The 111,836-nt window shown below is 40.9% G+C and overlaps 4 protein-coding genes across 9 annotated transcripts; 2 read left to right on the top strand and 2 right to left on the bottom strand.

Annotated features, from left to right (window-relative positions):
* The first annotated feature begins 25,150 nt into the window (after positions 1-25,150).
* On the top strand, positions 25,151-46,663 carry DHX32 (DEAH-box helicase 32 (putative)). The gene is made up of 11 exons (XM_041415774.1): positions 25,151-25,420; positions 27,472-27,662; positions 29,516-29,888; positions 32,516-32,761; positions 35,005-35,104; positions 35,221-35,379; positions 42,373-42,564; positions 43,582-43,731; positions 44,548-44,738; positions 45,552-45,733; positions 46,471-46,663. Exons 1-11 carry the CDS (start codon positions 25,151-25,153, stop codon positions 46,661-46,663), a joined length of 2,247 nt encoding a protein of 748 aa, XP_041271708.1.
* A 223-nt stretch (positions 46,664-46,886) lies between these two features.
* LOC121341826 (BRCA2 and CDKN1A interacting protein) lies at positions 46,887-54,689 on the bottom strand. The gene is made up of 7 exons (XM_041415686.1): positions 54,392-54,689; positions 52,834-52,908; positions 52,261-52,341; positions 51,435-51,527; positions 50,722-50,909; positions 49,376-49,553; positions 46,887-47,253 (listed from the first exon to the last, which is right to left on the bottom strand). Exons 1-7 carry the CDS (start codon positions 54,527-54,529, stop codon positions 47,083-47,085), a joined length of 924 nt encoding a protein of 307 aa, XP_041271620.1. The 5' UTR covers positions 54,530-54,689; the 3' UTR covers positions 46,887-47,082.
* Positions 54,690-54,742: 53 nt separating this feature from the next.
* Positions 54,743-65,257, top strand: UROS (uroporphyrinogen III synthase). 3 transcript variants are annotated; one of them, XM_041415689.1, is made up of 10 exons: positions 54,743-54,940; positions 56,265-56,354; positions 57,086-57,169; positions 57,616-57,712; positions 58,868-58,942; positions 59,410-59,484; positions 61,923-62,006; positions 62,305-62,390; positions 62,954-63,052; positions 64,668-65,257. In XM_041415689.1, exons 2-10 carry the CDS (start codon positions 56,292-56,294, stop codon positions 64,674-64,676), a joined length of 672 nt encoding a protein of 223 aa, XP_041271623.1. In that variant the 5' UTR covers positions 54,743-54,940; positions 56,265-56,291; the 3' UTR covers positions 64,677-65,257. The 3 variants fall into 3 exon arrangements, with proteins under 3 accessions (XP_041271623.1, XP_041271621.1, XP_041271622.1); XM_041415687.1 differs by lacking the exon at positions 64,668-65,257 and adding an exon at positions 63,664-64,437; XM_041415688.1 differs by lacking the exons at positions 58,868-58,942; positions 64,668-65,257 and adding an exon at positions 63,664-64,437.
* Positions 65,258-65,320: 63 nt separating this feature from the next.
* On the bottom strand, positions 65,321-86,367 carry EDRF1 (erythroid differentiation regulatory factor 1). 4 transcript variants are annotated; one of them, XM_041415761.1, is made up of 25 exons: positions 86,206-86,367; positions 84,798-85,006; positions 83,334-83,400; positions 81,983-82,108; positions 81,369-81,493; positions 80,867-81,026; positions 79,524-79,625; positions 79,133-79,254; positions 78,198-78,309; positions 77,370-77,517; positions 77,187-77,295; positions 76,768-76,930; positions 75,553-75,813; positions 75,183-75,254; positions 74,919-75,069; positions 72,830-73,018; positions 71,580-71,780; positions 71,013-71,231; positions 70,476-70,699; positions 69,960-70,118; positions 69,383-69,532; positions 69,005-69,158; positions 68,627-68,742; positions 67,878-68,041; positions 65,321-66,148 (listed from the first exon to the last, which is right to left on the bottom strand). In XM_041415761.1, exons 1-25 carry the CDS (start codon positions 86,269-86,271, stop codon positions 65,980-65,982), a joined length of 3,738 nt encoding a protein of 1,245 aa, XP_041271695.1. In that variant the 5' UTR covers positions 86,272-86,367; the 3' UTR covers positions 65,321-65,979. The 4 variants fall into 4 exon arrangements, with proteins under 4 accessions (XP_041271695.1, XP_041271696.1, XP_041271697.1 ...); XM_041415762.1 differs by having other exon boundaries at positions 76,768-76,879; positions 86,206-86,366; XM_041415763.1 differs by lacking the exon at positions 79,524-79,625 and having other exon boundaries at positions 86,206-86,366.
* Between the last annotated feature and the right edge of the window lie 25,469 nt (positions 86,368-111,836).

Here is a 111,836-nt window from a genome sequence, read left to right as displayed (position 1 = left end):
ATCATCATGACAAAAGATATTTTTCATTTCCATGACCCTCTTTTGTTTTTTAAGCAGTGTGCAAGACCACGTGTATGTGTAGAGGTGAGAAATAAATTTTTCTGCTTTACCTCAGGTCTTCATTCTTACATATTTAAATGTATTGCTTTTAATGTACTTAGGAGAAATTGGGGAAGGGTGTGGTGCCCCAGGAGGGGCTGAGGGAGCTGGGAAGGGCTCAGCCTGGAGAAAAGGAGGCTCAGGGGGGACCTTTGTGGCTCTGCACAGCTCCTGCCAGGAGGGGACAAGGAACAAGGGACAGGAAATGACCTCAAATTGCAGCAGAGGATGTTTAGATTGGATATTGGGGAAAAAAATCTTCTCTTAAAGAAGGAATGTAGGAGAGAATGGCAGATTTCTGCCTGTGTGTTCTCACTGCTCCAAGAACCCACAGCAAAAATTAAAAGTTCTGTCCTACAGATTGCCTTTTGTATGTGCCATATCTTAGATTATGCTGGATTTGCAGGAAAGAACTGAATTTTTTCTAATTTTTTTAAGCAACTTGAATTTTGCATTTCTCGATTATGCTGGATTTGCAGGAAAGAACTGAATTTTTTTCAAATTTTTTAAAGCAACCTGAATTTTGCGTTTCTTAGTGTTTTACTTTGCAATCTTGATGTTACTTGATATAAAGATCTCTAAAACTACTTTTTAAACCCCCAAACCATAACTTTCAGGAGCAGATCTGAAAAAAACCTCAGATCCTTTATATATTTATCATATATCACTTGCTTTTATTTATCAAATATACCAGATTATTTTACTGTTACTGTAAATTACTACTTAATTCTAAAAACCAAAAGCTAAAATATATCAGTATATATTTTCTACAAAGATTCATTAATTTGCCTAATTTTTTGGTAAGAATTTTAGATGCCTTAGATGATGATGTTAATATCTGAACATATTTTTCACTTCTAGAGCTGAAGCTAAATTTGTTGCACAAGCAGGTCGTGATTTGAAGTAAAGAAGCATCTCCTTGGAAAATTTAAAGATGAGTATTAAAAAGGTTGGGTAAGAAATGCTAATTTTTGTTTACTAAAGGGACAGTCATGAAGGCAAAAGAGGTCTTGAAGAAGAAAAGGAAGCAGTAGAGAAGAAAAAAATTCAGTATTTAATTTCCAGCAGTTTTGTAATACCCTCAGGGGAATGCCAAGAAGTATTTTTGTTTATTTGAATTTCTTGCTTTACATCTAACTCTGTACAAGAGGGCTCTGTAAGGTTTCAGTGTCTGTAAATCCCATGGATGCACTTAAATACAGGAGGAGATGCTGAAGAGAGGCTGAGCTCCAAAATTTAGAGTGCCAAGGACCCAGAAATCTGAATAATAGAGGTGAAACAGGCAAGTTACAGCATTTGGGGCCAAATACTCATCTTTTCACTTTCTTGATGGGAAAATCAAAGGCATCATCTCCAAACTGGGGAACAGCAGTTCGTCTCTACATTTTTCCTTCTTGACTTGAAACAAATTGGTCAAGGTCCAAACAAGCAAAATTCACAACAAATGCAGAAGGAAATATGTTTTTAAAATAAACTCAGAGGCAGAAAACCTCTATACATGGATTATTTATACCTACCTGTGAAAACTTCCAGTCTTTTGTAGTACTGAAAGGTAAAGAGGAAAGAATATCCCTTTTCACAAGGAAAAAACCAAAACCTGAACAAAGTCTCCCACTGCAGGTCTGGATAGCTCCTCCTGCAGCACAGAGTGGAAAAATCACCCTAAATCCTGTTTGAAAGGTGGGATCTCCATCCTACACCCGTCTAATCCAGGGTGTTGCTGCCTGGAATTAAACTATCAAGTCAGGTTTTAACAAAGCATCAAGGACCAAAGTGTTTGAATGCCCCTGCTGCTCCTTGCAGCCCACACAAGGATGCAAAGCAGAGCCATTACACTGCCACAGAACCCAGCAATTTGATTTTAGCACTAAGTAAAGCACTAAGTAAAGCCCAGTAACTTGGAAACTGCAACAAGTAGATGGTTTGGGAGAATTTTTAGGCAGTCTGCACGAGATACATATATTTAAATTAAAATATAGGTCAGGGACAGCTGAGAAAATTCATCAAACTCCTTGTTTATCACGAGCACAATTTTGGAGTGCATTAGGGATGTATGAAAAATATTTTAATTCAATGAATACATTCAGTTTGTAGAATTTTTTTCCCTGAAAATGTTGTCTGGGCACATTTTGGATTATCCCTTCCTCTCCAGTTACCTTCAAGCTATTACCTGTAATTACTAACCAAAATAACAGCTCTGAAGACAGAAAATAGTGTGGATTTAAGACAGCAGGGAGACTATAGAATTCCAACATTCAGTAAGGATGCACTAAGGCATAACAAACTACAGGGCAATGGCTTTAACGTCATTTTTATGTTTTAAACTTTCTGGAGCTGAAATTTCCAATGTCAAGCAGGGCTGTCCTTCCCCACAGCCAGAGGGGAAAGTGGCTGGGCTTGAGGGGTCTCTGGTTTAGCACTACCCCCAGAGCACTGTGTGCCCCTAAAAAAGCACATTTCCTATTCAGTTCCCTTCAAGAAACTCCCTAAAACCTTGGCCCTTCCACATCCAGCAAACCCTCTCTTCACATTTTCCCTCTTTATCACTTTCGGGTTGTTTTCCTGCCTTTCTTTCCTTCCTTTTGTCACATCCCCTTTGTGCTCTTGTGTCTTTGTGGCTCTCCCAGCCAGCTTCATCTAAATCCTAAACCTAAAGGTGTTTACAGAGGAAAATTTTATAAAACCCTCTCCAGGGAATCTCTTTTTTTTTTCTCCCCCTTTTTTTGTGTCTGGCTTCTGTGATGAAGCTCTGCGTTCTCAGACGAACAGTATAAATCTCCAGGAGCACCACCATAAATAACAGGGAAGACAGTTAAATGGATTGATTGGGATAGATGAATTACACTGCCAGGATGTTCCCAGTTTGGATTTCTCTTCTCCTGCAGCTTTGCCTTTTCTCCACTATTGAAATAACCTGAGATTTTCTCCATTCTGTGAGGTGGCACCACCTCAGCACTCACTGCTCACATCCTCCCCACTACTGAAGTTTCCCAGGGCAGTGACAATGTCTTTTTTTTGTTGTTGTTGTTGGTTTTTCCAACAGGAGGTCTGGAATTACTTCTGGAATTTCAACGTTATTCACTTCATCTTCCACCACTTCAGCCAATGATGACAATTCCCCAAAAACCACAATTGCAAAGCCAGTTCACAGCTGCTGCCTCTGGACTTTGCTGTCCATAAATCCAGGCAGGAGCACAGGAACAGCAGCCAGGACAGCTGGACATGAGTGCACACATCCCACTTGGTCAAGGTCTCTAAAGCCCCAGAGGTTTGGAATTCTCAGCTGGAAGAAAAGGCTGGGAGACCTTGGCCATCAGTAGCCCTGGACAAGGAGCTCTGGTGATTAATGGGCTAATGTCCAATTGCTTTATTCTCAATATTTACCTGCCATGCCTGGTGCAGGGACCAGATTTGGAAAAGTCAGGAAAGTGTGTTTCAAATGTTCCAGGTTGTTCAAAAGGCTTGAGTTAATAATAACTAGGGTTTGTGAAGACAAATTGAGACACAAGAAGAGGAGCCCTTAATTTCATCTCTGTCCCTTTATTCAAATAAAGTCACAGGACTCTTCTGTCTTCTTCTAGCACTTGTGGATTTTCCTGACACACTTTGCAAAGAAGATGTAAAAATTCAAGAGAAAAGGCTCTCACCACTGACTGCTGAACAGGAATTTTTCCAAATTTCACCTCTCAGGATGTATTTCCCCCTAGCAAAGCCTCCCAGAGAACTGCAGGTGCCAGTAAATAACTTCTCTCTTTTTTCTCCTCTAAAGTCATCAATCCATAAGCATGGATCTCAGGATGTATTTCCCCCTAGCAAAGCCTCCCAGAGAACTGCAGGTCCCAGTAAATAATGGACGGCAGGCTGTATTGTACAGCAATGCACACACACAAATAATAAAAATTACCTCATTTCAAACACTTTAGCTGTGGAATTTCTGGAGTAACAAACCTCCAGCAGAATTGATTTATGAAGACAGAAAGTCTGGAACCTCCTGATGGCTGGGACAGCAATACCCAGTAAATGAGAATAACTGTGCTCCATCCTGCTCCCCAGAGCTCATTCTTTGCTACCCCATCTCCATTCCATGGTTTTCATCCTCCTTCCCTCTTCCAAAGCAGCATTTCTTCCTCCCCTAAGGGAAACCAGTTCACCATAAGCCCAGGTTGATGTTGGGAGCAGAGAGATACAGAATTCCATCACTACTCACAAAACCCAAAGGAGGCGGCACTGGGAACAGGGCATCTGTGAGGAGAGAGGAAAAAACCACCCTCAGTTCCATGAAATAAATGCAAAACTAAATTCTATCCCACAAGTTTTAAGTGATACTTTTAGTTTTAAGTCCCATGCTATTGTTGCACTTGCACCTTATCATGATCATCTTTAAGAAAAACATTAGAAAATCTTCAGTTTATCCAACACATCCCCAGCCCTCTCTGGCCCCTTGCACTCCTGCAGGAGCCTCCATCAAGCTGATTTTTTTTTTTTTTTAAATCTCAGCTTGTTTTACAGGCCATCAGTTTCATTTCTCTGTCCTTTAGGTGCTCCCCTCTTCTCAATTAGGATAACATTACATCCATCAATTCTTATCTCTGAATCTTCAGCTTCTCATTCAGCCAATCAGCAGTCTTGATCAGAGCTTATCAGCTGCAACCCTGTTGGTTTAATTGTACCATCCATTTGCTAATATTTACTCAGCCATTACTAAATATATCCAATCTTGTTTGCTAACACATCCCTGCCTGTTGTGAAACCAAATCCAGGCAATCATGCCTGTCTCCTGTTTCATGGTAACCTGCAAATAAAACTGAATGTTGTAGTGTGATTAAAAATGTGGATTATAAGGAAGGCTCCCTATTATATCCTGTATCAACTCCTAATTTTCTGACACCCTGCTCCCTCTGAAGAAATGGTAAAGAGAAAAGGTCTAATTACAAAACCACTACCACGGAAGCTTCACTGCCCTAAAGACTTAGAGGTTATTCCATTTATTGCTATAATATCAGCAGGGTTTTATCCACTACTCTGTTTTTCAGCCAGAATGACACAATTCTCCTCTTTTCTGAACCCATTGCCATCATTCTTTTGGGAAAATAAGTTTCCATTAAGCAAGAGACCAAAGGATTCAGGAATATATCAGGGCAGAATTAACATGAGGATAAAAAATAACTTGCTCACTTTTAGGACAATGCTGCCTTCTCTGCAAAGTGTAGGGATGACACTCTTCCATTTCAGCACCATCAATCACCAGGCAAGAGCAGGACCTTGTCCTCCACCTGCAGCCCTGAAAATTTGTGTGACCTCCCAGATCTTTGCCTTCCCAGGAAGCACCTGGTGAACTCAAGTACTTAATCACATCCAGGTGACCAGCAAATGTAGCCAACATCATCATTAACAGTGCAGAAGAAAAGGAAATTAATGTGCTCCATAAACAGGACATCACTGCCAATATTAAAAAAAAAATCAATTAAATATATTCAATGCCACATCAAATTCTGAGCCAGAATGTGCCTGTGGTAACCCAGCTCTAACATGGGAGATATCTGAAAATATTTGACCTCTTGGAGACAAGGAATAACACCATAAATATATTTTAAACTCTTGATGCACTCCTAAGAGCTCTCTGAAACACCTCAGAGGAGGGTAAGAGGCAGACAGGCACAGGAATAAACACTGAGAAATCCATATCCAGATTCCAATCCTCCTACTGCCTTCACTGTCCATTAAAGTCCATAGAAAGGATGTCATTACACCAATCTTTTACACCAATATTATTCTTCCTCTTAATTAGTTCCCAATTCCTGAATTGCTGAATTCCCAATTCCCCCTCTGGCACAAGGGTGTCACCTTTATATTCCCAGACATTGGCTGAAAATTATTGAAACCTAAAGGACCTGGACTTACATCTCTGTTCCAAAACAATGTGTGGCTTTGAAAATATGTTTCTTTCCCTTTGGGTAAATCCTTAAAGCACCCCTTTCTTACTTAAAATCCAAAGGTATTTCAGATTATTTTATTCTCCAGAGATTTGTCACCTGTTGCTGAAGGCCAGTGTCTTCCTGAGAGTTCTTCCCATGCTGTAACACTGAGTTGTGCCCTGGGAGAGCTTCCAGCAGCAGTTCCATGCCTCCAGCAGCTCCCTAATTACCCATTATCCCCAGCACAAAGGGTGAGATCTTCTCTCTGCACCTTTTCTTTGGTGAATTCTGCACCTGCCTCAACCACAGCATCACAAAAGCAGCAGGGAGGGCTCCAGTCCTGCTCCTGTCCCAAGCGGCAGCTCTGAAGCCCCATCAGGGATTTCTCCAGGTGGATGCTGAGGGATGGAGAGGAGGCAGAACTCTCTGTGCTCCCTGTGCTGCTGCTTGGCAGAGGAGCCCTCCTGGGGAAGGGCTTTTTCTCACACCCAGCCACAAACTTCTTCACCTCCCCTGCCTGAGTTCATGTGTGCTGTCTGCTTCTCAGGACACTTCCAGCACCTGTAGGACCAGACAGAAAAAGGTTTACAACTCTAAAAATTGTGTGTTGTGCATTCTCATCCTTCCTCCCTTTTTGTTGAATCCTGTGCCTCAGATCCTCAATGCCCACCAGTGGCTCCTGACTGATCCAATTCCTCATTTCATTTAAAATCCCTCTGGTTCTCCAACCCTACACTGGAAATGGAAAATAAAAAAGATACAAGGATTTGGTAATGAATAAATAAAACAAAATAAAAATATTGGGAAAGAACCCTATCATATTTTAGCCCTCCACCTAAAGAAATGTCTCATCAGGATTATTCTTTTACTTTTTTCTCAAATGAAAAGAATTAAAAGACAGAATAAGGTTTACAACTCTAAAAATTGTGTGTTGTGCATTCTCATCCTTCCTCCCTTTTTGTTGAATCCTGTGCCTCAGATCCTCAATGCCCACCAGTGGCTCCTGACTGATCCAATTCCTCATTTCATTTAAAATCCCTCTGGTTCTCCAACCCTACACTGGAAATGGAAAATAAAAAAGATACAAGGATTTGGTAATGAATAAATAAAACAAAATAAAAATATTGGGAAAGAACCCTATCATATTTTAGCCCTCCACCTAAAGAAATGTCTCATCAGGATTATTCTTTTACTTTTTTCTTAAATGAAAATAAAAATTAAAATATCAGCTCACTGTGCTGATTTTCAGCTGCCATCCTCTGTCAGTATGATTCTCCTGTCCCTCAGGGTGGTACCACAGCATCTGCCACATCATATTTCATTTTACATCTTTTATATATAGTTATATACATATATATCACAGAATCCCAGGATGGCTGGGGTTTGAAGGGACATTAAAGATCATCTAGTTCCAACCCTCTGCCACAGCCAGGGACACCTTCCACCAGCATCTTAAAATTTATGAATGCAGGACTTAAAAAATCTTCCAAATTATCAAGTCCAGCCTCCTGCTGTTGCAACCAACCATATGATTTTATGCCTTGCAAAAAGTTAGCACAGAGAGTCCTCAGTGCAATGTGAATTTTGCCCCTGCTAGCTGGATAGCTACTCCAAAAATCTCTTTTTTTTGGTTCTTTGCTTTACAGTCGGGCCCAAATCTGAGAGGTGATTAATTATCTGTACTTATCTCTCAGAGGTTACAATTAACAAAACTGTAGGAGTGTCTCAATTAATGAGTCTTCAATGCAATGCTTGGCCAAATAACACTCAATCACATCAAAACCAAGTTACAGCTCTGTTTGTTTTTTCACTTCTAAATGAGAAATAATTTCTATTTATCACAGTGCTTTTCCAAATACTGAGATGTATTTGATCCCACCAGCAAGCACAACAACCCCCATGGAAATGTGGCAGTGACACTCTGGTTAAACTCACGTTTAAAACCTTGCTGTCCTGGAAATAGCAAAGTATAATGTCATTCAAAACACAACATTTTACTGCCTCACCCCATCACTGAGATAATAATTCAATACCACATCAATACATTTGTAGTAAAAATGTAAATGAAGAAAATTCAGCCCAAAGCAGGGTTTCAAACCCTGGCTCCTTGGTTGCAAATTATTCTGACAGAGATGAAAACACAACACAAAACTTGGCTTTTTTCCAAGCAAAGACAGACCATCATAAACACCCACTACTTCAAGAAATACAGAAGAAATCTCACCAATTTTGAGACAATACAGACATTGTCTCAAATGTCTATATTTGACATTTCAGTGTTCACCAGTGACCCCACAGGTTCTTGGAATACATTCAGCAGTCCCAGAATGATGGGCAGGCCATGAAGAAAGCAGGACACACCATTCCCTTCTGCACAAATCCCCAGATTTCCAGGCAGGACAGCAGAGCTCCAAACTGCCCAGGAAAACCAGCTCTGGTTACCAAAATGCTGGGAAAATCAGCAGAAGGCATTTGGTAAACACTTGGATGCTCCAAGGGGAAGAATTATTAAAATTGTGTGGCTGTCCCAGCACCCAGGACAAAATTCCAGCAGCTACAGCTGAAATTCCAAGCTACAGCTCAGAGAAATAACTTCTGAGGATGACCAGAGCCTGAAAAAGAAAAAGCCAAGAGAGTTAAGGAAAATGTTCAGCGGGAATTCACGTGTTCAGCAGGGATTGCTGGAGGCCAACAACAATTTTCTCCACTTCCCCTCCATCCTGAGCTGGTGATTGCAGGCCTGGATGGATGGGTGTCAGACAATGCAGCAATCAGCACACAGGGGTTTGCATGGATTTACAGCTCCGGGAAAAGCAGCTGCTGAATCCCAAAAGAAGCCCTTGTGCTGAGGTTCTGTGCCTCCTGGGCTGCCCTGGCTGAGCCCCTTTAACACCCAGGTTTGGTGACAGCCTAGAAAATAAAGATATAATTACCCACTACAGAATAAAGCAACACTTTTGGATGGTCTGCAGAAAATTCCTTAAATTCTGAAAAGGAAAAGCAGTGCCTGATGCAGGTTGATTTAATTCAGAGTCACTCTTCCTTCAGCATTCTGCTTTAAGCAGAGCTGCTGCACACTGAACTCACCTGCCAGAGCTACTTCACTGCAGCTCTTTAATCCTTCAGGAAAAGGGACTTTAAACCTGACCTCCACCAAACAGAGGCTGGCATTTGACTGCAGTTTGGATTTTCAGTGAAAATGGCACAATTCCACTTCCAGCTCCAAGGGGAGATGATCAGTAGGATGCAGAGCAGAGTGTACAGTGAGGTACAGTGAATCTTTGCTTTTGAATACAGAGAAATGGGTTTTCTTCACAAAATTCACATGAAGGGGAGAGGTCTGACACTGGAAAGTGCCTGCTGATTACCTGGCAGTTAAGGGGAAGTCTGAAAGAGTTTAGCTCGGGACAGATGGGTTTAAATAAAGATAATAATTCTGTTTGATTTCTTTCTTTGCAAATCTAAGAATACATGCGTGGATTAGTGAAGGGAAAAAATACCATTATTGGGTAGAGCCAAGTCCCTGCAGACCTTCAGAAGGACATAAAGAACACCCAAAGTCTCCTCTCTTTAGATAAATCTGTATGGCCTTTCTATATCACATAAAAATAAATTCTCAGTATACCTGTCTTTTCCACTTCCTGTGTTCTCTCCCTTTTAGCTCTCTATGGATGCCTGCAGAGTGAGTTTTATCTAGAATTTGCAAACACAACAGCTAAGCCTGATATAGAAGAAGATACACTGATAATTGAATTTTGGAAGCACAATAGCATCTCATTGATGGTATTTTAACATTGTAATAGCAATTATAATGTAAATTAAATTTACAGAACATCGTGTAACACCATTATTAAAACATTTAAACAACATAATAAAGCTATTTAGCGCTTCTAAATCTGTTCTTGCAGACCAGAACATTTTCTTACCCTCCTTGAATTATCTAAAAAAAAAAAAAAGCCTCTGCATTGTAACAGCCAATGGAATTTTTCTCCATTCATTGCTTCTCCTACAGAAAGCAAAGCACAAAGAATTTTTTCCAAAAAATAGTTGGAACATTCATTTTAGTTACACGGCATTAAGCCACTGCTGTAGAAGATTAATCTTCATGTTTAATAATATAATGCTCTGATATTTAGTTTTACTTTATTGCTTCAACAACAGAACATGAGTTCTCAGTTTGCTGTTTAATGTGACAGACTATTCAAAGTTCTACAAGATCTGATATCATTATCAGGATCAAATATTTCAGATATGACCTTCTTCAGAGACTTAGAAATGGCTGCAGAGCCTGTTTTAAAAATACCTTTTAAAGGAAACAGAACAGGATCAAATTAAGTGTTTGTATCCTTTGAGTTGACAAATTTTAGCTTATTTAACTTATTTTAATTTGAATTTTTACTTGAATTTTAACTTATTTTTACTTTAAAAAACCCAAAAAACCCTAGAGCTGTTGTTTGGATTTTACATTTTGTAAATGTAAACTATTACATTTTTATGGCTTTATGGTTCTGTGTATCAGCCAGATAAAGGAAATATTAAGCCAATATCAACCCAAAGGAAATATTTTCAGGTAAAACCCAGCACTGGAACAGTCCCAGGGTCTTGTGGAGAAGCCCAAACAGCCACACCACGGATGGAGAGGGGAAACGAGGACAAGGAAGGCTCAAAGAAGCAAACTGCAAAAACAAAATACAAAGAACAAACCTAGAGGCAAGGGCAAAACAAAAGATTAGAACAGAACAACTGAGCACAGCTGCTGCAAAAATTACTTACAAGGAGGATGAAAGAAAAGGGGATACAGGAGAGAACGAGACTGGAGAGAAAAGGGAGGAAAGGAGAATGAATCACACCAATCTTTGTCAAGATAAGTTTTGTATTTCACTCCTGTATTTCCCTGGAAGAGTTTGCAACTCCACTGCAAATGATCAGTCAGAAAAGAGGGAGAAGGGCAAAAATCCCAACCCAAAAGCAGAGCTGTGAATGAAAGTAACAGAGAGGCTGTGGAAAATAAAGAGAAATAATGAGGAGCTCTGGAGGAAAGGAAGGAAAGAGATGATGGAGAGATTCTTCCCCCAGGTGCACAGTGAAGGACAGATGGAAATCACCCTTGATGGGGGGAAATTCTGACTTGGTGTAAGAAAACAATTTATTTTACCATGGAGGGAAAAAAATTAGAACACAGAGAAGCTCCAAAACCCAACTGAACAGGACCTGGAGCTGGGTCCAACCTGAGCCAAAGGCTGGACCCAGGGACTTCTGAGGGTCCCTTGCAGCCCACAGGAACCTGTGGTTCTACCCCAGACCCCTCTGTCAGAGAGGGGAGATCTCCAGAGCTTGGCATCATTCCTAACAAGAAATGAATCTTTCAGCTAGAGGGATTAAATTTGTTTTTCCCTTGGTTTCACAAAGAGATGTGACTTTTCACAGGAAATGTGATTATTAGATGAAAACAATGAAGCTGGGAGGGTGAATGTCACATCTTTGTCTCTTGGAATAAATTTTTCATGTACAGTCTGAGCTGCTCAGTCCCAAATGTGCAGGCAGTCCTACTGCAGGGTGCTAACACCTTTATTTCAGCATTGAAGGCAGTGAATAAATGATGAGTCCATTGGTGGAGATATTCACCAATTAACCAGCAGCAGCTGTTTGTCTTCTTTTCTTAGGGTACAATTGATTAAAATTGCATGCTTCATTGAAACAGAATTCTCTTGTACTTCACCAAAGGGGGAGAGCAAACTTCTCTTCTGATTTATAGAACATTTTTTCCAGCTGAATACAAATTAGAAACCTATTCTTCCTTGTTGTTTATAATGTGCAGACATGATTTGAAAAACCAGAGGTAAAATATTTTGAGTGTTAATCAGACATTGACTGTAACAAAGCCCAGTTGGTGCAAGAAGTTATTTCAGGCTTGAACCATCCTTCTTTTCCTACTTATTCCATGTGTGGATTTACACAGGCCCACACACCATTCATAGGGGATATGTGGATATATGAGATATCCACAGCCAAACTATTAAAGGCATTCATATGGGATGTATGAGATATCTACAGCCAAATTATTTAAAGTATTTAAGGTGTGTGCTGGTGTGAGATATAAAAGCTCAAATGCAGTGGAAAAGTGTCCAAAGAGGGGGCAAAAACTGGTGCAGACCCCTGAGCCCCTCAGTGTAAAGCAGAGCAGAGATGCATGGACTGAACAAATGGAGCCCAGCAGAAGCAAGGAACAGGGAACAGGGGGGATTCATCTGCAATCATTTCCCTTCCACTGCAGAGAGCAAGAACTCTTCCATGAGCGAGAACTTGTACAGAAAATCCAATTTTAGGTTGTGGCAGAGGTGAGGTGCTGCCTGGGATGGTCTGAGCAACATATCCAATACTTCTCAACTAAAAAAGTCATTTTAACCAAGCTCTGATTACTTGTGAAGCTGAAGGTTTGTAGCAAATGCATGAAGAAATAAATCCCAGCTTTGCAAGCTGTGCTTCAAAACAAATGAATATAATTAAGCTTTCTTTATTTCACCTAAGTCTCAAATATTCCACACAACACCATCAGTTTAAGGCATCTGTACAGACAGATATTCACATTTCAGGAGAAATCTCCTTCAGTGTGGGAAAAACTGCAATTCCAGCTTGGAGATTCAGTGAAAAAGGCTCCTGGTAAAAAAACTGATTCCTGAAGCCATTGCAAGTGTTACCTAAAAATATGTAAAACTCCTGTAAACTTGAGAGTGAGTTGGCTGTTTTCAAGCAGATGTTATTCAAACCTAAGAATGTCTTTTTTGGGGAAAAAAAGGCATTTATAATTTTCATTGTCAATAATATTCACATTGTTCTGGTTGCTGAGCATCCCCCACTGCCAGAAGTTACTCTGGGTGCCAAATTCCTCCTGTAATTGATCTCATCCCACTGGGCAGTAGCCGTTTTTCACAACTTCCAAAGTTCTTAAAGACATATTCAAGGCAAAATATTCACTGACCCCTGACTCAGACACCTGAAAAGAAATGCAGATATAGTCTGACAAAAATATTTTAGGAACATGCATGTCTAGATTTCCACTGATATAAACTGGAATCATAACCGTGTTCTTCCTCAATCCACAAAAAATCCAGACGTGCTTCTGCTTACCTTGGACAACCAGCAGTTGGCTGAGGAAAAAATGAATTTAAAAATCATTTAGGAAAAAAAAAAAAAAGGAAATCAAGGAACATTTTATTCCTTATTTTTAGAATTGTGTCAGGGAGCACGCTAGAGAATTTTATAACTATAATTTAATCTACAGAATAATTTTAGTTATTCTGTAGAATTTTAGTTATTTAGCATATCAGTTAACCTGAGTGTTAAAGTAAAATTATGTTATTTTCCTCATGCCTGTTCAGACTCCTCATGCCTGTTCTTAAGCACTTTTTTAAAAAATTTAAACCTATATAAGGAAGCCTTGAATTAGTAATTTCATTATAATTTAAAATCTGGGCTATTTTCTGGTAGGGAACTCAGGGATAACTGGACCATAGTGAGGGAACCTTTAGGGCTGATGACCTTTAATCCATGTCTGTGGGACACTCTTGGCTCACAACCTGTAGCACATCCCTGAAAATGAAATTTAAATTGCTCCTTCAAATATCCCAGAGATTTCAGCACACAGCAAGTGATCAGAGATGTCCCTCTAATTTTTCCCAAACATTTGCTTTATCCCTCAAAAGAAAATCTCCTCAGGTTCTGCCTGGCTGCTCCATCTGTCAAATCCAGGCACCAAAATATTCCAGGATTAGAACTCCAGGATTGTTTTTGATGGAATAAATGGAGAGCAGAATGAAAATGCCAATTGCAGCAGAGCTTTTCCAGTTTTACCACGTCCCCAACCAGGGAGATTTCAAACTGGCCCACACAGGAAAAATTTAATTTTTAACATCTTTAACTGGGGCTGGGAATTGGGGGTTCTCAAAGGAAAATTGCATTTAGAGCCCAAAAAAAAAAAATCATTTTCACAATAAATACCTTATTTGCATATGTGGGTAAGGCAGTATTTGAATATTAGACACCTTTAGAAAGCAAACATGTTTTTATTTACACATCATTACAAATTTGAGTAGCAAAATACTTCTAATACTCTATCAGAAATGAACAGGTTTTATCCCAAAGGGAATATTGATGAAATATTTCAGTGATTTTGGAGTCCAGCATGGTGTACCTGCTATTAAAATAAATACCTCATTAAAAAGCGTTGCATTTATTAGAATTTATTGTAATTTATTAAAGTTTATTGTAATTTATTAGAGTTATTGCAACATTTTGATGCTTTTGAATGCTGGGTACAATCAAAGGGGTATTTAGGGAATAGAGATAAGTGGATAAATCCTCAGCACTGCTGGCACTAATACAGTCTGTTCCTGCCACCTAGTGACAAATTTGCTTTGGAAAATCACTACATTTCCCCAGAAAAATGCATTTTCTGCAGGAAAACAACCAAAATGTGGAGCCTTTGTAACTAAACTCAGCACTTCGTGTTTAATTCAAAGGAAAGGCAAACAGACTCAGGAATTATTTGGGCCAGTAGCCAAAAAGTGAATTATTTAAGCATTTAAGTGAATTATTGAAATTATCTATTTATTTCTAGAAAATACTGGTTTGGTACAAGTGGTTCTGGAGCTGTCAAGAGCTTGTTGTGAGAATAGATTTTATCTAACTTTACATTTTACCTCTGAAACACACATTTACAGCAAATATTCAGCATTTCAGTCCCTCCCAGCTTTAAAGTGCTTTACCAATCTGAAGAGAGTTCCACATTAATTTTGCACTTCCATAATATTGGGCTCCATTAGGGTGCAACATTGGATCTCCTGGAATATCAGAATTATTGTCCTTATCAGTCTCATTTTCTGCTTAGGAGCTCAAAGGAGCTGAATATGGGGCTGCAACAATTCTGTAACAACAGGATGTGGTTTGTTGATGGGTCTTTTCCCTAAAAATTAATAATTTTAAAACTAATTTCCTAATATTTTTTATTTATAAATATTTTATATTTATAGAAAATATTTTAATATAAATTTATAATATATTTTATATATTATTTCATTATATATTTAATATATATTATATATTATCCATTTTATTCATACAGAATATATATGAGAAGATGGATTTTGAACATTGAATACATTATGTTATTGTTTGATATAGCCCTTGGAGAACAAACTACACAGAAATACACACAGAAATTATTTTGCATCAATATCTGAGTAACAGAATCAACTTTGCAATTCAATGTTTTGTGGAGGAATTGTATTTAAAGTTATTTTATTGAAGGGCTTTATGGTTTCCATACTGAGCAGTCAGCTTTAGTGCAGCCTCTATTTTTCACTGTAAATCTTTCTGTGCACAGTATAAAAAGATTGATGGGGAAAAGAAATTCAGTAAACTCTGAAATTTCTTTTCATCAAACCTTAGATGCTACAGGCAGGCTTTGGGCTGCTGTATGGATAGAAATATAAAGACACAAATAAATACAAATATAAAATATACAGCATAAACTAAATATAAAATATATCTATAAAACAAATAAAATATAAAATACAATATATAAAATATATGTATATATATATGTAGCTTGATTCACAAAGCAAGCAATTCTAGGAAACAACAAAAAACAATAACAAAAAAAAATTTGAAATAACACTTCAAAAGCTCCCTTATAGTCTTCTATTTTCTTTAAAAAATATATTTATCTATAAAATAAATATATTAACATAATGAATTAATACATATATTTAAAATATGGGCAAAATAAACATATTTGTATTATATTATATATTCTTAATCGCTGCTTAATTAACCAATAACTGCTCAACATCAAATACTGAATTTCCAGCCTGTACAAAAGGAAAATTCCTGTAATAAATAAAATAAACCTCACAGTTTTACAAACAAACCCCAAAAGTGAGGAGTGCAAAAATCCATATGGAGGCATTTAATTAGGCAAGATAAATTAGTTAAGTTAGTTATTATTAGTTATTATAAATTAAGTGATTTTAGAACCCAGGCAGCATTTTTGTTTCTGTTTGATCTACTTCCAATAAATCTGGATATAACAAAGATATAAAAGAAAGATCCTGAAAACAAAATGGGGGTCTTGATAAGTATTAATATAATGAGAAAATACATAAGTGAGGAAAAAAAATCTGTGTGAAAAGAGATAAAATTTGGCTTTGGAGATCATGAGGGAAAAAAGATTTTATAAAACTGAGAGGACAGTGGAAGAGGCAATTCCAGTGATCAGGTGAGGAAAATAATTGATTTTGTGCATTTTGGGATGTCTGAGAGTCGGGCTGGCAAGGAAATATTCTCAATTCCAGTGGGTGAAAGAGCCAAGCTGGGAAAACACCCCATCCCTCAGGAGCTGGGATGTCAACACTTGCTGCTGACTCTTTAAAATATCTTCTTAAAATAAATTTCCTCTCATAAAGAATTAAAACCTCAAACTCTACAGGTGTCAGTACGACAGATATCACCTGAATTCCATGAAAACATTTCTAGGTTTCCTTATGAAGTTTCTATTTACAAAGGCTGTGAATGGGATAAAAATTTTAAAAATTTGGTTTTTATCAGTTATGTTTTAGACCACTGCAAGTTGTACTTACTTTGAAACCATTGCAAGAAATCCAGGAGTGTTTGCTGGGAGCTGAACTGCACTGAAACAAAACAGAGCAACCCCGAATTTTTTCAGCCAATGAGCAACAGAAATCCTCCTGCATTCAATAAAATCCACTTATTATTTACTCTCCCTGACTCATTCTATTGTGCATTCACTCCCTTTATGCTAAAATGCAATTTAGCCACTTCATCCAGGACAAAAGTACCTTTCAAATGTATTCTTAACGTGTTATTAGTTAAATAACTACTAATATAATTATAAACAATTAAATAAAATAATAAGTAATTATAAAAATATTTAAAACAAATGAATCAATAATTATAATATTTAATAATAATTTACACTATTTAAAATTGTAATCATTAATTAAAATATAATAAAAATAATCAAGCAGGAATTTTTCTTAATCAATACATCAAATTATTTTTGCTTTCTTTTAGAGGTGAACAGAAATTTAAGGGCGAGAGTTGCCTTGGCTGTAGAATTCACTAATGGCTTGGCTGTAGAATTTCCATCCCTTCTGTGCAGGGTGACAGCCAAAGGTGGGGGGTCACAGGGGGTAACAAGGCTCAGCAGCCCCCAGAGTGAATTAATTAACCAATTTGATGTTCTCTACCCAGGTGGCACCAATGCTTCCAGCAGATTTTCATCCCCTCTGGGTCAAAGTTCCCTTTTCCAGGGCACGTTTGAGAGAACACTTTGGTTTCCCTGGTGAGAATTTCATTGCAAAGCCACGAGCAGCAGTGTTCAGAGCAGGGAAAGGTTGGGGTGGGAAGGGACCTGAAATTTCATCTTCTTCCAGCCATCAGCCTGGCCTTGGGCACTTCCATCAGTGCCACCCTCTCTGGGAAACCAGATCCTACCCACAGACACTGAAAAATTCAAATATTTCCTGAAAGAAATCCGTATTTCTATGACTCAATCCAGGTTCCCCATGCAAAAACCCAAAGCTTATCTGCATGCAGGATCCTAGGAGTGAGATTTTATTGCTTTAACTATTATTTCTTAAAAGCTTTTCCCCATCACCCCATGACTTGCATCCCATTTGTCTCCTTTCACTGGTGTTTCATCAAACATTGTTGCTCTTCATTAATCAGAAAAGCACAACAGAATGCTTATTAATTGATATATTTTACCTACAGAGAAAGAAACAAACAAAACCCCCTCCTTTATAACTTGCTAGAACCAAACTGTGATTAATGGTCCCACTTGTACAAGGTTGTTCTTAATTATTTATTCAATAAAGGACATGACTGGAAGTATCTGAAAATAAGAGTAATTGAATTTGAATATTCAACATGTCATCCAAAGCTCATGAAAGCCTGTGTAGTCCTTAAAAATAAACAATCTCATTTATTCCATCCAATTGTAATCCAAATTGTAAAACAAAATACACCTAAAGATAAAGATAAATAGGTAAGATAGGTAAAGATATTATTTTCCCTCCATCCCCCATTTCAGTGGCTCTACAAAGTTCTGAACCACTGTATTTATTATTAAAAGGTTTCAGGTTTCATTCATAACCAGGTTTTGTTCCCACCACCATAAAGCCCTTCCTAACACATTACAAAGGGTTCTAGTGCTGCAGTTTGCTTTAGCACTAAAAAAGCAAATTCAAAGTTATCTTTCAGGAGACTTTCAAAGGGAAGGTGAATCAAAGGAGAAGTGGATTCAGAAGAAACAACAGAGTCACTGAGAAGGAAGAAAAAAATAATAAAGCAGGAATTTTTCTTAATGAACGTGCAAAATTATTTTTGCTTTCTTTTAGAGGTGAGAAGAAATTTAAGGTCAAGAGATGACTTCTTATCTACCATTTACTTTTTTGCTTGCAGCTGAAAACTCTAACAAAGCTTGACCCCACACTAAGGGTTACACTGCCTTGATAAAATAAACTGCATTTCCATAATTTTTAATATGTCACAGACATATTAACAACACTTTCTGAAAGAAAATGTGGTTTGATTTAAACCAGATTTTAAAATCTTGTTTGATTTCTATGGTAGCAAAAATTTCTGTTAATTTTTTTTAAAAAAATTAAAATTAGAACGAATTAAAAATTAGTTCTGCATCTGTATTGGAGCTGATTTTCATCCTCTTGTCTGCACATACCCCAACAGGGAGGCTGGAACTAGCACAGCACAGCCCTGCCAGCTCACACTGACTCCCCTGCTTTTCTGCCTTGAGGGTACAAGCCAAAAAATGGAGACTGACTTCACTTCTGTCACTTTGGTCTGCACCAAAACTCCCACTGACCTGGCCAGGGTTGGGATATTGTAATTTAAAAAGGTGTCCAAAGGCTCAGTGTGGGATTTGCTGGGTGTTGAGTTGATGGTAAAACCCAATGGTGACAGTGCCCAAATGCACAGAGGGACACTGGGCCAGGGCAGTGTCACATGAAACATCTCCAATGGCCAAACAAACCAAAATGTCATTTCAGAGCACATTGATCTGTGCCAGCTCCCTGTGACAGAGAACAGCCCTGCCATCAGCAGCTCAGTTCAAACAGAAAAGGCAAAAAATGTCCGACCCTAGCAGGCAAAGTTCTCATCCTCCTAAAGGCAAAGTTCTCATCCTCCTAAAGTCAAAATTCTCAATCTCCCAAGGCAAAGTCCTCATCCTCCTAAAGGAAAAATTCTCACCCTTCCTGAAGGCAAAGTCCTCATCCTCCTAAAGGCAAAGTTCTCATCCTTGCTACAGGCAAAATTCTCATCTTGCTAAAGACAAAATTCTCACCCTTCCTAAATGGAAAGTTCTCATCCTCCTAAAGGCAAAGTCCTCATTATCCTAAAGACAAAATTCTCATCCTTCCTAAAGGGAAAATTCTCATCCTTCCTTAAGGCAAAGTTCTCACCCTTTCCCCTCCTGTTTTTATTTGCAGCACTGTGTTGTGCAGATTTGTTTATCAGAAACATCTGTAATGTGCAACATTTTCACATCTCATGCTCCATTAGATAAGTTATTCAGTTACAAGTTCCTTAAAAACTAGCATGGATAAAAAACAACTGCTCATTGAACCTCGTGGGTTTCTTCCAGCTTAGTATATTTTGTGATTCTTTAAGAAATAAAAGTCTTTGTAACGTGAGAGAAATCAATAGCATTTGTACTTACAATGAAGTACCCACACAATTTTTTTAATATATAATAATAAATAAAATAAATTACCATTCTGCATGTTTTTCCATTCTGCAGGATCTAAAGCATCAGGAATCCATACCCACAGAGAAAGGAATAAACCTCAGTGCAGAGAAAGGCAGACACCTGTGCCATAAAAACACCTGAGGGGGCGTGTGTAATGTATTTTATTGGGCAAATATAAAAAGCAGTCACATCAATCAAAGCCTAAAGAGGCATTTGGAACACCTTTGAATACAGAAAAAGAATTCTGGAGTACAGAGACATCTCACTCCAGCCTCCATTGGAGCAGCAATGAACACTCCCAAAGTTTCACAGCTCTGCCAGCAGCTGCAAAGAAAACTGAATCCGTGAATTCCCCAAACAAGAGCTGAGCCCTGCTGCTGGCACAGCAGCTCTGCCAGCCCCTGCAGCCACCTCTGCTGCTGGGAACAGCTCCTCATTTGGGGTGGCTCATCTGGATACCCAGAAACTGCTTCTCAAAACCTCTGTGCTAAATCAAGGCTCCTTTTCACCTCCTGCCACAGCCTTTGGGGGACCAAAGCTTTGCCTTCCACTTGTCAGCTGCCCCTCAGCTTTGTCACCACCTATGTTTGTCTGTGATAATTCCACCTGGTTCATTTCCCTTTGTGTTGAACACCTCCCTCTTTCCCTGCTCAACACCCCTTTATTTCCTCAAAATCCACAAATTCGTATTCCAGGCCGTGAAAATATTTCTGCCTTCACAGAAAAAACATCACCACATCATCAATACTTTCACAAATACAGTTCCCAACTTGTACCAGGAACCTTCCAGAGAATATTTCTCATCAGGTTTTAAAGCAGCTTTCTCAGAGAGACCAATGTCTCTCTATTCCCTGCACTGCTACAACTCCTGTTTTTGTTGCTGCCCCATCAGACATTTTGGCCCCCACCCAAACTCCATCTCTTGTTGCTGTCATGTGGAAGAAAACTGTACTAATACCATCCTAGCTCACTCTTCATCTCATTTTAATCCAAATTTTAAATATTTTTTTATTCTTTTCACAATGATTACCTTTATTTCTCCCTCCTCCTGCAGTTATCTTTATTTCTCCCTCCTCCTGCAGCTCTGGAAAGTGTTAACTCTCTAGCACACATGAGTATTGTACTTATGAACTGAAAACACAAAGCTGGTCTTGCTTTTCTAAACAACAGAAAGAGAATAGAAAACACATTAAGATATCCCATTACATTAAGAAAAAAAAACAACCCAAAACAATAAATTAGAATAAAATCTCATTTAGGCTTCCTATCATTTCTCTTAAGCTGCCTTGGCGTTTAAATTGTCCTTAAAACCATTCTCTGAAACAGCTCAGGAAAAAATGCACTTGCAAAAGGCACACAGAGCTAGGAGTTTGCTTTTGATGCCATCATTCAAATGGAGAATAAAAGCCCAGACCTGCTGTGGGGCTGACAGTTTGTGGGTGCTGTCCTAACCCAGCTTTACAGCAGATAATGAGATAACCAATGGTTTTATTAAGCAAATGCTGGTGAGGAACACGGTAATGCACAAAGAAAACTTGGCTTGAGTTGTCTTTTGTTTCTGATTATGAACACTCAGGGCATTCAGACAGTGCTCCACACCAAACCAGTCCATCCCAGTCCTTTCCTGGGGCTGACTGGGATTGAAGGTCCTGGAACAACATCCCAGCCAAGTATATTGGATAAACATGCACAATTTCAGCTCAATTCTCATAGCATTTACATCCAGTACCGGGCAACCAGTGAAGTAAAATTAGATTTTTTTTTAATATCCTGACTTGAAACACTTTGTTCTACACCAATCCATCACTGGCTGTCAGTACTTATAAGAGAAGTAATGCAAAATATTCTACCAGACAACAGGATCTAAAGTGGGAATTAAAACACAAGAGAAGTGTGTCACATCCGTGCTGCTGGTGTCTCTCTCACTGGTGAAAATTCTGTGCTTCAGTTTTACACTTTGCTCAATAAACTGTAATTTAGTTACAGTATAAGCAAGGTTAAATGCTGCTGTCTGTAGGCCAAGAGAGAAGTAACAGAGTCTTCAAATGAGAGGGGTTTTTTTTCACATTTATTTGCTGTCTCTTGGCCAGGCACCAAGATTTCATATTCATAGCAGCATAAAAAGCAACGAAAACAACAACAAGGACTCCTGCTGAGACTATTAAAGTGTCATTTTCAGCAGCAGGACTCCATAAATCACAGAGACAGCCTCACCTCAGGTTCTGCCCCTGCAGTCACTGCAGCTGCTTTGCTCACACAGGTGACTGGATCAGCATTTTATGTACAAGGAGACCCCTGTCCCATTCCCTGCCCTGCTTTTAGCTCAGGAAGCATCTTCCATGAGGATTTCCTGTGCCAAAATGCAGCTCTCACCCAGCTTTCCTCCTTGCATGCCCTGCCTTGGGCTGTGGATGGTGAGCTGCAGGGCCAGCTCCAGCCTGGGCTCACACCTCTGCAATCCAACAGGCTCAGATCATGGAAAAACAGAGGATCAGCAAGGTAATCCAATCCCAAGGAATAAACTCAGGTGCCTGGGTAGGTAAAACACATCCCTTGTTTGGCCTCATCAAGAAAAACAAAGTTAAAACTGATTCCCAGCTCCGGATTTGAAGTGCAGGGAAGATATTGGGTCACGGATCAGCCACACAAAGAGAAAGAGGAAATATCAAAATACACCAGTACACATCTTTTGAGGGGGGTTTTGTTAAAAGGGAAAATTATCAAAGCCTTCAGGACTAAAATAATCCAAGGCTAGGAGCAGCCCCTCCACTTCCAGCTGCAAAGATGCTGTTCCACATCCCACTGGAGGGATTTGGCATCCAAGAGTCTGTGCTGGAAAATAGGATGGAAGGAGGAACTGCTCTTGACAGCATCTGCTGGTTCTCATTTAGCAACAATAAACTGTAATTCTGATGTTAAAAGGCAGGATGTTTCACCTTCACGTTTCACAGGCTTTATTCACTACATTATAAAGTAAATTTGATCTAAACCCCTCAATTTAAACAACATTCTTGGGGTAAAAAAAAAAAAAAAAGTAGTGACACCCTTAAATTCCCATTGCTATTGCAAAATATTTCTGCTGAAATGGGGGAGGAAAAATGGGGAAGAAAGATCTCTGTAATGCCACTGATAGCACAGATCAAATTCTTTTCAATTACACACAGAAAATCCTCCTCCCCTGAAAAGGTTTAATAGCAAAGTTGCAAAGAGTAGCTGTGTATTAAGGAGTCTTTATTAAATATCCAGAATATGTTATGTGGTATTTACTCCTTTGCTAGAGTGCATTATCATCAGCACTTGCACCACAATATATAATTTATATCAATAGCAAAGTTGTCATTGATATCTTTGGAAGCAGCTTATACCCTAATTTACTAAAAGCACTCATCTGCAGAGAGTGTTTCTGTTATTTATTAGAATTAATTAAATCCTTCTGTGTTATGTTAAAGCACACATCTTGTAAGTCCTTGAAGGCCTGGCTGAAAAGAGAAATAAAGTTTTACAGGTCCTATTTTAGCAGAGATAAATAATGTCAATCAGTCAACCACCTGGTCTGTTAAAACATGATCAAGAAAGGAATATCAGTTTCAAAATATTTCATTTTCAAATAGTAAAATGTTCCTCTTGATTTGGTAACATTTTAATCTGCTTTCTTGTATTGCACACACCAAAAAGGGAGAACAAAAAAAAATTGCTGTGGTATGACAATTCAGATTTGTTCAGTGAACCAGGAATATTGCTGTCCAGTTCTCAGTGTTTAGGAGATGAGCCTGCAAATGAGGAAATCAGAGTGCTATTGCTGCTAAATATGTGAAAAACAAGGAAAATACAGAATAACAGCAATTCACATGTTTGCTTCATGACGTTTTAAGATAATTTTACCCCCAAAAAAGTCCTTAATGTTATTTTAAGATGAATTTTGCCAAAAAAAAACCCTTTGTGGGATTGAACTTCCCATCCCCTCCTGACATTTCTGCCTTATTGAGTAATTTGGGGCCCATTTGGGAGAGGCAGAGATCTCAAAGGTAGGGAGTTTGCAACAACAAGCAGAGAGGGATGGAACAGAAAATGAGACAAACAGGGTGGATTAGAGGGATCCATGAAGGTCAGAGGAAAAGTGGAATCCAAACGCAGCAGAACTATCTAACTGAGCATGAAAACTGGACATTATCAGCATCCTGGTGGTAACTGCCCTCTGGAGCTAAAATAAAAAGTGTTATTTCATATTTGTCTTACAGTACAGCTCAGCCAAGATTAGGAAGCTATTTTGCTACTTTTGAGTCCCCAGAGTTAGAGTTACTTTACATCAATAATGTTTTTATTTCCACCACCTTCCAAGGCCACCTCTGGTGCCCTTGAAGGATTAGAACTGGCATCACTCTGGGATTTTTTTCATGTATTCAGTGTATTTTAACTGCAGCAAAAAAAGCCTCCCAAGACCTCGGGGCTCATCCACAGAGTGCAATAAAAAGAGTTTTTGCTGCTGTGACTCACTGGAGCCCTGCACAGAGCACAGAGGCAGAGCCCTGCCCGTTGCTGCAGCGCCCAGGGGTGCAGCCTTTGTGCTGGGATTAGCTCCCACATGCCAGCCCTGCAATCACAGCCAGAGCTCCAGAGCCTCCCCCAGCATCCACAAAGGTCAGGCTCAGCTGCTCTGCCCAATTATTCCTCAGCCTGGACAAGAGAAAACACTGGGACTCACGGGCTGGGCTCAACACTTGACTGCAAAATCTGCTCAGCTTCTCTTTCTGGTTTCGTTGCTGCCATTTGGAAGATTTTGGGTGATTATTTTTTTAAATTTACTTTCTCCAGGCTCACTGGGGTTGGAGCACAGAGGCAGAGCCCTGCCCGTTGCTGCAGCGCCCAGGGGTGCAGCCTTTGTGCTGGGATTAGCTCCCACATGCCAGCCCTGCAATCACAGCCAGAGCTCCAGAGCCTCCCCCAGCAGCCACAAAGGTCAGGCTCAGCTGCTCTGCCCAATTATTCCTCAGCCTGGACAAGAGAAAACACTGGGACTCACGGGCTGGGCTCAACACTTGACTGCAAAATCTGCTCAGCTTCTCTTTCTGGTTTCGTTGCTGCCATTTGGAAGATTTTGGGTAATTATTTTTTTTAAATATATTTTCTCCAGTTGGGGTTATTAAACCACCCAGAGCGGGACAAGCAGACCACAAAGGCAACTGGACACCGAGCCTGGACTTTTAAACCCAAGAGCTGTGAAATACTAATCCTGGAGCGAGGAAAAATGGATTTGCTGAGGTTTAGGGGGCCAAAATGATCAATCAGCACACAAAGGACTCCTTCCATCACTAATGTGCTTTTGCTGGGAATAATATATGTAAGAAAAATGGAGTTTTTAACCTTTTCTCCAGAGAACCACTGCTTTTCAGAACTACTTGACGGCAGCGACGGGGATGAAGAGGAAATTCTTGTCTGTGGAGAAGATTTAGAGCTTAATCCTTTTGATGGCTTGCCTTACTCCTCCCGTTATTATAGACTGATGAAAGAGAGAGAAGAGCTTCCAATATGGCAAGAAAAATGTGCTTTCATGGAAAGTTTGCTTCATAATCAAATTGTGATTGTGTCAGGAGATGCTAAGACTGGCAAGAGCTCCCAGGTCAGTACAGCAGACTTGGTTGTGGTTTTTTTAATGTATTTTTAGAACATGTAATAAGGTATGAATTTCAGAGTCACTGTAACTACTGTAATCCAAGTATTAAGGCCAGAAATGGAAAGTGAAATACAGAAGGTGAATAAAGATTAATGCAGTCAAGTACAGATTTAAAATATATTAAACATTTTAATAACTTTCTTCAAGCACTCAAAAAAGTTTGAAGTTACTTTGTGCTTTGGTTCTGGCTAATGCTGTAACAGGAAAGAAATACAGGGGATTTGTCATAAGATAAAGTGACAAAACATTCCCAGGGAATGAAGGATTGAAATCAGCAGCGCTGATTTTCAGGGAGAATTAATGGGCTTTCCCCAAAACATTTGTTGAGCAAATGTTTTCTCCAACAGCACAAAATTACTTTACAAAACTCATGTTAAAAGAAACCACTGAAGCCAAGATCTCAGCTGAGTCTAAGCACACAAGTATCAGTCAGGACTGTGAAATTCTGCTTTACCAATATATAACAACCCAGCTCTGCTGTCACAGTGAGCAGAAAAGTATTTTCAAGTAAGTTCTATCAGCCAAAATACTGTTGTTTATGGCTGGGATCAGGAGAAAAAATTCTTGCAGGTAGAGCTGCAGGATAATTACTGTTACAGGGCATCCCATATATCCTACAGACTTCAATGCTGGACGCTTCTAGAGATCACATTTTAAACGAGAGACATCACACTTCACCCTGAAAATTCCGATGTTCCCATAAAAATGATTCACTCCCGAAGAATTTTTGAAGTGCCAAGTTTTTACCCCTTGTTATTGCCTGCAATTTACACACAAAAAACTTGTGTAATAGTAAACAACTTGCTAAGAAATGTTAGCCTTTAACTTGTCCTTTAACAAGGCAAATTTTATTGAACCTTCACTAAGATGTAGCACCAATTGCTGGTTGGTTTTTAAACATTTCTAGAAATGCATATAACTATACAGAAATAAATTATATGTGGCTGATGCACCTAGGTTTAGATGTTGATTAAATGAAGGATTTGAAACCTAGTACATCCATTAAAATAATATTTATAATGCAATTTTAATTTCTCATAACATCATGGATATTCTCCAGTGTTGATGTTATATAAATATACAAATTAAGGAGTTGCTGTGTGAGTTCACAGAATCACAGAATCACCAGGTTGGAAGAGACCTTCAAGATCATCGAGTCCAGCCCAGCCCCAACACCTCAACTGAACCCTGGCACCCAGTGCCACATCCAGGCTTTGTTAAACACACCCAGGGATCGTGACTGCACCACCTCCCCGGGAAGCCATTCCAGAACTTTATCGCCCTTTCTGTAAAAATTTCTTCCTAATATCCAACTTATATTTCCCTTGGTGCAGGTTGAGACTGTGTCCTCTGGTTCTGTCAGTGCTGCTGGAGAAAGAGCCCAGCCCCAGCTGAGCACAGGCACCTTTCAGGGAGCTGTAGAGGGAGATAAGGTCACCCCTGAGTCTCCTTTCCTCCAGGCCCAGCACCCGAAACTCCCTCAGCCGTTCCTCTTTACAAAAACAGATGGGGAAAAAATTAAATTCATTAAGTGTCGGTGATATTTTGCCCGACGTCTGGGAATAATGGTGCATCTGACTCCATTGATTCAGAAGGCTAATTAATTACTTTATTATACTATATTATACTATATTATTCTATACTATATTACACTACATTTAAACTGAAACTGCACAAGCACTCAGCTGAACAAAATCTTGTGGCTGTCTGCTGACCGACACGCGCTTGGCCCTGACAGGCCAAGGAAACAAAACACCATCACTCTGGGTAAAAAATCTCCACATTGCATTCTGCTTTGGCACAGCAAATGAGACAAGAATCGTTTTGATCATTCTTTCCTCTCCTTCTCTCAGGTTCAGAGGACGCGAATCCCACAGTTAAGCGCTTTTGACAACACGGCCTTGCTCAGCTCATAGCTTTGACCGGCTCGCGGCTCCCAAAGGCGCTGAGCCTGCCGATCCCGTCCAGGCCTCACCAATGTCGTGCTGTCCCCGCAGGTCCCTCAGTGGTGTGCGGAGCACTGCCTGGCCCTGCAGGCCCGCGGGGCCGTGGTGTGCACGCAGGCGCTGCGCCAGGCCGCCGTGGCGCTGGCCCTGCGCGCCGCCGACCAGATGGACGTCGGCGTGGGCCACGAGGTGGGCTACTGCGTCCCCTTCGAGAGCTGCTGCGCGCCGGAGACCATCCTCAGGTCGGTGCCCTGGGAGGCCTTCGGGACGAGGTGTGGCTGGTGGAGTCGGCAGCTGGCAGCGCTGCAGATCTTGCTTTGGAAAGTTGTAGAATGTTTTTAAATCGCCGTGCGCTGAGGGAGAAGGGACCCCACAGGGATCATCAGTTCAGCTCCTGGCCCTGCACAGACACCCAGAAATCCCACCCTGGGCATCCCTGGAGTGTTGTCCAAACTTCTGGAGCTCTGGCAGCCTCAGGGCTGTGCCCGTTCCCAGTACCCTCGGGGGAAGAACGTTTCCCTAAATCCGTCCTAAACCCACTGGCCCAGCTCCAACCATTCCCTCAGTCCTGGCCACCACAGAGCACAGATCAGAGCCTGCCCCGCTCCTCTCCTCACATGGAAGTTTCAGACTGCAATGAGCTCTCTCCTCTCTTCTGCAGAGATTTTGTGATTAATCAATAAGCACTGAAAGCTTTGAAGGAGGCATTCTGGGGTAAATTATAGCAGAGATTTAAGTGGGCAAGGTTACTGTCCATGCAAAACTCTATTAAGCGCCTCAGTAACCTCTTTTTCTTTTCTTCTACTTTTTTTTTTTCTATTTTCCAGTACAGGAGTGTTCATTACCAGTAGAGAACAGAGGATAATTTTTCTAAAGTAAAGTTAAAATTCAAAAGCAATCAAAAAACATGGCTAGAAGAAGGTATATCCAGCAACAAGAGGAAAATAGCATTCAGGGGGATTTTTGGGAGATAAGAAATGCTCTTAATGTAGCAAGTACAGTCAGGTGACAGCAGGAACACAGGGATTCAGATTTTGAGCCTCCCAGAAAGTTCTCAGAGTTATTTTCTCTGGTTCCTTAATATGGGATGCACAAAGTATCGTATCTAGACCACAAGCATTTTTCTCAGCCACTGGTTGCCAGTGGAGAAGAGGATGCTCACCACTTCTGAAAATCAATTTCCATTGCTCTTCCTCTTGCCTGTCCTTTCTCTGTCTGTGGAGAACTCCTTAAACCTCATCCTGCAGCAGAACTTCCTGCAGCTGCTCCTGTTGAGAGAGAGATGAATCCCTTCCTCTCACGCATCAAAACCTGCTTCAAGAATATTCCAAGTCCTGATGAGCAGCACAACAAAAATAATGTCCTTTTAAAAAACTGTCATCAGAAGGGATAGAAGTGAGGAGGGTCTTATGGTATAAATTAATTGCTCATCTTGGTTCTGACTCTGCCTCAAGTGCACCTTATTTTTCTCATCCAAAAGGATTTGTTCCTAGCTCAGGAATTGTTTATGGCATGTGATGGGAGATGAACAGACAATTTCAGGGCAGGAGGATTTCTGCTTTTGCCTGGAGTATCCTTTCCACCACTGTGTCTCTGAGTGTCATTGAATCGCTTCAGGTTTGTAGCTGCTAGAGGAAGGATTTAAACATGTAACTGAGACCAAAAATACTCCCCGTTCTGTCACCCCATTCTTCTAAAGTTCTTCTAAACCTTCTGATGTTTAAATTTTTGTAATGGAGTTTCTCATGCACTTTTCATGTAAATAATGATTGTTTTGCATTCCTTTCTAGAAGAAGAGAGAATTGATGGACTGTTAGTTTGACCAGTGTGGTTAGAGAGGCAGCAATTTCATCCTCCAATCCATGGTCACTTTTAAATTTCTATAAATATCAAGATCCAGAAATGAATGTGCCTTCTTTTGCCTTAGACATCTCAGCATGTGAGTGTCGTTCATTTCGTGCTGTATTGCGACACTGTTCTTATGAAATCTTTCACGTTGGAATGGAAAGAACCAAGCTGCCCCCAAGACACTGAATTAATTTCTTACAATAATAGTCCAAGAAACCTGGTAGAGTTTTGTGTGTCTGTGTTGCAGGTACTGCACAGATGAGATGCTCCAGAGGGAAATGATGTCCACGCCCCTCCTGAACTCCTACAGCGTCATCGTCTTGGACGACGTGCACGAAAGGACTGTGGCCACAGATGCCCTGCTTGGCCTTCTGAAGGAGGTCTTGGCAGCCAGAGCAGAGCTGAGGCTGGTGCTCCTGACTGCCCCCCAGATGTGCAGCACCCTGCAGGGCTTCTGTGGCGATGTGCCCGTGCTGCGCGTGCGGGGCAGGCACCGCGCCCAGGCCGTGTTCTCCTGCAGCGCCCACAGGGACCCCTTCCTGCCCGCCCTCAGGCTGCTCCTGGAGATCCACCACACCAGGGAGAAGGGTGACATTGTCGTCTTCCTGGCATCTGAGCAAGTGAGTTGTTGAACTGATGCCTTCAGTTTTAGTTTTCGTGTTTTCCAGATTCTGTACTGCATTAGGAAATAACTCTGAATTTCATATAAAGTGTTAGCAGTTCTCCTCACAGTTCAGTCACACAAAACAATCCTTTTCTAGGCCCAAAATGTGCAAACAACATCGAACTGGGGAGAGCAATCTGAGAGGATGAGACTTCATAGCCTGGAGCTGGAATTGGACAGTTAACCCCAATATGGAAATGGACCAAAACTTATAAAAGTGTGAGAACTTGTGACACGCCATCCGTCTTGGGTCCATCTACATTAAAAATAGAATCAATATAGTCTCCTATATTTTAGCAAAAATACTGCACAAAGAAACTTGGATTAAACTCCTGGCTGTCCATTCCAGTCAGATATTCTGAAAGCAACAACATTTCAACATTAACCCCAGTATGGAAATGGACCAAATTTTATAAAAATGTGAAAACTCGTGACTCGGGGTCCATCTTGGGTGTAGCCTTGGCCAGGCTCTTGCACTGCCCAAGGTGTATCCTGTGGAGGCCTTTTAATAAATCCCTGCTTTGTTCCTTTAACTCCGTGTAGCCCCTCTAGGAATCAAACCCACTAGGAATCAAACCCGTTCTCTTTCTGAATTTAATCAGTAAAAGTGTGTTTTTATCTGACCTATAAATACCTTGCTGTCAATAGCTAAGACAGCAGCTGTGCCACCAGGTTTTATAACTTCAGGGTTTTCCTTCAAAGAAATCATGGCATGCATCACACTATGTTTTGTACACATAAAATATCTATATAACACATAAATACTGTGCAGACAATATATATATTTTCTGTAAGTTTAAAGAAAGGCCACCATGCTTTTGTGTGATGCAAAAAGCTGTAAAAGCAGCACACAGGGGCACAGGCCACAAGGGCAGGGATTTAATAACCTGTCCTGGCATTGGGCATCCCATAATTTGTGTTATCCCTGTTGGGTGGGAATGGACACATGGACACAGGTCCAGCCTCCATCAATGCCCTACAGCACAGGGGTGTTTTTACCTTCAACCTCTCAAGGAGGATTTTCCATTTGGATTTTTCTTCCCAACCATTTGTGTGCACAGCAGGAGGAAAATATCACTCCAGAGGTGTGACAGAAAATCCAGGAATCTGCACAGGCTTGGCCATTCTAAATAGTGACACCTTTGAATCTCTGTAGACAGCAGTGGTTCCCTAAATTCACTGCACCAGCAGGTCCTTTATAGCTGTCAAAGTGATCTGACAATCAAAGAAATATTTCAGTATTTGTGATTATTATTATTATTATTTTCCTGATAATGATCCCCAATCATCCACTGTGTGTCATTAAATCTGCTTTAGAACAATAAACACCCCAGGAAATAATGACTTTTAACAAGTGAAGATAATTTACCACAAACTACCTAGGTAGTGTTTGTTGCTTTTCCTTTTTTTTTAAAAGGAGAATGGATACGAAACACTTTTAATAATGTCAATAATCAGTTTTAAACCTTATAGACACGAATTTTACAAATGATAAAGTAATGAATTCTCTGTGTTAGTCCCCATGTTTACAATAGATAATGTCAGAGAAAAAACACACACCCTTTCCATTTCAAAAGGTTGGGAAGAAAGTTTTATTTCTGCTTAAAAGGGTTTTTTTGACAGGCAAATTCCCCACAAAACTAGAATAGGAATTTCTTTCTTGCCAAGAAAGATCACCCATTTTTCTCTCTCACAATGAACAGAATTAATGTCAGAGAAAAAACACACACCCTTTCCATTTCAAAAGGTTGGGAAGAAAGTTTTATTTCTGCTTAAAAGGGTTTTTTTGACAGGCAAATAGAATAGGAATTTCTTTCATGCCAAGAAAGATCACTCATTTTTCTCTCTCACAATGAACAGAACACTCATTGCAAACCAGAACATCCCATGAATTCTTGTTTAACTGTGATTTAAAGTTTCATATTGGTAATGGTTCACTGTTCCCAAGCACTCAACTGTCTTTTAAACTAAACAAAAATATGAATTAACCAAGAACACCAGGATTTATGAGCTGCCCTGCTGCCAGCCTTGCTATTAGATGTCACTCTTGTGTCTTTATAACAATTTTTATGGAGCACTTTCAACCTATAACTGCTGGGAATGTGGTGTCACTCTCAAAGAGAAACTCAGTCTGGCTTTTCAATTTTGCAAAACTTTGCTAATAAAAATGCTTTTTAAAAAATTCCCTTTCAGACTGAGGAAGGCCATGAATTATTTTTGTATGCCTTTCAAAAAATCTTGCAGAACAGAAATGGTTTCTTATTAACCTCCCCAACAACAAAACACTAAAACAACAACAAAAGCCTTTACAATTCATATCCAACCTCGGATCTGTGAACTATTTCAAAGGTGATATTCCATCAGTGCAAGTTAGGGACATTTTATTGACTTTATTAAATCTTTACAGGTTTTATTAATCAATGGGGGAAAAAATTCAAACCCTTACAATAATTGCATCTTCTCAAATATAATAATTAAGGGAACGTAGGGAGGTTTCTGCATATTTTGATCATTTCATGTGTTGCAATTGGACTAAGACTATAACAATTTTGTAAGGAAAAAATGTATTTCTCTTGATTGCAGGAAATTGAAAAAGCTTATCAGATGATCAGGCAGGAACAACCCAATTTAAACCCTGACCTTGGAGAACTCATCCCCATCCCTTTGTACCCCACAAAACAAGACCTGACTCCCAAACTAATTCAAAACAAGCAGAAATGCTACAAAAAATACAGGAGGAAAGTGCTACTCACCACCAGCTCTGGAGAACCTCTGATCTGGACTAAAAACGTGACTTTTGTCATCGATGTTGGTGTGGAGAGAAGAAAGGTCAGTGAAGGGAGGAGAAGCACTTTGTCCAAAATAAACTCTGCAAAAGGGATTTTTCAGGGCAGGGGAGAGGGAATTCTGCAGTTGAGATGAATGCAAATAGTCTCTAGAGGATCATGTGGTTTTCTCTTCTTTCACAGCACAGATTGTATGATATTTTTAACATGCAAATTAATAGAATTTAAATCATTTTCATGGACATCTCATGTGAAAACCAAGAAAGAAATCACAGTTACTTCCCAAATTCAATCAGAAATTGGATTTTTGAAGTTTCTAAAGCCAGATGAACACTTCCAGTTGTAAGTTCCACTCATTTGGGCACCAAACCCATGACAGATTGTTTGCAAAATAAATCTCACCTGAGTTCTGGTCTATCAGTCATTAATCTCTCTTCAGTATTTTATACATAAGGCAGAATAAAATCACTTCTTAGGCACCTTTTGGCAGATCTCCTGGTTTAGGAGATTATTCTCATCCCTTAATTAATTACTTAGTAATTGCCACACAGGGAATCTCTATTTTTTCAAGCTGCTTGTGCTCCTCATGGACATGTGCTCCCATCCAAATGCTGCAATTTATCTAATTGCATTAGAAATCATTAGATAAATTAATTAAATTCATTAATTTATTTAATTAATACTTAACCTTTTCTGTTCATTCTAAGTTTGGCCTCATTTCTTGTTTTCCACCATGGGAAGGATTAGTGCAGCTGCAAAAAAAAAAAAAAAAATTAAAAAATCTCGTTTGTATTATTTCTACTAAACTGATTTCCTAAGGGATCGGATTAGTGCAGCTCCAAAAAAAAAAAAAAAATTAAAAATCTTGCTTGTATTATTTCTACGAAACTGATTTCCTAAGGGATAAGTAACTTTGTAGGAACATGAACTGGAGAGCTACACTGCTACAGGTTTTGTAACTGTCCTGGTGAAAATAAAAATTCCAGTAACAGATAAAAGAAAAAAGTAGTACATTTCCATTCTATAATACAAGGTGGAATAACCAAAATTGGAGTTAAGTGTTCCTAACATTTTGGAGCAGGGATCATTAATCCTGATTGGCCTTGCAAGTATTTCAGGGAAAAGCTTGTGAACTACAGTACCTTTCATCTGCATTGCAAAAATCTGTCATTTTAAAAAGTTTTTAACTGGGAATTATGAACTCAGTCTCAAGGAAAATTTTAAAAAGTTACAGTTTTTTGTGCAAGGAAGAAGAGCCCAAAAGCAGTTTCCAATTAGACCGTGCTTATTTCCTAAACTTATTACTACAACGGCAGTTTTCTTGGATGGCAGAAATGAATTTCACTGCCATGGTAACCTGAAGCCCAAAGTACAATTCAACAAATTACAAATTTGGGGAATTTAAAATACAAATCAATGGGAACAAATCAGATCCAACAGTCCTGATGTCTATCAAATCACCTCTATCATTGATGCAATTTTTACCTTTAATTCAATAATTTTGTTTAGTCCTGTGATATTCCACCCCTCACAGTTCAAATTCCCATTCAGCCAAAGTCAGCTGAGCACTGAGGGAACAGGAAAAGTTCAGTGCAGAGCAAAATCCCACCTGAGCCTTGCAGCTGGGATAAATCAGCAATTCACCTGCAGGAAAAGAAATTTGTGCCCTGCACTGGAGGATATTTTTTTTAATCTTTTTTTTAAAATCTGCTTAAAGCAGATAGAGTTGACTCAGAAGGCAGGAGTAGAGAGCTGCCTTATCCTGGCAGTTTTATGTCTTGTTGGACACCACAGGCTTGTGGGCAGAGCAGGGAGTGGATCAGCTCCTCAGATTAATCCAAATAAAGCATAATGAAGATAACTATAAAATATGGCATCATATGCCTCTAATGCAGCCCTCATCTCCTGTAATTTCAGTATTAAGACAAAAATCTGGAGTTAGGCAGCAAAATGCTATTAGAAAAGGTTGGGATTCTGTCACTGCAAGAAATAAATAATATTTTCTGATGTTTTTCCTGATGATACCATTTTCTGCTTCAGTAAGGTACATTTCTTCAGGGGAAAAAAAAGACATTTATCTCAGAGCACATTTAGAGCAACTGCAAAACATCTATCAGTTTGTCAGGGTGCTGAGTGCTCTCCTTCCCAAGCTGCTGAAACAAAAAGAAATGAAAACTGTTACTACCCTTCCTGTAAAATGACCTAGAGAGAAATTCAGTACAGACCATTCATATTTTTGCAGCCCTTGTGTACTTGTCTGATGCTTGGTGTCTCTTTCATTTAAAGGTGTACAATCCTAGAATCAGAGCAGACTCTGTTCTAACCCAGCCTATCAGCCAAAGTCAAGCAGAGGTGCATAAACAAATTCTGGGCATGTCTCCATCAGGTAGAAATATTAGCTCAAAATTTAAATCCATTAGCTCAAATTAATTAATACAATCAACATGGCAATGTGAGGAGGAAGCATTTTAAAAAAGGTAATTTTCCTGAATTTTCTTCCAGGGAAAATCTTCTGCTTTTATCCTGAAGAATTTACATACAAGGAAATGAAGCCAGAAATTCCAGCTAAAGTTCAGGAATCCAAACTCACCAGCTTGGTCCTGTTCCTGAAGAGGATGGACATAGCAGGCTTTGCACACTGTGACTTCATCAGCAGCCCAGGTAAGGGCATGCACCAATTTCTCATATTTTTATCATTATTTTAGAAGCTCTTTCCAGGTTATTTTTACCCTGTCACTCACAGGGTTGTTTTTTATTTAAGGACTTGTAATAATATCACCCTGCTTTTCCCACTTACATGCTACAGCCATTCTCAGCTCAATAACACTTAGAAAAAAGATCATAAAGTATCTGGATTGAATTGGAATGCTAAAAAGAAAAATCAATATTCCAAGTATCTTCTCATCTAGGTTACATATTGTTTTCCTGTAACCCACAAAGAAAATTTGTGCCCTGTTGTACAATGTATTGTACAGATATCCAACAAAATATATTCCTTTAATCAAAAGTTTACAAGCCAAAAAAACCACTGTTGTTACCTGGGGGATATGTGTGGAGGAAATGAGCTTCCTCCCTATCCTCCAGCATCTCCCACCTCAAATTTACAATGGGCTGATCCTTAAGGACAATATTCCCTATAAAATAAACCCAAATACACTTTCAATACTATGCAGGGAAGACACTGAATTTTCAGGTAAGAGAGTGAAGGAAGTTGCCTTTTTTTTCCCCCAACTTCATAATTTAGGGTTTTTTCTACAGAAGGATATTTTCCTCTGTTCTGGCTTATCACAAAACCCAAGTGCCACTGCAGGTTCTGCTGTTGCTTTGAAACCCATTAAAGAGAGGGAAATAGCCCTGATTTCATTGGTTTGGGGACTGCTGGCTTCATTCTTGAAAACTTTCCAGTGCAAACAGTAAAATTTCTTCTATTACCCTGCCTTTCCTTGTGCACATACACAAAACTGGAATGATCTCTTCTATGTGTTGTTCACTGTAATTAATCAGTAATAAAGTTTAATTTGTGTGGGATGTTGCAATAGACAGTTAAATGGAATTTTAAGAAAAAATTTTTTTCTACTTTTCCCTTGTGTGTCTGTTTAGCAGAAACATGCCTAAAAGAAATAGGAAAAAACATGACCAGTCTGATGGTAATTAATTCAAAAGCAATGAGAGTTGGAGTATTTTGGCCTTGTGTCACCTCCTGTGCTGAACCCACGAAATCTGCATGGAAAATGCTTCTGGAATATTTTGCTCCCATTCAAATTTAAAATATATTTTGCTACTAAAAAAATATGCTAAAACATATTAGTGTTCTTCCTAGATATGAAGAAAGTTAGTCTTGAACTGTAGAAGGAATTAGTAAAATTATATGAGGGAAAGCATGTGGCATTTTTTGATTTAAAGGGACAGCATTCAGAGAGAATGAAATGCTAAAGGCACATAAGGGTTTCACAGAGCAGGAATTCTAAGTTTTTGCTGTATTTTTGGATAATGCAGCTGAAGAAAGCATTGTCCTGATGTGTAAAAAATTGTGAAGGTATTTGCTGAGTGAAAGAATTGGCTTTACTTGGATGGACATCACATACGACAAAGCCTTTGCTGACTAGATCAAGAGTGTCAGCTGCAGGTACTGAAAAGTTTTAGGAATTACTAAATTATTGTCCACTAAGTACAGTGGACAAACTGCCTGAACAAAGAAAAAAATCCCACAAACTGCTTGAACAAAGGAAAAATCCCACAAACACTGCAGGGGTGCTCTGAAAGGAGAGGAGAAAGTCTGCACAACTTCCTTGGCTGCTTCCTGCCTTACACAGTTAAACATTTGAGACACAGCTTTGATGATCCAGCACAGCTCTTCCTGTAACCAGGACACATCACACACTGTCTTTCTTTCCAATTTGGAGCAGGCAGTGAACTTTTTTCCTACCAGCACTTGGATTGATCCCTACAGAATCCCCCAGAGATGAGAGCAAAGCTCCCCCAGTCAGAACACAGAGTTTGAAGTGCCTGCTGTGAAATTCTCTGACAGAAACTGGAGCACTCAAGGGAGAAATTTGTAAGAGGAGTCAGTTCTTGTGTTGGACCAGCTCACAGAACTCAAAACACATCAGGATTTCAGGCACACAAACCCAAGGATAGCTGGAAGGGACCTTAAAGATCACCCAGTTCCATCCCTGCCATGGGTTTGGCTGTTCCATGGCTCTTCACCTCCTTGGAGCTGAGTTCCCTTGGAGTAAAAGTAAAAGCATTGCAGCATCCCCTGTGTGCCACAGGCTTCCTCTGCTGTTTCTGTCCAACAAACATTCTCACCTTATCTTTGCAGCTGAAACACAGGGAGGCTTTAGGGGTTCTGACAGGTGGTGGGGTCATCATCCCTGGGTGTGTTTAACAAAGCCTGGATGTGGCACTGGGTGCCAGGGTTCAGTTGAGGTGCTGGGGCTGGGTTGGACTCGATGATCTTGAAGGTCTCTTCCAGGCCAGTGATTCTGTGAATTCTAGGTGAATTTATCCTAAGAAAAAAATCAAATTTTCACTGAGATGGCAGAGCAAGACATGGGCATGAACTGGTGAACAAACAAATCAGAAGGACACTGGAATTCATAGCAAGAAGTACTTCTCAATCTGTTTCCTGCACATGGAGAACGTGCAGCAGATAAGAGATAAAAAATACATCAGTAAAACATTTTATTTCTGCTCAGCAACAATGTGCACAAGGGAATTTTTTTTTTTCTGCTGCTCTTTGAGGAGAAATAAAAGCCTGGATTAGGTCTGACTCATTACTGCATTATGAAAGCAACAAACATGTCAGGCTTACAGCTGCTGCATTTAATTCATGCCATAATCGAGAGCAGCAAATGCAGCAGAGCTCGTTCCCCTTTCTGGAATTCATGAGCCAGACGAAAATGAACCTGGCACTGCAGCTCCAAGGTGCATTAGAGGGATTCCTGTGCCCCTAGAACAGGGGTGTGTTTACATCCTGAGCAGTTAATATGATAGATCTTTGCTGGGGTTTATAATGGGACAAAAGAATTCCAGTCCCAAAGATGGCAGCAACGTTGAGTACTTTTGTAAATCACTGGAAAATCCTTATTTAAGCTAAGTGAATCATTAGAAAGATGAAACCATGTAAAATTTCTCTGTGGGATCAAGAGGAAAGCATTTGCAGATTCTGCATTCATTCAGAATTTCCCTAAACAATTTTCAGATTAAAGGATGTATTGATGGTCATGACCATGACATTTGAGAGCTATGATTTCACAACCCCCTGGAGAATATATTTCTAGAAAATCCAGAACAACAAGAGTTGTATAAATTTATACAATTTCAAACTGTTTCAGAAAAATAAATTGTTGGCATATTTTCACTGGAGACTGCCAAAGACAGAAACTCAATGCACCATGCTCAACAGAGATCACTTCAGGGCAGATTTATTATCTTAAATTTACTTGTTAATTCTTTGATGTTTTAGATTCTGGATTTCATCAATTAAATGATGTGTGCAGACATTATTCAGTATATTCTGTCAGGACAGGGCAGGTCAGGCTCTCTCCTGGTTGCTCCTGCTGGCAGAAAACACAGCAGGGACCATCACCAGCCAGACTGGAGGAGTGATGAAGCAGCGTGAGGGGGAATGGAAATACTGTAAAGTATGAGTTTAGGGAAGCAATTTTTACTGATCAACTATCATTTCAAAATAATAGTTGTAACAGGTAGCTTCAGAGCAAAACAGACACATAAAAAATCCTGACTCAGAAGGTACAGGGGGAAAAGAGAATCAGGACAGAGAAACTTGTGCTTGCAGAAGAAAAATCTTTGCATAATTTGAGGAAAGCTTGGCATAGACTCCTCCATCTTTTCAGTTTGCTGTCCAGGGAGCAGGGTTAGAAAGCAGGAACAGCAAACACCACTCCACAGGACTGCTCTCCCTGCAGTAACTACTTTGGCAGCTCTTTCTGCTGTTCAGCCCAACAGAACCTGCAAAACCTGTGGTGTGCCAGGCAGGGCATCAGCCCCTTAAACACAACATCCCTTCACCTGACATCCGTAGCAGCTCTAACTTTTTAAGTTATTCCTCTGGAAGGAAAAAATCTATCAGAAAAAGGTATTTTACATCCTCAGCATTTGCAGAGTAGAAGATCAGAACAGGAGGTGTAGATAGCTCCAGAGAAGCACAAGAGAGCAATTAAATGAACTATTAAAAATCACAAAATTTAAATTTCATTCCTATCTCTAATATCCACTTATTACAGACCAAATCCCTAAATCACTTGCTTCCTAATGCAACAAGAATAATACTTTGGAATTTATTTGCTCACACCTTGAGCACTTGCATTTCAGCCATCTGGGAAGTGGTGCTGAAAACTACAGGTGTAGCTGCCTTTAGAGACAGAATTTACCCTGTTCACATCAAAGTTACAGAAATGTGAAACCAAGAATATATTTTTAAGTAGCTTGAAACTCTCAGATAAACTATTCCAGTGCTAGCAATAACATTAAGTTATATATTTGCTTTCCTAAGCCTAAGAAGGATCAAAAGCAGGATCTGCATTTACATAGAACTGGTCAGATTTCCTGAAATGGGTCCAGAGCAACCAGTCTTGAGCAGCCAAAGAACACAGAGCAGGGGAAGAAAATATCAGATTAGGAAATACCTTTTAAAATTCCAGGGATGTGACAGCTTCTTGTTGAAAGCACAGGACACATCTTGAGAGGTTTTTAGAGCTTTGCTGCTGTGAAAGCAGCAGTGGAATCACAAATCCTCGTGGTTCACACCTCAAGGCAGCAGTGGCTGCTGCTGGCATGAAGCCCTAAAAAGCCCTGCTCTGGTGTTTTATTTTTGCTTTTTTGCTGTTCCTTCACCTGCTCTAATCCACCTTTACTGTCTTGTCCTTTCTAGAGCAATAAAACTCCAAGAATCTTTTTTTTGGTTTTTTTTTCCAGAACATTCATAGCAAGACAAGGGAAGTAATTTGTGCTTATAAATCTCAAGGCAACTAACTCTAGGGCATAAAAATGCAAATTACTGATGCCATCAGGGGGTTGAAATTGGCTGCCATATAACCATGTATTTTGTGAGCTCTAGCAACAAACTACTTTGTTGAATTCTGGAAAATAGCTTTCCATGATCTCCTAGCAATTACTGCACATCTGAGTGACCCTTTTACTATCCCTGTATTTTCAATCTTTCAATCACTGATTTTTATTTCCTGTCACTGAGTCATATTCATCATCAGCTGCTACTTCTCATTTCTTTAAAACTCCTCATTATTTTCTTCTCAGATGTTTCAATTCTTGCAAGGGCTCATCGTTTATCCCACTAAATCCCATAGTTTGTAATAAATATCCTCTCTGGATAGAATTGTGCAGGCAGAGGGAAGAACTCTGAGACTGAAATGAAGCAGGTCCACAGTTTCAAAAGGAATTTACAGGTTCCTGAGAGAATTTGTCTGAAATCTGGGTGTTCTAAACTTAACCAAGGTCACATTAGCAGATTGAGAAGTTCTGGAAAAGCTCATGTAAGGGGAATTAATAAACCATTTTCCCCCTTCAGACATAAAAGAATGAGGTTAAAAGCAACAGGTGCTTATTTGCTTCCCATTTTACTTTTTCCTTGACTATAAGTGGTTAATTCCAGAGAGATGGCAATAAACAATTCACTGCTAATGAAGTCAAAACCTGATCTCAAGATTTTCTTGCAGAATGTGTGGGGAAAGTGTGGCTAAATGTGACCTAGCAGCTAATTACAGCCTTTTAGTCTTGGTGATGCCATACACATTCCCACACTTAATGAATGCAAGAAATTGTTTCTAGTCATCTACTAATGAAGATCCAAGTGCAAATCCACCCCCTGCCTGTGTGGGCAGCTGTGCTTGAGGTCTGGATATTTTATTTAGGGATTTTTTTCCCCATTAATGTATAGACTGACAGCAGCTGACAAATGGCCAGCGCAGTTTCCCAGGGCTGGGGATGAGGCCAAGTCCTGCTGCAGTGGAATTTCTGCCACCAGCTTCAAATTTAACTTGTTATCCATAAAACTGAGAAAATATCAACCAGATCCTTAGGCTGGAGTAAGGAGAAAGCTGCTGCACTGGTTGGAGAGCAGTTGTGAATGTAAATGAACTGCTACCCATGGAAGATATTGACCATTCCAAATAACCTGGAACAGAAATCTACCTTGGAAAAGAGCTGGGAGGAAAGAACCTTAAAGAACCTTCACACTTCAGGAGTTCCCAAATTTCCACCCATGTTTTTCATGTTCTGGAAACATTTTTTTGGAATGTAGACCTGACAACTTCAACTTGAGGTTCAGTCTCTCGACCATATAAAGCTCTTCTATGATTGTTTGACCTCCTTTTATCACCATCAGATTTCCTACAGACTTGCTCAATTCCTAATTTTAAGTGTTGATTTGCTTAATCCCATCCTCTCTGGACATTTTCTTATATTCCTCATTATTTTTGCTGCCTCACTGTTCTCACTTCTACCTATGGAGGTTGTAAGGAAGTTATAACCCACACTAAGGGAAAAGTGAACATTGAGTTTTGTGGGGTGAGAAAGTACAACCAATTGCTAGGGAGACATTTTCTTTTACTACATTCCCATTTTTCTTCTGGTATTATGAGAATCTATGTTAAAAAAGTATAATAATTTAAAAGGCAACCAAGAAAACTCCAAATACTTGCAAGAATAACAGTTATAACTTCTGTAAATATCTGAATTCTGGTTAAAAAAGATCTTGCCTAGACCTGCATCTCAGCACCCCTCAAATGTGACCACCCCTCTTAAAAAAGAATGAACATAAAAAACCCCCCCAAAAAACCTGCCAATAATGAGAACCAAACTGAAAACTGCCAATAAAAGAAGCAGTTTTGACAGAGTCTAGGGTTATTGAGGATTGTGTCTGGGCTTTTGACAAAAAGTGTTCTGACATTAAAAGTATCAACAAAGTGATTTGCAGCTCTATAATTTTCACCTCTTATATTCTTTCTCCAGAATTTTCTCAGCCTTCCGTTCATCCATTACTTTTTGTTCTTAATCACTGTCAAATAAAAGAAGTATCATTTTCCCACAGCTGAAATATTACAATGAGTGTTCAGACATTCATTCCTGTGTGTTCCACTCTCAAGAACTGGAATTCTCTTCCCTTTTCCTTAGCTCCTGAAAGCCTGATGCAGGCTTTGGAAGACCTGGATTATCTGGCAGCACTGGACAACGATGGAAACCTCTCTGAATTTGGGATTATTATGTCAGAATTCCCCCTGGACCCTCAGCTGTCCAAGTCACTGCTGGCTTCGTGTGAATTTGAGTGTGTGGATGAGATGCTCACCATTGCAGCCATGCTCACAGGTACTCCTGGATCAGCTCTCACTGCAGGCCTCGTGCCACCTGCCCAATCCAGACTCCTTCCAAAACTATCCACAAAAGCAAATTTTTGTTATTCTCATCCTGCTTATTTCAGGTAAATGAATATATTTGGCTGTTCAAATCTTAACTGTAAGGATACAAGGAAAGCTAAGTAAAGAATTTCCACAGAGAATTCCATTTCCAGGATTCAGCTGCCCATTGGCTTCCTCCCTTTTGTAAGAAACATCCCTTCAAAATGAAACTTTCTTATTTTAATCTGCATTTGTGACAGATCAGTGCAGCAAAATAAATGAAGTTCTAATTATAAAACATTGAACTGTGTACCTACAAAGAATTACTTTGTGATCTTGTCTCTCTACTTCAAATATTGTATAAAATTGACATAACCTTGGAGTCTTGGGCAGCAAACACATGAACCACAGGATATCAAGCTGCATGAGTTGTTCTTGTAGGACAACTTTTCTTGCCCAAACTGGGTTGATTTTTAACTTGTGATAGTTTTTCTAAAGTACATATAACAAATGTAAATGATTGAGCATAGGCACAATTCAATTTTAGAAAAGCTCAACCATCTCAAAAGATACGAAAGTAAAATGCACTGGAAAGCACAAATTTCAACACAGAGGGGGAAATTAAGCCATTAAATCAAAAGATGTCTTTTTATAATAAAGAAACCATTTGTTGGATTCTGGCTAAATTAGGTTGTGACATTAGGAAGCTTTTTTGGCATCAGTCTGGGAGAAAGCTGCTCTTTTGTGTTTGCAACACATATTAATTATACACAGTGTCTGTGGATGTTTCTGTTTTTCTGATTCCCACAGAACAAGACTGGAAGGACACCCACAAAAGAAACCCTTAGTGAATGCAGCAGGTTCAGTTCTTCAGCACCGATCCAATACTGGGGGTTAAAGACAATGGAGGAAGGAAAAACCCAAAAAATACCAGCGGGGTTTTGTGCTTGCACCTTGTGTTTTCACCACTGGCTTGGTTTTTCCTCAGCTCCCAGCTGCTTCCTGCACGCCCCTCCTGGCACAGAGGAGATCGCTCGGAGCCGCTGGCGCCGCTTCTCCCACCCTGCAGGAGATCACTTCACCCTCATCAACATCTTCAACGCCTTCAAGGCAGCCACTGCCAGCCCCACACACCCAGGCAAGTGTGTCCGAGCCAAAATAAGCACACTGGGACCAGTGTGGGAAAAAAACAAACCCAAAACTTGGGTGATCCTTTCTAAAATTGCTGATATGTGGGGAGAAACCTATGGGAGTAGCTATTGCTCAGTTTCCCCAACAGCCCGCCACACAGCTAAAAATCTTGTGAATTGAATAGGACAGCTGTGAACTGAAAGGAAAATGTAAGGGACAAGTAGAAATAGTAAAGTCCACATTTGCAGGAACACAAATAAAAGCCAGGAGACTGCAGAGCAGCAGAAGCTCTTCACTGCATTTTTCCCCTGCTCAAGCATCCTGCTCCAGTTCATTTAGCCAGAGTCCAGTGCTCAGACAGCAGAGGGATAAATTTGCACACACTGAGTAAAAACTTGAGACAGGGAATCAGGATTGTCTCCTGTTCAGTCATGTGGAATGCTGAAGGGAGCTCCAGGAGAACCAGTCCTTCACCAGAGTGCAGCATCAGCACCAGCACTACAGGAGTGATTTCAACTCCATATCCTGGCCTAAATCCACAAGGCCTGAAAAATAGAATTGCTACTCATTCTCTGGGAACATTTACTTATAACAGAGCAAAGAAGGGATTAGATTCAGGAAGAAATAGCTGAAATTCTATGAAACTAACTGAGGATATAAAATATTGCCCACTTTGTGAGCAGAGCCTAAGCTGTCTGTAAGGCTCATTACCAGAGTTTTGCACATCATCTGCAGCAGTGCAAGAGCATTTATTCCACAGAGCAGCACCTGTGCATCAGTGAGATTCTGCTTTAAGCCAGAACATTGTTTTTTCCCCCCACAGACCTCAGCAGTGAGCAATGGAGCCGTGATTATTTCCTGAGCTGCTCTGCTCTGAGCATGGCAGAGACGATCAGAGCCGAGCTGGTGGAGATCATGAAGCGCATTGAACTTCCCATCTCAGAGCCAGACTTTGGATCAGAAGCAAATCTACTAAGCATTAAGAAAGCTCTTTTATCTGGTTACTTCATGCATGTAAGGAAAAACACTGTGGTTTCATCTTCCCGCACTGTTAAATTATGTAGAATGCTTTCAGAAAACTTAAGTTCATTAGTGAAGTCTCTTGATTAACATAAAAGCCTTTTTTTTTCCCAGTGTATCAAACACTTCTTCCCATTTCAGCCTTTTCTCTGGGGTTCATCTCTCGCTGCATGGAGTTCACACTCTCCACAGCAAGAAAAAAACTGCCAATATGCCTTTCACTCAAGGAACTCTTACACCTCAAAAAACCTCTTGAAATTGCAATATTCTCTCAGGAATTATCTCTTTTTTGAAGGTGAAAATTGCCTGGAAATAGAGAAATGACTTGGATATATTTAGGTGTGCATAACAGACAGCTTGCCTCATCTCAGGAAGGCACTCTAAGTGTAATTGTAAATGTAAACTAGATTGATTTATTCCCACTTGAGTCTCACTTCACATCCCTGTGCACCGTCTCCACACAAAAATTACCTCTCCCAAATGCACATTTCATGGCCTGACACATTGTATTTAAAAGTCTCTGAAAAGTACATATGCTGAAGAATACTTGTTTTATGTTTTCACACAGGACTGCAAAGCCAAACTCGGATACTTTTGTACTTAATTTGTTGCAGCTTCCTTTCAAATGCACAGATCAACATTTTCTTCAAGTCTCATTTCATGGTATCCACTCCCAAGCTTTCCCACACAAACTTGGGAAGAGGTTCCAGTTGAAAGTATCTGAAGGGAAGTTTAATTTCTGGTTTAAATCTAAAAGGCACTGGTCAATTAAATAATGGCTAACTCTCCACATTGTTTGTTTTTTAGATTGCTCGTGACGTGGATGGCTCAGGGAACTATTTAATGTTAACACACAAACAAGTGGCCCAGCTCCACCCCTTCTCATCCTATCACAACAGCAGGAGGATTCCAGAGTGGGTTTTATTCCATGAGTTCAGCATCTCAGAGGGAAATTCCATCAGAGTCGTCTCTGAGATCTCCCCCCATCTGTAAGTGAACCGTGATGCAACTGCTCCTTCACTCCTAAAGCCACAAAATCATCACTTTGGGAGGATAAAAAAAATTAAAAGGGAATATCTGTGATCTCAGGCCCCCACTATTCTCAGTAGTTGCCACTGTAACTGTAATCAATTGAAAAAGCCCTCATTATGAGCTGCAAAAGTTTCTTCCAAGGTACAATATATAGAAAAAAATTCAGAGTTAACAGAGCAGTGTACTCACACACGAATCCAGCTGGAAAGGTCTTTGTTCCCTGAAAACCTATTTTCCAGCAAATCCTTTTCTCACCATATTTTCTGTACCCAGCCAGCTGAATCACGGACTGTTTATGGATTCAGGGAGAGACCAGAGTCCTCCTCCTGCAAAAACCTCTTTACACAAAGAATATACATTTCACTCTCCCATCTTTTCTATTTCCCATGTTTACAGGAGAGCTTTTTTCATAACGTTATTGAACCACTCTGCTCTAAAGCAGGGAAATTCCTATTTAATGCAACCTGCAGCACTGGGAACTGCATTGCAGCTCAAGTGCAGGCTGAGGATTTTCAGTGCCAGGCTACTGAAAGCACAAACTCCTACTAGATCTTGCAGAGAATCTTGGATTCTTGCAGAGTTTTGGGTTGAAGTACCAACTTTGTAGCTTCTTTTAGATATGCCTGGAAATAATTGTTCAAATATTTGAAAATTCAATAAAAATTAATAACGTTTTGTGTGATTTCCTCCCCAGATTTGCAGAGCTGGTACCTCAGTATTATTTCAGCAATCTTCCTCCAAGTGAAAGCAAGGATATTCTTCAGGAAGCAATCAATCACTTGGCACCTGTTTCAGCCACAAAGGAGGAACAGCAAACTGCCAGTGACAGCGAAGAAAATGAGGAATTTCCCCAAACTCCCCCTGAGCAGAGCTGTGTTATTCAGTGAATGTAAACTGAACCATTACATATTGGACAATAAATAAAAGCAATACATCCAAAACACATCCCCACCTTAACCTACGTAATTATTTCAAACTTTTGACATAAATATATTTAAAAGAAGAAACAAAGAAAAAGCAGTTTTCTCAACAAAAGGAGTTGCATGCATTGTTTTGGAACAAAACCACATGGTTTAGCTTTGGTTAAAAAAAAAAAACATTGGACAGATATTCAGGTTTTGACACTGGGTTTTTATTGACTGCTTCATGATGATATCAAAGTAAAATAAGATGCAATATTTAAAAATATTCACTTGTTGATATTTTTGGTTGTACAAAACCGTTGACTCAACAGCAGTCCTGCAGCTAGTGTGAGGTCACAGTCCTGCATGGCTGCTCTGTAAAAACCTGCTGTTTGCAGGGGAGCTCAGAGTGAGAGATAATCTTTGAGTTTATCCATAATTCCATGGATTCCATCAGCTGGAACTACAATAACTGTCCTCAGAGGCTTCATGGGTACATCATCAAAGGACCATCTGCCACCCAGACAGGTGTCACTTTCCTCTTGCACAGAGTAGTTGAATTTCAGAAGGGCTTTCTGAACAACAGAAATAAAAGCTTTCAGATTAAAATGTTTAATTAGCATGAAGATAATACATCATCCAAACAAAGGGAAAATAATGAACCTATTATGCCCATGCTTATCAAGAAGTTTTTTCCCCTCTTGAAGTGTCCACCAAGAAGAACAACCAAAAAATCCACTATTTGAAGTATTTTAAACAAACATTTTATTTTCACAGAATTGATATCTTTCATATTAAATTCTATAATGTTTGCTACCATTATAGTTTGGGATGAGAGAGATAACCTAGGAGGGAGGGCAAAAAAAAATCAATGTTCTCAGGCTCTGCTGCTTTCAGGGCCTACTCTTAAAACTGCCCACACTCCTAAAAATTAACAAATGTTTATTTTTATGAGTAAAAATCTAACATTAAAGGGATGTGCACCAAATGAATCCTGAGGAGAATTTCAGAAAGCTCTTGGAAAGGTTCCAGATAGCTGAAGTAACTGGAACATCCATTTATGCTTCTCCAGACAGGCAGGTGTCTAGAATGTGCATTATTTGTTTTCAGGGATGTAAACCCCATACAGAAAATCCCTTTTCATCAGCTTTCCTGGACAAAATTCCTGATGGATCAGAAGAACAACCTAATGAATATTTCTAGTTCTCACACAAGTCAGATGAAGAGCTGAACCATCACGTAGAAAAACTCACCTGATTCCTTCCCTTTGGGGGAAAATTAAGATCCACTCTCCTTTTAGGCTTGTTTTCCACTAACGTTGTATCAAGGCTTTAAATCTCATTTTGGATGAATTAGCACACTAACTGAGTGGCTTTGCTCAGGAACAATTTGAGCACCTTTAATCAATTCCAGGTCTGGCTATAATAGATTTGCTGGTTATAACTTTAAGGAGCAGAAGGAAGCCCAGGGCAGAGCCAAGTGCAGGAAAAGGCTTCTCTCAGTTTGATATGGCTCCAAGTGCCTCACCACATTTAATGCTATTTGATATCTAATTAACATTATGTGTGATCAGGGAGGACAGACACTCAGCACTAATTTAACACTCACACATTATTAAGTACAGAGAGACATTGAATTTAATACCCTACATAATGTTTAAAATTATCTTTTTAAAACACTGGAAAGACTGTTAAAAAGAAAAATGTGCTCAGTTTGAGTCTATCCTTTTGAGCTGAGAATTACTGGAGTTTTGATGAAAGCACCCAATTAGCCTTTAATAAATAACAAAGCTGAGATAAATAAATTTAAAGCAGGCCTTCTACAACAGAACACCCGTGGACACATGAGCTTCACAGGCTTCTCCCTAGCAGGTTTCAGTAACATTTTACACAGAGTTCAGCTTCAGCAGGAACACAAAAACAAAATCCACAACTTGCTAATGCACAGAGCCTACAACACAATTCCCTACAGCCACCAGTGAATTCCCCCACTTATATTTCTCTCACTCCCAAAAAATAAAATTACAGCCCTATCACAGCCTCTGTCAGAACGATCACACACAGAAACCTTTGCCATTAACCACCCCATGCATGTGCAATTCCTTTGCCCTGCAGGCACTGCCAGAAATGAAAAACAACAGCCTCTTGACAAAGTAATGATATTGTATAATAGTGGTTTTAAAGCTTTGGGAACCAAAAAAAAAAATGAAAAAAAAAAAAAAAAGAAAAAAAGAAACCATGAAAAATTCTTTGCATTTCAAAGCACATTTTAAATTTAATTTCCTGCATTTTCCCCTCACCTGATCTGGCTTGGGACCAGCAGAATTATGTAGCCAGGTTGCCTTAGGAAATGGGAAGTAATATTTTCATCTCAGTGTTTCACCACTTTTTATTAATATACCTGCCCTGAGTAGAATAGAGACAGAAAAGGGAAGCAAGAGCCATCTCTTAGGATCTCCTTACATTTTTATTCTAAGCATTTTTGGCAAGTAACAGGTACCCAGGAGGAAACAGATAAATCAATGCACAAAATGAGGTTGATTGCTCCTCTCTCAACACTACTCCAAAACACCCTGGATTTAATTTTAAAGTATTTGTGATCATCTTGATAAAAGCTCCCCTTGAATTTGAGGTGAAACATCTCTTGTTGATGACATGTAAAGAAAAAGAAGCATTTAAAATTAAATAATCATGTTACCTCATGAAAAAATTCTTCCTCTGCATTTGCAAACATTAATTCCTCCTTTGGCTGATTCCTCCCTTCCTTCCTCTTAGAATTGCTCTTTGTGGCCTCTGTAAAGGTCTTGCTGATAAGGAGGTAATAGTGACACTTCCCACAGGGTTTGTTTGTTCTCTGTGCCTCAGTCAGCTCCTTCCTGAAGAGGAATGAGTGTTTACACAATTTAAATCCTAAACAAGCACATAACCAAACCTTGTAATGTAGTGGTATAGAAAGGACAGTCAAATGGCAGCCTGTTCTTTTATGACTACCTCAGAAATCAATTTTGCAGATGCCATTCCTGGAACTTCAAAATACTATTTGTACTTCAAACTATCAAAATATGGATGTTTTTTCTCAGCTCATAGGAGGAACCCTTTTTTCCCCAGAATTCTGTTCATGGTAGTGTCTGTGCATGATTCTATGTGCAACTCCTTAAAAATACATCACATTATCACTCCCTTGAGGAACTGTAACTGAAAAGACAGAAAATACCCTTGCTCAGCCTTGTGTTCAACATGTTGTCACTCCAAAACCTTTAAGACAAAGAGGCTGAGATCTGAATTTGAGCTGTGACAAGTGCTGAATTGGGGAGACCTCAGTCTGACTTCTAATCTCATCTCACGTGAGAGGAAAGAAGGCAAAAATGAAAGAAGAAAAAGAGATGATCTCCATTCAATTACTGGTTCCTTATCCAACAAAACTTCCTGTTCCCAGCTCTCAGCATGGCACTGAAATAATGTAATGCTGTGTTTCAGTGGATTAATTTATTTACATTCACCCAGCTTTTGATATAATCCATGAATTAGCAGAGATCAACCAGCACTTCACCTGCTCTTTCATTCCTTGAAACTAATCAAAACATTGCATATTTACATGGGTCAAAACTAATTCACCTTTTAATCCTTTCCCTCAGTCCAAATCTCCCATTCCTGAGCCAGACATTAACACAGAAACAGAAACACCCAAGCTGCTAACAAAGTTCTCATTTTTAAATTTTCCTAGACCAGTGTGAAAGTCATCTGCAACACAAAGATAAACTGCAACACACACACAGCTATTTCTGCAGAACAGCACATGTGCTCAAATTATATCCTCTACAGAATTTGAGAAAGTTTTGTACCTTTATAAAGACATAAAAATATTTTTAAAATTAACTAAAGACCATATATGAGATCATTTTTGTTCACACTTCACTCATATCTACAGCATCAGCTGTCTTAACACAGTTCTATATACATAAGAATTCTGAAAAATATGATGAAAAATATGATGAAAAATACCACTCAGCATCATGGAATTAAAAAATAAATCAGCAAACCTACTGGAGCTGCTGGTGCATGGGCAGAGCAATCTGTGGAGGGACATTGATGAACCTCTCACTCAGGATGAGCCCCACAGGCTTGGTGCTGTCGTTGAGGAGTTTACTCAGCTGCTCCACCACGCGCTGCTCGCAGCTCTGCTCGCAGCGACTCAGAAGCAGCTCTTTGATTTGCTCAGCACACTGGGTGCCCTGCAAGAAAAAGGTGCATTTTCTTTACCTGATACAACAAATGTTTACACAAGAAAATCTTGAAGGTCACCTCTGAAGGAACTTTCTACAGGCCTGGTGGCAATTTCCCTCAGCAGCCCCTAAAGCACAGCACAATTGCTTTGAAATCATTCTCCAGCCCTGAAGCTGAGGGCAAACAAAGCTTGTGAAGGGATGGGAACAAGGAACTGCAACACCACGGTGTTGCAAAACAAAACTCCAAACTGCAGAAGATCAAAGGGAGGAAATACAAGAGATTGACAGCTCATTTATGATGGAATTTCTAGGCCCAGTTTTAACTCTCTGTTTCATTCTCTGCTTCATGTTTGACCCTCAGCAAGTTACTGCACTCAAAAAAAGCTAAGGCACTTCAAGTTTTATCAGCCCAGTCCTCCAGAGTGGAATTCCAAATCCTGGTCCAGCTGTCCAGGCTTGTTACACAGGATTGCAGTCTCATTTATTACCTATGCTAATATTTATAACCAGATGTTACTGAGGAATACCAACCTTCCTTTCTGTTAAGTTCAAGCAGCTTATAAAACCAAATACTTCATCATCATCCTCTTCATCATCAGAACTGTCTTCCTGCACTTCTGCTTGCTGTTGAATGAAAGGAAAAGCAACAACTCATAATGACACTCTATTTCCACTCTGTAGCAAAAGATGTTTTTCTTTCCAGGTGCTTTCAGCAGATGAAAACCATTGAGGCAATCTGTACAAACACACACTGCAAATTCTGAACTGCAAATTCTGCATCACTGAACACCTCAGTGTGCCCAGAGCCAGCTTCAGGAGGGCCAGGCCATGCATCTTCTACAGCAGAGCCCTCTGAAAGGCACTAAAGGATGATAGCTCACATTCAATAAGCAGCATCTCAGCCCAGGGGATGGAAATATCTTAAACAAAACCAATTTCCTTCAGTTCCTAATGCAGGGAAGTAAACCTGGAATGTCTTGACAGCCACAGAGCAACAAAGCTTTGACAGGGAGGAAGACAAAGAGCTGTGTCTGTGTAGGGAAGTCACAAGCTCCTATTTCTCATGGAGATGGTAACAAACCTCTGCATTGCATTTCCAGCATTACTACACTGAAATTCAGGGAGGGAAAAGCCTTCCATATGAAAAAAGAAACCAGCAATAACAACACATCAAATTCATTCTTTGCTTGAAAGCAGGCATGGAAAATTTCAGTTCCCATAGAAAAATTATTCTTAAAGCAGAAAAAGCAAGAAAGCACACAAATAACAGAGAGGATCCCCTTCTGAAATACAGAAATAATGTCATTTTAACAAAGAAAGCATTGCACTTCAATGACAAATATAATATCTGTCTTACCTTGATAATACTCCCAATATGGTTCTGTTGTATTAATATATCAGTTAATTCAGCAGTGTTAACAGGAGCTTTTAGAAACAACTGGAAGACAGGAAACAAGTATTAATTTTCAGGCACTGAGGGTATCTCATGGACCACTTAATAGAAAATAAAGTGAGATTTTTATTTATCTTCCTTCATTATAATACTGCAAAAACTAACAACCAGCTGCTGGAGGTGCTTGCTCCTGCACCTTCCACATGCTGATATTTCCACACTGGTACCCTCTGGAGTTTGGTATGATCTGAAAACTGTGGCTATTCCATCCCTGGAAGTGTCCAAGGGCAGGCTGGATGGAGCTTGGGGCAATCTGGGACAGTGGAAGGTGTCCCTGGCCATGGCAGGGGGTGGCACTGGGTGGGCTTTAAGGTCCCTTCCAACCCAAACTACTCTGGGATTATCCAATAAAAGGAAGCAAAGTAATATATAAAAGCTATAAATCAATACAAAGAATGAGAGCTGATGCCTTTGCATAACTCCTTAGATATTATTTATCAATGCAATACCAGCAAAGCTGACAAGTAGCCACAGTACCTGCTGCAGTAACTTCTTTATCCCATTATAGTCATTGTCTGATATGGAATGTGCCTCAAATTCAACATTCACTTCCTGTGGGGTATAACAGAGAATATCACACACACTTGGCAAGAGGTTATATCAGACAAGTAATGGCAAACAGCAGACACAGAACTTATTTCCACCTAGCAGTAATCTCAGCCATTGTTATCATTTCTCCTGTGACATTTAGAGAACATCTGTGAAAGCAACTTTTTAAAACTGACCCACCAATTGTGTCACAAACAAACCTTAAATGCTTTGCCCCTGCCATCTGGTTCACACAACTACAACTTTTATAGCCACAGACTCCTCCTGGAGAGAGGCTTGACCCAGGAAGTCAAACCTGGAAACTTCAGGACTGTGGTCTAACACCTCAGCAGCTGCAGATGCTGCAGACATTTAAATAGTTACACCCAAACCCACAGTTCTGCTATTTCCCCAAAGCCTCCTGGCATCACTAACCCCACTGTGGAACTCTGCAAATGATGAGACCCAGGCTGCTTCTCCTTCCAGAACAAATGCTGTGTGTCTACCAACATTTTTATTGCTATTCAATATCAAAAGTCATATCTGCTGAGGTTACTCTGCCCACCTATTCCACTGTTCAAGATCATTCAAGGTTATTTTGCCTTTTAATTGCCAGTTTCAATTACACCTCCTGAGCAAGCTCAACAACTCAGCCTCACTTTTGCCACCATTCAGCCTCAGAATTCTCTCCAACCCCACATCGAGGTCAAGGCCTTAGCTGTCCACTGGAAGAACAGTGTTAAAGACCTGTTTGCAATGTAGAAAACAGGCACACAGTCCCTCGGGAAGCAGGAAAATTCAGGAGACACTGGCACAGGCTGCCCCTGGATCTCTGAAGTGTCCAAGGCCAGGCTGGACAGGGCTGAGAAAGCCCTGGGACGGGGGAAGGTTTCCCTGCCATAGCAGGGGGTGAAAATGGATGGGTTCTAAGGTCCTTTCCAAACCAAACTATTCTGGGATTCTACAATAAAAGGAAGCAAATTTATTTTTATAATAATAAAACACAGCAGAAAATAATAAAAGAGCTAATCCTCTGTGCTGACAGCACCATTTCCAAGCAGCCCCACACCTCAGCGGACACACCAAGGGCTGGGGGGCTGTACAGCTGAGACCCCGGAGACCCCCAACACTTGAAAAACAGTTAAAAAAATTAAAAAACTTTCAACAACAACAACGCAGCGAACACACTTTGGATCTCCGGCCCACAGGGACCAGCAGGGAGAGCTCCGGCCCACAGGGACCAGCAGGGAGAGCTCCCTGCTCTCCCACAGGACACGCACCCAGCGCCGGCTGGGCCTGCTGGGGCACAAGCCCTTCCCGAACTTCCCCTGACAGTCCCTTCCCGAACACCCCCTGACAACAATCCCTCCCCAAGCCCTTCCGGAACATCCCCTGACAACAATCCCTCCCCAAGCCCTTCCCGAACACCCCCTGACAACAATCCCAACGCGAACACCCCCTGCCAGTCCCACACGTGCAGGAGCGGTGCGGGGCCCGTCCCGCTCACCTCAGCGATGGGCTCGTCCGAGTCGGAGCACTCCGAGCCCTCGGAGCCGCTGTCGGAGCCCTCGGAGCTGCCGGAGCCGCTGTGGGAGCCCTGCTCCCCGGCGGGGCTCCGCGCCCGGCGCTTGGCCGGCGTGGCCATGGCACGGCTCGGCGGAAGGGCGGTGTGGCCGCGGGATGTCGCTGAATGTCGCCGAATGTCGCGACAGCGAGCGGGAGGCAGCGCCCGCGGAGCGCGGAGGGGCCCGGGCGGCCGCGGAGCCTGAAGGGGCAGGCGCGTCCCGCACCGCCCCGCTCCCCGCTCAGCCGGATTTCCTCTTCGTGCTGTGGTGTCACTTCCTTCCAAAGGGAATTCATTCTCGGGAATGGTTGTCAGGGGTTAAGTCAGGGCGGTTTGTGTCCCCCATCCCTGCAGGAAGGGCTGGAGGTGGCTCTGGGGCTGGGGACGCCGCAGCTCGGGCTCGGTGACCCTGGAGGCTTCTCCAGCCTCAGGGGTTCTGTGCTTTAAAAGGAACAGAGTGTCCGAGCATCTCCGACATTAGCGAAAATTACTGTAAGTAAAAACCAGCGTTAGCAAAAATTGCCAGTTAAATCAGGAATCAGCCTGCTCGCTGTATAAAAATCGTGTCCCGGCTTCCCCCGAACCAAATTCCCTGGATAATTCCAGACAAACCGCAGAGAAGGGTGACAGGGAGAGCGCCGTAAGCACAACGCGATTCTGGTCTTTATAAAAAATGCCAGTCGGGAAAACGCCTTGAAATGTCCTCAGCACTGAAAAATGCTCATTAACGATCGAGCCTCGGCTGTATGGAACGTGTTCCACTTAACGCTTTGTGTCTAATTAATGAAGAAATTAATTAATGAGGCCGTGGAAAGAAGAGCATTGGGCGCTCGCTGTTGCCAGCCAGAAGAAATGCAAGGCACAGAGCCTTGGGATGTAATTCCAGCTTTATAAATAATTATAAATAACTGCTTCAAGTAGGCTGAAATTTTCATGTTCCCCTTAAAGCCTCAAACGCATCTGTGGGGTTTTTTATTTTGTTTTGGTTTGGGGGGGTTTTGTTTGGTTGGTTTTTTTTTTTGTTTTAGTTTTTAAAGCTATGTTTGCTCTGGGAGCAATTAGGTCATTGCCAAAATTTGAATACTGATATTCAGGGAAAAAATTTAGAGGAAGGTGAATTTTCCTATGTGTGTGATCTGTCAGGAAAATACCACACTGGTAACTGGGGTAAATGTGCACTTAGAGAGTGGATTTCTCTTTGTATTATTTGTGTATTTGCTTGCTTTTTGTAACTTTGAGTTTAGCACCAAAGCTTGTAAGGAACTGAGAAGTATCATCTTCCATTTTTATGGCAGAATAGATGTTTTCAGTCCTGCCTTGTTTCCTAGAGTATCAGAGAAGGCATATGAATATTATCTATATTATTATAGATGCATAAATATGTGCATATAGACACCCATATATTAAATAAAATCAATATCTTTGCTCATCTCATTTTGATGAGCAGAGGGTGAAAACTAGCATGGAAATTAACAGAAAAATTATATTTTTGTAGCTGGGATCTGATTCAATTGCAGAACATGGTGGCATTCTAGGCTTTGTTACTGCCTTTACAAAAATATTCTTTAAAATGTGTTCTCCTTGATGAGTTTCACTAGAGCCTCTTCCTTAGGCAGTGTTATCTAAAGGCAGCACATTATTTTCTGCCCTTATCAGGGTGGGTGCTCCTGCCTGGAGAATGCACAATAACTGCTTACTCACTGTGTAAGCAGCAGTACAGCTGGGAGCAGCCCAGTTCTTGGAGCTGTTAAAGTCACTGTTGGAGTCAAAAACTCCTCTAGATCTAATTAAGATAAATTCTATTATTTTATTTCAGGGTTCTGCTGGGCTTCCTTGGTGAACAATGAAGGTTCTGCTGCTGAAGGATCCCAAAGACAAAGATTCAGGACCAGATCCTTATGTTAAAGTGAGTAAACGTTGATAAAACTAGAAAAAAAGAAAGTGTCACTTCTTTATTAAAAACTAATGCAACTGTTTCAAGTGGGAAAAGGGGCTTGCTCAAAATTAGAAGTGCATGTCTGAAATTATGCAGAGAGAAAAAGTATCTTGGAAAATAGCCCTTCCTGCAAAAACTTGTATTAATTATGGGACATTTTTACTGAATTCATTGTAAAGCTCTCAGCAAAGTACTGATATTAAACCAGCTTCATTTGAATTAATTACTATTGTTTATGTTCATATGGACAGAATAAAGATTACAGAAATTCTCTGTGTTTTTACTGGGAATGTGATGTGAAATAGAGGTTACCTGTTGCTGGGGTTCCTTGGTCATGTGAGTAAATCTCACTGATAAGAGGAAGAATTCCTGATAAAGGAGGATTATTTCTTTAGAAGAAACCTACTGACAGAATTACAGAGATGCACAGGGACATTTGCAGGACTGGGTGGGCACTTGGGGACTTCAGAGTTTTGTGCTGGTGTCTCCTGTACTTCAGAAGGTCCCACAGCTATTTGTTTAATAAAATGTTATAATATTAAATAATTAACAAATCCAAACTAGATTTACCAGGGAAAGGAAATAAAGTGCCTTTTTATTTTGCTTTAGCAAAGAGAAATGCTTGTGCTGACTCAGCTCTTTGAAAAAGTAAAAATGCTGTTTGGAATTTATTTCAAGAGCTGCAAACATTTTCTTGACAGGAATTAGGATCATACAGCTTGGAAGCAACATTGATCCCAGTTTTGTCATTTGAATTCACCTCTCTTGAGAGCTTATTTGAGAAGGTAAGTTTGAAATTCTTTCAGTTGTCTTATTTCCAGCAGAATTTTGATCCCATTTCATCATTCTCTGCGTGGTGCCTCTTTTTGTGTTGCCACAAACCAGCTTTGTACAGTAAAATTTCATGTACAGCAAAATTTCATGTGCAGCATCAAGGACCTTGCCCTTGCTTGTTAAAGAATTAAATTGGCCAGACAGAATTAATATTTAAGTGAATTTTCACAAGTGTTGGGGCATTTCAGGCAGTTATTGAAGCTGTTCTGTTTGTCACAAGCTTGTAAATAACTGATCAACTGATTTTTATTTTTTTTTTTACTTGAATTTGCTGTTTCTAAATAGCTTTCCCACCTGTTTGTCACAAGCTTGTAAATAACTGATCAACTGATTTTTAAAATTAATTATTTTTAATTTTTTTTTTTTTTTACTTCTTGAATTGACTGTTTCTGAATAGCTTTCCCATCCAGAGTGCTATGGAGGCCTGGTTTTTACCAGCCCAAGAGCATTAGAAGCCATCAAGATCTGTTTAAAAGAGAAGAGTAAGAAAGAGGGTAAGTACATCTTGATATTCCTTGGTCTTTTTCTTCCAGCATCTTGTGAAATGTGGATTTTAATGAACTTTGTTTCACCCACCAGTAGATATTTGGAGCATCATTTTTAAAAAAAAACGAATTTCACAGTTCTTTTAACATCACTAAGGGCTCATGCTACACTGAGCTTTTAAGGGTTATATTTTCCACACTTAAAAATTAAGGAAAAGAGCTTTTGGTGCAAATTACTGATTAGTGAGAGCTTTGCCAGCTCTGGTTTAGGAATATTTTGCTGCAGTGCCTGGTTTGCTTGCTGACTGCTTTCCTCCCTTGAAGAGAAGATCATGTCATAAAAACTGGCCATCACTTCTGTGCCTGTGTAATTCATATAAAATGCTGCAGAAAAAAAGGCAGTTCTCTGTCTTGAATAAGAAATTTCTCAAGTGAATTAATTATTAGCTAAAAAATGGTGAAGAAGTGCTGATGCAGCAAAGCCAAGAGATGAGGAGTGAGGAAGAACCCTGCTAAACAGAAATACCCAACACAATGAAATGACAAATCCTTGCAAACTCTTCCAAATTCTTGTTTTGGTGATTCTGGCATGGAGTTTCTACTTTACCTGCTCCATTTTTGGGCTGTGGACAAATCAAACCTTACTCCTGTGAGTAAGGTTACACCTTTGAGTAAGCAGTAAATGCACTGAGACCATCAGCTTTTGTAGCATTTCAGCAGCAGAAGAAGATTTTAGGTCAAAAGTAATCTCTAAATTTCATCCCCAAGCTTGATTAGGACTTCTGGAAAAGAAATATTTTAATAATAAAAATGAGTGTGTAGTTTCTGTTTGGGTTCCTCTCAAAGGCAGCAAATCCTTGTGGTTTTACTTCTGATTTTTATTTTTACTGTTGTATTTTGTATTTCTTTTTTCACCCCTGGTAATCCCAGAAAAGACTCAGTATCCTGTGCTGCTCTGGTTAAAACAAGACAGTAAAAACCTTGGTGTATCTATTTTTGATCCTTTAGGATTTGTACATCCAGATTTGTAGTGGAGTTTTAGTTATTTTTATCATTTTGCTGCATTTGTGGATTAAACAGAAGTCCAAATAGTCATTTATCATTCACATTATGTTGCCATGTGCTTAAATTTAATTTAATTTAGTATAATTTGATGTTTTTCAGCCTGGTCAAAATCTCTTAAACAAATGTGGAATATCAAACCAACATATGTGGTAGGAAAAGCTACAGCTTCTTTAGGTAAGCTGGGGTTTAAAACAAGAAAAAATGGCTAAATCTGGCTTGTAAGTACAATGTTTGGAGGAGCAGCTGCTGTTCAAGGGTGCTGAGGAAGAAATTTCAGTTTTAAACTGGTTAATTTGGAAGAGAGGTAATTATGTAAACATTAGAATTATCCATGCTCCAGCCAAGGATATCCATGGATCTAATCCAGCCTCTGGATTTCTGCTGCTTTTGTTGTAATGTGATGGTCACTGCTTGAAAAATTGGGTCAAAACAGGAAAAAAAAACCCTTTATTCTTAATTTGAGTGTGGTTTTGTCACTGCTTTTGGAAGTGGAATTGGATGAAAGGGATTCTAACCTTGCACAGGTGATTTGTGCACAAATTATTTGTGTGCCTCCCTTTCCATCCCAGGGTTCTGTGACAGGAAATCTGAATTGTTCTCATTGTTTCCCATGGTTTTTTCTTTGCTGCTTTTGGTTCTAGTGGAAGAAATTGGTCTTGTTCCACAAGGAGAAAAGGCTGGAAATGCTGAGAAATTAGCTGAATATATTTGTTCAAGTAAGTGGCTCAAATGTTGGAGTTAAATTAAGGTAATCCTAAATAAATTAAGGTCCCTTCCATCATTTTAGAATTTCCTTGAGGTAAAATCAAGTGCATAGTGAGGCAAAAATACTTCAAAATACATATACAAGATACTAATTTACATGTAATCTTAGACTCTCTGGTTAATTAATAAATACTATATGAGCCAGCAGGAAAATGTTTATTTTTACTGGAAGATCAGAGCTGTAATGATTGGAAATTGCTGCTAAATCAGAAGATTTAAGTGCTGGTGACTTTCCCCAGAATTACCCTGTGGTTTCAGAGGGATCTGGTTTTCATCACCAAAGCTGAGTGGTTTTGAAGAAATTAAATGATGCTTTAAGTTTTGTTTAACCATTCTGTTAATGGTTAAATCTGTAACTTTTCTCAACCTATTATCAGATTATTGGGGAATTTTAAAAGTCTATTTACTGACTTCTTCTGTTTTTACTCTGATTTGTTAACATTTCCAGTAGCAATAAGGAAGATTTTTAGACTTTGGGGCTGTTTATTTTTTGAGTGGATGGCTCAGTAGAAGCAGTGAAAAAAGAGTTTTTGTACAGATGTGAGAGGTGCTGACAAAGGCTGCTCAGTAGCAGAGATTTACAGGAAAAAGAAAAATGGGAAAGGATTGTTTTTGCTGGGCACAGTGCTCTCTAATTCACTGGCAAATAAAATACTTCATCCCTAGAGAATATTTAATGCTAAAAATGAGAGTTGCCAACACAAGATCAAAAAATAAATTCTGAAAATTAAAAATACAGCACGAATATGTCATGAGTGAAGAATAACCCATCTCCTCTCTTCTAATAGCAAATGTATTAAAGCAAGGAAAGCTTTCAGCTGATTTTTAGTGCTGGAAAATCTACTTCTGGCAATGAATTAATATTTGCCAGTGATTCTTTTGAGCAGAAAGACAAGAGAAATACCTGTTTGTTGTGTTGTATGAAGGTGAAAAAAAATTAACCAAGCAGTGAATTTCAGTCACTGGAGCCTGTTTGTTGTTGAGACATAGAAATATCCTCCAGGATTTATTGGGCTGTGCATATTTAAATCTCTGAGCTGATCAAGTGCTTTATAACAACCTTGGAAGTGCAGATGAAATTACCTCATGTTCCCTATTATGTATAAATTCCTTTTTGTTTGTGCATAAAGAAGTAAATGAAAGGAATAGCTCTGAATTTCTTGTATCATGAGGGGTTATTGCCAGAATAAAATTAAAAGCTGAAATAATGTGATTTTTATTTGTTACCTTTTGTGCTTTGGTACCCAATTCAGTTTAAGGGATTGGGAAATAAAGGAATTTACTCCAAGACAGTCTGGCTTTACTCTTCTCAAGGCAAATATTTGGCTACAGAAGCAAGAGATCCCAGTCCTTGTTGTGTCATTCAGGCCTACCAAGGAATTTTTCAGTGCCAAAAAAAATTGGTCTTTGTTTACAGGTATCAAAATAACTGCATGATAAAAGTCTCCTTAAATTTTATTTAATTTTAAAATCTTTTTTGCATTCTGAGCCAAGTTCATTTTTCCTCTAATTTTTAATTTTGATTTTTAGAATATCTGGTTTCTGTTAATACCTCAGTGTGCAGTCAGGACACTCAGGTGTGTCTGGGTTGACTGCTACAAGGGTCTTCCCACTTGATTTTCACTCTGCTGCCCCTTTTTTTTTTAATCCCTGAAGAATATCTGCTTGCATAAATGAACAATCTCCTTCCAGCACTCAAAAGCATTTCTTCTCTAGTAATTGTCTCTTAAAAATGTATTAACAAATCTGAATTAGTAATAAAATAATGTCATTTCTTTGGAAAGCTGAATGCAAAGCTGTATCAATCTGTAGAATTTAATCTTGAAATTTTCTCTGTGTTTCTTATTTATAGAAAAGGCAAAAGCTGTGCAAAGCAAGTCTTCTGTTAAATTCCTAATTTGACAAAAGCAAGTGAGGATATCCACTCCCACGCCAGCAGTGCAACCAGAATCCTTTTTCCTTGGGGAATTAAGAAAATGGAATTGCAGATAGAAAACTTTCCAGCACAGTATTGTCCTTTTCTTTGTCTGCCTGAATATTCTTTTATAGAGAGCTCTGTCATTTATTGAGCAGGACAGATTTTAAATACCAAATTGAGGCAGGTTGTGCTGAGGAGGAGATAAAGTGCATTTCTATTCCCCTTGCCCTTCTACAAAGGGAGTTATCTTTTTAGCCAATATTCATATTCTAGTTTTGGAACATTTCTAATGTTCCTGCTGAGTAGCCTGTCCTGTGAATTGGGGCTGCAGATGTTTTCAGTTACCTCAGAGCTCTGTCTGTGGTGAGGCATTTGATAAATCAGCATTTGATACCTTTAAAACGTATTAAATCACATTTACTCTTTATTAAAGGCCTGAGTTAATTAAAGTTCTTGTTTGTGTGTTTACAGGAGAGAAACCCAATTCCTCAGCTCTCCTATTTCCTTGTGGAGCCCTGAAAAGAGAAGTGCTTCCTACAGTGCTTAGAGAAAAAGGTTGAACTTCCCCTGGAGACCCATTTTAATTAGTCAGTGATGAGAAAAGTTGTATCTAAAGCTTGGGAACCAAATTGGAAGAAGTAAAAGTGGAACTTGCTGAGGAGAGGACGGGAGTAAACACTGGGAACTTGGATGGCTGCCCACAGCTCTGGGACCTGCAAATCCTTCACAGAACTTTTGTGTCTTTTTAGCCTAAAATAGTTACACTTCAGTGCAGTTAGGACGTTGTGAGTGTTGAACTGAAATAATAGAAATGAATGAATTAATTAATTATGACTGCATGTCCTGATTGCAGGCATACCCCTGGAGAGCCTCACTGTTTACCAAACAGCCCAGCACCCTGATCTGCAGGAATCTTTGAGCAGTTACTTCTCCCAAGAGGTACTGGACACTGATGTAGTTTGGGATTTTCTGAGGCAGGTGACAATGCCTCCCAGAATATTCCCTTTTTGGAAGTAGTGTAACTGAAATATCACTGGGCATCTTTGCTGTGCATCACAAATCAGAATCCAGGAGTAACCTGCCCTACACAGTTTGTGTAAAAGTAATCATTGCTTTTCATTTCTCAAGATTACTCTTCTGGTTTTTCTATGTTAGGAGCCTCCATCATAGAATTACAGAATCATGGAATGGTTTGGGTGGGAAGGGAACTTAAAGTTCATCCAGTGCCACCCCTGCCGTGGCAGGAACACCTCCCACTGTCCCAGGCTGCTCCAAACCCTGTCCAGCCTGGCCTTGGGCACTGCCAGGGATCCAGGGGCTGCTCTGGGCACCTGTGCCAGGGCCTTACACCCTCACAGGGAGGAATTCCTTCCCAAAATCCCATCTAACCCTGCCCTCTGGCACTGGGAGCCATTCCCTGTGTGCGGTTCCCCTGTGCCAAGGCACTGGCACACTGCTGCAGGAGGGAGGGAGCTGTGCCAACCTCTGCTTCTTTCACCCAGGGGATCCCTGCCAGCGTTGTGTTCTTCAGCCCATCCGGTGTCAAATTCTGCCTCCAGCACATCCAGAAGCTCTCAGGGGATTTGATCAACCAAGTCAAGGTATCTTCTCTTTAAAATGGTGGAATAGAAGAGGCAATAAATTTGGGGTGGGCAAATGAGATAGAAGGGCTGTTACAACCTTGATTTTATCTTTGGTTGGTGTTTATTTCTCTGAAGAAAACCCCAGTTTATAGCAAATACAAGTGTTATTATATAGAATTATAAAATAACTTATAAAAGACCCAGAGTGGTGTGGGTTGGAAGGGACCTTAAAACCATCTTGTTCCACCCCCTTGCCATGGGCAGGGACACCTTCCTTTACACCAGGTTGCTCCAGCCCCATCCGACCTGGCCTTTGGGTGGATTTTAAAAAAGAAATTGTTTTCCCCATCTCCATTGGGATAGACTTCATTTTCCCTTAGCCATGCCGTGGTGTGAGGAGTTGTTGCATGCACCGGGCTGCAGCTGATTAAAATTCCTCTCGCTTTTCCCTGTTCCTTGGGACTCGGAGCTTTCAGTGTTTGTAATGGCGAGATAAACACTCATCTTCCCCGAGTCGCTGCCAAGCGGCTCCACTGATGGGTGGCTTTTAATGCTGCAAATCCCCAGCCTGAGCTGGGAGAGCTGAGGGCTGGCAGGAGCAGGGCTGAGTGCTGGCGCTGTCCCCGCAGTTCGCTGCCATCGGCCCCAGCACGGCAGAGGCGCTGCGAGGCGCCGGCACCGCCGTGAGCTGCACCGCAGGGAGCCCCACGGCCCAGGAGCTGGCTGCTGCCATCCACGCTGCCCTGCAGCCACGCAGCTGCTCCGGGCCCCGCTGAGAGCACAGCCTGCCCAGCCAGCTCCGCGTGCTGCTCCAGGAGGGATTGTGCAATTTGCAGACCTGTCGTCCTGCGAGAACGCGGGGTTTGGGATGATGAAGCGCTGGCCTGGTCGGGGATGGGTGTGGGAAGGTTGCACTTAAATATGTTAAGAAATCTGGGATGTGTCCAGCATCCTTAAGGCATCCAGCTCCTCCCCTTGCTCCTGTGTGCACTGTGAATATTTTATCCTTGAAAAGCAGCTGTGAACACTGGGACACCGAAATCAGCCCCACACCTCACCTCAGGTATCCCCCAGCACACAGCTCAGGTTGGATTTCTCTGTATGATCAGTTTTTACTTGCACAACTTCTTTTGTAGGAAAAACCCCCTTATTCCAATGAAGCATTTTCTTTTGTGAACTTGTTTGCTTGTTGTTCTGCTTTTCAGATATTTGTATAAAAATGTTAATTGTAGATTCTGAGTGGAACAGGAGAATTCTTGCAGTGAAGTTGCTCTGTGTGGGGCTCGTTCAGGTCAGCTGCTGCCCCTTGTTACCCTAACAGGGTCTTAAAAATTAGCTTTTGGTTTCTGTTCCTGTAATGAAGGATTTATTAACAGGGAAATAAACTGGCTTATCAGAGTTAATAATGGTGTTAGAGTTGTCTGTTCTGGATGTGGTTTACGCTTTAATTGTTTATCTCTGGAAGGGGAAAAATAATCCTATTTAGCACTAACACTCCCTCCAGCTAATGCCAGTGGCTTCACAGGAGATTTGAATCATAATGTACTCATTTATAATCCTCCTGAAAGTCATTTGTGTTGTTAGCACAGTGCTGAGGTTCCTGGAATTACAGAGAAACTCCTTTGCTGCACAGTTCAGGTGAAGTCTGAGGATGGGACCTGAATTTCCATCCACGTGAGAAGCTCCACACCTGGAACAAGAGGGAAGCCAAGTTCTGTTCTGTTCCTGTAAACTGAATAATTCCAGAGTGTGGGGTCATCAGTCACACTGGGCACAGCAGGACGTGTGTTTGGCTTATGAAACACTTCCCTTTCTCAGGATGAAATGGAATCTCAGGAGGGTACAAACTGCTGGGAAGAGCACAGAATCCCAGGCTGGTTTGGGTTGGAAGGGACCTTAAACTCATCTAGTTCCCTAAGAATGCATGTAAACCCCATTTCTACCTTTCTGTAAAGTGGTTTATACTGTTATTATGCAATAAAGAAGCACATTTATTTGCAGAAGAACATCAGGACATCAGATGTTATATTCTGGAAAATTTCATCATCTTCAAATAATACATATTAGCAAAAAAACCCAGAGTCCTCACATGCTGAGGTAAGACCCCACTCAGTGTTCAATTGAAGTTCATAGATATTTTTGAAAAAAGGTTAAATTTGTCTTTCAGATAGTTTTAATTCTGTTTAATTCAAGTTTGCTGCTCTGAGGAGGGTCATAACCAAGAAAAACAAGGCAGACTGATGTTTATATTTAATAAATAATTTTTTATTTAAAAATATCCTCTCGTTTATTCACAGTTTCAAGTCTGAAAAAGATAATACTATTCTTGATCAATTCCAACATAGCTGAAACCATTCACTTTCCAAAACAAAATCCCAGAGATGGCTGATAAATTGCAAGAGTCACATCAAAGCTAGAAAGGCACAGGTTTTTGTGCAGGATCCTCCCTGGGGTGAAGAAGTGCATCCACATATTCCACAGAAATCTCCTGGTGCAGCCCGGGCTGCCTTTAGCAGCGGAAGCGCTCCAGTGCAGCCCTGCTTACAAAACACACTTCAATAAATACCAAACCAGAGCAGCTGTGAGGTCACATCTTTATGCAAAACACGGATTTCACTGCAAGAGAAAAACCAGGAATTTCCCCACGGCGCGAAAAGTTACATTTTTACCTCCAGAACTCCAAGCCGGCATTTCAAACAAAGAAACGCCGCGAGCCGAACGAGGAGAGCTTTGTGGGGGTAAACAGGAATGCCTGTGCTTTCCCAGGTTCCAACGGAACAACAGCGGTGAGAGCTCACCCTGAAGGGACACAAAGAGCCCACGGGAACACCCCAGTGCTCCCAGCAAGGCACTGGTGCTGCAGCCGTGCAGGGCTGCGCTCACTGCGTGCCGGGGCTGCCCTCACTGCGTGCCGGGGCTGCCCTCACTGCGTGCCGGGGCTGCCCTCACTGCGTGCCGGGGCTGCCCTCGCCGCTCGGGGCCAGCTGCTCCAGCAGGCTCAGCAGCAGCTCGGTGCGCTCCAGCGGCGACAGCCCCTTGTTGGCAGTGGCACGGAGCAGCAGGGAATAAACCTGCTTGTTTGTTCTCAGAGCCGCTTCTTCCTCGCTGCTGCCCCTGCAAAGAGAGCAGAGAAGCCCAGCTCGTTAGCTGACCACGGCTCTGCGGTCTGCACGTTAGCAAGAGCATTATTAAACAATGGTGGTGAGTGTCCCTGGGGATATCCTCAGCCCCCACCGTTCCCTGCACTGCAGCCAGAGCATTCTGTTCCTACTGCAGGCAGGAACGTAAAATATAAATATAATAGAATAGAAAATGTACAAGCAGCAGGCAGGTTAATTGCAAGCGCTTCAGGAATGACTGAGAAATGTTGAAGCAAATTAAATTCATCACACACTTGGCAGGAATCAGGCTCATTTATTAAACAGAACAGGTAGTCAATAAATAGCCACTGAAATGCAAAGCATTTCTGGGATAAGTTACAAGTATTCCCAGAGCAAAGTATTACTTTCAATTACTTTTCCCCTGCAATTTGCACAGCCAAGTTCTGTTCATGATTCCACTTTGGGAGGGTAAAACTGATTTCATCCATTTTGACTGTCAGGCTGCAAGTTTGGCTATCAAACACTAATTTCACTGCATGTTCTACTTTTTTTTGCCCAAGTGCAACTGAGACCCTGAAGCAGCATTTGAGCTCCAGTTTCCCCCCTTTTCACCCCATTATTAAAGCAGAAGGCAGAACTTCCCCTCTGCAGAGCAGAAGGGAGGAAATGCACACAGGATATACAGAAGGCACAAGAAAGGTTAAATCAAAGGTAGTTTCAAGCTTGGCCTCGAAGTTTCAAGGAGCTGAGGAGATTTTAAGAGTCCCCTTGCACAGCATTCAAACTGTAACAGGTTCCCCTGTGTGGAATCTTCAGTGCAAAACCTCAGGATGATGCCAAGGTAAACGTGGGGGTTACAACCCTCCAAAACAAAAAATGAGGAGTTGCTCATGTTATGAGACAACAGAACTAAACCCATTTACTCAGTTAGCTGTGACATCTGCTTGGTGACATAAATTATCCTGTAAAAATCCTCTGTGTTTCACATATTCAGATTGCCACCTTGTGGAAGCTCTTTTTTTAGGAGGTAAAAGCTCCTAACATTGCCTGAAAAACAGCTAAAAACGCACCCAGGCTGTGTTCTCTTCTCATGTTTTTTATTTCCCAGTCTCCCACTATCAGCAGACAACTTGCTGGGCACAATGAACTCATTTCACAGGTTACTTTTGGCAAAACAGCTCTTCCATCAGCAGTGCTTCAATCCCCAAAACTATTAACCCAACTTCCAAGCCTAAAAGAATCCTCTAAAACTAATGCCACATTTTCAGAACTTCTCTTTATGTAACATTAGGAGCAGCTCCTGCAGTCACACACTTGCTGCAGGGGGAGTAAAAGGTATTTTCTGGGTCCCAGAAGAACACCACACACATTCAGATCAAATCAACAGAAGGAGTGGGGGAAGGAATTTGCTGCCACACCAAAACTCAACTTCTCTTCCAAGTCAGCTCAAAAAGAAGTCAGGTTTGTCCTGAATCCCAGCAGCAGGACAGAAGACTCCATTAGGAGTTAGTAAATTCTCTGACACCAGTGCACATCTCCCCATATCCATTCCTCTCTTTGCTGCATTACTGATGTGCCTCAATTTCTTCTCAAGTGTTCTGCTTGCCAAACTCCACTGATATTTTATCAGCAAGATGCATCAAGAGACCAGCAGCACCCAGCAGCTTCTCCCCCAGGAACTCTGCTCAGTCACACACCAATCTCACTCCAGTCAGGGTAAAGGACACCAAGTTGCAACTTACCCAATCTTTTTTTTGCTTGAAGTTAACAATTTAATGGATTGGAGGAGAAGGAAAGACATCCTGGACTCAAAAATCCCAAGCAGTTTCAAGACTTCCTCTTTATTAAGGCCTGCAGAGGAATCGTTCACGGACACGCTCTCAGCAGGACTTTTATCCTTGCTGATCTACAGGAGACAAACAACCCAAAGCAATTTGGCTGAATTCCACCTTTTAAATACAGGGAATGGTTAAAAAAACCCATCTTGGAGGTGAGCTGACTTTTACATGTGCTACCCAAACCGTGCCAGCAAGGGACACACACATCAGCACATCCTGCAAGTAATTAGTGACTGAGGCATCAGGAACACAATTCACTGGCTACAGACAGCCCTGCATGTTTAATATTTAAATATTAAATATACCAGAGAGAGAGAGAACGTTTTTTATTATACACAGATTCTGAAGTTCTTAGAGAAGACTTTTAAGGGATAGCAGAGTTGCACAAAAAGAAATTCATTTACAGAGTCAGGCCACATTTGTACAGAAATATGTTTTAATCCATCTTTGGATCATGTTCTAGAGGAATTTCTTTTTTATCCACTTCCAGGTTAAGGGAGAGCTGCAATACACCTAACTCTGTCCACACTCTTTAAGCCACACAGGCTCTATGGAAAAGTAACCAAGGAATATTTTAACTGCCAAATGGCCCTTCATTTGTGAAGGCACAAGCCAGAAGGGAGCAGGTATCACACTGCTCCAAGTTCCTTTACCTGTTCAGTTTCTGCCACAAGCTCCTTCCTGATGAGCTGAAATGCACCCTTGGTTTTGGTCATTATATCAAGGGCCCCAGACAGAGTCTTTAACTTCCCAGCACTGCTGTTCTGACCTAAAAAAATGAAGTACAAAAGGCTAATGTTACAGACTGTATTTTTCTTCCATCCAAAGACTTCAAGAGTTAGGAAGAAAGCCCTTACTGCCCCAGTCAGCTGAAAAGCAGCAAGATAAAAGTGCCTTGTCTCCTCTCTTGCGGAAAATTCTATTCTGAGCAGCAGATTGCTCCTGCTCTCATATAAATTTAGTTATCTAAAAATGAAACTAAGTAGGCAGTGGTGGTTTGGAAAGCTGTTTAAAGCCAGAGCTGCACTTACTGGCCATCTGGAACTCTGCAAAGGCCACCCTCTCCAGCTGCACACGCAGGAACTCGCAGGGGGCATCCCTCAGGAGCTGGAAGAGCCGCACTGCTTTGCTGTAGTGGAGATCAGCGAGGACACGGTGCTGCTTCCTCAGGTGCTCATCACCAACCTGCACTCACAGGAGGGCACACAGTGAATCCTCCCTCTCTGGATGGTCATGAGGAGCCACTGCAAAGGTTTACTTGGAGAGGGTTGGGAAACAGCACTCGTTTCTTTGGTTAAGTAATTGAAATAAATACATCCCAGCTACAGGTAGAAAGATAAATATCAGCTCCACACATACTGAGCATGTTAAGGATGGAATTTAGAAATTCAAAGAGCCTGGGGCAGTACCTGGTTCCTGAGGCAGCTGTGGTACATGGAAGCCAGCCTGTGGTGGATGGTGGCAGCTCGGTACTGGCACAGGGGCTGTCGTTCAGACACTGTATCAACATCACAGTATTTCAAGGACTTCATCATGGCTTCACTGACTTCCTTCTCTATCTACAACACAAATGAATACAAACGTAAAGAAAAAAAATCCCTGAAGAGGGGCTTTTCACAAGAGCATGTAGTGTAGGACAATGGGGAATCAGCCTTAAGCTGAAGAAATGAAGACTTAAGATGGGATATTGGGAAGGAACTGCTCCCTGTGAGGGTGGGCAGGCCCTGGCACAGGGTGCCCAGAGCAGCTGGGGCTGCCCCTGGATCCCTGGCAGTGCCCAAGGTCAGGCTGGATGGGGCTTGGAGCGCCCTGGGATAGTGGAAGGTGTCTCTGCCATGGCAGGGCTGGAACAAGATGGGTTTTAAGGTCTTTTCCAACACAAACCATTGTATGATTGTGCAATTGCAGTACCAATTTTGCTCCCTGTTCAGTTTTCCAGGATGCCAACAATGCATTTTTTCAGACACAATGAATGCCCTCTGTTACCTGCTCCTGAGCCTTTCTGGATAAGGGAGCATAATCCTGCTGCAGAGTTGCCATGGTGAAATATGTTGTAGACAGCTCCCAGTTCACAGAATCCCAAACAGCTGGATGCACATCCCTCTTCCCCAGAGACCTCAGTGCCTTCAGGTAGTAGTCAATAGCCTATAAATGACAAAATCATGCACACAGTTACTGCCTGCATTTCTAACAGCTACAAATCAACTTCCCTTTATTCAAAATATCTCCCTGAGCCCTCTTCAGTATGTGCTATTTGATAATCACATTAATTCTGACCATACAATTCTTCTCTCTTGTGTGTGGCACTGCATTGTGTTCAATACCAGCATCTAAATGTCACAGCAATCAAACCTCAACAACACCACCAATGTCCTGACAGCAAAATTAGGGTAGTATGGAAGCAGGACAGCCATCCCAGATTATTCCACCCAAATTTAAACATATTTACCAAAGTATTCACAAATACCTCACAGTACAAGGCATTTTGGGGTCTGGGGTTACCTTATTGTAATAAAGGGCTTCTTCTGGGGAAAACTCCCTTTTGAAGTCCCCTTCAGCTGCACAGTGGGCCTGGGCACAGATCCTCATCAGCCTCCCTGTGTTGCACAGCAGAAGGGCAGCATTGGTGGCATCATCAATGGACTCAAAATTCTGAATTCCTTCTTCAAAGCAGGAGAAACTTTTCTTCCAGAGCTGCTGCTCTGTTGTCGAGACGTTTTTACTCACTAGGGTGAAGCACAAGGCTTAGAGACTGAAATTCCTCAGTTTGAAGTTTTCCCTGATGGCTTTTTTGAGATCATTCTACACATTTTAAAGGAATTTCTCCAAATTGTATATTATATTATTCAGTTTAGGCTCAATTAACTACAGTTTACAAGCCATAGTGATCTACTGTAAACAATCACAGTGGACATTAAAAAACTACAAAGTCATTTAAATGTCCTCTTTATAAATAGAAATAGATTTTTCATACAATTAGTGAACTTGATCACTGCTGTAGCTCCATTAAATGGTCAGGAATGGAAAAGGGATACTTGCCCACTCTCTCAGTCTGCACTGCAGCTGCCTGGTTCATGTAGAACACTCCAATCTCATTCCTGATATTGCCCATCCTCTTGAGCACCTGGATGTGCTGCTCTGGGTTTTGGCTTTTTAAGTTACTGAAGAGAAGGATTTCATAAGCTGCTTCATAGCATTTACAGCTGACAGAAAGCTGGTATTCCAAGTCTGTGGATAAATCTGTAGCCCAGGCAAACACTGGAAAACAAAATGCAAAGCCTTTGAGTCAAACAGTATTTCTCTAATTAAAGTCTAGGGGAAAATGCCCAGAGAAAGTAGAAGACTCATGTCAGGTAGATTTTGTTTATCACTGAAACAGTTACTGCCTTTAGTTGTTTCACAGCATCAAGCCATGTCACACAATACCTTGACAACTCTCTTCTGTGTGACAGGCAGGATGAGCCTTCTCTGAAGAAAGCAGAGGTGAAGTGCAACAACCCCTCTGCCACAAGTTCTCCTAGTGCATGGTTTTGAGGAAACCCAGTGGAATTATTTATGTCTATCACATATCCAAGGTCTAGCACTTCTCCTGTGTCAGGATCATACCTTGGCACCTGGATTCCCTGTGAAGGCTGTGCAGTATCTCCTGATCTTCTTTAGTCTGGTAATTATATTCTTCCAGGTAAGCTGCTCTGTTGTTTGCATTCTGAGCCAGCATTAACTGGATATCTCCACAAAGGGTTAAGCACTGACACAGGAAGAGCAGCACCTCGGGCAGCATGCTGCCACACAGACAGCAGTAGGTATCTGGTGGGAAATAAAACCAACATGGATGAGGGAGGGGGAAAGAGAAGAATTACACATCAAAAGGCCTGACACAGACTGACAAGATAATTGGGTTTTATGTTCCTGTCTGCAGGCAGAGAATAAGTGTGACAATGTGTTATCCTCAGAAGAAATAACCTATTTGAAAGTCACAGTTGCTCTACACAGCTTATAGTTTAAAAAGAGCCTCTATGGTGTCCAAGATGAGCAGTCACTCTGGTAATTACAAATGCTAACCTCAGATTTAACCAAGGGAAAATGGACTTTTTCCAGATTAACTCAAGGGAAATACAGCCTGAAAAGTTAATTTCCAAAAGGTAGAGTTTAAATCTGCTTCTCAAGTCTATAAAAGACTGAGAGCTGCAGAGTCCTGTGAGTTATTAAGAGGTCTATTGATGCTTTTTGCTAAGATCAAATGGGTTTGCTTTATAAACCTCCTCCTGCCCTATGACAGGAGCCTTCCCTTATGGCAGGGAAATAGCAGCACTTTAGCACTAAGCTACTGGCATTTCCCAGTTAGTTACTCTCATTATGGTAGTATCAGTCTAAACAGCCTGATTTTACTTTTTTTCCTTTTCCTCAGTAATACTTCAAGATGTATTCCATTTTAGAGGAGCATCCAATTCAAACCTGAAGAGGTTTAGTAGTTCTCAAATCTATATTTAAATAACCTGGGAACCACAAGGGAAAAAACACCAGCTTGCAGCAGCATATCTTAGAGCACAGAACACTGTCTTGGCCTTGGCACCAGGACAGACTCTCCCAAATTCAATTGCTCTGGAGCTCCAAATGTGCCCTCAAGTTCCCAACCTGTCAAAATGGGATCATCTTTTTATTGATCAGTGACAGAAGTTATCCTCACTACAGACTTCTGTCCTGAATACCGAGCTGGACACTGAATCCAGTTAAACACAAGCTTGTCAGACTTATCACTGCACACCACAGGGAAAAATCATGCACAGCAGTGTCTGACGTGGTGACAGGTCTCTCCAGGCAGTGGCACAGGTGACAAATCCATCCAAGGAACTTACCATGGCACTGCAAGGCCAGCTTGATGTAGCGCAGCGCTCGCCCGTATTTCTGCAGGATCATAGCAGCATCAGACAGGACATAGTAAGCTCTTGATGATTTCAGGATGAGCTGGAGTTTCATTTTATATTGCCACGATCCTGGAATCATTCCTGACTGACTGGAATGCTTCCCCTTCTGGAAGGAGCCCACTGTGAGAGGAACAGAACTTTGTCAGTGACTGTCCCCTCTAACACGTGCCAGAGGCTGGACATGACTCCACCAGCCCGGGCAGGATGGGAATTGCCTGACTGCAGCCCTGCACAGGCAGAGCTCTGCCAGCTCATCTGCAAAACCGACCCAGCACGTGGCACTTCTGCATGCACTGCACCTGACAGCAGCATGCTGCAATCCAGTGGCACAGCTGCCAGCTCATCTGCAAAACCGACCCAGCACGTGGCACTTCTGCATGCACTCCAGCATGCTGCAATCCAGTGGCACAGTGACAGTGCAGGTGACCTCCCTGATCTCACACAGCTTGTGAAACACAGGAGAGAGGCCAACACTGCTCCCTCAGGGAGCAATAGAAAAACCACAACAAAGTCACAGGCAGAATTTGTCATGTTCTCTACCACATCCTTAAGATAAATGCTCAGTTGCTGTATGAAGAGTCTCAGTGAGAAAGCTTCCAAGTGTGGGATTAGCCTCCAGCACACAGGAACCTGGATAACCCAGTCCTTCCCACAAGGAAAACAAGCAATTTCTCACACTTATTTCAGGATATCCTCTGCATTATGTTATGAAGCTTTTCTTTGATGCTGCAGTGGTTATGGAGCCAGAAAGAACAGGTCACTGTTCCTGATTTAAGGCCTGTCCATACCAAGGGACAGAATTTGGCCCTGACAGTATTTGCACACAGAAATGAGTCTCTTGGTAAGGTGGATTTACAAGGCCTGACTTGTAAACCCACTATCTTACAACGTTATATAAATATATAGTAAGTAAATATAATAAATTCTTAGGCAGTACATGTTCTGCTAGGACAAAGACCAATCTAAAACAGTAACACCCCAGCCAGCTAAAGACACACACACTGCACACACCCTGTATCCATCCACTATTCACAGCAAGTTCTCCTGAAGTTAGAAATTCCAGGATTTAGAGCATTTATCCTTTCCATATGTACATAAATATGTACATGTGGCAGAGAAAAGACATAATTCACATCTCAGCAAACAAACCCAGGGACTGGGACACAGAAGGGAGCAAGTAGCTCTGCTGCTGCTTCAGGGATGGACTCAAGCACAGATCCAGGAATCTGTGTGAGTGTGAATAACTCGAAATTGAACTGCCTTCTTATTCAGAGATTTTTCAAAGGCAGAAGGGAGGATAAAGGAAAGAATAAAGAACTGCCAAAATAGGCAGCAAGACAATTTTTTTTTCCCCTGGTCTATGCTTACAGGGCTCCTTGCTCCTTGCAGAGAACTCTATTACTTTCAAACAAAAAGCCTTTCCTGGAACTTTTTATGTCACTCCAGAACAAAATAAAATAGAGAGACTGTAGTCTGAAACTTCAGGAGTTTGAGCATTTAAGCAAACAAAACATTTTTAATTTGCTGCTTCTTTTCACAACTGTAGAGGTACAAGAAAGAAAACAAAATCCTAGTTAACATTTTATATGCAATTCAAGCACCAAGCCTAATGTAGGAACAAAACCTGCCAGAAGGGAGAAATTCTTCCAGAAAGCATCCAGGCCACACAAACAAAGAAATTAAGCCTATTTTTAAATCAACCCACAAAACTTACAGTGCTGCACATACCAAACCTCAAAATACCAAGCCTTTATAGAAGTCATCTGAAAGCCACATCTAAATAGGGTCCAGTAAAATCATGTGTTGACTAATAAAATATTCTTTGCTATGCAAAATAACTCAAATGAGCTCCTCTTTTCATATTTAAAAAGGAACAGACTGTTCTCCAATTTTCAGTGCACTTTTCCTTAGGCAAAGCTGTAATTAGTGATTTAAGCACACTGTTTTGACAATCAAAATAAAGTAGCAGCAGTTTGTGTTGGCACTGGAAAGGCCTTATTTGCACAACAATACAACTTACTTTTGTCTAGAAATAAGGCCATCTGTTTTTCCAGAGACTCAGGGCCACCACTGGTGGATTCATCCTCGTATTTCAACGGGATTGGAGTGCTGGGGTCAGCTGCAGGAAGGTCACCTTCTTTTTTAACACTGCTGTCAACAGACTTCAAACCCTGCAAAAGGGAGAAATCATTTCATTCACCTTGAGAGCAATATTTAGCAAACAGAGCAGATGAAGAACTGGGTGGGAGGTGAAGCACCCTCAGGAAGGTGGCAGTGAACTCACCTCCAGGACGTGGTTGAGCACCAGCCTGCAGCGCTCCTCAGTGCCGTGGCAGACGGGGAAAGCACAGCTGGGCTGCAGTGGGGCACCAGGGAGGGAAGAGAAGAAATGGTAACACAGGAAATACACAATTACTAGTCAGAAGATGCAAATGAGAGGTAACATCAAGACAAAGTGGGATATGGTAAGGAAAAAACACCACATGAGGCTTTTACCATAAAATTCAACCACCTGATATTTTATGAGCAGCTCATGAAGTGTTTCCTTGCCCACTTCAGTTAACCTGAAGGCAACACTAGGAGGGAACTGAATTTCACCACCCATGAACTGAATCATCCAGGAAAACCCTTAAATACCCCCCAGTGTCACTCACACGGATTCGATGCACAGACTTGTACTTTTCTGGTACTGACAACTCCCCAACAGATTTGATGATTGCCACTGCTTTATTGTCATCTGGGGGATCAGAACTGTTGCTGTAAGAACCATTTTCATCACTGTCTGGCATCTCTTCCTCTTCCTCACTGTAGCTTTCATCAGAATTTCCATTTATAGGGAAGTCTGCACTGTCTTCTTTTTTAGGTTCATCCAGCTGAAAAAGCTCTGATAACATGTAGTTTGCTGAAGCAATAATCTTTGCAAAGAAGAGAAAAAAAATGATTCAATCTCAAGTTAAATTTTTCTTTTGAGAGGAAAGAATATAAATTATCTTATAATAAGGAGGACAGAGGACATGCAAAGAGGTGTTTGATAACCTGTTAATACAGCCTGAGCAAACTCCCTGGAAGGGAAAAGGATCCAAGCTGATCAAGTTTAAAAGAGAATAAAAACCAATTTGTATACAACAAGTACTGCCTGTTCTGACAGCTTGCAGATCACAGGAGACAACACAAGGATCTTACACAAGCCAAAAAAAAAAATAAACTGAAGAGATTCCATGGGGATTTTGAAAACTTTTCACAACTCTAAAAAGAATCCACATTCTATTAGTTTCATATGTGACATGTCTCATCTTCTAATCCATTCTAAATATGACTCAGATTTTTCACATCACATTTTTGGGATTCATTTTCAGTTGAAAACAGCTTAAATCATTTAGAGTCTCTCTAGCCCAACCCACTTCTCAAGGCAGGTTGCCCAGAACTGTGTCTAGCTGGGCTTTGAGTATCTGAAATGATGGAGACTACAACTTCTCTGGTTGGCCTGACCCAGCTTTCAGCCACTTTCAGAGTAAAAATGTTAATATATTCACATTTTACACTTTTTATCCAGGATCTGCTCCCAAAGGGGCTCTCTGGCAGCAAGAACAACAGACTGAATGTAATGAGAAATTCCTTTTTTGACCAGGACAGAAGACTTGTGCTGCAATGAGGGGCAGCAAAAAATACTAGTTTAGCCAATAGCATGGGGATTCTTTAAAAATAAAATCGTTTTTTAAGTTTGTTTATAAACTGAAATTCTCTCCTTTGGGAGGAAGAAATAGCATACTATTTATTATTTATTACTATTTATTATGATTACAGCATCTGTTGTTTATTAAGATTACACCATATTTACACAAAAGCACCAGAAAACTTTGAATTCTCACTTGAGGATGTCTGCCATTGTCCAACAACTTCAGACAATTCAGGAGCAATGTTCTGATTGTGCCATAGTGTTTCTTGTTCTGGTTTTTCTTCAACATCATATTGCAAGCAACTCTAAAGAGAAAATTGAGCAAAACAGTGAAATCCCTGGATAATTTCTTTGTGCTAGAAAAAAAAAAGCAGCTTTAAACAATATTCTACAACTGTAGATCTTCCAAACCTTATGATGAGTCCACAAGACTTTGTCAGCAAAGAAGTTTACATGGAGAAATGGTGAACAAGAAAAAGTCTGTTTTGATCTAGTAGGACTAAGATTGAGATAGTTTGTGTATGATTGTCATTTGATCACGATTTTTGGTCTGTGCTCTGAATAGAACTGCACCAAGAATGAAGTACTTCAATAAAAATGATAAAAACTCACTTGTACAGCAGAATTGCCACTGGCATTGTAAAAGGGTTTTGGTATTTGTCTTCAGTCTCTTCACAAAGCGTGGTGAGGTCATAGAGCTTTACTATGTCACTCCCACTTGCTGAAAAGGAAAATCTTTCATTAATCAACATCCCATGAACGTCAATCTTTTCAAACTGATCTAAACCTTCTTACCTTTAAACAGCCAATAGGTGTGTCCTTCTTTGGTGCAATTTGATTTCAGAAAAGATAAGATATTTTGAGCAATATCTTTTATCACTTTGGTAGAAAAATTGGAGTTTTCCAAATTGGGAATATCTTCAGTCTTGATCATTTCATATTTCTGCAAAGAACAGAAATTAAGACTCAAGCTCAGGACAGTTTTGTGACACCAAAATTAATATAGCAGTGTCTCTATCAACAGCTAGAAGAAACAAAAGCTGCTATTAAACAAATTTATTTAATTTGTATTATTTACTTTAAGCAAGCACATCTTGACTACATCTTGACAAAGCTTTAAGAAGGATCCATTTCTGTCACAAACATGGTGAATGGAGAAGAAAAGATGAGGAAAAATCAGGGGCAGAAGGTACAAATCTGCTACTTCAACAAAACCTAGTCAGCCTAGGAAACAACTCCAGGCTACCAGGTAGAACAGAAACACAACTGGTCTACAGTAGAAGAGCAGAAACAAACATTCAAAAGCTTGCATCTGTCTTGGCAAGGGAACACTGCAGATTTCAAGATGTAAGAAATTGATTTCTGCTGTTGCATTTTTTGATTTTGCCTTCACTCAAACACCAGGGGAAGAAGGGATCTTGCATGCGTGAAAGGGAGGGGAAAAAAGAACACACTATTTTTAGATAACTGCTGCAAGCTGTCTAAGATACTTTTCATTCTGCACCACAGAATTTTTGTCATCTTTGCTCAGAACAGTGTGAAGGATTTGTGGTAACTGAGGCAATTTTAGAAGATGAAGAATGAATTATTATTTTAAGGCATAATGCAAAGAGCCAGACTTACCTGAACAATTCCATTGACATGAAAGCACATCACAAGCTCTGGTACGTTGCATATTAAGTTGTCCAACCAATAGTCAATCCCTGTTAGCACATTTATTGGCTTGTTGTTATCCCTAAAATAAAATATTTCTGGTGTTACTTAAATCTTTGTTTACCCTTCAGGAAATATTAGGGATGTTTACTAATGGGATTTAGGTGTAAGTCACCTGAGAGTGGATGAACACTAAAACAATTATGTGTGATCTGCTGTATTAATGAGTTAAACCAAAACAGATGTGCTGATCTCTCCAATGGAGTATGTTCACATTCCATCAGCAGTTTGGAGTTGTTGCCCACATTTAACAGGCTTCAGATATCACACTATTACCAAGATAATAAGTACTTCAGAAGTTAAAGGAATAGCATTTTTAGCTGCAACTAATTACAGCACAAACCTACTCCCAAACCTTCCAAAATTCCTTGCAGAGCAAGGTACTGTTAACTCCTAAACGTGTCTTAGAAAGATGACAAATACACCAAATCAGCTTCAAGTTTTTGCTCACTGTTTGCCTATGTAAAGGCAGGAACAGGATGAGTGGTAATGAAGGGACTGACATTTAATTGGGACTGGAATAGTTCTGTCTCACTGCTCAATAACATTTTAAGCGCTTATGCCCAACAAGCAGCTACTGAAATCCAGACTCCCAGGAAGAGAAATTTTACTGCTCTCTTTTATAAAAATGGATTGACATTAAATTGGGACTGGAATAGTTCTGTCTCACTGCTCAATAACATTTTAAGTGCTTGTGCCCAACAAGCAGCTACTGAAATTCAGAAAGAGAAATTTTACTGCTCTCTCTTATAAAAACAGTAAAAAATGCAGATAGCTAACTAGGAAGCAGAGTAATAAATCAGTCAAGACTGGTATAAATAATATCTATCAACTTCTAAGCTCACCTGAGACGCAGGCTCACAGCAGGGTATCTCCCACCTCCAAATATTGGCATGTTTGATCCCACCAACATGTGGATATCTTCAAAGGTCCACAGGATATTACGAACAAAATCATTTTTAAGTCCCTTCATTAAGAGAAAACAGAATTGGCCAGTAAATCAGTAGCATAACACTTGTTCTCCATGACATTCTGCAGAATTACGAGACAGCAAGAAGCCAAAGCAGCAAATAAAAGCCAGCACGTGACAAACCCAGCACGTCCACGGGAACTTAAAAGTGCAGATGCCACAAAAACTACTTCTACAGGGACTGAGGTTTGGCCTTGGCTCCAGTTTAGGCCTGGTCTGGAGGTGCTGGTTTAACCTGGGGGGTTCAGCTCTCACATACAGCATACCTGACTGTTCTCCCCGTCATTGAACAAAGGAGCCAGGTTTTGTTCTCTGGGGGCTGAGGCCACGTGCCCCACTAGATATGAGGGTTCAAGAGGCACATTTCCCTGTGGAGAGCACAAGGATAACGAGTGATTCTGCTGCTGAATCAGGTCAAGTCAGCCATTTAAAAAGATACGAACAACAAAGGCATGTAAGGGAAAAACCTTTACCTCCAACATCTTTAAATAAATCTGCATAAAACTGCAAAAAGCATCTAGGCAGTGACTAGAATGCTTCTTTTCTACAGTTAGTGCCAAAAAGTAGTGTTTTGTAATATTCCCAGAGGCTCTGGGAAGAAACCAGGAAGTATTTACAAGAGCTCCTTATTAACCCAGGGTCAACACCACATTATCAGTGTCCAGAAGCAAAACCTCTATCCTGCTGGTTTATTTACAAACTAAAGAAAATGGCACTGTGCAAATGCCCAAGAGTTTCTTTATGATAAACAGTCTGCTGAATGGGGCAATGGCTCCTCATGAGGGTGGAAGAGAGGAGGAGTCCTCTTTCTAAAAGCTTTCAAGCACTGAAGCATTTCTCCATTTCACACAACACATGCAGTTACAATTTTATGGCAAATATAGGTTAGAAACTCCCTAAATTTGGCAGATCAGTTGGTAACATTGTGCAAGCACAATTGTAGCATCATTATTACATTATTGCAGACTGAAGACAGCAGACCTTTCAACCTCTCCAAAATTTAATCAATTCTGTTTCACATTACTCACAAAAACCACAGGAATTAACAGTTTTCATAAGTTTAGCCAGAATAGAAACCCTGAATTAGGGCCTGATACTAATCATAGCTTGTTGCATAATTGCTGTAAACATCTCCCCTTCCACTTGTGTAATCTCATGGCAAGTATTTTTAAGCACTGCTTAACTGTTTTCCCTTTTCAGAAATTTTTATTTTCCTCTTCACCTAACAAATTCAGGGCCACCAGAAGATGGATTTTAATGGCAGATTTAAAAAGAAAGGCCAGAACTTTAAGCTTCCAAACACATCTTCTGATTATGAGCATTTTCCTACTTTTAAGTAAAAGCACTGATGAATACTCTTAGCCAAAGGCTTTGTTTCTCAAAGATGCTGGGATAAATAGCAATTTAGCATTACAGGGACAGAACAAATATCTGGATTTTGGAGCTCTGAATCACTGGCAAATCTGGAACTGCACCTCCTGCCAAGTTCTCCTCATGCCTTAGCTCAGCTCCTTCAGCAAAGGGAGCTGCAGCAGCACTTCTGAGAACCTTTCCCCATCTGTGGCTGTACAAACTCTGTGGTGCCATGTAAAACATTCTTCACACCAACCTGGTTAGAGGCACCTGGATCTTCAGATAGCGAGGAAGGCATTTCAAAAGGAGCTGGCCAGGAGGCCCTTCCTGCTTCATCACTCTCACCTGCAACAGGACCCTCCTGGTGCTGCTTGGAAGTGGAAGGAACAGGCTGAGCAGCTCCATCTCCATTAATGCTGACAAGGAAACATTTACAAGTTCAGCTGACAAGATGCAAACAGATCCATTTTTAGAGTTGTTATGTTTGATGCACCCTTGCCAACAAATGACTTGGCTGATATGCAGTTAATTAAGTCATGCTGTTTATTTTACTCTTTAGTATTTCAATTTTAAAATAAAATACTTCAATTTCCATGAAAACATTTCATGCTATTTCCTGACCTCACCCCTCAATTCCCTCTGTTTAAGGAAAAAGCAGTAAGTAAGTCAGACCATAATGGAATTTTAACATTTACTCCAAGACCAAAAACCAAAGAGAAGTGGTGCAGAACTCAAGTTTCATGCAGACAAAAGGTTACCTGTAATACAAAAACTTAGAAAGTATTGCCTTCTGGTACCAGTGTTCTTTACTCTTCTTTTTTCTTTGCCATTTCTGATCAATCAGCCTTTGATAAAACTCTTTCAGCCATGTCCAGTCTCCTGTCTAGGCAACAGAAGAAATATGAAAATAATGTCAAGAAGCATCTGCAAAGTAAACCAAGTGCCTTATAAACTTACAAATATTCCTCCCCAAGAAGAAACAAAGAAAATAACTTCAGAGCTGAAGTCCTGAATTGGTCATTTCTTGAAAATACAGCTTCTAGGAACGTTATGTTCTTACTGATAATTTGACCTAATTGGAAAATCAGGTATCTAAGAGGCTACATATTAAGCAATACATATTGCTTATAAAATCAATCAAATGGTACAGCAACACTGAAGTAATTACATGGAAGTGAGACACAGAATATTAACCCTACAATGCCATAAACACAGGACATCAGTGTAGTTTGTGTGTAAATTGCTGCAGAACAGAACACCCTTGGCACCCACATATGATTTTTAGGCATTTCCAGACATTTTTTTGCTACTCCATTCCTGAAATAATGCATTTTGCCCACGTGCCACAGTTATCAAGAACCAAGTGGCTCACCTGAGACGATCTCATGAAGAGTTCCTGGATATCCAACTCATCCAGCAGGAGTGTCCTCCCAATTCTGTGCACTGCCATGCTCACGTGGGACTTGCTGTAAGGGATCTTCAGAAGTTTTTTGATGTTCTTGCAGAAGGAAAGTGAAAAAGAGAGAATATTTAATACAGTTATTCTGCATGGGAAAACAATTATCAGGAAACTAAGGCTCCACCATGTGTGACTTAGGGAAACTCCAAGCCTAAACTCCACCACTCCAAACATCCCCCCTTCCTTCTTCTTCCCCCTTTGGTCAGTCAGGGTCCCCTGTCCTGCTGTGTCTGTTTCCAGTTCTCCATGCACTCCCACACCCCTGGCAGCAGGGCTAGATGAGAAGCAGAACAAACCTTGGCTCTGTGCAAGCCCTGCTCAGCAACAAAAACATCTCTGTATTATCAGCCTGTGCTCAGGACAATCCCAAAGCAGTCCCTTACCAGCCACTGGGAAGAAAATTAATGCTACCCCAGCCCACGTGGTCAAATAAAGCCTGACAGTGCCAGAGATTTGAAAACCATTCCACAAGAAAATGCATTTGCTGAGGGCAGAGAACACAAATGACAGCGACAAAGAGACCAAATCATCAGTAGGAACAACACACGTGGCTTAAACACATTCTCTGATTGGATCACCATGACCAGGTACCAACAAAAATGACAAAAATATCCAAGGGGATGATTTGGATTGTAAACCTTTATTTTCACAGCATGAATATCAATTCTTTGCCAGGTGTCCAAAGCAATCCAGACAGACCTAAATCTGAATACAAATCTGACAAATATTAACATGAGCATGTTTCCTCTTCTGAGCAGCCTCATCTGAATTCTACAGATATTACCAGCACCAAAAGAGCTGACAAAAAAACAAAGGAAAAAACAAGTTGGAGGGCAGCTCTCTTTTCTAGATAAGAATAGAAAAAAAAACCATCTTGAGAGTAACAGTTTGCATCAAAAAAACAAAGGAAAAAACAAGTTGGAGGGCAGCTCTCTTTTCTAGATAAGAATAGAAAAAAACAAAACAACATCTTGAGAGTAACAGTTTGCATCAAAATAACTGATTTCAAACACGCAAAACAACAACCTTGCAAGACTGATGTACTGCATTCACTAAACTGCACACTTCAGCTGCAGATTATTTGTAGAACTCCAGAGGAAATATGATTTTTCTCTCTACATTTCTTATTCAGTGATCACAACTCCCTTACTTGGTGATCTGTGATTCACTAAGGGATCTTTCCAGATGCCAGAAGCCATCACAGCATCTTAAAAGTTTATGCAATGTAAGAATTTGAATGAGAGAATTTAAGATGTGTCCATACCTCTGAATCAGATACAACATCCACATCATTTCCAACGGAGTCAATGAAGTCATAGGCCATCCCAAAGCTATTAAAAAAAACATTACAAGTTAAGACAGTTCCAGTGTGACATTACAGACCTGGCTTTTACAGTCATTATATCTTTGAATGGCTTCATAAAAAAAAAATAAAATTACCCAGCTAAACATCCCCTAGTGTAATGAGACCTAAAATTAACAAAGTGATTTCATCTTCATATTCTGCACGTTTTTCAAATATATCTTTGAAAGTGCTTAGATCTAATTTCAGGATATATAGAACACTTAAAGTGTTGTGGAAATCAAGAAAAATCAGAGAAAATGAAGGATTCTTTTAACACTGAAAAGAAGAAGAGTTCTTCAAAGAGTTTCCCTTTAAGGCATTAAGCATATTAAAGACTTTAATTTTAGTAGCTCTAATTGAATTTTACCTTTTATTCACATTTTCCAGAACTGCCCTACATGTTGTAACAGACACATTGTCTCTTCCTCCACCCTCGTTAAGGAAATTACAAGGTACTTAAGCTGGAATATTTCAATGTACAGATCATTCTTTAACACAAATCCAGATACTACTAAAAAACCAAAACATAGATGATGTACAAGCTATTCTTTTGTTATCAGCTTTTTAATACTGACACTAGAGAAAGAGATTGAACTGCCAGCCTCTGACAATCAGACTATCTAAAATAAACACGAAAAATTCATAAAGCCCTGAAGAACATGTTTGTCTGCTCTGAAAAGTACAGCTTCTAAAAGAGCTGATGAGGATGTAAACACAGACCTTGAACAAACTGCTACATTTCCCTGACTGGCTGACTTGGTGTGAATTTGCTTGTTCAGCACAGGATTACAGCCTCCTGTTTATGAAAGCTCTGAACTCAACTCACTCAACAATTCAGCAAACACCCACACTGAAAGGTAACACTGCTTCTTGGGTGTGCCCCTCGTTTCACCTACAGCGTGACAGAAATAGGAAATCCTGATACAAATACGAAATTTCATTTGCCATTGGTCAGGTCCAGTTTCTAAAGCTCCAGAAGAGCTATAAATGGGTTTCCAAGGGGAACCAGCCACATGTTCTATTTCACCTGTTATCAAAGGCAGAAGGGCTGGCTGAACCAGTCCAGTTTGATCTGGGCCAACAGGGAAGAACAAAAAGTCAGTTTGACTGTCTGAGGCAAGGTGTCAACATGCACGTGAACAAATAAACAAAAACATCTCTGTATGTTATGTAAATAATCACCATCATCAATCATTTACTAATGAGACAAGATCAGACCAAAGAGGCAACAACTCAAGATGAAAAAGTAGAGGGAGAATGGTTAAGACAAAGTAATATGTAGTTGCTATGGTAAAACCTGCACTTTAAATGATATAGGATCCAAGTTCACAATCAGAATTGCTTTTAAAGACCTGGAAAAAAATAGGGGCTGCTGTCATTTACCTTGAGAAGGGTTTACTTTTCTTGCTGTTGCCCAGAATGGTTGTCCCTGCTGGTCCCAGCTTGGCACTCTCCCGTAACCAGTTGGCAGGAGGCAGCTTCAGGTCTGTTTTCTCCTGCAGACGGGCAAAGGCTGCCTGAGGAGGGGCTGAGGAGTATTTCACCACAGCACAGCTCTTCACCTCGTTGCCTCCGAGGAACAGCACCGACCCCTGGTTTCCAGAGAGAAATTAGCCTTCTACTTGAGTGTTGGCAATTAAAACTATCAGGCTTGTTCTGTGGTAAGTTATTTTTAAGGCTAAATGAGCAAAATCCAGTCCTATATTCACTTACCTTTCCCCAGCATATACAGTTTTCCAGTTATCCCAATTCCAATTCATGTCAAGCATAAGCTTCACTTTAGGAATTATCACAGAATCATTTAGGTTGGAAAAGACCTCCAAGATTACCAAGTCCAATCTGTGATGGACCACCACACTGTCACCCAGACCAGAGCACTGAGCAACACATCCAGTCTTTCCTTGGACACCTGCAGGGATGGGGACTCAGCCTGTTCCAACACTTGACAACCCCTTCCATGAAGGAATTCTTCCTGGTGTCCACCTGAGCTGCCCTCTTGCCAGCTCCCTCAGCCCCTCCTGGGGCTCCAGAGCCTTCCCCAGCTCCATTCCCTGCCCTGCACACACTCCAGCCCCTCAGTCTTTCCTGACACAACAGCCCCAGAACCAGCCCCAGAAAGTGAGGCTGGACCTCAGCAGTGCCCAGCACAGGGGACAAACCCTGTCCCGGTCCTGTGGCCACGCTGTGGCTGATCCAAGCAGGTGACAGTGGCCTTCTTGCCCACCTGGACACACCGAGGTACGAGAATGAAGTGCCCCCAGAAAGTGAGGCTGGACCTCAGCAGTGCCCAGCTGTCACTAAAGTCACAAAAATTAGTCAGAAAGGCTAAAACCAGCAGGACTCCCCACTGAACTTTGTGAAAGTAGGTGTCTATTAACATCAAGTGTTCCCTAACACCAACATTAAAGCTAAACATGCTTCTACCTTATTATTATTAAATTATAATAAAATAAATAAGCTTCGTGTTTGCCTATTTCTTTTCAAACACGCAGCTGTCACCCGTGTGAGAGGAGCTTTGAACTAACACATGTCGAGGGAAAAACAGCTCCACAGGACACCACTTACGTAAATACAATGCACTTAGGCATAACAACAGCAACACCGCTCGCAATTAACGCCTTAATCATAATTAGCGTGCTCCCCACAGCACTCCGGCCCTGACAAACTGGAAAGAGGATCAAAAACACCGCTCCAATTAAAACACCACTAGGGGATGAGTCTGTAGGCACCGCTCGACCCCCCCTCAGCCCCTCTACCTCACCCAGCACGGCCCCTCCTCAGCGGCGCTTACCTGCTTGGGCTCCTCGGCGTCTCCCCTCAGCGGGGCAGCGGCGCCCGCGCCGCAGGGCTCCTCCATAGTCCGGGAATGGTCCGGGAATGGAATCGGGAATGGAACCGGGAAGGGGCGGCGGGAGCGGAGCCGCTTCCCGGGGGCTTCCGGCCGGGAACCGCCGCCTCTCGCGAGACTTTTCGAGAAGGCGCGGGAAGGGCGGGCTCTGAGGGCGGCGCCGTGAGGGGCGGGAGGCGGCGGCTCTGTAAGGGGCGGGTGTGGCGCTCCCAGCGGGGTGAGGGAATCTTTGAGGTCGGTGAAATACATGGCTAATGTGGAGCGATCCCTACTTTGTTCAGTTACACCAAAGCACGGAGTGTCACGTCCAGTCGTTCTTTAAGCACCTCCAGGGATGGGACTCCACTACCTCCCTTGGCAGCCCCTTCCAATTCTTGGCCACCCTTTCCATGAATAAATTTTCCCGAATCTCCAATCTAGACCTCCCCTGACACAGTTTGAGGCCATTCACAGCTGAGCCAGAGGGTTCCCCCGAGCCTCCTTTTCTCCAGACTTGACTTTCCTGGATGACTGGGACCTTAATGAAACAAGCGAAAATTTGGTGATAGGGACCTCAGCATGGGAGAGGATTGAAAATTGCAGTGTCCTGCCCTCTGTACACTGAGTTCAACAAAAGCTAAGCACTGATAGCTTAGGTAAGCAAGTAATTCCTAAATAATGCCCATGGGATTTTTAATATTTATTATTTTCCGTGTAGTTGGTATTCCTCATTCTCTGAAGCACAAGAGGCAGTACACTTCATGACTGGCCAGGGAGTACAAATGCTGACTGCTTCTTAAATGACATCTGTATCTATAGCCACATATGTCTTTTAATGGATATGTACACACAGAGATAGATCATGGAATCACAGAATGGTTTGGGCTGGAAGGGAACTTAAAGATCATCCAGTGCCACCCCTGCCGTGGGCAGGGACACCTTCCACAGTCCCAGGCTGCTCCAGCCTGGCCTTGGATATCTCCAGGGATCCAGGTGCAGCCACAGCTGCTCTGGGCACCCTGTGCCAGGGCCTCCCACCCTCACAGGGAACGTTTTATTCCTAATATCCAATCTAAACTTAGTCTCTGTTAGTTTGAAGACAGAAAGAACACAAGTGTCATCTTCTTTACAGTCTGTCAAGGCAAAGGAGGCAAAGTCTTGGTTTGTGCTATACTGGCCAAGTGTGCTGCAGTTAAATAGTTGGGATGTTTCCAATCCAGCCCTTGAATTCAAAAGAAAAAAAAAATCCTGAAGATGCAGCCAGGTTTACTGTAAATATTGGGCGTGTGTTCAATTAAGATGTGTGTGTGTGAGAACCCGTTTTCAAAAGAGCAGGAAGTTGCATCTTAAAAATTCTATCTCTAACGTCCTTTGGGTTTTCCTCAAAACCAGCTCTCCTTTCCCCACCCATTCCTATTCAGGCTGTAAAGAGTCACTGAAGTGATTGTGCAGAACTGATTTGTTCGCAACATTCAATCCTCTGACGAGCTGTTCTTTCCCTCTCCCGTGCAGCACACGGGCAGGAGCAGCGCTGCTTTTGCTCGTGCGGATCTCTCTGAGACACCGGCGGGACTCTGAGGTCACAGGGGAGCGAGGGTTCCACAGCCCGCCCGCTCCCGGGACGGGTCTCCAGGGAACCGCGGTGGCGCTGGCAGAGTGACAGTGGCAGTGACATCGAGCCATGGCTAAGGAAGGGTCGGAGAACAGCGGGGGGCACAGCAGCGACTGGGTAAGGGCCCAGCAGATGCCCCCGTGTCCCCCTCAGGGCTTCTTGCTGCTTAAACTCTCCAAAAAAGTGCTAAGGGTGGCTTTGTCCTTTAGTCAGAAATGAGTCTCCCCATTCCTGAGGAATGAGGAAAGAGTGCCCTGCGTATTCAGTGTGCAAAAGTTCTGCCTTGGTAACTAGCCCTGGCTGGATTTTCCCCCACCCCAGTTTTCCAGCAATGCTGGAGGTCTCTTATTTGATACTTAGCCCTGGTTGATTTTCCTTCTCTTCTGGAGAGCTCCAGCCAAGGTCTGCCTCAATTCTCGCCTCCAGGAGAACACTGTGATCCCATCAGAAACGCTGGGCTGGGACATCTTGGCATCCCAGGGCACTGTGACACTCCTGGCACAGGCTGCTCCTCACTCTCTGAACCCTTTGGCCCGATGTTGGGTTGAGCTGTTCCCAAAAGTTTTGTGCTTTCAAACTTGTACTACAGTAGGAGTAGCGTGGTGGGGAGGGGGGGTTAGAAGGTCGTTGTTTTCCTTGGTGGTTATTGCTTTGTAAGCAGTTTTCAGAAAGTTCCTGGACGTTCTTGTCTTGAAGATTCCTAAAATTCTTGTCTGGTTATTTTATCTACGTTTGAACGTCTTTATGGTAGGGTTTGTGTTGGTTGTGTGGGAGACTCCTCATTTTTCCAGACGCCACTAGGTGCTGCTGCAATCCAAGTAATAAAAAATAAACGGGAAAATACCGTTTTGCCCACATTTCTGATCAGATTTATTTGTTATTTGGGTTTTGTTGGTTTTGGGTTTGTGTTTTGTTCTGTTTTGTTTTGTTTTCAGTTGGCTTTTATTTTAAAGGGTCATAATCTTCGTTATTTTCTAGTTCAGTCACGATGATGGGGCGCAGCTGGGCGAGCTGGAATCAGTAACAAGCGCTTCACTAAAGCATGTCCTGAACTCGGTAGCCGCTGTGGGCCAGGAGCACAGAATGCCGCTGCAATACAAAGCTCGGGTGCAGGTCAGTTCCTGCGGCAGCACAGCCGATTTTCGGAGCTCTTTTGCAAGTTGTCACTCGCTAAGTTGTGAGTAAGAACACACTCGGGGTCGTTAGCGGAGCAGTCACAGCGGGCTGGCAGACTTTGTGCCTCAGGGGATGGAGTGATTGCTGCCTGTGCTGCGGAAGAAACATATTTCCCTGTTACTCACTCATAATTTTGGTTGCTTCAAGTCCTGCTGTATTGCTGCTGATTTTCTCTTTTATTACTGAGACGCCGAATACATTACGATCAATCTCAGCCCACAGCCTGTGTGTAAAGCTCTGTAAGAAGGTTTAATGGAAATATGATCAGCTGTTTGGCAATGAATGTTGGAAATTCAGTATATTCACACAAAGGAGTGTTCTTTTTGATCATTAAAAAGTTAGAAGCTCCTCATTTCAAACATTTTTAAGGCTTGATTAAAAATGGGATTTGTGAAAAATTTTGTGATGAAAGGAAATACGGTGTTTTTAAAAATCACAAGTATTTAAAACATTGCAGTGTTATAAGCACCTTTTCATGTCCTTATTTTATCATCACACTGAGCTTTGCTTTACCCACCCGCTTTGGGCACAGAACATTTTCTATTTTCATTTTCTATAAGCACAGCAGTTACAGTGGGTTCATTTCACTGGTTTTGCTATAGTGAAGGGCAGAAATGAAGAGCTTGGAAGGAATATTTAAAAGGGAAGCTTGGGACTGTGAAAAGGAGATTATACTGTAACATGAGTATACACTGTGTTAATATTACATCTGCCTTTCTGTGGAACATCTGGCCTTAGCCACTGCCTGAAAAGGGCAGGTTTTATCAACACACCAGTGTGACTTCACCTGAAGTTCAATGTCTTGTCTTTACCAGCCTTCCACTTTTATATGGAATTAGGGAAATTCTTGCCTGTAAATTGAGGATTAATCTGAGATCAGTGGGGAGAACATGAAGATGCACTAAAGGCTAAAATGGGACAATCTGGGGAAGTTTGTTTAGGCACTGGTAATAAACACTGTTCCTGAAATGCTGAGATTGACATTTAGTTGCAGTAGCATATTTTGGTAAGAAATTTACAGATTCAGGAGGTGCTTATCTTTAAACACATGTATGAGAATGTATTTGTTGGATTTATTTATCCACTGAACTACAGTCTGGGTCAATCAGAATGAGACAGGTGAACTGGTAAATATACCTAAAAAAAGAGAATCTGCCTAGTAAACCAGTTATCCTGAGATCTGACCATGGAGCTGACCCCATGCAGGCACATTTTGTGTCTGGTGAATCTTCTTGCTGGATCAGGCCTCCAGTCACATTGATCTTCAGAACTCATTCAGGTTCCCCTGTTCTTGAAACACTTCTTTTAGACTGGGTTACATTAAAACTTCCTTTTCTGTTTGGAGTGGAATATCACAGTTGGGATATTGCACTGATAACATTTAAAAAGTCAGATGTGTTCAGTATTTCTAAAATAGCACTTAATTGCAGTTGTCTTTTTTTTTCTTCTGAAACTCTGGTTTCATTTAGAGACTGGGTGAACATCATGTTAAAGAATGAGGTTATAAATCAGTTAAGCAATTAATACCTCTTCAACTTCCCCTGCAACAAGCAGTGTCCATGACATTCAGTTCATAAATCACAGACTAATTCAGTTTTGAGGTCCCTTTTGTAGTTTATTTTAATTAGCTCTAGGCCTACTACTAAATCAAGCAAAGGCAATCCTGACATATATGTAGCACTTTGCTGCTTTGCAGACAGAATGTATCATTTCTTATTTGAAAATTCGCACTTTTATATTAATCATGTATATATTCAGCAAATCCTCCTGGTCATTTTATTAAAAAAAATTAAAAGTCCACATTACCCCTATAAAATCATGTGCAGGTAAATATTTAACATAGGAGTATGATTCTGTGCTAGAACAAAGGCAGCTGTAATCTCACAATATAATAACAAGGACTAATAGACTCCAAACAGAGTTTAATTTTTATTTTTATTTTTATTTTTTTGCTATAATTTCTTTTCTTGCAGAAAGCAGGGAACAGCAATTTCCCATTCTCTTCTCATGACAACAGACATGACATCTGCAATGCAGTCGAGTATTTTGACCTGGTAAGTACCCAGCACTGAGACAAATCAAGCAACTTCAGAGCTTTTGGTCTGCCAGAGATCAAACACAACATCTTTTCTGTCCCCTGAAAAAAAAAACCAAAAAAAACCAAAAAAAAAAAAAAAAAAAAAAAAAAAAAAAAAAAAAAAAAAACAAAAAAAAAAAAAAAAAAAAAACCAAAAAAAAAAAAAACCAAAAAAAAAAACCTGTGAGCAGAGAAAAATGTAAATAGAAAAGAAAAATACACTTTCTATTAGTAGAGGGCTGGGACATCTCTGGGACTGTCACAGATGTGCAGCAGCACATACAGTCATTGAGAATGGCACGATTCAAAGGGAAGCAAAAAGCCATGATTTGGGTCTGTGACATTTTCTAATATTCCTGTTTTGGTTTTGTACCCAGTTAAATGTCCTGTTGGTCTGCTCTAAGTGATTTGCCTTGCAATGAATTTTTGTAGATATCTCAGCAACTTCTAATTTGCAGTCCCAAATATTTTGTTCAGACTCGTCTTTATCATAAATTTAAACAGAATCCATAGGATACCCTCAATATATCTCAAGAATGCATTCTTTGAATTCTTTACAATACACCTGTTTAAATGTATGCTGCAGAAGCCACAACTTTGACTAGAATTAAAAATTTTTTTTTGGCTTTTTCTCTGTGGGCAACAGTTTCATGTTCTTCCATTCCCCTTAGATTGTTGGTATTATTCCAGGCAGCAAAAGAAATCGTGCAGTTCACAGGATAATGAGTAAAGGAGGAAGCAGTGAATTGTGATATAGGGAGTTTGTCTGATTTTGGGCTCTGTCAGGCCTAGACTTTTTGGAATTCATTATTCACTGAGTAACCTCAATTTCTGTGCACTTTGGGCAGCGTCTCATTGTTTTAGAGATACTGATCAACCATAATTCCAGCTAAATTTCCTGTGAGCTGTGGAGTGTGAAAATCAGGCTCTGTTTCTCTGTGTTTGGACACACAAGGGATAGCACTGAAGATTCAGATTTCATGGTCTGTCTCAGTTTCTTTATTGCAGTCCAAATCTAGAATTATTAACCTATTTCTTTGGGTGCCTCTGAAGATTAATTTAGCCGGGTGTAGCTAAATAGCCTTGAGTAGCTGGTGTGCTACAGAAATGCAAAGTAAAAGTGGTTTATTAGCACTGAGAGGTGGAAGGTCAGCAGATTTCCCATTATATATGCAACCAAAAATGTTCATACAGGCAAGTCTGACAATATTATTTTTAACTTGCTAAAGGTCGACCGTGAGTTCTTGCAATCGCTGTGGTAACAGCTTCGTTCACTTCCCAGTGGGGTAGTGACTGTTACAAGATTCATCTGTGAAGCTGTGACTGGAAGTCATATGGTTGCATGAATTTTTCTTTCCTTTTTATTCCCGTAGGGCATGGGTGTGAGGAAGTTGGATCCAGAGAAGCAGAGACAGAACTCCCACAACTTCTTCGAGTGGGCTCGTGCGCCAGGCCGGAGCAGCAGCGAAGGTTTCGTCACCGTGTACCAGAGCACGTTTGTGTCAGATCAGAGCCCTGGAAAGGAGGAGCAGAATCACAGGCGCTACCCCAAACACCACACCCAGAGCCACAGCGACCACCAAGAGAGCTCCAGCACGCCTGCTCCTGAGGATGAGAAAGCCCTGAAGCCACACAAGACATCTTAATCAAGAACACCTCGGGAACATCCACCGAGCAAATCTGAACTTTCACTACTCAAAACAACGGGGAAAGAATAAACACTCATGTAAAGTGCACGTGGCAGCACGGTTGAGAGTTCATTCCCTTAGATTGCTCTGAAAACATACGTTTCTAGAAAACCTTTAAAGAAGAGGAGCATTATAAGGAAAAACAAGATTGTGCATAATTTAGACATATGCCTGCTAGCAGAACAGAGATGGGGATTGTGCTTGTGTTACCCGATACTGGTTGACCCTCATCTTGATACAAAAGCTCCTTCAGCTTCTGAATCAGTGGCAGGGCTGTACCTCAGGCAGCTGACAGCACCTGCATTGACACAGGAGCATAATGGACCTGGATCCTTGAGGGATTACCACAGCAGGGAGCCAAACCCCTGTGTGTTCAGGCAAGAGAGAAACATTTCTGAAAGGTTTCATGGCTGAGAAGGCAGGTGACCAGCCATTACAGAAAGTAGATAAAAAAGAAGCTGTGCATTAGATTGCTGTGCAAAATAAGTGTCCTGTTTGGTTGTAGCACAGCAGTTGTAGAAGTGAAAAAAGAAAGAGTGTTGTGAACAACATTTGTGCACTCAAAAATTTGATTAATGGCTGTAAGGGGGAAAAAAACTCAAGCTGAAGTGAAAGGCTGCATGGAGGTTTGAGTTTGGGGTGGACTGGATCTTAAAAAGATTTTATAGTTACATGTGTCCAAGGAAGATAATTCAAACCCAATCCTCTTAAGCACTCTGCTCCCAGAATATTCACTGATGTTAGGATGTGGCAGGTAGTTGAGTCACAGCTAGAGTCAAATCTCCAGATGATGTGTTTTCCTCTTCTGGATCATTTCCATTAATATCAATAAAATAATAAGCTAAGCTATGTGTCTTAAAATATCCTACAAATAAGCTTGTTGCTATGCAAAATAATGTTGACTAAAAAAAAAATCATAAGTTTATTAGATAATTTCCTTTTTTTTTACAAGATAAATGGAAAAATAAACCCTTGACCCTTAGAAGTCCCTGCATTGTAAGAGCTGCCTTGAACATGAGCTCAGTTAAGAAATGACATTTCTGCCTTTCAGTGAACAGATGCATTTTTTGGTATCAGCAAGCAGTGGCTGAAGGCCTTTTTGTGTGCCATCAAAACAGATGGGATTAGATTCCCCAAACATGTGGCATGTTTATTAGCCCATGTTGAAATAATAAACCCATTTTCTTAATGGAGTCCCCCCTGTTAGAGTTCTTGGGGTGCCTCACAACACATCAAAATCCAAAACATCAATGAACAATGTAAAACCAAATAAAAAGCCAAGTAACATAGTGCTATTAAAAAGAATTGCATTTTCTCAAAGTAAAGACAGCCTGCCTGACAGCTCCAGAGTCAGAATTTCCAGAGCTTTAGCCAACAGTTTCATCCCCAGAAAGTTCTGATTCAGAACTGAAGTGTGTGCCAATCACATGGTGAATGAAGTGCCCCATGCTGTTTGGCAAACTCCAAAGGGCAATCTTGGACCTCCATCAGAAGGAAGGAACACATTCTTGCTCCATTAGTAATGTTTATCTGTGGTTTAGCATTACAACTGGATGTGGTGAAATAAATTGCTGGAGTTTGTTATGCCTTAAGACACCAATAGAAACACTCCAGATTTCTTTTCTCACCCTCTTTTTCTTTTTTTCTTCCCATTTTGGTTAAAATATGGCTTAAAAAAAGGAAAAAAAAGTACCTGTGGATTAATACATATTTTCAACTATATTGTAATAAAGATTGCAGAGGAGAAACTGAAGAGATCATGAAACCCTTATAAACTGAAATACACTGTGATGGGTTGAATAAAACAGGTGATTCCCACACATCTCACGCTCTGCCAGTGTTTCTTGGGTAAATAACAGGAGACACAATACACTGAATTTGGAAATGAATAATGAATTCCTCAGATAAATTTGTGTACTTTGAATAAAAACCATCAGCTTGTTTACTCTTGTGATGATGTCTCTGTAAGGAAGGTCCTGTTGAGTTAAAGCATTTTTGAACATGGATTTTCTTTTGTTTGTTTCTTTGGGAATGGAAGAAATTGAAATAAGGCTGATAATTCCCCTGAAATTTTCTGGTCAGTGCAGGAAAGGAAAACTCCCTTGGCTGGGAGTTCACTAGGATCAGATAGGTGCAGGTAGGCTCAGCAGAATGATCAGGCTATGGGTTAAACCAGCCAAATACTGTTTTAAGTGCTGCTGATAAGGATGGACTTATTTTGTGCATTGTTATATTAAAAAAAAAAAAACAAAACAAACCAAACACCCTCTTTACAGAAACAACAGGCTTCATCCTCTAATCCTTTCCAAGGAGTATTGGTTTTTTCTCTCTGTTTTTTCTCCGGAGCTTGCATCAATGCAGGGACTGCCTATGCAGCATTTTTAGGAAATCTTTTTTGTGTTAATTTAAAAGTGTTTTCAGTGTGTTACTTAAATTCACAGAACTCAAACAAAATCAATTTTAAAAAGTTAAACCAGAGGGCTGAAGATCTGGGCACGGCCCCAGGGCTGCCACAGCTCCAGGAGGGTTTGGACAAGGCTCTCAGGCACAGGGTGGGATGGTTGGGGTGTCTGTGCAGGGCCAGGAGCTGGAGTGATGATCCCTGTGGGACCTTCCTGCTCAGATTATTCTGTGATTTACAGAGCTGAGCTGCTGAGTAACAGCTTTGCCACTGAAGTTTCCACGTCCAGCTGAAGCCCCTTGGTTCTCAGGTGGCTGCTGGAGCTGTGCTGGGTGACAGTGTTATGTTCACTTCTTTAAACTGCTCGGTTTTCTTTTCCTTCTTTCTGTCCTGATTGCTGATAACGAGATGTGAGGACATGGTCTCCCTCAAAGCTCAGCCTGTGATGCCCCTGGTGAGCTGCATGTCCCCTTTTATAGCTGTGTCATTTGTGAGGTGTTGTGACCAATGAAATGCTGTTTACAGTCACTAGAGACCCTGGTGTTCTGTGAGAGCACACTGGGTTTGTACAATAGGAGGCAAAATGGAAATTTTGTCTTTTGTTTACTTGGTGTCTAAAGACTTAAAGAAGTCCTTAAAGCTGGGGCTGTGGGAGCACTGGAAGGGGGAGTTCTGCTGCTGCTGGAGCTGGTAATTCAGTGGGGATGCAGCAGTTTGACTCCCAAGTCATCTGCTGTTAATCTAATCACTGTGTTCATAATCTAAGCACTCCATGTCACTGAAATGTTGTTCCTTAGCTTGTACTCTCAAGGTTAGAGTGAAGAAACTTGGTGTGGCACTGGAGGTGAGTCCAGTTCCTTCCCTGTGCTGCACAGTTACACAGTGACAATTCTGTCCCAGCTCTGCCTAAACCCAAAGCTGATGCTCATTTATTTACAGCGATATAGTTCATGTGTGGACAATATTAAGCTTCTTTAAATACTCTTTTACTGGTTTAAGATTTCCCTAACTGAGGAAAATATTGGTATTACTGTGGTGGTGCTGATGTTGAACCAAGAGTGCAGGCCTGTATCTAATGGAAATGTTTATGCTGATACACTGGCCACACTGGCTGGCAAGAAATAAAATTTCTGAAATTGAGTAGAAACTTCTTAGGCATCTCTGTCTTCAAGCCACAGTACACAAACATCATCATCATTATTATTATTATTAATTTTCCTTAAGACTCTCCTGCTGCTGCCACCTTATTTAAGGAGCAGTAGATGGCAAGGACAGAGACCCATTCCATTCTGGAGTGGGAAAGAACTATACAGAGCTGCCTCATCCCAAATTTCTTTGTTTATTCCTGCTTCCCCAACAAAGTAATAAAATAACTAGCTGTTAAAACATTGTCTGTGGAATATCTAATTAAAGGGAAGTCCATTCAACAGGGAAGCAATCGTAACTGACCTTAAATTGAGTGTTTAGACGTAGTGGGTGTGAGTGAACCAGTAAAACACCCAATTTATGATTGGGACTGCTGCTTTTATGAAGATCACGTTACCTCTTGTCTGGTCAAGCTTGTTATTCTTCAGAATATTCACCTGAAAGTGAAATATTTCAAATTGTCATTTTTGAAATGCGATGTACAGAAAAAAATGTAGTTTGAAACAGGTAAGTTTAATTCAAACAGAAGCAGAGAAGTGCTTGGAACAGACCTCTGGGACTGCAAGGACTGGAACTCAGGAATTCAGGAATGCCTGCTCACAGGTGAGTGCCCAGCCCCTGAACCAGGGAAAACCCTGTGCTTTCTCACAAGCTGTTTAACTGTTGCAAACAAAATGCAGCAGCTCTGGCAGACCAGGTAGAGGGTGCTGGTTTTCCAGGTTGCATGAACCAGTTCAGAAAATCAGAAGAGTCTCAGGAATTTTAATTCCTTTTCTTTGAATTCCTTGCTGTGGGATATGTAGAAATAGTGCTCACAGAGCACTACTCTAATAGCAACAAGTATGTATTTTTGTGATCCTTTTCGATATTCTGTGGAATGACTGATTTTTTAACTGAAACAATACTATGAAAACAGATTTAAAATGAAGGTCTCCTGTCCCTCTCTCACCCCCCACCCCCAAAAAGGAAGGTTGTGTTTAGACTGCCCAGTACATTCCAGCACCTACAAATGGCAATGTTAATATGCAAACAGAGCAGCACGAGTGTCAAGTCCTGTGCCCAGATGTAAACTGCTGTGGGCTCAGGCCCTATGGTATTAACCAGACACTCAAATGGCATCGTAGGCATGCATTAATGACCCTAAGTGACCCTCCTCCTCTGATTGCTTAATTAGTCAATGGCCCAGTGGCTCATTGGCAGGGCTCTTCCAAGCTGTGTCTCCCCTCACAGGGAAATCAGATGCTATGTGGCTCTGTCTACTTATGGGAAAGGCAAACCCAATAAATAAAGTGTAATTTCCTGATTCCCCTGGGATATAGTGATTCTTTTAACAATGTTTCTTCAGTTGAGTTGAAATTAAAGCCCAGCCTGACCAACATATTGTGGAATATTTCATGGACTAAGTTAAGCACCAGGTTTAAAGACTTAAAAAAGAAAGAGGACTGGAGGGGAAGACTGTTGATGCAGAAGCACAATATTTTCCATCAAAAATGCCTAATCCTGTCTTTGTTCCTGCTTTTAATCTCCACACTTCCAGCTTTACATCATTGCTATGAAGATTTTCAGTGCATGTGGGATGTTAATTTTCATTCTGAATTAAATGTGCTATCATTGAGACGAGAATTAACATTTGATCTTCAAACTATTTTGTGACCTGCAATGCAGCTTGGTTCCATAGGAGGGCAGATGTGTTGAGCAGCTTGATTTTAAAATGTGTTATATTAGTGTTAGAGGTACAGTTGGGAGTTGAATTATCAGATTTATACTGGTATCAGTGAGCTCTCAGATTGTGTCAGAGAAATGCAACAACTTGATTCCAGCATAAATAGAAATATCTCATGGGGTTTGATGCTTACGAAGTTCAAAGGTTTTTCAATACTAATTTATTTTATTTTGTCTCAGAGAGCCTATAATCTGATTACAATTACTTATTTAATCACTGACAGTATCCAGAAAATTCACAAAATTGGTTTTTTGGTTTACCACTTGGATTTAAACCAACTTTTTATTTCTCTAGCATCAAGTTTTCAATATGTGCTAATTTATGCTAGAGTTTTCTTTATGCTTCAAGCTAAATTCAGTCTTAAATATAAAACAGCTTTAGCCTTTGGGTTAAATAATTCCTTACAAAATTTGAAATTTCAAACCATATTTGCCTTTTCAAGTGAGTTGAAAAACAAGTCAAACTTGTTTTTTCGGAGGCACAAATGTGTGTGTGCCCTTATGGCTTGGCTGATCCCTTCTTGCAGAGCCCTGAGAGGGGCCCTATGCCAGCAGTTCCTGTGCCCTGAGCTCCCTGCCGAGGGAGGGCTGTCTTCAGGAAGTAGCAGGGATCTCCCCAGTGTGTCCTGGCTCTTATTCCTGACCTGAGCAATTCCAGAGGGGATCCCTGTGGAGCCCTGCAGCCTGGGCTGGATTCCCTGAACCCTGCAGGTCTGTCAGCGCTGGCGAGCACAGGCTTTCCGTGGGCAATGTCATTTCTTCTGAAACTGGAGAAAAGTTCCAGCAGCTGGAGCTGGAAGGGCAAGGTGAACGTTTCATCTGTTTCATGTAACAAAGTCCTTGAAGTGGAAGAGGGGTTATTAACCAGTGAAGACATTAAGAGCCCAAATTTCCAAGAGAGATGCAGTCCTTCAGCTGCAGGAATGGTGGTGAGGCAGCCTGACCTTTCCTTGCTGTGCAGCTGACCCCTCCTCTTCCCTCTGAGCTTGACTGGGTCTCTCTCCAAACACACAGGAGCACCTGGAGAAGGGATTAAACCAGATTTCCTGCAGCATGGAGCAGCTCTGAACTGCTGTGGAAGCAAACACTCAGATTCAGTGGAGGATGGTGGGAAGGTGGTGTTCCATAGGCATTCCAGAGGTGTTCCATAGGCGGCCCGTTGGTGTTCCATTGGTGTTCTGTTGTCCCCAGCCCCCACAGCCCACAGAGGGCAAACAAACCCCACTGTCCTTTAAAAAAGAAGCTGTCAGAGGGTCTCTCAGCAGATGGGTCAGCCTTGCTTGCAGATGTGGACGCTTTTGTTCCATATCCTTCTACAACACAGCTTTGGACTACTAAGTTGTCAAAAAAAGAGTGTTTGGGAGTTGTAGCTTAAGGAGGAGGATTTTCCTCACCTCCACTCCCTGGCTTATTCTCAGGTTGCTCTTGTGTTCAGACTCCAGATTCTGACCTTGCTGCCAAAGCAGACATCAGAGGCCAATATGGCAGCTGTCATACGGGCAAAGATCCTGCTGAGATTTTTGAGATAATTCAAGTGTCAGAACACAGGCCAACTGATAATTTTATTTATCTTGATGTGCAGATGTCTGGTTGGATAAATTCAGAATCATTTCAGCCCACTGCCCAGTGGATGGTCTAATGCTGGTAACTAAGGCAGGAATAGAATCTGTCACAACTCTTGATGTCCTTAGGACATGACACACTGGGAGTCTGTCCTCACGTTTTCCTTGCACTCTGAGTATCTACAGCTGCTTTGTCTGGTGGAAACCTCTCTCCCCCTTTCTGGACTGGAGGCAAACATGCCAACATTGCTTTTCCAGAAATACAAAAACTTTTCCATCCAGCTCCAGATTGTTTTTTGTTTCTCCCTTCTCCCTAGTCTCCTTGAACTTCCCCACCAGGATTTTTGCAGTCCATTTCTAGAAATATTGCATTCACTCTGACACAAAACAATATCTTTGGCTGTGATAATAAATTAGGCTCAGTGGGAATTGAAGCTTGTTCTTTTGTCCAAGGTGATATAATGGGAGCCATTCATAATGAAGAAAAAAGTAATTGTTATGCGGCATTTTTGTATTAAACATGCCTCCCCAAATTATCCAGAGTATAAAAGAGAATGTTTAGAAAGCTTTGTTACAACCATGCCTGAGCAAAATGGATGTGAATGTGCTCTTATTTGCATAAATAGGATTTCTTAAAATACAAAACATTTGTATTTCACTGAGCTCCCTCAAGCCCTGCTACCTTACAAGAAGGATCATAGTTTTATCATTAATCAAAACAAAGCCAAAATCAATAAACATGCATAATCAGGACTCTCTGATTCCGGTATGCAAATACGCTACATATTGATGAAATGTTTCTGAATCTAAAATAGTTTTACTCTCTTTTTTCCCCTCAGAAGTCCCTAAGCCTTTTAATTTTAATATTTTATGCACTGCAATGCAAACAGTATAAGAATGAGTTTGTGTATCAGAGATAACAAGTTGAAAGATAAATGTTGGATGAATCTCCTAATAGTTTTTGCTTGCTCTGCTGGCTTTAAAGGCAGTTTATGCTTCCGAAAGGCTGGTAATTACTTGACCTTTAGAGTCCCAAACCTGCCAAAGCAGTTGCTCTGCCGTGCTCCTTCCAGCCGGTACCGGAGCAGTCGGGGCCTGGGCCCTGTGCCAAGGCTGTTTGTTAATTAGTGAAAATCATTTGTTCCTTGTGTTTAGGGTGATGGAGGGGTTACCTTGCAGGGGGATGGAGATGGTTTCAGGCAGGACAAGTTTGTGTCCTTGGTGTGTGGCTGAGGTGGTGATCAGCACCTGCAGCTCCACGGATTGTCACCCGTGTCAGAGCCCAGCTCTCCTCACACGCACACATCACGGGGATAATTCCTGATGCACATTTAGTGCTGCCTCCTGTAGTTATAAATTCCTTATCACACTTACATACCCTGTGGTACAAGGCACAATATCATCTGATGCATCCAAAGGTAAACATTGCACCAAGAGTGTCAGTAATTTCATACGTTCCAGAAGCATTGCACTGCCACAGTTAAGAACCTCTGACAGTGCATGGCTGAAATTAATGCTGCAAATTCCTTTACTCTGAATCACAAATTTCTAACAAGTGAGCTATGATGGGGTGAATGTTATCAGCAACTACACCTATTCAGAAGCTGTGCATATCTGTAGCAGGTATGAAACAGATTCAAGAAATGGGCACATCAACAACAAAAGAATTAAAATAAAACTAAATTCTATGAAGGCCATAGTTAAAGGAAAAGAAGGATGAAAAAGATCAGCATTAGAATAGCTCGGCTGCAATTAAGTTGAAGAAGTTCCTTGTTTGCTAGTCAAATAATAAGCCATGTCAGAGCTCTAGAATTGGCTATTCCAGCATAATTGCATCTCTTGTGTATCTGTGGGACTCTGCTAACCACAGGCACGATCCTCTCGTGAGAGTCATCCCCTCCTTGCTGATTTATCAGCCCTGGGAAAAGTTTAAAGGTGTGATGTTTATTTTATATCATCATCAGCTAAATGTGGCAGCCATCATAGGTTAGGAAGCCCAATTTCAAACTGTGAGACTCTTATAGGCTGATTAGTTTGCTGTGGGGGGGTTTCACAGTGAGTCTGTCTGTTTCCCAAGCCATGCTTATTTACATTTGCTCAATGCTTGCTTCCATAACCATGGAGTGTCTAAATAAATACATTTCTATGGGTACAAATAGGTGCTCACCTGAAAAGGTAGATCCTATATGTAACTGCACTACTTAGAAGCAGCCTCTGTAAAGTCAAGAGTGCCATGGGTTTGTAGCATAGGTATAGATAAATATGTAGGGTGAGAGGTGCAGTGAGATCCTCAAAGTCAATTACTGCTTGATTTTCATTTACTGTGCAGGTGCTTTCCAGGAAACTTTGTACTTTTGCTTTTTGAATTGATTTTTCAGTGATCTGAACTGAAACTTTTCTTTTAACAATAGGATGGGGGTTTAATTTTCATGGCAAACACTTGCACAAAGGTACTTGCCAAAGGGAAGGGTGAAGTGCAGAAATGGGTTGATGATAGGAGGAACTGATATTCCTCAGCATCTCCCTCACTGCTCAATTTCCCAAACCAGCAAAAAGAATGAGAACTATTTCTCTTTGTTTCAACCTGTGCTTGCCCAGCCTGAAACAGAATTTAGCCTGTGCCCTTTTCTTTGCAGATTTTGGTAGTTGCAGTGCATTGCTGCTGGACTGTCACAGTGTTACAGTGGCTGTGGCTGATTTGTTACTGCACTACATCCATGCGACCTATTGGCAAGTCTTCTACCTGTGCTGCTTGTTGATTTTAGCTGTAACTTGTCATTTTGGCAGGTCTAAGGCTAGTGAGTAATTGATATGACCTGGTGTATCAAAACAAGTTCAACATTAAATCTTTTTGTACTCAGTTATTTTCAAAAAGGAGAAAGAAACTGAAATCTCTCTGATTTTGGCAAGAATGGTAAAGGAAAATACAACTGAGGCCATTTCCTTATTGCTTGTGGAAGGTGTTCAAATAAATAAGAACCTGGACAGAATGCCAGTAGTGATGTGAGGGATTAATATTTTTAAAGCTCTTGGGTTTCTTTGGCTCAACCTTTCTGCAGAAGGGTGGAGTGTTTACATTAACCACCAGCATCCATCTCCAGGGGTGCCAGCCTGGCACCTCATCTCTGTTTTGCATTAAAAAGGAGAGGGGAAAAACTGAGCTGGTGATCCTGCAGGAACACTTAGAAGGGTAACAAGCTGGTGTGAAGGACAGCATGATCTTCTCCTGCAGGTCTGAGGGCTGTAAGTTTGAATGTCAGTGTGTACTGATCCTCCTTGGGTTATTAATCTCTGGCTCCACAGGCTGCCATTTGCATTTAGAGCCTTGCAACGTTTTGTGTTTTCAAAATATTTTTCACATGAGACTTGTGAAGTGCATTGAAGAAAACAAATGGACCTCTCTCCACCCACGGGGTGTAATTGACTGCTTGGCACAGACAGGACTGGAACGACAGAAACCCCCTCGCCTTGATCTGCTTACCCTGCTCTAAACATTTCCATGACCTTTTTTGGAGAAGTCTGGCAAAAGTAATATCAAACAGGGGACTTTTTTCCCATGTCCTCCTCTGTTTTGTTGCACAGTGTGGTCTGTTTTAAATAAGCTCCACAGTGCAGTCATTTAAGGGAATGAAGATATTTCATAGCACGCTTAGCATTTGCATTTGAATATAGGCCACCCTGCTGTTTGATTAAACTGGAGTTTAAGAAAACTGTAAGAATTGAGGTTCATGTGCAGTGCAGTACCTCACACTCGGATTGCAAAGGTTGTTGAAGGAAAAAAAAATGATAATATCCTTGGAAGTACATGACTAATGAGAATATATATAGCACTTCTGAGACAGCTCAAATATATAATTATTGTGAGGATTTCACAGACACATAAATATAATGATCTTCAGCTAAGTAAATTGCTACCTACCAATGAAATAAATATGGTCCCTTCAGAATTTGAAATAATTCAGTGCTGTAGGTGGTGGGAAATGATTCACCTTAGCTGTTATCTCTGGAACAGTAATATAGAAATATATCTGCCAGTACTGTTACATTTACATTGTTCTTCATATCCTGTGGAGTTTGTCAGAAGATCTGCAGTCCCTGCTGGTTTTCACCCCCTTATTTTGATAAGGCTCCTCACAGCATGGCTCAGCCCTGGGTTGGAGCAGCTAATATTGTTTACCACAGCAGGCATCCCAGCCATAATATTTTTCCAAGAAACACTGATGTGTTTAAAGGTCAGGTTGGTACTGATTTGACTGCTAAACATGAATTCATTTTTCTGGGAGTAAAGGGGTGTACATGCCTTGGGATAAAGGTTAAACTGTTGTTTATGCACTCAATAGGTGGAAAACACAAGGCTTTAATACACAAATCATAATAGCCTGGTCGGTCAGTCAGGGAGATGTGGTGCTTTGCATGGAAATGGAGGCTTGGAATCCACAGGCTTTTCTGACTGTTGCTGTAGAAAAAATCTCACTGATAACCTCGAGGCTTGCCTAGAGTTTGTAAGGAGTTTAAACTCTTTTTTGGGCACAGCAGGCCAGAATTCATCTGGGTCTTTTGGCAGCACTGATAAAAGTTGAATTTTGCTACCCCTGATGAGGTGTCAGGGACTGGATCCTCCTGCTACAGCAAGGGGAGGGAAAGGAAGGCAGGTGGGAGAGATGGACAGTCCTACACACTTGGATTTGCTGGTTTTGCCATCTCTGGTGGAGTGGGAGTGGCGTGGTGGTGTCTGCTTTTGCCAAAGGCAGCTGCTCTTCTCCTCCTTGGCTGCCCCCTGTCCTTCAGCTGCTCTTCCCATGGCAGTGAAATCCTGCTTGGGAGGGCTGGCTCAGCCTCAGACATGCCTAGCAGGCAGCTGAAGTAAACATCTGGATTTTAAGGCAGGTGTGGTGGGCTCTGAGAGCTTTGCCTGGGCTGGCTGGGCTCCCCAGGGAGCAAACCTCAGCCAGGACATGCTCTGCTCCCATTTCCTGGAGGTGACCTCAGGTGGAAGCTGAGCTGCAGTCCTGCTCTGGTGTCTCCAGGCCAGCTGAGATCCCACAGCTGAGAGCTCAGAGACCAAGGATATCTGAGCACCCTTATCTGGTTTCTGCCTGCCAGGTACTTGTTCTTATTTAAGTACCATTCCTTCCAGTCTGTAGAAAAATGATGCAGCTTCCAAGGGAGATTTTAACCAAATGCCAGACTCAGTTTTGTTGGAAGTGGTTTTGCTTCCACCAAAGCGTGTTCTTTGCCAACACCCTCCTTATTCCTTGCACTGTGTCCATGTCAATCACCCCCTCCTTTCCCATTCCTCTCCTGTTCCCTTTTCCCATCCTCTCAGAGCCTGAGTCACCTCACTTATCCATCCTTTCCTTCCAGCTTTCTCCTCTCTTTCTCTGTTAAGGAAATCTTTATTCTCAGGTTACAAAGAGGTGGCTGCAGCCATGTGGGATCACATTATATATTTCCTTAACTACACCTTCTGGTATTCTGGGCTTTTGGAGCCCTCAAAGCCCATCCAGGGCTGTTCTTCTTGAATTATCTTATAAATATTTTCTAGATTTGCTGTTGTATTTATTTCTGCAGATTTTGCCTCTGCCAAGACTCCAGTCCTGGCGCAGCAGCTCAGGTCACTCCTTTGATGTAGTTTTCAGTGGGATGTTCTGACACCTTGACCATCTTGGCATTTGCTTTGAGAACAGATGGAGGAAACAGTCCATAATACTCCTGTTGGCCTAAAAGCAGAGACTCCAGTAGTGCCATGAGCAGCTGGCTGACATCAATAGCACAGGATGTGTGTTTGATTAGCTCTGCTCTCACAAGAAAGACCCACTGTATTGTTTTGAAGAATGTGTTCAGTTGTTTTAGCAAACTTAAAAATCCCCCGTTGCTCCAGAAATAGAACATTAAAGTGAAATGTCTCCCATGGCAGGGATAAAAAGCCCTGCAAAATGTTTTGTCTACAGATCACCCTTAATCCTGAAGCTGTATCAGTTCAGAAAAACTTCAGGATTTCTTTTTTTCCCCCCCATCTCCTGAAGACACATAAATCTAGAAGCCCTGCAGGAGGATTTCTGTCTCAGCAAACAGTGCTTGGCTGCATTTTGGGTTGGTATTTTAGCTCAACATTACAAATACTTGTGTCAAAGATCTTGGCTGGGATCCTGGAATTATTTCACATGCGATGGTGTGATAATAAGAAAAAAATCCTCGCTAGGCTTTCATGCCTGCCTCTTATTTCTGCCAGGTTGCCATTGCTCTCTTACTGAAGAGGAAAAGCTGTAAAAATTACATTGTATTCCTGAGGTTTCGTACAGGAAGATGATTTCTGTGGATGTTTGTAAGAAAACTGCTTTGCTGTTTTTTCAAAGGAAAATGAGGCGCAGGATAAAGAAGGTTTGCTTGAGGAAAATCCAGCACTGACTGCAAAGGAGAATTCTCATTTCCTCTCTGCTTTTCTGCTTCCACCCCCTTTCCTCACATTCAGGACTCCCATGCCTTGTTTTCCCACCTTATTATTAATAATTTCTCTGCATTGATAACTTCTAATTGCTTTTGTGGAGAGCCACCTCTTTGACTTCCTTGTGTATGGTGCTTTATTCCTTAAATATTTAGCAGGAGTCACTTGTAGATTAATTCCAGGCAGATACTTTTACAGGGGTAAGTCCATATTCCTTTAATATATTAATGAGTATTAAAAATACTATAAAAATAGATATTGTATTTATTATCTATACGTGTTTGTGCAAGGAACTTAAGTGAATGTTTATATGTGGCTGATATTTCAGCAATATAATCCTACAGATTTTCTAGAAACCAGAAAATTGAATGAAAACTCCCAGTATTTTTGCAAGAATATCACAACCCAAACCTGTAACTATGAGATATTGCCTGAACAAGTTTAAGGCCCATTTAAATGTCAAAGGAAAACAAACATTTCAGAATTTAAAAAAAAAAAAAAAGAAAGAAAAAAAGGGGGTTCTTGTTAATAGTAAAAGGCAAGGGTTGTGGACACCTTCAGATTAGAAAAGGCAATTAATATTTATTTCATATCAAAGTAGGTTGCTAATTAGGGCTGTGCTCTTCCCATCCCCCAGGGAAATAATCAGGCGAGGAATCTCATCTGGAAAGTTCATGTATGGCAATGAGGAGCTCATCAAAACCCAGCACAGACCTGGCCGACCTGATGAAATGCTCAGCCTGCCTCACAGACTCTGCTCTCTAATGGGGTCTAAAAGACCTGGTATTAGTGAATTTATTTTCTGGTGTTCTAAAAGGCCATGATTATATATAGCTCAGTCACTTGTCAGTGTCCTTTCATTAACGGGCCTAAAGAATCTTAATTGCTCAATCAGCAGCACAGATTTTTGGTCTGCTGGTGCAGTTTAAGGGGTTATCCAAGCCAAACAGAGAAAATGGAAATCCTGCCCAAATGGAGATCCTACAGAAAGAACAAACCATTACAGGAAAAAGTCAAGCAGGACTAAGAAGGGAATTTGAAGAGCAAACAACTGATGATGGAAAGATAAGCAAGAAATTATTTCAAATATACCCAAATCAAGAGTGGCAGGGAATAAGGAACAAAGGCAGGGCTACTGGTGTGTCAAAAAATGACAGAGCTGAAATAAACCACAAAAATTGAAAAACAACAGATAAGCTAAACTAGATGGAATTCTTTGAACTATTAAATAACACTTAATTTTTGACAAAATCTTGTCTGTATCCAGTGGAAAATTTCAGCTCTTGTCAGCCTTCCTGGCAGCATCATCAAGGTCCTCTCTGTTGAAAACTGAATGGTTGGGATTTGGATAAAGAGTGCATATCTTAATTAAAAAAATAAAGAAGATGATGAGGAAAATTCCTGTTTCCAACCAGATCTAATCTTTACTGTGTTGTAAGATTTTTTTTTTTAATTATAGCTAATATGAAAATCATGCCTTTCTGTTCTAGTAGAATTTTTTTGTTATGGTTCACTTGTTCAGATAATAAATTTGGATTTTCAAATGTCTATTGTAAGCTGATAGAACAAGTAAATTGTCAGGAGAGAGCTAATTTTTCTTCAGTTTTGTAATTACTTTTTAACCTGAAAAAAAACCCTCGAAACATCAGAAAAATCAACTGTTAATGTGAGAAATAATTCCAGAAATGTATCCCAAGAATTATTATTACATGTCATTCAACCTTTCAACAGTGAGGATAGAGCATGAACAAAAAGATGTTAAAATTTACAGAGGAAACTAATGTTGAAGAGGGGTGGATGAAATGAGGAAACCAGTTTATGCTGGTGTTTGGACATCATGAAAGAAATGAAATTAGGTGTTAAAGTTGCATCAAAAAATATTTGAGAGAATCATTATAACTCCCCACATGGATGTAATACCTGTAGTTTTTAAATTCTTTCCAGACCTTCAGGAAAAAAAATCCAGAAGTTCCTGTAAAAGATAATGGATAACTTTTCAAATGGATAACTTTCAGGAGTTAAATATAAGACTATTTTCAGAAATGCATAAAATGGAACTATTTTACTGCCTCGTGTTGCTTCTGTGCAGAGCAGCACCTGAACTGCTTTCCTTGAATCTGATCAAGCTGTATTAGAAAGGGTTTAGTGGGAATGGAAGAGCTAACACAGATGATTACAGCAATTGGGAAAAACTTCCCCAAAGAATTTAAACAATGAATAATAAACTCAAGCAAAAAGCCTCCAAGATAGTTCAAATAAAACCTGGTAAATTTAGTAAAAGGTCTGTGCAATTTTCATTACGTTCTCCTGTCTGAATGTGCATTTAAACTTCTTCAAATTGATTCTTTGATGTTTTGTAGATTGTGATGTGCTTTGAGGTATTTGTGTAAGGAAAGGTGAACAGCCAGAATTTTTCTGTCCCTTCTTTAAATGCCCCGTTTGCTATTTCAGATTTAACTGAAAGGTAGAGGTTGTCTCCTAGAAGCTTAATGATATTAAATCAGCAGCAAGATGTCTGACATGCTTTGCCATTATTCCTAAAAAAATAATTAGCCAGTGTAGTGGAGTCAACCCCAGTGGAGCACAGGTATATCTGCTTTATAACCTTCAAGACATGAGCCTTAATTACACCCTGGCAGAGTCACTTTAACACTCGAGTCCATTTTGCTGGATGTTGACATTACTAAATTATCTCATGTTCAAAATGCAAAGTAGCTGATTTTTTCCTAAATGCATTTCTTGGCAACCAAGAGATAAATTGGTCTGGTTCCATTTTTAAGAAGGGCTTTGTCCTTTAATGGTCCTTAAATTAATCCTGGTAATTCCACCTGAGAGGATGGCACTTCTAGAGAGCACAGAACAAAATTGTGCATTATATTGGCCGCATGCATTTACAAATATTCTGTAGTCTGTTCACACTGAAAAGAGATTTCTACAGTTATTTAAGAAGTGAGATATAAATAGATGAATGTCATTAAAGATCAGCCTCCCTGCCTTTGAATTTAATGGCAGGGCTTTAGATGAAGTGAAGGACAGTTTGTCCTAGAAGATTGCAAGTTCATTTTCAACAGAACTAAAGCCCTTAAATTAGGAGATGGGCACATGTTTATACATATATAGCATAAGAATTTTTAATGCATCTCATGTATTCCTTAGTTCATCTCAATTATTTGACGGATCTTTTGGAATAAGAGTCTGTTTGTAATTGTTTTATTTAGTGAAGCTGTAAGGATCAGTGTTTGGGAATCTACATCTCACAGCCTTTGCTCCTTCACAGTAAGACATTATTTAAGGCACAGAATTTCAGCGTTCTGAGATTTTTTTTCCAAAAGGGTGCTTAGGGGGGCCAGAGCAGAAGCCAAGCCTGTCACACATTTCCAAGGTCTCTCTGGAGTTTTGTTTTAAATCTGTGATCTCGTAGGGTTTTACAAGTATTGCTTTGGAGAGAAGTGGATCCTGTGTTCACCAGAAGGGAATCCAGAGCATGAGAATCTGAAGAATCAAATGTGCCAATGCCGAGCTGGGCTGGGTGTTCCACAGCACCCACTCCTTTCAGTAATCATCTATTGGTTTCTCTGGGTCTGGATTGAAGGCACTTGAGAGCGTAGTTCATGTTGGGACTCAGGTGTTTATTATTTCTTATCAGTAAAACAGCGTCACAACTGTGAGATCGGCAGCTTTTCATTAGAAGGCACAAAATGGCCAACAATCTCTTGTTACAATGTCTTTTAAGGCTAAACTATCCAATTAAGAACCTGGATTATTTTCCCTTTTAACCCAATAACTGATCCCAAAGAGCCCCCAGTGTGGACTTTTCTGTCCAATTACCAAATGCCACCCAAACCCAAGACGAAGAAGGAAGAAGAAGCATGAAGAAGAAGCCCAGGACAACAGAATCACAGAATGATGAGTTGGAGGAAACCTCTAGAGATCATCAAGTCCAACCTAAGCCCTCACACCTCAACTATACTATAGCACCAAGTGCCATGTCCAGTCTTTTTTTAAACACATCCAGAGATGGTGATTCCACCACCTCCCTGGAAGAGCATTCCAGTACTTTATTATTCTTTCGGTGAAAATTTTTTTCCTACTATCCAACCTATACCTGTGCCCTCTATCTTGCTTCCATCCACAACATACTAAAAATCCCAAAACCTAAATTTCTCACCGAGCCCCAATTACCAAATGCCACCCAAACCCAAGACGAAGAAGGAAGAAGAAGCATGAAGAAGAAGCCCAGGACAACAGAATCACAGAATGATGAGTTGGAGGAAACCTCTAAAGATCATCAAGTCCAACCTAAGCCCTAACACCTCAACTATACTATAGCACCAAGTGCCATGTCCAGTCTTTTTTTAAACACATCCAGAGATGGTGATTCCACCACCTCCCTGGAAGAGCATTCTAGTACTTTACCTGTGCTGTAATCATCTGTGTTAGCTCTTCCATCCCACTGAACCCTTTCTAATACAGCTTGAACACACTCAAAGAAAGCAATTCAGGTGTGCTCTGCACAGAAACAACCAGCCACGCTTTTCCTTTCCTCCGGGGACACAGGGATTCAGCCGAGCACACCTCTCAGGGCCCTTCTCCATCCTCACTGCCCTCCTCCGGACACTGTCTGATAGTTTAATATCTTTATTGTGTTGTGGTCTCAGGATCTTCTCTGGTCAAGCTGACCCCAAGATGTATTAAAAGTCTCTTTTCCCCAACCCAGCTGTCGGAGGAGTCTCAACTCCTCGGCTGTCGTTCTCAAGGTTGTTTATTATTTCTTACCTAAAACATTTTGTGTCTGGCCTTCCAAGGTCTGTTCAGCAGGTCAGTCCAAGGCACACTGCCCGCCCCTGGGCTGGTGTTGTCTTTTTATACTATAAACTAGTATTCAATATTTTCAGTTATGTTCCAGTACCTATCACCTGTGTTAGACAGTGACTTTCTACTCTACACCAATCCCAGAGTGCCACCATCACCAAGAAGATGGAGGCTAGGAAGAAGAAGGAAGAAGGACAGGACAACGTCCAAATCCCTCCGTCTTGTCCCCTAGACCCCCATAGTAAAATTCTTCAAAATTCCACATCTCACCCTGTGACAGCTACTGTTATGCTACTTAAACTTTTGTGACTTGTAACTCTTCATATAAAGGTGGTGATTTGTTCCATGGGTCGAACTCAAAGCCGCGGGGGACTGGCTGCATTCCAGGGTCTGTGACCCCCGTGCCAGGGCTTCAAATCCCCCTGGCTGGGGCTCGGATCCCCCAGGACCGTCAGGGGGATGTCCCGGGCTCTGACACTGCGCTGTCCCGGTCCCAGCCCGGGATTTGTCCCTGCGGGCACCGCGTGTGGCCCTTTGGGGACCTTGTCAGGGCTTCTCCTTCCCGACGAGTGCCGGGAATGGCCCTGGTGTTCCCGGGGCCGGGCTCTCCGGCAGATGGTGCTGCTGGAAACCTTTGAGAGCAGCGCACACTCAGCCCTCGCCCCTCGGGGCACGCAGCCAGGGCAGCCTGTGCCTGTACTCCCGGTCTTTGCGCACGGATGTTCATCACAAATGTCCCAAAGAGGCTTTTCCGGCTGAAAAGACTCCAGGAAAAAAAAAAAAATTAAAAAAATCTCACTTTACTTAGCGTAGCGTAATGTGTTTTAAACACCCTAATTATAGCTACATATGCCAATTCATAAATAAAACAATGCAAAAAGTTATTCAGCCATGTACCAGCTCCATTATTTAAGACCAGGGAGACATCAGTCTTTCTTCAAAGAAAGAACTTTT

The sequence above is a fragment of the Onychostruthus taczanowskii genome, unplaced genomic scaffold, assembly GCF_017590055.1.
Source record: "Onychostruthus taczanowskii isolate IOZ18803 unplaced genomic scaffold, ASM1759005v1 scaffold5, whole genome shotgun sequence".
In the NCBI taxonomy this organism is placed as follows: Eukaryota; Metazoa; Chordata; class Aves; order Passeriformes; family Passeridae; genus Onychostruthus; species Onychostruthus taczanowskii.
Note: the sequence above shows the minus strand (reverse complement) of the source record. Positions and strands in the feature narration are given on the sequence as shown.

What these genes read in the sequence shown, in the direction of transcription:
- DHX32 (XM_041415774.1), top strand. Translation starts at nt 25,151, where the DNA reads ATGGAGTTTTTAACCTTTTCTCCAGAGAACCACTGCTTTTCAGAACTA. An exon ending in TGACTTCATCAGCAGCCCAG is followed by an intron (nt 35,380 to 42,372) that starts GTAAGGGCATGC and finishes CCTTTTCCTTAG; the next exon opens with CTCCTGAAAGCCTGATGCAG. An exon ending in CATTGCAGCCATGCTCACAG is followed by an intron (nt 42,565 to 43,581) that starts GTACTCCTGGAT and finishes GTTTTTCCTCAG; the next exon opens with CTCCCAGCTGCTTCCTGCAC.
- LOC121341826 (XM_041415686.1), bottom strand. Translation starts at nt 54,529, where the DNA reads ATGGCCACGCCGGCCAAGCGCCGGGCGCGGAGCCCCGCCGGGGAGCAG. An exon ending in CGGACGAGCCCATCGCTGAG is followed by an intron (nt 52,909 to 54,391) that starts GTGAGCGGGACG and finishes TATACCCCACAG; the next exon opens with GAAGTGAATGTTGAATTTGA. An exon ending in CCCATGCACCAGCAGCTCCA is followed by an intron (nt 49,554 to 50,721) that starts GTAGGTTTGCTG and finishes ATTCCTCTTCAG; the next exon opens with GAAGGAGCTGACTGAGGCAC.
- UROS (XM_041415687.1), top strand. Translation starts at nt 56,292, where the DNA reads ATGAAGGTTCTGCTGCTGAAGGATCCCAAAGACAAAGATTCAGGACCA. An exon ending in GACCAGATCCTTATGTTAAA is followed by an intron (nt 56,355 to 57,085) that starts GTGAGTAAACGT and finishes TTTTCTTGACAG; the next exon opens with GAATTAGGATCATACAGCTT. An exon ending in ATTTGATCAACCAAGTCAAG is followed by an intron (nt 63,053 to 63,663) that starts GTATCTTCTCTT and finishes CTGTCCCCGCAG; the next exon opens with TTCGCTGCCATCGGCCCCAG.
- EDRF1 (XM_041415761.1), bottom strand. Translation starts at nt 86,271, where the DNA reads ATGGAGGAGCCCTGCGGCGCGGGCGCCGCTGCCCCGCTGAGGGGAGAC. An exon ending in ATGTTGTATCTGATTCAGAG is followed by an intron (nt 82,109 to 83,333) that starts GTATGGACACAT and finishes TCCTTCTGCAAG; the next exon opens with AACATCAAAAAACTTCTGAA. An exon ending in ATCCAGGTGCCTCTAACCAG is followed by an intron (nt 79,626 to 80,866) that starts GTTGGTGTGAAG and finishes TGCTCTCCACAG; the next exon opens with GGAAATGTGCCTCTTGAACC.